Genomic DNA, 123,467 nt, shown 5'->3' on the forward strand with positions numbered 1-123,467 from the left:
ATGCGACTATGATAATGGAGAGGAGCATGATGCTGATTCAATTATGCTGTTAATGTTTTTTGTCCTGTGCTACTCTACGTGTGTTAAACACATATATAACATTCAAATTTAAACCCCTCTGTCCTCCTTCTGTCACACAGGAAGAGACACACTGTGTATAAAGAGCATCTTTGGCTTATATCACAACTGTCAAGCAGGACCCAGTATCAGTATGGTAAGATTATTCTTCCTTGTTCTGCATTTCATTACATTATTAAATGTGCACCACACTCTTTTTAGGCTTTGAAAACTCAGTGAGTCTCTATGTAATTTACATTACATGTGAATTTTAGTAAAATGGGATCTTAGAAACTATATATTTTTAGTAAGTCAATTAAATTAAATTAGAAGACTATATGAGACTGCTAAAAATGATATGTTTTCGCCAATTAAGGAATATGTCCGTTGCAGTACATGGCAGGGGCCCCTTTTGTGTTGTTGTGTAGCAAGGATCTTGTATGGCTGTAAGTAACTATTAATAATTTCCCAAAGGCCTATATTAATAATTTAGTGGTTTTAAACCAAAAATAACAAGTTGGGGACCCACACTGTTGTCAGAAATGAATAGCAAAAAAAACTTTATTGTTCTACAAATGACAGCCTGATGAGGTGTGGTATTATAGAACAATAGACAGAGTGAGTTTGCACTCTGGTGTTCACAAACAGTGAGTAATGCACACATATACAGAATAAACACAACCAACATCTCTGTCAGCACACCAGAATTTACTACTGCAATACTTCAACCTAACAGTTAAAATAGATGAAATCAATAAACGATGTATCTCAGCTAGTAAATTTCAACTATATTACGAAAGAAAAGAAAAAAGAAGGTAAACAGTCAAGCAAAATATTTAAAGCTTTATTGTCAGAGGCTATCATGAGTCTGTGCACCAAAACAAAGGAGTATAAACTTAGACCCTGTGCACAATAACATTATTTGGTGACAACAGGGAAGTTTTGTTGCTTCTTGGGAAACCTGGGACATGTGCAACATGACTCAGCGCTGTTGCCTTTTTAAGCAGGGAGTGTTTGCACGAAATGCACCATCCAAAAAACAAAACACACAAAGAAAAAAGCCCAGAAAAAACCCTGGTAGGGGCTGCTGTTCTTTTGTGTTTTTTTTTAAATGGATCAGATTTGATATCTACCCCATTTTGTGCATTTTTGCTCTAAAAAATCTAAAAGAAAGAGATTAAAACTGCTCTCCTCTGTATTTATCAGCAAACAGTTTGAATTTTTGCCATTGAAACTTGAATGTCAGCACAGCAGGTCTTTTACAGTCATATGCTGTTATAGGTTTCCCTCAGCCTGCAGAAAAACTCTGCAGCGTTGAACTCTGATGAGTTATTGTTGGTGAAGAATATAAACCGTAACTGATTATCATCAGCCTCAGACAGCCTAAAAGCTATCTGTGACTCACTAAATCTAAGTCAATTAATTGACAGGCCAAATCGGCCTACCACTATGTATTCTTTTAGCTCATCACTCCTTGATCTAATATTAACACATGCCCTCCATAAGGATACTGATGCTGGTGTTTTTTTTTTTTAGCAATTAGAATGACCATTGTACGATTGTAGTGGTCAGAAATGGCAGATTTCCCAAAATTAAACCACAGATTTTACTCAAAAGAGACTTTAAATATTTTCATGAGCAGGCATTTTGAACGATTTGTCTAATTCTGAGGGGAAATTAATCTTCCTCCTTGTTTTTTTTACTACTCTTCATTTTGTTTTTTTTTTACCTTTTTTATTTTTTACCTTTTTTTTTTGGATCTCCTTGTTGATGTTGAATTGACCTGGAATTTTCTTTCTTCCATAATGCTCCCTAACTTTTTTCCACAGAAAGTGGAAGCCACCTAAATGAAAATGATATTGCCTGGACCAAGGCACAAAAAACTCAAATAGAGGCAGACTGGGTTGTGTTTATTCAGCTCCGCAACAAATGCATCTCCTTAATTAAGAAGGCCAAATCTCTTATCTTGGAGTGGTATAAGATCTGCTTCTGGTGCTTTGTCTTCTAGTTAGCTGGCCGATTTCTTTGGTCAAAGATTCTGTGTACCTGACTGATAAATGTGCCATGTTAAATCATTTTAATGAACACTTCATAGTTTAATTCTTTTAACAGTGAAAAAGAGTTTTCAATGATGAACCTGCTGTTGTAAGCTGTCCTCTGAATTGTTCTCTTCCTTCCATCTTAAATCTGTGTATGTATTTCTGAGGTTCACAGAATGCTTAAAAAGTTGGTAGTCCTGATACTTTCGATCCGTTTTTTTTTCTTTCTAAAGCTGGCTGCTGACTTCTTCGCTGAACCTTTGACATGCATTTTTTTAATCTAAACCTCAGCACAAACAGGCCTCCTAAAGTTCGAAAATCTGCATTTGTCCTTCCACTGGTAAAATAAGGCAAACTCTCTGTGAATAATTAAACGCCTTTTTTACAATTAAGCATTCTGGTGAAGCTATTTGAAAAATTGGTCCGTGAGCAACTAAAGAGCTTCTTAGAATTAAACATTCTTAAACTTCTTCAGTCAGGTTTTATGAAGCAGCAAAGCCCTGCTACTGCTGCCCTAAAAGTTTCAAATGATGTGTTTGAGTCCTTGGAATCCAAAAGGTCTTGCGTTTCTCTGTTTCTTGACCCATCCAAGGCATTGATCACTATGGGACACACTGTCTTGTTAGAAATTATTTAGAAAAAAATGGAATCTCCAAACAAGCTGTCTGTTAGTGTGGAGACGGCTTTGCAAGTAGGACACAGTATGAAACCTTTACACTGGACCTCTTTAAACTGTGTGGTGGCTCATGAAGCTCTGACTTCCGTCACTGTCCAGACCTTACGAATTAACCCAAACTCTTTAATCGACTTTGCTTCACCATTCTCCCAAGATTGCAGGTATTCCTGTTGCCTATCCATCTTTTTCAACAACTCTATTTTTCCATCCATTCAACTTTCCATTGACGTCACTCAATCGAAATCAATCAAAACCTTATTTACAAAGACCCTTAACATACCATAAGGCAACCAATGTGTTGCACAGGGGAATCAAAATACATCAAGATAAAATCATTAATAACACAAGCAGTAAGCTAGAACAACATAATCACATCAGTAAAAAGTTCTTACAAAAGACAGAGCAAGGACTGGCCTACTGCTCATACTATTTGGAGTTAGAAGCAGTTTAAATAGATGAGTTTATAAAAGAGATTTATCTCTTTTATAAACGCATTTGATCTTTTGAACACAGAGCTCTACAAGGATGATAACTATGTAGGAGCTCTGAAAGATTAGGAGGTGCCTGGTCATTTAAGCATTTAAAACCCAAGAGTACAAGAGTAAAAAAAAACAGAACTCTAAAACAAACAACAGTCATCCAACATGTTTGGACAACCAGCCTCTTTGGTGATAACCATCTTTACAAAAGGTGACAATTATTGTTTGCTTGTCCACTGTCAAATCAGCAGGTAATTAATTATACATAACATATCTGCATATGTAATCCTCAAATAATTTTCTGAGAATTAATATTTTCATGTTTTATCAACTATAAGCCACAATTATCGGACTTCAAAGATTTCATTGTCAAGATAATGAGTTTTACTTTGAATTCCCTAAATAAATGACCCGTTAAGTTATGTTCTTCTTTACAGATATGTCTACTTTAATTATGTTCTTTGACACTCAAAACTGCTTTTCTCAGGAACTTGAACTGAAGAATGTGAACTTGAGACCTGGAGACAAGCTGAAAGTAAAGGGAGAAATTTTGCATGATGCTGAGAGGTAGTACAAACACATCATATGTATTGATAGCTGTAAACTTGCATTTGACTTATTCCTTAATGTCTACAATCGAGGGGAAGTACATTTCATGCAGAAAGATTAGTTTATTGCAATTTATTTATTCACATTTATTGATGTATGACTGCTGCTCAGCCCAGAAAGATCTTGCAATAAGAAAGAATCTGATCCATGATCCAAACAGGTTCCAGATCGACCTGGGTTGGGACTCAGATGACCTCGCACTGCACTTTAACCCCCGTTTCCATGATGATGCAGATGGGTTGGTCCTAGTGTGCAACTCAAAGACAGCAGGTTGCTGGGGTGATGAAAAGAGGGAAATACATAACCCTCTGCAAAGGGGCAGTGATGTGAAGGTGAGGAAGTCTGGCTCCAGGACGTCTGGTTTCAGGAGTCAAAGATGCTTTTATCTCTTTTGAATATATTTACTAACAGGTGTTAGTGGATACATTTTTGAATGTGAAATAGTAATTAAAAGTACACAAAAATAATATTTTTTGCCAGTTGTCATATTTAGCCACGTAGAAGAATTAAATTCTGATTGATTGATGAACATTTAAAAAAAGCATACTTTCTGTTTTAGATTGTGCTGAAACTGTCTGGAGATGTGTTTGAGGTAGAGCTTCCCGATGGACAAGAAGTCCAGTTTCCTAATCGTGCGAATATGGACGTCATCACCTACATTCGGGTGGCAGGGGATTTTAAACTCACAAGCTTCAAGATCTGCTGAAGCTTGTCATACAAACACATGACGGTTTAAATAACCAGAATTAAAAACAAATCACAATGTTGTTCCACGCTCTGTTACTGTACAAAGTGGCTAATAAATTGTGAAGGTGTCTGTTGTGTAATATGTTCAAATTAAATAAATTTTATTTGGTGACCATTAAAAGGCTGTAAACTGAACCTGATTTTGGGAAATGTTTTCTACACCCAGTAAAACTCAGTCTATCAACGCAAGGTCAACAACACAATTTAAAGAAGAGTCTTCTACAGTTGACCGCTAAATCTGGTACTGAAACCCTGGAGTTTGATTTCATTCTACGAATGCACATCGAAAAGCTTTGGTTTTTAAAGATAAAAAGTAGAATCTTAAATCAGGTATGGCAATCTTATTCACCTTAGCAAAGTGATTCAAAAGGGAAACACAAGTTCAGTATAAGAAAAAATACACTAGCCAACAAGAAATGCATTAAAATATCAAATGTAAAATTAAAGGGGCTACATAATAACATATAAATAATTTTATGGCTATTTAAAAAAACTAGAAAAATTGTATTTTTCTATGTGAATGCTGTAGGTTCCTTGGGGGATTTGATCTGTTAAAGAAGCTATCTCAGGTTTTTTTTATGTTCAATGGACACTGAAACTGGAAGGTAAAAGAGGAAAAAATGAGAGAAACAGATGAGACAAAATGCTAAAAGGGAGAAAAGGAGAACGAGAAAGAGGAGAGAAAATGGAGAGTGTACACCACTTTGTTCCCACTATGGGTTTTTACAGGCTTTATGAATAAAATTAGATTTATTTAACAACAGTTTGCGAACAAACCAAGGCATACTGTCAATACAAAGTAAGAATGAAACTTTACAGGCTGATTTATGGAGGACCAACTCTACCATATTTAAAAATAAATACAGAAATAAATAAATGCTCAATAAATAAATAAGCATACAATTAATTGCCACCAAAAATACAATAAACAAACAAATGTAGGTAGAAATTAAATTATACAGAGAGACATAAATGTATATCCATCCATCCATCCATCCATTGTCTTCCACTTATCCGGGGTTGGGTCGCGGGGGTAGCAGCTTCAGTAGGGAGGCCCAGACGTCCCTCTCCCCAGCCACTTGGGCCAGCTCCTCCGGGGGGATCCCAAGGCTTTCCCAGGCCAGCCAAGAGACATAGTCCCTCCAGCGTGTCTTGGGTCTCCCTCTGGGTCTCCTCCCGGTGGGACGTGCCCGGAACACCTCACCAGAGAGGCGTCCAGGAGGCATCCTAATCAGATGCCCGAGCCACCTCAACTGGCTCTTCTCGACGTGGAGGAGCAGTGGCTCTACTCTGAGTCCTCCCCGGATGACTGAGCTCCTCACCCTATCTCTAAGGGAGAGCCCAGACACAACCTATCGGAGGGGCCAAAGGGGTCGGGTACATTGTGCAATGGGTGGCAGTAGAGGGTGGGGACCTTGGCGTTCCGATTATTGGCTACAGAAGCTGGCTCTTGGGACATGGAATGTCACCTCTCTGGTGGGGAAGGAGCCTGAGCTAGTGTGCGAGGTTGAGAAAACTAATTTCGGCCGCTTGTATCCGGGATCTCTTTCTTTCGGTCACGACCCAAAGCTTGTGATCATAGATAAGGGTAGGAACAAAGATCGACTGGTAAATCGAGAGCTTCGCCTTTTGGCTCAGCTCTCTCTTCACCACAACGGATCGGTACACTGCCCGCTTCACAGCAGACGCCGCACCAGTCCGCCTGTCGATCTCCCACTCCATCTTCCCCTCATTCGTGAACAAGACCCCAAGATAGTTGAACTCCTCCACTAGGGGCAGCACATCCTCCCCAACCCGGAGGAGGCACTCTACCCTTTTCCGGTTCAAGACCATGGTCTCGGATTTGGAGGCACTGATTCTCATCCCGGCCGCTTCACACTCGGCTGCGAACCGCTCTAGTGAGAGCTGTAGATCACGCCCCGATGAAGCCATTAGGACCATGTCATCTGCGAATAGCAGAGACGCAATCCTAAGGCCACCGAACCAGATCCCCTCAACACCTTGGCTGCAACTAGAAATCCTGTCCATAAAAGTTATGAACAGAATCGGTGACAAAGGGCAACCTTGGCAGAGTCCACCTCTCACCGGAAACGAGTCCGACTTACTCCCGGCAATGCGGACCAGACTCTGACACGGTCATACAGAGAACTGACAGCCCTTATTAAAGGGCCCGGTACTCCATACTCCCGGAGTACCCCCCACAGGACCCCTGGAGGGACACAGTTGAATGCCTTCTCCAGATCCACAAAGCACATGTAGACTTGGGCAAACTCCTATGCCCCCTCCAGGATCCTGCTGAGGGTGTAGAGCTGATCCAGTGTTCCACGGCCAGGACGAAAACCACACTGCTCTTCCTGAACCCAAGATTTGACTATCCGACGGACCCTCCTTTCCAGAACCCCTGAATAGACCTTACCAGGGAGGCTTAAAGGTGTGATTCCTCTGTAATTGGAACACATTCTCTGCTCCATCTTTTTAAATAGGGGGACCACCACCCCAGTCTGCCAATCCAGGTGAACTGCCCCCGATGTCCACGCAATGCTGCAGAGCCGCATTAGCCAACACAGCCCCGCAACATCCAGAGCCTTAAGGTACTCAGGGCGAATCTCATCCACCCCCGGGGCCTTGCCACCGAGGAGCTTTTTAAAAACCTCGGTGACTTCAGCACCAGAGATGGGAGAAACCGACCCAGAGTCCTCAGGCTCTGCTTCCGCAATGGAAGACATGTTGGTGAGATTAAAGAGGTCTTCGAAATATTCCGCCCACCGACGCATGATGTCCCGAATCAAGGTCAGCAGCACACCACCCCCACTATAAATAGTGTTGGTACTGCACTGTTTCCCCCTCCAGAGACGCTGGATAGTGGACCAGAATCGCTTCGAAGCCGTACGGAAGTCTTTCTTCATGGCCTCTCCGAACTCTTCCCAAGCCAGAGTTTTTGCCTCGTCGACCAGTCAAGCATCCTGCCGCTTTGACTGCTGGTACACATCAGCTGCTTCCGGAGTCCCACAGGCCAATTAAGCCCGATAGGACTCCTTCTTCAGATCGATGGCGTGTCCACCAGCGTGTTTGAGGGTTGCCGCCCTACAACAGGTGCACCAACAACCTTGCAGCCATAGCTCCGACTAGCCGCCTCAACAATAGAGGCGCGGAACATGGTCCATTTAGACTCAATGTCCCACGCCTCCCTTGGGATGTGTTCAAAGCTCACCTGGAGGTGGGAGTTAAAGCTCTGTCTAATGGGGGACTCTGCCAGACGTTCCCAGCAAACCCTCACAATACGTTTGGGCCTGCCAGGTCTGACCGGCTTCCTCCCCCACCATCGGAGCCAGCTCACCACCAGGTAGTGGTCGGCGGAGAGCTCCGCCCCTCTCTTCACCCGAGTGTCCAAGACATCCGGCTGCAGGTCAGATCAAACGACAACAAAGTCAATCACTGAACTGCGGCCTAGGGTGTCCTGGTGCCAAGAACACATGTGGACACCATTATGCTTGAACATGGTGTTTGTGATGGACAATCCATGATGAGCACAGAAGTCCAACAACAGAACACCACTCGAGTTCAGATCGGGTGGGCCATTCCTCCCAACCACGCCCCTCCAGGTCCCACGGTCATTGCCCACGTGAGCGTTGAAGTCCCCTAGCAAAACGAGGGAGTACCCAGGAGGGGCACTCTTCAGTACCCCCTCCAAGGACTCCAAAAAGGGTGGGTAATCTGAACTGCTGTTTGGCACATAAGCATAAACAACAGTCAGAGTCCGTCCCCCCACACGAATGTGGAGGGAGGCCACCCTCTCGTTCACCGGGGTGAACCCCAACGTCGGGCACCGAGATGAGGGGCAACAAGTATGTCCACTCCAGCTCGGCACCTCTCACCAGGGGCAACTCCAGAGTGGAAGATTGTCCAACCCCTCTCAAGGAGACTGTTTCCAGAGCCAGAGCCATGCATCAAGGTGAGTTTGACTATCTCTAGTCGGAACCTCTCAACCTCACACACTAGCTCAGGCTCCTTCCTCACCAGAGAGGTGAGATTCCACGTCTCAAGAGCCAGCTTCTGCAGCCGAGGATCGGAACGCCAAGATCCCTGCCCTCTACTGCTACCCATTGCACAATGCACCCGACCCCTTTGGCCCCTTCGATAGGTGGTGAGCCCATTGGAAGGGGGACCCGTGTCACCTCTTCTGGCTGAGCCCGGCCGGGCTCCATGGGTAAAAGCCCGGCCACCAGGCGCTCGCCAATGTGCCCCACCTCCAGGCCTGGTTCCAGAGTGGGGCCCTGGTGACCCGCGTCTGGGTGAGGGAACACAACATCCATTTATTGTATTCATCATAAGGGGGTTTTGGGCTACTCTTTGTCTGGTCCCTCACCTAGGACCTGTCTGCCTAGGGTGACCCTACTAGGGGCATAAAGCCCCTGACAGCATAGCTCCTAGGATCATTGGGACACTCAAACCCCTCCACCACGGCAAGGTGGCAGCCCAGGGAGGGGCTATTTATTTGTAGTGCCACTCAAAAAATAGAGTTTAGCACATTTTACCTAAGTAAGAGTTGTAGTATAATCCAGGTGAGGATATCTCTATCCTACAAGTTTGGTGGCTCTACAATGATCTATAGTGTAGTTATTGCTTATAATAACAATGAAAATATCTATAAAAATAGAATTTAGCAAATTTTCTCAAAATAAGAGTTGTAGTATGATCCAGGTGAGGATATCTATGTATCCTACAAATTTGGTGGCACTACAGTGATCTATAGTAGTAGTAGTAATTGCTCATTTTATACTAATAATAAAATAGGAGAAAGTGTAGGTCTTACTTATCTAAATGATAAAATCAGATTAAAGTGAAAGCTCTTTATCCAAAGCTATTTGATTTATAGAGCAAACAGTTATGTTTAATGGATTTATTTTGTATCCTACACCTAGCAAATCTTTTTTGGCATTTAGGCTTTGGAAGATTCTTTAAAAAAAAAAGTATTATTTTCCAATCACTTAAATGTGGAATGACAGACATGAGATGAGATACACTTGAAATTAATTTGATAATAATCCACCTCTCCTTGGTGACACTGTTGAATATTTCTCTATGATTATTTTCTGGTGTTGCAACTTGCAGACGGTCCCTAAGCATTTGAGGACGAGCGAGGTCTGCATAGGGTCCAATGTAATTCTCCCAGCGCAATGGGAGACTCGTTTTGAGGAAACTATGGTTGTAGCTCACTGTCTGCCTTGATGTGGTTGCGGAGGGGTGTCTGTTTTGTAGAATAAATCATCCACCGATGAGTTATTGATCTGGAAAAGCCGAATCTGTGCCTATCTTTCTAACTTTACCGAAGTCTCGAACTGGAAGCTGTTAATGTAAAAGCAGACCCGGCTGCAGAAACAAATTACAGAGGGGGCATTCCATTTTTTTGGGGGCACACCTTTTTAAAAAAAATTTTATATGCTTTAGGCTGAACAGTGGCTCTGTGACCACTCCTACAGTGCTGAGAAAGAAATTCTCAATAAAATCCCAAAATCTAAAAAAACGAACAAACAAAAAGCAATAGTGTTGTCAGTGTTGCATAATTAAGCAGGTTTTCACCCAATTAGGCTTATTTTGAACACATTAAGGTGGAAAAAATAGCATATGGGCAGGTTGTAAAAATTTGGAAAGCTTTTCATCACATTTGTTGGGCTTTTAGAAAGAATTACTAACACAACACTGGTGAACACGTCGTCAGTGTCCGCCTTGACACTGACGACGTGTGGAAGACTTTTAGAAAAGTCAACCCGCGGAAGGCCCCAGGTCCCAACAACATACCTGGGCGGGTGCTCAAAGAGTGCACAGGTCAGCTGGCTGGTGTCCTCACCAACATTTTTAACACCTCGCTGGACCAAGCCACAGTGCCAGCATGCTTCAAGTCAGCCTCCATCATTCCGGTGCCGAAAAACCTCAAGTCACCTGCTTTAACGACTACCGGCCTGTTGCACTGACTCCCATCATGATGAAGTGCTTTGAAACGCACTCGACCTGTTCCAGTTTGCCTACCGAAAGAACCGCTCCCACTGAGGACGCCATCTCCTCTGCTCTCCACCTGAGCCTAGCACACCTGGAGGAGAAGAACACGCACATGCGGATGCTGTTCCTGGACTTCAGTTCAGCGTTTAACACCATCTGGTGGGAAAACTAGAACATCTGGGCTTCAGCACACCCCTTCGCAACTGGCTGCTAGACTTCCTCACCAACAGACCTCAGTCAGTCCGGGTTGGTCAGAACACCTCTGATGTCATCACCCTCGGCACAGGCTCCCCCCAGGGCTGCGTCCTGAGCCCCCTGCTGTTCACCCTGATGACACACGACTGCGCTCCCAGGTTCACCACCAATTACATTGTGAAGTTTGCTGACGACACAACGGCGGTGGGCCTGATCAGAGATGACAACGACCAAGACTACAGAGAGGAGGTGGAGCAGCTGGTGGGCTGGTGCAGAGACAACAGCCTGACTCTGGGCTGTTGAAGCCGAAAAACGGACTCTGTACCACATTCACATAACTGCACATCCACACATTTGCACATATGCTTAAGAATGCTGGACTGCTGAAGCTACTAAATGGACTGTGAACTGCTGAAACAAAAAGTGGACACTGCACCACACTTGCATAACTGCACATTTACACATTTGCACATATGCTTCATGCTGCTGAACTGATGAAGCCACAAAATTTACTCTGAAATGCTGAAGCCACAAATAGACTATTGCTTATAGTGTTACATTGTTTTTCATCTCAATTGTTTTCTTAAATCGCTGCTGCATCTGGATACGTGAATAGCACACTGTCTATTTTCTATGCATTGTTTACATTGTTACATTGTTTTTCATCTCAATTGTTTACATAAATCGCTGCTGCATCTTTATCCTGAAAAATAGTGCAATCTACTGTGATTTTTAGAGTGATTTCTAGAGTGATTCTTTTCAAGCTGTATACAAACGAAATTTCGTTCTGTATCCACTTTGTACATACAAAATGACAATAAAGATATCTATCTATCTATCTATCTATCTATCTATCTATCTATCTATCTATCTATCTATCTATCTATCTATCTATCTATCTATCTATCTATCTATCTATCTATCTATCTATCTATCTATCTGTCTGTCTGTCTGTCTATCTATCTATCTATCTATCTATCTATCTGTCTGTCTGTCTGTCTGTCTGTCTGTCTGTCTGTCTGTCTGTCTGTCTGTCTGTCTGTCTGTCTGTCTGTCTGTCTGTCTGTCTGTCTGTCTGTCTGTCTGTCTGTCTGTCTGTCTTGGGAGGAAAATTGTTTTTAAGTTTATCCTCCAGTTTATCCTCCAATACGTTTTTTTTTACTAGTGATGGCGAGATGAAGCCTCATGAGGCATTGAACCACTTGAGCCAACTGGTTAGAGACAGGGTTCATTTCTTGAAGATTCATGTGCACACGAAACCACCTACTGGCCAGGTGTATAATCACAGCCAGCTGTATCTTAACACGTGTGATGCATTGATTTTTTGTCTATTATGACTCTTGGGAATGACTACACAAAAGGTGTAGGACGAAATCATTTGTCTACATAAATTAGGTATACACATATGTGTATAATAAAATATTGTTTGAATGTATTCTCTGTGTGTAATTATTTCCAAAATAGTAGTGTCATGTGATATGGCATGGTGTGTAATAATCAAACCTCTCAACTTTGATCAAAAGTTAAGAGTGAGATTATGCTAATTTTGGGGGCGGGGTGGGGGGGTGGGTTATGGTCAACAATTTCACACTAAAGCACACAGAGGTTCCCGCTGCGTCTTTACTCACGATCCAGCTGCTGATGTCTCCCTCTTTTCAGCTCAATGTACTTCTAGACTGTTACAGTTTATAACATTCTCATCACCTTTCACAGCGACAAGTTTCTCAGTCAGTCGCCGCGCTGACCAGACAAATCTCTATTGCTCTCGTCAGTGCGCTCTGGGCGGTGAGGTGGGCGGATTTTACCCCCGTGCGCTGCGTGCGACGGATAAACAGTGGGGAAAATGCATAACTAAATACTGTAAAGGGCTTCTATAAAGGGAACAGGGGTACTGACAGGTCTAAGATGAAGCCCCTGATGTTACAAGTTCTTTAAAATGACCCTTAAAAGTGCGCACCTGAATTAAAGCGCGAGGCAGCACGCTCACCGAAGCGCCACTGATTCTATGTTGTTAAAAACAAAAGAGCATGAAACACAGCTAGTAACTCTCCTATTGACTTTAACTGGCACACGTTGCTACCAATGTGAGGACATTAAACGATGTGATTCACGTTTTGAATGGTGAACGGTGATAAAAGCACCTGCTCCGAGGAAAAGAAGGGGGGAGGGAGAGGAGCAAGCGCTGAGGCACAGTATAATACGGTGCATGTAGTTAAAAAATGCAGAATTTATAAAAACAAAACTTATAAACAGACTAAGTGGTGTTTTAAACTGCATCTGGTTAGCAGAACAGTTTTATGATCCAGCGTGCAGCCATGACTGGTTCTGAATGAACCGGTCATGTGAAATCTTAGTCACTTCCCGAAGCAGTCGCGTGGTACAGCCGGGCAGCGAGGCTTCGGACGTCATCGTTTTATTTTGTTTTCTTGTCACTTCCTGTATGCTTATGTTCCTGCTAAATTTTAGATATTGGCATTTGTATTTTATTTATATACAATAAAGATTGGGAAAATTAACTCTGTTTCGGTTATGTTTTCCTTTTGGCCACAACAACCATAAGTCGGTGTCACAAAGCATTAAACTCCCATTTACCCATAGAAACCCCCACATTCTCTGACCTGTAACAAATAGTTGTAATGAAACAAGAAACGATTAACAAGTGTCACTATATAATTGTACTGGTCAATGTAAATGCCGCAAGAGGGGTTGAGTTCTACTGATTAACTTAAAAATATTTCATGGCTGTGTGAAAAATGTTTGATTGAGCTATACTCTGTAAGAGAAATTAAGTTTATATTAAGGTAGATTTTACAACTCATGCTGGGAAACTATTGATAAAAGTTTTTTCCCAGTTGATTTCTCATGATTGTTAAAGTGATCCTGTGTGTTATTTGGTTGTCTGATTGTACATTTTGTGTGGAGCACGTGTACACAAAGTTTTTTTTTCTTTGCTTCAGCGCAGTTGTGTGCTAACAGTATGTTATGTATTTAATAGTTCATGTGCCCGCCTATGCCGCTGGGTCTGTGTAAAAGTAAAAAAAAAAAAAATGTTCAAAGGACCACAGAAAAACATTTCAAATCCCAAACGTACAGCGTTCTAATTCTTGCAGTCTATTAGCAGCTTCCCTTAAGAGGTCGGACACTGAACGTCTGCCTGCTGAGTTTGACATTACTAAACAATGCTTTAGTGCGGGGGTGGGGGGGGGGGGGGGGGGGTGGGGCACGTAGATTTGACCGATGCAGTAAAATGCTAACCAACCAATGGGCAGAAGTTGACCCCTTAAGACACAGCCCCTCCTCATTTGCATAACGAGGCAGAAATGCATACAGAAATGTAAAAACGACAAACAGAAATGTAAAAATGACAGGCAGAAATAAATAGGGTAAAAAATACAAAGGAAGAATAAAACAGACAAATATTATAACATGCACATAAATAAATACCTAGAAAAATAAGTAATTAATAAATAAAGTTGAAGATTATAATGGACAATAAATAAAGTAATTATTACAAAGGCGAATAAATAAAGAAGCTAATTAAAAGAGATATATACATTTATGTCTCACTGTATAATTTCTACCTACAGTTATTTATTGTATTTTGGTAGCAATTAATTGTATGCTTATTTAAATATGGTAGAGCTGGTCCTCCATACTGATTTATGTGTACTCAGAATATGTGATACAATCACTATATGCAAGGGAAAGAACGAACATAAAGAGGCTTAAGTTAAAAGATAAAACGATATATAAAAAAATAACAAAACAGATATTACATCAAACCTAAGCTGTTCATCAAATTATAACATTTTCAAGATTTACTCTTTACGAATTTAACAGACTCACAAAAAGATTTCAGGGACATTGTTTAAACAAATTGCAATACTTCCAGTTTGGTTTGTGCCAAGGCTGAAAAAAATCTTGTCACCCTCGATTAACCCAAAATGTTTAATCTGTTTCTGAAGAGTGAGTCTCTTGAAATAAGAAAAAGAGTTTGATTTCTGTCCTATTGAACACAAAAACAATACTTTCCTTTTTGAAAATGTCTCTTAAGCCTCTGTGAAAAAAAACAAGAGATTTTCTTAATTACATTAGAGACAATCCCTGTTTCCCTCTAATGTGCACAGCCGCAATCGCGCACTGCATCTGGATTCATCGCGCACAGCGAATCTATGCAGCACAGGAAATAAAATCTGAGCTGAACTGTTAACAAAATGATAATAAACCAAGTTATTTTGTATCATTTTGCAATTCTGGGGAGATGTTGTTTCATGGTTCTGCTCTGTTTGCTCCAGGTGCTATTGAAGGGTGGGGCAGAAGCCGTTATAATTGGGCAGCTTGTGGTGTGCGTCTTTGTTTCTCCTGCTGCATGTCAGCTGTTTGTGTGGCTGTGTTTTTGCAATCTTCTTATCTAAAGCCTTAAGTTTCCAGTCCATGCATGCCTTTCTGTGCAGGTATTTTCAAATACTTGTTTGTAGGATAGGTGCACAAGTTGACAGTTCAACCTGTGATTTATGACACTATTCTTTCAGTGCTAAACCCCCACATACAGGGGAACCTCAAATTAACTAGAAGTTAAATCTGGGAACAAATCTGTTTAACACAACAGAAAATATAAGCTCTAAAAATCCATTATTAGATGAATATGCAGAGGATCTTAAGTTAGATATTGGATCATCTAACTCCTCCGTGGACTGGAAGTTAATTTTGAAAACGCATAGCTGTGAACTAAAATTGTCAAATGTGATATTCACATATGTGTGCAGCGCAAGCTGAATTTAAGGAATACAAGAAAAACAAACCTCATTGTTTTTTTAAATGAACTAATTAAATCTAGTGATATTTTGGGGCTTAATGGATATTTTTAACAGACATCTAAATGTTTTCTTCTGTGAGATGTGGGGCTATTCAGAAAACAATAGGGGCTTCAGCCAGTTTTGGTATTTTCCTCTTTTCAGATATTTGAAAGCTTGATTTCATATTTCTCTTTTCTAATCCCTCCAGCTGCTCACTCAAGGCACGCTACATTTTGGGATGTTTATGTTGTGAGATGGAATAGTCTATTTTAGTCAATGGAATTGGAGGAGGGGGGAGCAGAAGCCAGTGATGCATTTTGTTACTATTTTGTCAGATTTGATTGTAAATCATAATCATTTTAGTTAAAACATAAATAAAGCAGGGCACTGTCAGGAAGGTGGGCAACCAACTGGGCCCCTTACTGGTAGGGGGCTCCTTTTCCTCTATAAATCCACCCCTTTCTCTGCTTGCTCTTTCCATCTCCCCCGTCTTACTGTTCAAATGGCCATGTGTGCCATGAGTGTGTGACTGCAGGCGCTTGCCCCTCTGCTCAGTACAGACAGACATGACGGGCAGCTTGAAGAAATAAATGTAAAGGAGAGACGGGGGTGCAGCAACCAGTCAGAATCACCTTTATTTGGCCAGTTTTAGGGGACAAACAAGGAATTTGACTACTGGTTCCATTTCTCGCATCGTGAAAATATAGGCAGACAAGTTACAGCAAGCATAACAGCAACTACAACAAAATAAAACAATTATACAGAGAAAAGATGAGAACAAGGGCAATAAAGACAGGAAAGTATTTTTCATATACATATCTGTAAGTATGTGTATATAAGTTTTTTTTCTCTCAGCAGAGCAGCTGCCTACCCTGGCCGTGTTCATTAAAGATGCAGCCTTGGCATCTAAACTGCCTCTGTCGGCTTGTTTTAGCCATCAGTACCAACCTGATGATAAAAGTCAGAATAACCTGTGACCAGGATGTGTTGGGTCGACAGCTATGTTTACTGGTCCTGGACCTGTACAGGCCGTGAATGTATGGAAGGTCAGTCCTGATGACTGTCTCTACAGATCTAACTATTCATTGCACTTAGGACTTGTCAAAATGCGTGGATTAGCTGAACCACCCAGAGCTGGATGAGCACAAAACAGACTAAATGATGGCAGTGTAGAATATGATCAGGAGCTCCTGAGGAAGGTTGTACTTCTTGAGTTGAAGTACAGTCTCTGCTGGACCTTCTTACAGATGGTGTTATGGACAGGTCATCTAGCGTACCAGGCATGGCCGGCTTGGTTAATCAATATTGATATTTGTTAGAGCAAGTGGTAGAAGTCATAAATCCAGTGAATTTAACATGCATCATTTATATGCAACAGCCTACATTTTGTTATATTAAATATTTCTTCAGATGAACATGACAATGGGAGACAAATCAAAATAAGGTCAGACATCTGCAAAAAAACAAAGATTTCTTCTGACTAGACCTATGAAATCACTAAAGATATCATATAAAACTTTAGTCAAATTATTATAGGGACACATTTTCCTTGCTGACCAATGAATACGTTTTATCACAGAGTCCAACAAAGAGCAACAATTCACATACAGCAGCTCCTTTTTAAAAAAACTTTCATCATACCAATATCATTGTCACTGCTTATTAAAGCTAATTGTATAGATTCCTTGTATAAACTAATTTTTATTATATTTCATTTAACATTTATTAGGATCAAGTTTAATAAGAGAAGAAAACATTTTAATTTTGCGTTCTATGTGCGTACTATCTTCACTGAGAACACATTTGAAATGCTAATTTATGAAAACACCATTAAGTGATTTACAAATACTTCCACACACTTAGACCAAACTGTTTTCTAACAAACACAAGTTTGTTAGAAAACATCACAATGAATACATCGTTCAAAATTGACTTGAAGAGTAGCTGCCGATTTCTCACAAACTACACATTTCATTTAGACTTTCAATGGCGTCTTTTTTGCTGAATTGTTTCCATTCCTGGGGAATTTCCCCATTACCCTGGAATTTCAACTTATAGTAGTTTTCCAGATCTGTTTGAAAGTGGCAGACAAACCATTTCCAGTAGGCCAGCATAGAGGCATCAGCTGTAATGCTCCATGAAGCATATTTTTCTCCAGCAGTTGGATACTGTTTAAAAGGAACTGTCACCTCTGAGTCAGAATCAGGGTAAAAGCTTCTATCACTTGCAACTAATGTGGTGCAGAAATCAATAACAAGGTCAACTTTTCCTCTTACATGCCAACCTTCAATTCCAGAGGGTCGATGAAAAGGAACACTGTGCTTCCCGGGACTGTGGTCCTTCAGAGTGTTGGTGCAAACGGCAGCGCAGAATGGACATCTTTCCCAGCAGCAGTTGCACAACTGATCAATGAGGATTTGTTCAGGCTTCTGTCTGCAATCATTCACCTCAGTCAGGGAGAGACTGCTCATCTCCTTTATAATGAGTTTGAGGCCTTTCTCTATTTCTTCTTTAAGAAAGTCAAAATTGTTTATGTCTGTGAAGTTTTGACAACTAATGGTTTCAAGTGTCAGGTTTGGTTCTAATTTACTGGAAAATTCCTCCACCCATGTTTCTACGTCTCCTTTCTTCTTGTTAAGTTTCTCTGTTGCGTCAAACAAAGCCTGGCTGATGAGCCTGGTGATGTCTTCTGTATTTTTCTTGAGAATAGCCTGGGCGTTACCTTTTTGTGCAGTGAACATGTATTTCTTCACTTCTTCTTCGATAAAAGCCTCTATTTGCTTTCTTGGATTTCGGATGTAGGTGATAAAGCTGTTAAAGTTTTCTTTCTCTGCCAGAGATGCTAGCACATGTTTCTCTAAGTTCAGTCTGTTCTCACTGAAAGCTGGAAGACTGCACCTCATCTCTCCAGCAATATCAACAGCTGTCTTGTTACTCACAGCCTCAACAGCAGAGACTTTGAGATTTTTACAAATCATTTCTCCTAACACAACAGCGGAGGAGCTTCCTTTGCAGAGGCTTCTGAAAATGTTGTAATATTCACTTTTCTTGCTATCCAGATAAGTGAGCACATAATTGTTATTTTTATATAGCTTATGTGAATGTAAGAGCCAGCTTTCTGCCATGTTAAAAACATACAGTGAAAGATCAACTGTAAACTCCTTCTTGAATGTAAATTTCCTCCCTGACTCAAACTCGCTCACTCTTTGTTTAATAGTTTTGGCAAGTTCCTGCAAGTAGGTTGCGCTGTAACCTCTTGTTGCGATAGGTTTACTCTTCATGGACTCCAGACATTCTTTTTCAACATTTTTGATAAATGATCTGATCCTTTTCTGTTCTTTGTACTCAAAAGGGTTCTTTGATTTATGTTCTTCTACATGTTGCTGTGTTGTTGGTGCCATTCCTAGCCATTCTTTTAAATAGGCCATAAAGGATTTGGTTTGTTTGCCTTTGTCTCTGTCTGCTTCTTTCTTTTTTTCCTGAGGTTGTTGGGTTTCATCACAAAGTTTTTTATACTTCCTTTGGGTAATATAACCAAAGTAGTTCCCAGTTTCTGATAGACATTTGTATTTCTTGCTGTTTATTGACTCGTCAATAAGTCCATATTCAACACCAAGATCTCGAAGGACCATTAACTGATCTTCCTCCAAGTTTATGTCTTCAATGGGTTTTGTATCTGAGGTTAATTCCTTAACCCAGGTGCCCCACACAGTGTTGAACTGCGCTTTTAGATCCTCTTCATCTCCCGCGATACATTTTAACTCGTGAGCAAGCTCTTTGCTTTTCTGGAACAGCTTGTTTTCAAATTCTGTCTTCTTGTTGTCAAGCTTTTTTCGAGCATTTTTTTGATGGATAACTTCATCCAGTTTTCTTTTCACACCTCTCACGAGTTCCTCATGAAACTCTTTGATTTTACTTTCAAATCGGCCCCGCCACTGAACCAACATTTCTTTGTCTTTATCATCTTCAAAGTAGGCCACAATAGCTTGTGTTATTTCTTTGTACCTTTTGCTCATTTCTTTGAAAAGGTAACTGAGCTCAACTTTGTCCAGTTGGCCTTTTTCAATTTTGGGATAAAGTTGGTTTTCAATGATCAGCATTTCACTCCTCAGGGCCCAAGTCCAATTCCCATATTGGACCTCCAGTTTTCTGAAAACCGCAATTTCTTGGGTATTTTTGAAGCTAAAAACAAAATGTTCATTCATCAAGGCGTTCCACAGGTCCTGAACTTTGGTATTAAAATGTGACAAAGTGATTCCTTTAGACCGTGAGGCCTTAGACAGGATGATGGTCTTCAGTTCCTGGACACTCTCACTATACCCTGGATTTGGTGGAGCCATTGGCGGACTTCCCTCCCATAGCTGAGCAAAGTATTTCACGTCTTTTTGCACATCAAATGCAATGACATCACTGAAGCACTCAACATCACACACTTCCTCTTTGGCAGCAAGTTGAGCCATCTTGTCCAGTTTTTCCTGCAGTCGTCTTTTTCCATCCATGTTTTTCTCTGCTGCTCCAATATCTGTGACATTTTGATGAACAAACACACAGCTTGGTGAAAGTTTGACTTTCTTCATTCTCATAAAAGCCTGCACAACGATCTGCAGTACATCTTGCATCTCTGCTGGATTCTCACCAAAGATGTTGATCAATGTCATGTTTCCCAATCCAACAACAAATGTTGCAAGTTCATTGTCACGATGGAGGCTGGCATTACCTGCTAACTCTAGAGCACGTAGCCCTTCTGTGTCCACAACTAGAATATAGTCAAACTTGTAGTCTTTTTTTATTTCCTCTGACAGCTCAACCAGTTGCATATAGGCACCCTTGGTGCACCTCCCAGCACTTACTGCAAACTGCAATCCAAACATGGCATTCAGCATTGTTGACTTTCCGCTGCTTTGTACGCCCAAAACTGAAAGCACAAAGACTCTCTTGTCACCCAGTTTCTTGATGACTTCCTGTAAAAGACTAGAGATCCATATTAAAGGTACGTGACCTGCATCACCATCCATCAACTCCATCGGGTGTCCCTTTATCATCAGGTCTGCAGCTAGCTCAGGGTATTTAGACCATTCAGTCTGATGGCCCAGTGATTGTTTCTTGAGAGATTTATGGGCTTCGTAGATCTGTCCCATTTCTCTGAACATGTGCTCCAGACCAAAGGTTGCTGATTGGAGCTTTTTTGATAACTGTTCAAGTTTAGTTTGCTTGTCTTTTAATTGAACAGATTTGTCATGTTTCCTCTTTAGAACCAAGACCTCTGACCATGTTTCATCATAGTTTTGGAGAATTGAAGACAGATCATCCGTTGAGAGGGCATCTATCAGGATCTGAGTCCATTTTAAGAAGTATTCTCTGTCATCTGGTTGCAAACCCTTGAGGCTCTTAATGAACAACCTCATCAGTTGACTATTGGACACGTCACACTGTTTCTTTCTTAGTTCCATCAGCTTATTATTCTTCTGGCCCTTTTCTTTCTCAATGTGTCCCTTTAGATGATGTAATTCTTTGTTTATTTTGCACCATTCATGCCAAAGTTGGCCTTGGCAGGGAAGGAATGTATCTTTTATTTTGGCAATATCCATCCTTTCAATCATTTTGACTAGTTCCATGGCTAACGATTTTCCATTCAGGCAGTCCTTCGCATCTTCATCCACTTTGACTCCAGAGACTTTGGCCATAGTTTCAAGCTGGAAAGAAGTGTGGGGTCCTGACAAAATGCTTCTTATAATCTTTTTCAGTTCTTCAGAAACATCTGACTGGCTTCTTTCTTTCAGACCCAGTTTGTATTTTTGTGGTTTCATTTGAACTGCGCCACACTCATTGTCAGCACTGAGAATAATCAGTGGCTTTGAAGATTTGTAAAGCATTGAAATGACTCCACTACTTCCCTGGCATTTTCCCAAAGTTGGTACAAGAACGACAATGACTGAAGACATTTCAGTCAGTATTTCACGCTGCTTTACGATTGCTAGAGAATCCCCATGAAGATTACAGAAGGCAATGCAGTCATTAAAGAAATCATTGGGTTTTCCAGCAGGGCAGTACCATGCAATCTCTGCCACACCATCCATCAGATGACGAGATTTGGTGCTGCCTGGACTGTTTCTGTGGAAGAATGTGTTGTGGCGGTCATTGATCATAGCATTCATCAGCTGAGATTTGGACAAAGACATGGAGCCCAATCGGAAAAATGAAACCATGGGAGTCTCGGCTTTGTAGATTGGCATGCTCTTCATTGTGACAGTGGTTGAATTTGCCTTAATTGTGCTTATTTTCCACGTTTTTGTTATTTGTCTGAATGTCCACAGAGGACACTCAATATTTGTTGAGGCAGGATCAGGAACAAGCAAAGGTAAGGCATACTGGCACTGTGACAGCTTTGTGATAATTTTCTGTTTAAGTAAGCTGTCCGAGCAGTGAAATACTGCCATTTGAATGTCCATTGGGTGTATACGATTCTCTTTTGACTGATCTAAATCGGATGTAGATATAAAAAGAGTGTCTAAGTCATCATCATCTGTAACAGCAGTTTCAGATACTGGAAAAGCCTGTGAATTATTTAAATCTGAGTTTTCTGCCTGTACAGGGATGTATCTTGCTCTGTAATCTAACACCATTAATCTGTGAAGAAAAGCACACACTAGATCTTTCTCAAATATCTCATTTGTCTGTTTCATAGGTTGACCTATTTTAACAAAGTTCTCTGATGAAAGCATCTGTTGATGTTGATGTTGGTCTTGGAGGTGAATTCTTCTGAGAAGTTTTTCAGTTTCTTTTTGACATTTCTTTCTGTTTTCCTCAGAAGGATTGCAAAAAGACTATAAAAAGAATAATAATGATTTAATGTTTGTAAAGTAAATAAATACATATATAAAAGAAGGATAGGTGTCTTACCTTGTTTTGAGGATTATTTGAAACCACTTGTGGTGCACCTAGAAAAAATTATTATTTTTTCATTATTATTAATTATATTAATTATTCACAGATGATCAAATTGTTTTCTCAATTAACCACAGGCTGAGGGATGTCTAATATGAGAATGTGTGTATTTGTAGAAAGAGAGTGCGCTCAAAGATGGAGCCTTATGCTTGGGAATCAGCAGTGGTTTGCTAATAGAGGACGATAGGGCACTGGACCCATCAAAATTGCAGGAAAAATGTATAGAAATAAAAAAATTTCATTACACCTGTTCACTCATGAAATGTGTCTATCTTTTGGTTTTTCAGCATTCCAAATCCATTTTTGTGTGTGCGTGATGATCCATGCCATTCAGTTGTAAGGAGTCCCAGTTAAATAGTGTTTCTCTATCTTCTTAAACCTTTGCATCCATCTGACAAGATGCTGGTCTCTAATTGGTTAGTTAGAATTCTCCTCAGGCGTGCATCTCTCCATGTCCTTGGCCAATCAGTGCCTTTTGTGTCCTTATTCACCAAATCTGTTTAATTCATGGCATCTTAGATGCATATATATATATATATATATATATATATATATATATATATATATATATATATATATATATATATATATATATATATGTGTGTGTATGTATGTATGTATGCATGCATACATACATACATACATACATACATACATACATACATACATACATACATACATACATACATACAAACATACATATGACAAGACAGGAGAGACAGGTGCCATGAAAAAAAACATTCCATCATTTATTTAAAAAGTACTAATTTCATGACACTTTTCCTCAAGAAGAAAAAGTGGATAAAGATTTCTAACCAGACTAAATAATCCAGCAGCCGACAGGTGACACGGACAAAACTAAACCAGGGAATTCCCCCCCTGTGCATGCTAATCCACGTCGGCTAGTCTTATGTAACGTTAGAAAAGTATTTTATTGAAGGGTTGGAACTGAGGTTTTTGGATGAGGGCTATAGAGCTGGCAGTAAATGACACAAAAAAGATAATGTCAAAAACATAATGTCAGCTGCCCGCTGCAAACAGGTCAGAGATTTGATTACGATCCAGAGCTGCCTGCTCCGAAGCCACCTTTCGGCTAGGCCATAGCCGCCGAGCCGCATGCTAGCCTTGGCCTCCACCCTCCCTGCTTCAACTGCTTCCAACTGGATGCCCAAAGTGAACTGAACTGACACAGAGGCACCAACAGGTTTGGCAGTCTATGACCTTGTTTAGCTTTTGTACAGCAAATACTGTGATGTAATTGTTCAAAAAATGTAAAACAGAACAGAGAAATGGCTTAAAAACTACAATCCAAAAAGAATTTGAAGATATCTACGCAGTACTTTGAAAGATGACATTTCCGTTTTTTTTGCACTCTTAGAAACTCCAAATACCCAACAAAATGTATTTAGGGGCTAAAAAGGTGGAATTTGTATGATGTGATTCCTTAAGGAGCAGTGGTCAAAAGCTCATAGAGAGGTGATGGATGGATGGATGGATGGATGGATGGATGGATGGATGGATGGATGGGTGGATGGGTGGATGGGTGGATGGATGGATGGATGGATGGAAGTAAATTTTACCTTCCTCCTTTGGTTCACATGGAACAGTACTTATTTCAGACTGTCCTTCTCTGGTGTCATCTGACTTTTCAGATTGTTCAGCAACAGCTTGGTCCTTCAGTTGATCAAACTAAGAAACACATATCATGTGACATTAACTTTTAAATTTGTTCGAGTCTATTCTGTAATATTTAGACAGACAAATAAATCACTGACTTACAAAACCTAATTAAAGATCTTGAAGATATTCAATCAATTTATTTAAAAAGTATTTAATCTTTATGCCATGCACCACCAAGGCAATTCGGCATATAACACTAAAAAGGTGTATAGGTCACACCCACCTTAATATATCATATTCTAAGTGTAATAAATATTAAGTGCAACCCAGCGTAAATTCCTGCTTTGACAAACATATCTAGGATCAAAGTCAGTCATTGCAATTTAAAAGTAAGGTCAGAAAAAAAAATAACAAACTATCATTTAAATAATCAATGTTCATTGTTTTATAATAATTACTCAAATAAGCCTTCAGGCTCAAACCACAGGTAAGCCTGTAAAGACACTGAATTGTAATTGAACTGAATGGGGTTAAATTTAATTAAAATTAAACAAAAAAAAATGAAAAAGTAAAAGAAATAAAGTTTAACTTTTGAAATCTATAAATATTGTATTCTGTTTATTTTGAAAACAAATTTGTGAGTTCAGGTAACAATCTGATCAGGTCCGTCTCCCAACATTTAGGAGTTGAAAACATTGTGGTTTTCTAAAATTGTGGTCAATTATGCAGTTTGCCTTACCTTAAGTTCAGGTTCAACCTCTATTTTTTCTCCTGTAGAATGATGACAAAAAAGAGCAGATTATCATTTATAATCTGTTGTGCCATTAAGGCATGAGGAAAAATCGTGACTGATTTGCTAACAACATGGAACATGACACTGCTACATGCACGCATAGACTGCCTCTCACAGCAGGGTGGCCTGCTATGAAGCCAGGCTACACTTCACTTATCTTTTTTCTTGCCTGTGGACTCTCAGGGAGAGGGCCTGTGCTGGGGAGACCAGCCACCCACGCGTGTCGCATGGGACTCAAAGACATCTGCAGGGTCGAGCAAGCTGAGTAAAATGTACTTTCTGTGAAACTCATTTCCCGCTGCTACGCAGCAAAGCAGGGAGCTCTGGTTGTCCAGTGGAACCGACGGGGCTCGGAGAACTGCCAGCTGGATTGAAGCTAAGTCTGCAGTCTCACTTCTGCGTAAACAGACGCCAAAGCAAAAGAATCCATCTAAGCCTAAACCAGCTTTGTTTGTTTTTCTCAGCTGTTGCAGGAAGCTGACTCCAGACGGCGTGGAGCGGCCTGCAGCCGGCACAGGGCCCATTATCCCAAGCTAAGAGCAAAAGCCGAGCTGAAATCACCTGCTGCAGCCGGCTCAGAGACTCGACTACCATCCGGTGCTGCCTGCTTCGACTGCCCCATTTCGGCTAGGCCATAGCCGCCGAGCCGCATGCTAGCCTTGGCCTCCACCCTCCCTGCTTCAACTGCTTCCAACTGGATGCCCAAAGTGAACTGAACTGACACAGAGGCACCAACAGGTTTGGCAGTCTATGACCTTGTTTAGCATTTGTACAGCAAATACTGTGATGTAATTGTTCAAAAAATGTAAAAGAGAACAGAGAAAATAGCTTCAAAAATACAATCCAAAAAGAATTTGAAGATATCTACGCAGTACTTTGACAGATGACATTTCCGTTTTTTGCACTCTTAGAAACTCCAAATACCCAACAAAATGTATTTAAGGGCTAAAAAGGTGGAATTTGTATGATGTGACTCCTTAAGGAGCAGTGGTCAAAAGCTCATAGAGAGGTGATGGATGGATGGATGGATGGATGGATGGATGGATGGATGGATGGATGGATGGAGTAAATTTTACCTTCCTCCTTTGGTTCACATGGAACAGTACTTATTTCAGACTGTCCTTCTCTGGTGTCATCTGACTTTTCAGATTGTTCAGCAACAGCTTGGTCCTTCAGTTGATCAAACTAAGAAACACACATCATGTGACATTAACTTTTAAATTTGTGGGAGTCTATTATGTAATGTTTAGACAGACAAACAAATCACTGACTTAGAAAACCTAATTAAAGATCTTGAAGATATTCAATCAATTTATTTAAAAAGTATTTAATCTTTATGCCATGAACCACCAAGGCAATTTGGCATATAACACTAAAAAGGTGTATAGGTCACACCCACCTTAATATTTCATATTGTAAGTGTAATAAATATTAAGTGCAACACAGCATAAATTCCTGATTTGACAAACATATCTAAGATCAAAGTCAGTCATTGCAATTTAAAAGTAAGGTCAGGAAAAAAAATAACAAACTATCATTTAAATAATCAATGTTCATTGTTTTAGAATATTTACTCAAATAAGCCTTCGGGCTCAAACCACAGGTATACCTGTAAATACACTGATTTGTAATTTAACTGAATGGGGTTAAATTTAATTAAAATTAAACAAAAAAAAGAAAAAGTAAAAGAAATAAAGTTTAACTGTTGAAATCTATAAGTATTGTATTTTGCTTATTTTGAAGACAAATTTGTGAGTTCAGGGAACAATCTGATAAGGTCCATCTTCCAGCATTTAGTAGTTGAAAACATTGTGGTTTTCTAAAATTGTGGTCAATTATGCAGTTGGCCTTACCTTAGGTTCAGGTTCAACCTTTATTTTTTCTCCTGTAGAATGATGACAAAAAAGAGCAGATTATCATTTATAATCTGTTGTGCCATTAAGGCAGGAGGAAAAATCGTGACTGATTTGCTAACAACATGGAACATGACACTGCTACATGCACGCAGAGACTTCCTCTCACAGCAGGGTGGCCTGCTATGAAGCCAGGCTACACTTCACTTATCTTTTTTCTGGCCTGTGGACTCTCAAGGAGAGGGCCTGTGCTGGGGAGACCAGCCACCCACGCGTGTCGCATGGGACTCAAAGACATCTGCAGGGTCGAGCAAGCTGAGTAAAATGTACTTTCTGTGAAACTCATTTCCCGCTGCTACGCAGCAAAGCAGGGAGCTCTGGTTGTCCAGTGGAACCGACGGGGCTCAGAGAACTGCCAGCTGGATCGAAGCTAAGTCTGCAGTCTCACTTCTGCGTAAACAGACGCCAAAGCAAAAGAATCCATCTAAGCCTAAACCAGCTTTGTTTGTTTTTCTCAGCTGTTGCAGGAAGCTGACTCCAGACGGCGTGGAGCGGCCTGCAGCCGGCACAGGGCCCATTATCCCAAGCTGAGAGCAAAAGCCGAGCTGAAATCACCTGCTGCAGCCGGCTCAGAGACTCGACTACCATCCGGTGCTGCCTGCTTCGACTGCCCCATTTCGGCTAGGCCATAGCCGCCGAGCCGCATGCTAGCCTTGGCCTCCACCCTCCCTGCTTCAACTGCTTCCAACTGGATGCCCAAAGTGAACTGAACTGACACAGAGGCACCAACAGGTTTGGCAGTCTATGACCTTGTTTAGCATTTGTACAGCAAATACTGTGATGTAATTGTTCAAAAAATGTAAAAGAGAACAGAGAAAATAGCTTCAAAAATACAATCCAAAAAGAATTTGAAGATATCTACGCAGTACTTTGACAGATGACATTTCCGTTTTTTGCACTCTTAGAAACTCCAAATACCCAACAAAATGTATTTAAGGGCTAAAAAGGTGGAATTTGTATGATGTGACTCCTTAAGGAGCAGTGGTCAAAAGCTCATAGAGAGGTGATGGATGGATGGATGGATGGATGGATGGAGTAAATTTTACCTTCCTCCTTTGGTTCACATGGAACAGTACTTATTTCAGACTGTCCTTCTCTGGTGTCATCTGACTTTTCAGATTGTTCAGCAACAGCTTGGTCCTTCAGTTGATCAAACTAAGAAACACACATCATGTGACATTAACTTTTAAATTTGTGGGAGTCTATTATGTAATGTTTAGACAGACAAACAAATCACTGACTTAGAAAATCTAATTAAAGATCTTGAAGATATTCAATCAATTTATTTAAAAGTATTTAATCTTTATGCCATGAACCACCAAGGCAATTTGGCATATAACACTAAAAAGGTGTATAGGTCACACCCACCTTAATATTTCATATTGTAAGTGTAATAAATATTAAGTGCAACACAGCATAAATTCCTGATTTGACAAACATATCTAAGATCAAAGTCAGTCATTGCAATTTAAAAGTAAGGTCAGGAAAAAAAATAACAAACTATCATTTAAATAATCAATGTTCATTGTTTTAGAATATTTACTCAAATAAGCCTTCGGGCTCAAACCACAGGTATACCTGTGAATACACTGATTTGTAATTTAACTGAGTGGGGTTAAATTTAATTAAAATTAAACAAAAAAAGAAAAAGTAAAAGAAATAAAGTTTAACTGTTGAAATCTATAAGTATTGTATTTTGCTTATTTTGAAGACAAATTTGTGAGTTCAGGGAACAATCTGATAAGGTCCATCTTCCAGCATTTAGTAGTTGAAAACATTGTGGTTTTCTAAAATTGTGGTCAATTATGCAGTTGGCCTTACCTTAGGTTCAGGTTCAACCTCTATTTTTTCTCCTGTAGAATGATGACAAAAAAGAGAAGATTATCATTTATAATCTGTTGTGCCATCAAGCCATGAGGAAAAATCGTGACTGATTTGCTAACAACATGGAACATGACACTGCTACATGCACGCACAGACTGCCTCTCACAGCAGGGTGGCCTGCTATGAAGCCAGGCTACACTTCACTTATCTTTTTTCTTGCCTGTGGACTCTCAAGGAGAGGGCCTGTGCTGGGGAGACCAGCCACCCACGCGTGTCGCATGGGACTCAAAGACATCTGCAGGGTCGAGCAAGCTTAGTAAAATGTACTTTCTGTGAAACTCATTTCCCGCTGCTACGCAGCAAAGCAGGGAGCTCTGGTTGTCCAGAGGAACTGACGGGGCTCGGAGAACTGCCAGCTGGATCGAAGCTAAGTCTGCAGTCTCACTTCTGCGTAAACAGACGCCAAAGCAAAAGAATCCATCTAAGCCTAAACCAGCTTTGTTTGTTTTTCTCAGCTGTTGCAGGAAGCTGACTCCAGACGGCGTGGAGCGGCCTGCAGCCGGCACAGGGCCCATTATCCCAAGCTGAGAGCAAAAGCCGAGCTGAAATCACCTGCTGCAGCCGGCTCAGAGACTCGACTACCATCCGGTGCTGCCTGCTTCGACTGCCCCATTTCGGCTAGGCCATAGCCGCCGAGCCGCATGCTAGCCTTGGCCTCCACCCTCCCTGCTTCAACTGCTTCCAACTGGATGCCCAAAGTGAACTGAACTGACACAGAGGCACCAACAGGTTTGGCAGTCTATGACCTTGTTTAGCATTTGTACAGCAAATACTGTGATGTAATTGTTCAAAAAATGTAAAAGAGAACAGAGAAAATAGCTTCAAAAATACAATCCAAAAAGAATTTGAAGATATCTACGCAGTACTTTGACAGATGACATTTCCGTTTTTTGCACTCTTAGAAACTCCAAATACCCAACAAAATGTATTTAAGGGCTAAAAAGGTGGAATTTGTATGATGTGACTCCTTAAGGAGCAGTGGTCAAAAGCTCATAGAGAGGTGATGGATGGATGGATGGATGGATGGATGGAGTAAATTTTACCTTCCTCCTTTGGTTCACATGGAACAGTACTTATTTCAGACTGTCCTTCTCTGGTGTCATCTGACTTTTCAGATTGTTCAGCAACAGCTTGGTCCTTCAGTTGATCAAACTAAGAAACACACATCATGTGACATTAACTTTTAAATTTGTGGGAGTCTATTATGTAATGTTTAGACAGACAAACAAATCACTGACTTAGAAAATCTAATTAAAGATCTTGAAGATATTCAATCAATTTATTTAAAAAGTATTTAATCTTTATGCCATGAACCACCAAGGCAATTTGGCATATAACACTAAAAAGGTGTATAGGTCACACCCACCTTAATATTTCATATTGTAAGTGTAATAAATATTAAGTGCAACACAGCATAAATTCCTGATTTGACAAACATATCTAAGATCAAAGTCAGTCATTGCAATTTAAAAGTAAGGTCAGGAAAAAAAATAACAAACTATCATTTAAATAATCAATGTTCATTGTTTTAGAATATTTACTCAAATAAGCCTTCGGGCTCAAACCACAGGTATACCTGTGAATACACTGATTTGTAATTTAACTGAGTGGGGTTAAATTTAATTAAAATTAAACAAAAAAAAGAAAAAGTAAAAGAAATAAAGTTTAACTGTTGAAATCTATAAGTATTGTATTTTGCTTATTTTGAAGACAAATTTGTGAGTTCAGGGAACAATCTGATAAGGTCCATCTTCCAGCATTTAGTAGTTGAAAACATTGTGGTTTTCTAAAATTGTGGTCAATTATGCAGTTGGCCTTACCTTAGGTTCAGGTTCAACCTCTATTTTTTCTCCTGTAGAATGATGACAAAAAAGAGAAGATTATCATTTATAATCTGTTGTGCCATTAAGGCATGAGGAAAAATCGTGACTGATTTGCTAACAACATGGAACATGACACTGCTACATGCACGCAGAGACTGCCTCTCACAGCAGGGTGGCCTGCTATGAAGCCAGGCTACACTTCACTTATCTTTTTTCTTGCCTGTGGACTCTCAAGGAGAGGGCCTGTGCTGGGGAGACCAGCCACCCACGCGTGTCGCATGGGACTCAAAGACATCTGCAGGGTCGAGCAAGCTGAGTAAAATGTACTTTCTGTGAAACTCATTTCCCGCTGCTACGCAGCAAAGCAGGGAGCTCTGGTTGTCCAGTGGAACCGACGGGGCTCGGAGAACTGCCAGCTGGATCGAAGCTAAGTCTGCAGTCTCACTTCTGCGTAAACAGACGCCAAAGCAAAAGAATCCATCTAAGCCTAAACCAGCTTTGTTTGTTTTTCTCAGCTGTTGCAGGAAGCTGACTCCAGACGGCGTGGAGCGGCCTGCAGCCGGCACAGGGCCCATTATCCCAAGCTGAGAGCAAAAGCCGAGCTGAAATCACCTGCTGCAGCCGGCTCAGAGACTCGACTACCATTCGGTGCTGCCTGCTTCGACTGCCCCATTTCGGCTAGGCCATAGCCGCCGAGCCGCATGCTAGCCTTGGCCTCCACCCTCCCTGCTTCAACTGCTTCCAACTGGATGCCCAAAGTGAACTGAACTGACACAGAGGCACCAACAGGTTTGGCAGTCTATGACCTTGTTTAGCATTTGTACAGCAAATACTGTGATGTAATTGTTCAAAAAATGTAAAAGGAACAGAGAAAATAGCTTCAAAAATACAATCCAAAAAGAATTTGAAGATATCTACGCAGTACTTTGACAGATGACATTTCTGTTTTTTGCACTCTTAGAAACTCCAAATACCCAACAAAATGTATTTAAGGGCTAAAAAGGTGGAATTTGTATGATGTGACTCCTTAAGGAGCAGTGGTCAAAAGCTCATAGAGAGGTGATGGATGGATGGATGGATGGATGGATGGATGGATGGATGGATGGATGGATGGATGGATGGATGGATGGATGGATGGATGGAGTAAATTTTACCTTCCTCCTTTGGTTCACATGGAACAGTACTTATTTCAGACTGTCCTTCTCTGGTGTCATCTGACTTTTCAGATTGTTCAGCAACAGCTTGGTCCTTCAGTTGATCAAACTAAGAAACACACATCATGTGACATTAACTTTTAAATTTGTGGGAGTCTATTATGTAATGTTTAGACAGACAAACAAATCACTGACTTAGAAAACCTAATTAAAGATCTTGAAGATATTCAATCAATTTATTTAAAAAGTATTTAATCTTTATGCCATGAACCACCAAGGCAATTTGGCATATAACACTAAAAAGGTGTATAGGTCACACCCACCTTAATATTTCATATTGTAAGTGTAATAAATATTAAGTGCAACACAGCATAAATTCCTGATTTGACAAACATATCTAAGATCAAAGTCAGTCATTGCAATTTAAAAGTAAGGTCAGGAAAAAAAATAACAAACTATCATTTAAATAATCAATGTTCATTGTTTTAGAATATTTACTCAAATAAGCCTTCGGGCTCAAACCACAGGTATACCTGTGAATACACTGATTTGTAATTTAACTGAGTGGGGTTAAATTTAATTAAAATTAAACAAAAAAAGAAAAAGTAAAAGAAATAAAGTTTAACTGTTGAAATCTATAAGTATTGTATTTTGCTTATTTTGAAGACAAATTTGTGAGTTCAGGGAGCAATCTGATAAGGTCCATCTTCCAGCCTTTAGTAGTTGAAAACATTGTGGTTTTCTAAAATTGTGGTCAATTATGCAGTTGGCCTTACCTTAGGTTCAGGTTCAACCTCTATTTTTTCTCCTGTAGAATGATGACAAAAAAGAGAAGATTATCATTTATAATCTGTTGTGCCATCAAGACATGAGGAAAAATCGTGACTGATTTGCTAACAACATGGAACATGACACTGCTACATGCACGCAGAGACTGCCTCTCACAGCAGGGTGGCCTGCTATGAAGCCAGGCTACACTTCACTTATCTTTTTTCTTGCCTGTGGACTCTCAAGGAGAGGGCCTGTGCTGGGGAGACCAGCCACCCACGCGTGTCGCATGGGACTCAAAGACATCTGCAGGGTCGAGCAAGCTTAGTAAAATGTACTTTCTGTGAAACTCATTTCCCGCTGCTACGCAGCAAAGCAGGGAGCTCTGGTTGTCCAGAGGAACTGACGGGGCTCGGAGAACTGCCAGCTGGATCGAAGCTAAGTCTGCAGTCTCACTTCTGCGTAAACAGACGCCAAAGCAAAAGAATCCATCTAAGCCTAAACCAGCTTTGTTTGTTTTTCTCAGCTGTTGCAGGAAGCTGACTCCAGACGGCGTGGAGCGGCCTGCAGCCGGCACAGGGCCCATTATCCCAAGCTGAGAGAGAAAGCCGAGCTGAAATCACCTGCTGCAGCCGGCTCAGAGACTCGACTACCATCCGGTGCTGCCTGCTTCGACTGCCCCATTTCGGCTAGGCCATAGCCGCCGAGCCGCATGCTAGCCTTGGCCTCCACCCTCCCTGCTTCAACTGCTTCCAACTGGATGCCCAAAGTGAACTGAACTGACATAGAGGCACCAACAGGTTTGGCAGTCTCTGACCTTGTTTAGCATTTGTACAGCAAATACTGTGATGTAATTGTTCAAAAAATGTAAAAGAGAACAGAGAAAATAGCTTCAAAAATACAATCCAAAAAGAATTTGAAGATATCTACGCAGTACTTTGACAGATGACATTTCCGTTTTTTGCACTCTTAGAAACTCCAAATACCCAACAAAATGTATTTAAGGGCTAAAAAGGTGGAATTTGTATGATGTGACTCCTTAAGGAGCAGTGGTCAAAAGCTCATAGAGAGGTGATGGATGGATGGATGGATGGATGGATGGATGGATGGATGGATGGATGGATGGATGGATGGATGGATGGATGGAGTAAATTTTACCTTCCTCCTTTGGTTCACATGGAACAGTACTTATTTCAGACTGTCCTTCTCTGGTGTCATCTGACTTTTCAGATTGTTCAGCAACAGCTTGGTCCTTCAGTTGATCAAACTAAGAAACACACATCATGTGACATTAACTTTTAAATTTGTGGGAGTCTATTATGTAATGTTTAGACAGACAAACAAATCACTGACTTAGAAAACCTAATTAAAGATCTTGAAGATATTCAATCAATTTATTTAAAAAGTATTTAATCTTTATGCCATGAACCACCAAGACAATTTGGCATATAACACTAAAAAGGTGTATAGGTCACACCCACCTTAATATTTCATATTGTAAGTGTAATAAATATTAAGTGCAACACAGCATAAATTCCTGATTTGACAAACATATCTAAGATCAAAGTCAGTCATTGCAATTTAAAAGTAAGGTCAGGAAAAAAAATAACAAACTATCATTTAAATAATCAATGTTCCTTGTTTTAGAATATTTACTCAAATAAGCCTTCGGGCTCAAACCACAGGTATACCTGTGAATACACTGATTTGTAATTTAACTGAGTGGGGTTAAATTTAATTAAAATTAAACAAAAAAAAAGAAAAAGTAAAAGAAATAAAGTTTAACTGTTGAAATCTATAAGTATTGCATTTTGCTTATTTTGAAGACAAATTTGTGAGTTCAGGGAACAATCTGATAAGGTCCATCTTCCAGCATTTAGTAGTTGAAAACATTGTGGTTTTCTAAAATTGTGGTCAATTATGCAGTTGGCCTTACCTTAGGTTCAGGTTCAACCTCTATTTTTTCTCCTGTAGAATTATGACAAAAAAGAGCAGATTATCATTTATAATCTGTTGTTCCATCAAGCCATGAGGAAAAATCGTGACTGATTTGCTAACAACATGGAACATGACACTGCTACATGCACGCAGAGACTGCCTCTCACAGCAGGGTGGCCTGCTATGAAGCCAGGCTAAACTTCACTTATCTTTTTTCTTGCCTGTGGACTCTCAAGGAGAGGGCCTGTGCTGGGGAGACCAGCCACCCACGCGTGTCGCATGGGACTCAAAGACATCTGCAGGGTCGAGCAAGCTGAGTAAAATGTACTTTCTGTGAAACTCATTTCCCGCTGCTACGCAGCAAAGCAGGGAGCTCTGGTTGTCCAGTGGAACCGACGGGGCTCGGAGAACTGCCAGCTGGATCGAAGCTAAGTCTGCAGTCTCACTTCTGCGTAAACAGATGCCAAAGCAAAAGAATCCCTCTAAGCCTAAACCAGCTTTGTTTGTTTTTCTCAGCTGTTGCAGGAAGCTGACTCCAGACGGCGTGGAGCGGCCTGCAGCCGGCACAGGGCCCATTATCCCAAGCTGAGAGCAAAAGCCGAGCTGAAATCACCTGCTGCAGCCGGCTCAGAGACTCGACTACCATTCGGTGCTGCCTGCTTCGACTGCCCCATTTCGGCTAGGCCATAGCCGCCGAGCCGCATGCTAGCCTTGGCCTCCACCCTCCCTGCTTCAACTGCTTCCAACTGGATGCCCAAAGTGAACTGAACTGACACAGAGGCACCAACAGGTTTGGCAGTCTATGACCTTGTTTAGCATTTGTACAGCAAATACTGTGATGTAATAGTTCAAAAAATGTAAAAGAGAACAGAGAAAATAGCTTCAAAAATACAATCCAAAAAGAATTTGAAGATATCTACGCAGTACTTTGACAGATGACATTTCCGTTTTTTGCACTCTTAGAAACTCCAAATACCCAACAAAATGTATTTAAGGGCTAAAAAGGTGGAATTTGTATGATGTGACTCCTTAAGGAGTACTGGTTAAAAGCTCATAGAGAGGTGATGGATGGATGGATGGATGGATGGATGGATGGATGGATGGATGGATGGATGGATGGATGGATGGATGGATGGATGGATGGATGGGTGGATGGATGGATGGATGGATGGGTGGATGGATGGATGGATGGATGGGTGGATGGATGGATGGATGGATGGATGGATGGATGGATGGAGTAAATTTTACCTTCCTCCATTGGTTCACATGGAACAGTACTTATTTCAGACTGTCCTTCTCTGGTGTCATCTGACTTTTCAGATTGTTCAGCAACAGCTTGGTCCTTCAGTTGATCAAACTAAGAAACACATATCATGTGACATTAACTTTTAAATTTGTGGGAGTGTATTATGTAATATTTAGACAGACAAATAAATCACTGACTTACAAAACCTAATTAAAGATCTTAGATATATTCAATCAATTTATTTAAAAAGTATTTAATTTTTATGCCATGCACCACCAAGGCAATTCGGCATATAACACTAAAAAGGTGTATAGGTCACACCCACCTTAATATATCATAATCTAAGTGTAATAAATATTAAGTGCAACACAGCATACATTCCTAATTTGAAAAACATATCTAAGATCAAAGTCAGTCATTGCAATTTAAAAGTAAGGTCAGGAAAAAAAATAACAAACTATCATTTAAATAATCAATGTTCATTGTTTTAGAATATTTACTCAAATAAGCCTTCGGGCTCAAACCACAGGTATACCTGTAAATACACTGAATTGTAATTGAACTGAATGGAGTTAATTTAATTTAAATTAAGCATAAAAAAGAAAAAGTTAAATAAATAAAGTTTAACTGTTGAAATCTATAAATATTGTATTCTGTTTATTTTTAAGACAAATTTGTGAGTTCAGGGAACAATCTGATAAGGTCCATCTCCCAACATTTAGGAGTTGAAAACATTGTGGTTTTCTAAAATTGTGGTTAATTATGCAGTTTGCCTTACCTTAAGTTCAGGTTCAACCTCTATTTTTTCTCCTGTAGAATGATGACAAAAAAGAGCAGATTATCATTTATAATCTGTTGTGCCATCAAGCCATAAGGAAAAATCGCGACTGATTTGCTAACAACATGGAACATGACACTGCTACATGCACGCATAGACTGCCTCTCACAGCAGGGTGGCCTGCTATGAAGCCAGGCTACACTTCACTTATCTTTTTTTTGCCTGTGGACTCTCAAGGAGAGGGCCTGTGCTGGGGAGACCAGCCACCCACGCGTGTCGCATGGGACTCAAAGACATCTGCAGGGTCGAGCAAGCTGAGTAAAATGTAATTTCTGTGAAACTCATTTCCCGCTGCTATGCAGCAAAGCAGGGAGCTCTGGTTGTCCAGAGGAACTGACGGGGCTCGGAGAACTGCCAGCTGGATCGAAGCTAAGTCTGCAGTCTCACTTCTGCGTAAACAGACGCCAAAGCAAAAGAATCCATCTAAGCCTAAACCAGCTTTGTTTGTTTTTCTCAGCTGTTGCAGGAAGCTGACTCCAGACGGCGTGGAGCGGCCTGCAGCCGGCACAGGGCCCATTATCCCAAGCTGAGAGCAAAAGCCGAGCTGAAATCACCTGCTGCAGCCGGCTCAGAGACTCGACTACCATCCGGTGCTGCCTGCTTCGACTGCCCCATTTCGGCTAGGCCATAGCCGCCGAGCCGCATGCTAGCCTTGGCCTCCACCCTCCCTGCTTCAACTGCTTCCAACTGGATGCCCAAAGTGAACTGAACTGACACAGAGGCACCAACAGGTTTGGCAGTCTATGACCTTGTTTAGCATTTGTACAGCAAATACTGTGATGTAATTGTTCAAAAAATGTAAAAGAGAACAGAGAAAATAGCTTCAAAAATACAATCCAAAAAGAATTTGAAGATATCTACGCAGTACTTTGACAGATGACATTTCCGTTTTTTGCACTCTTAGAAACTCCAAATACCCAACAAAATGTATTTAAGGGCTAAAAAGGTGGAATTTGTATGATGTGACTCCTTAAGGAGCAGTGGTCAAAAGCTCATAGAGAGGTGATGGATGGATGGATGGATGGATGGATGGATGGATGGATGGATGGATGGATGGATGGATGGAGTAAATTTTACCTTCCTCCTTTGGTTCACATGGAACAGTACTTATTTCAGACTGTCCTTCTCTGGTGTCATCTGACTTTTCAGATTGTTCAGCAACAGCTTGGTCCTTCAGTTGATCAAACTAAGAAACACACATCATGTGACATTAACTTTTAAATTTGTGGGAGTCTATTATGTAATGTTTAGACAGACAAACAAATCACTGACTTAGAAAACCTAATTAAAGATCTTGAAGATATTCAATCAATTTATTTAAAAAGTATTTAATCTTTATGCCATGAACCACCAAGGCAATTTGGCATATAACACTAAAAAGGTGTATAGGTCACACCCACCTTAATATTTCATATTGTAAGTGTAATAAATATTAAGTGCAACACAGCATAAATTCCTGATTTGACAAACATATCTAAGATCAAAGTCAGTCATTGCAATTTAAAAGTAAGGTCAGGAAAAAAAATAACAAACTATCATTTAAATAATCAATGTTCATTGTTTTAGAATATTTACTCAAATAAGCCTTCGGGCTCAAACCACAGGTATACCTGTGAATACACTGATTTGTAATTTAACTGAGTGGGGTTAAATTTAATTAAAATTAAACAAAAAAAGAAAAAGTAAAAGAAATAAAGTTTAACTGTTGAAATCTATAAGTATTGTATTTTGCTTATTTTGAAGACAAATTTGTGAGTTCAGGGAACAATCTGATAAGGTCCATCTTCCAGCATTTAGTAGTTGAAAACATTGTGGTTTTCTAAAATTGTGGTCAATTATGCAGTTGGCCTTACCTTAGGTTCAGGTTCAACCTCTATTTTTTCTCCTGTAGAATGATGACAAAAAAGAGAAGATTATCATTTATAATCTGTTGTGCCATCAAGCCATGAGGAAAAATCGTGACTGATTTGCTAACAACATGGAACATGACACTGCTACATGCACGCACAGACTGCCTCTCACAGCAGGGTGGCCTGCTATGAAGCCAGGCTACACTTCACTTATCTTTTTTCTTGCCTGTGGACTCTCAAGGAGAGGGCCTGTGCTGGGGAGACCAGCCACCCACGCGTGTCGCATGGGACTCAAAGACATCTGCAGGGTCGAGCAAGCTTAGTAAAATGTACTTTCTGTGAAACTCATTTCCCGCTGCTACGCAGCAAAGCAGGGAGCTCTGGTTGTCCAGAGGAACTGACGGGGCTCGGAGAACTGCCAGCTGGATCGAAGCTAAGTCTGCAGTCTCACTTCTGCGTAAACAGACGCCAAAGCAAAAGAATCCATCTAAGCCTAAACCAGCTTTGTTTGTTTTTCTCAGCTGTTGCAGGAAGCTGACTCTAGACGGCGTGGAGCGGCCTGCAGCCGGCACAGGGCCCATTATCCCAAGCTGAGAGCAAAAGCCGAGCTGAAATCACCTGCTGCAGCCGGCTCAGAGACTCGACTACCATCCGGTGCTGCCTGCTTCGACTGCCCCATTTCGGCTAGGCCATAGCCGCCGAGCCGCATGCTAGCCTTGGCCTCCACCCTCCCTGCTTCAACTGCTTCCAACTGGATGCCCAAAGTGAACTGAACTGACACAGAGGCACCAACAGGTTTGGCAGTCTATGACCTTGTTTAGCATTTGTACAGCAAATACTGTGATGTAATTGTTCAAAAAATGTAAAAGAGAACAGAGAAAATAGCTTCAAAAATACAATCCAAAAAGAATTTGAAGATATCTACGCAGTACTTTGACAGATGACATTTCCGTTTTTTGCACTCTTAGAAACTCCAAATACCCAACAAAATGTATTTAAGGGCTAAAAAGGTGGAATTTGTATGATGTGACTCCTTAAGGAGTACTGGTTAAAAGCTCATAGAGAGGTGATGGATGGATGGATGGATGGATGGATGGATGGATGGATGGATGGATGGATGGATGGATGGATGGATGGATGGGTGGATGGATGGATGGATGGATTGGTGGATGGATGGATGGATGGATGGAGTAAATTTTACCTTCCTCCATTGGTTCACATGGAACAGTACTTATTTCAGACTGTCCTTCTCTGGTGTCATCTGACTTTTCAGATTGTTCAGCAACAGCTTGGTCCTTCAGTTGATCAAACTAAGAAACACATATCATGTGACATTAACTTTTAAATTTGTGGGAGTCTATTATGTAATATTTAGACAGACAAATAAATCACTGACTTACAAAACCTAATTAAAGATCTTAGATATATTCAATCAATTTATTTAAAAAGTATTTAATTTTTATGCCATGCACCACCAAGGCAATTCGGCATATAACACTAAAAAGGTGTATAGGTCACACCCACCTTAATATATCATAATCTAAGTGTAATAAATATTAAGTGCAACACAGCATACATTCCTAATTTGAAAAACATATCTAAGATCAAAGTCAGTCATTGCAATTTAAAAGTAAGGTCAGAAAAAAAATAACAAACTATTATTTAAATAATCAATGTTCATTGTTTTAGAATATTTACTCAAATAAGCCTTCGGGCTCAAACCACAGGTATACCTGTAAATACACTGAATTGTAATTGAACTGAATGGAGTTAATTTAATTTAAATTAAGCATAAAAAAGAAAAAGTTAAATAAATAAAGTTTAACTATTGAAATCTATAAATATTGTATTCTGTTTATTTTTAAGACAAATTTGTGAGTTCAGGGAACAATCTGATAAGGTCCATCTCCCAACATTTAGGAGTTGAAAACATTGTGGTTTTCTAAAATTGTGGTCAATTATGCAGTTTGCCTTACCTTAAGTTCAGGTTCAACCTCTATTTTTTCTCCTGTAGAATGATGACAAAAAAGAGCAGATTATCATTTATAATCTGTTGTGCCATCAAGCCATAAGGAAAAATCGTGACTGATTTGCTAACAACATGGAACATGACACTGCTACATGCACGCACAGACTGCCTCTCACAGCAGGGTGGCCTGCTATGAAGCCAGGCTACACTTCACTTATCTTTTTTTTGCCTGTGGACTCTCAAGGAGAGGGCCTGTGCTGGGGAGACCAGCCACCCACGCGTGTCGCATGGGACTCAAAGACATCTGCAGGGTCGAGCAAGCTGAGTAAAATGTAATTTCTGTGAAACTCATTTCCCGCTGCTACGCAGCAAAGCAGGGAGCTCTGGTTGTCCAGAGGAACTGACGGGTCTCAGAGAACTGCCAGCTGGATCGAAGCTAAGTCTGCAGTCTCACTTCTGCGTAAACAGACGCCAAAGCAAAAGAATCCATCTAAGCCTAAACCAGCTTTGTTTGTTTTTCTCAGCTGTTGCAGGAAGCTGACTCCAGACGGCGTGGAGCGGCCTGCAGCCGGCACAGGGCCCATTATCCCAAGCTGAGAGCAAAAGCCGAGCTGAAATCACCTGCTGCAGCCGGCTCAGAGACTCGACTACCATCCGGTGCTGCCTGCTTCGACTGCCCCATTTCGGCTAGGCCATAGCCGCCGAGCCGCATGCTAGCCTTGGCCTCCACCCTCCCTGCTTCAACTGCTTCCAACTGGATGCCCAAAGTGAACTGAACTGACACAGAGGCACCAACAGGTTTGGCAGTCTATGACCTTGTTTAGCATTTGTACAGCAAATACTGTGATGTAATTGTTCAAAAAATGTAAAAGAGAACAGAGAAAATAGCTTCAAAAATACAATCCAAAAATAATTTGAAGATATCTACGCAGTACTTTGACAGATGACATTTGCGTTTTTTGCACTCTTAGAAACTCCAAATACTCAACAAAATGTATTTAAGGGCTAAAAAGGTGGAATTTGTATGATGTGACTCGTTAAGGAGCAGTGGTCAAAAGCTCATAGACGGACGGACGGACGGACGGACGGATGGACGGATGGATGTAGTAAATTTTACCACGTCAGTCTTCCCAGAGCAATAATGGCATTAATAAATTCAAGTGTCCCTAAAGTTAATAGTTTTACCGAGAAAATCATTATTCAAAATATTTTGTTAAACTCAGGATTTGCATTATGAATGGTTTGAAACACATACCAAATGCTGTTCAGAAATAGTTAAGCTAATTCAACCTCATTCCATGTTCATTAAGATGAACTTTGGTTCTTTGACTTAGCTCTGAAGTGAACCAGGATTCACTGAATTATTTTGATGATGTTGATGATGATCAACCACTTATTGATCCCTGCTTGCTTGCATTTTCCTGCGTTTTACTTTTTATCTCCTTTTTATCTCTTTGCCAAAACCACGGAAAGTTGGATTTAGTTATTTTTATTTATTTTCTTTTTATTTATTTTTGATTTTGATTTTGCAAAGATGCCTACCTTCACCACAGTGGACCTTGACACGCTTCTACAAAAGATCGCCGTTATAGAACAGAAGATATGCCGACTCGAACTGAATTATGATGTAAACGGCGCGTATGGAAATGAAACAACCCTGCCTGCGACTCCAAACGGGGACCACCAGCCCAGCAACTCTCTGAACAAACAGATCCCTGAGGGAAACAAGAATCCCTGGACCACTCTGGGTGCAAGACCAAAGGATCAACGAACCCCACGCCTAGACAAAGAAAACTGGCCGAGACTACAGAGAGATGTCCCAGGACAAGTGAAACAACAGCGGACTGTTCCCACAACAAATGATAGGAGTAAACCTGCTGGAAATGCTGGAATTCCTTTACGAAACAGATTCGCTCCGCTCCAAAATGTGACCCAGGAGAATCATGACAACACTCAGAGGTACGTCAACGACTTTCGCTCTAATACATCAGAGAAAAGACATGCCACGGGGCCAAGGACCCTGATTTTATGCAGTGGGTCTGTATGTGGGATTAAACATTTCTGTAACAAGAAAAACACAGAGGTCGACTCAAACTATGGCCTGGTGTCTGATTTATTAGACATCCTTCCAAGGATCTTGAAAGAGCGCCCGACCTTGGAAAAACTCATAATACAAGCTGAAGCCCTGGGCGACGTCACCCGGATAAGAAAATCAGAAGTATTGAAAGAGGATTACATTCGTCTGTTGAACTTAGTTCATGGCAAAAATGTCAAGGTGCTTCTGAGCGGCCCTTTCCCGCCCGTGGCTTGTGGAGACGAGATTTTTTCCCGAATTCTGATGCTAAACAAATGGCTGGAAAAAACATGCAAAGAAACAACTGTAACCTTCATAGACAACTTTAACATCTTCTGGGAAAGAAGACATCTGTTCAACAGAGATGGCTTCTCTCTAAATAGGTCAGGTGCAAAACGGCTGATTTCAAACATCTTCTATTCTGTGAACCATTTGTCATCAGCTTTGTCCCAAAACAATGTACATCCAGTGCCTAAACAAAAGATAAGCCCAGTGCAGCCCGAACAAGCCAAGATAAACATGGCCAGAAAGATGACACAGAAAGAGGCTTTCTCAGAGCTACAGGAGGATTCATCCCAGATCTTAGCAGGACAAAGAGAGGACCAAGAAAATCCATCGTCACGAACACCGGTCCGGACTACACCCGCCTCGCCTTCCTCTCCACAAAGCCCAGAGGTTCCTTTTCTGGAATTTTCTCCCAACATGAACAAAGTATTTAAGATTGGCCTACAGATGACATCCTCTCCATATAGCCACAGCTCTGTGACTAAACCAGCATCTTCCAAAGGCCGCAGAGCCCCAGATCCTCCTCTACGTATCACGGAACATGCCTGTCCTCAAGACCTTCAGATTACTTCGCTGTGATACACAGCGGGCCCTCGCTGCACGTTTATCAGACAAGACAGTTTCAAGAATCAGCTTGGGTCTTTTCCCGGGAATTACGGAATATCTGTGATGATTCGTGGCAGAAAAAAGAAAAACAAAAGGATAAACAGGAACAAATACTTGAAAGTCATTAACTGTCAGATGCAACCTGCCACAGAGACATCATCAACCACCAAATCATATAAACTAGGTTTATTAAACATTAGATCTCTGTCAGGAAAATCCCTTTTAATTAATGACTTTATCATTGACAACAATCTTGATGTTATGTTTTTAACAGAAACATGGTTACATGAATCTAATGAAGAAGTAATACTGCTGGAGTCAACACCTCCAAACTACAATTTCCTTTGTGAGAGCAGACAGCAAAGGAAAGGTGGAGGAGTAGCAACATTGTTTAATGATTCACTAAAGTGTAAAAAGGTGTTTTTGGGAAAATTTGACTCTTTTGAACATTTGGCTCTCAAGGTAAAGAGCCCGGTACGAACTATGTTTCTGAATGTTTACAGGCCTCCTAAGTCCACATCAAACTTTTTTAAGGATTTTAGTGACCTCTTGTCTGTGATATGTGTTGATTATGACTGTTTAATTATTGTGGGAGACTTCAACTTTCACGTTGACAACCCTGAAGACAGAAGTGCAAAAGAACTGTGTGACACACTTAGAAACTTTGGTTTAACTCAGAATGTTAAACAGCCAACACACAAGCAGGGGCATATTTTAGACTTAATCATCACTAAAGGTCTAAACATTTCACAGGTCAATGTAACTGATGTTGCCTTATCCGATCACTTCTCCGTTACCTTTGAATGTATCATTACCAGTGACTCATTTAGCCAAAGGGACATCGTAAGAAAACGCACCTTTAAGGACAATGCCACTGAAACTTTTATTCAAGCTTACTCTGCTACTTCAACCTTGGGCTGCAACTCAGTAGATGAGCTAGTAGATAACTTTCAGTCTAAAGTCTCAGACATCATTGACTGCATTGCTCCAGTTAAAGTGAAAGTTGTTTCCGGGAAGAAAAAATCTCCTTGGAGAAATGCTCCATCAGTTAGAAGTGAAAAGAGGGAATGTCGAAAAGCTGAACGCAGGTGGAGAAAGAATACACTCCAGGTTCACTATGACATCTATAAAGAGAGACTTAACAGATATAACTTACAATTGAAAAATGCAAGAGAATCTTTCTTCTCTGAGATCATTAAGAAAAACATTAATAATGCTCGTGTCTTATTTTCCACAGTCGACAGGTTAACAAATCCTCCTGTGTCCGTGGCTTCAGAACTCCACTCCACCAGGGCCTGCAATGAATTTGCTAACTTCTTTACTGAGAAAATCCTAAAAATTAGAGGATCAGTTTGTACTTCCACACCAGCTCCAGAACCAAAGCCGTACTCAGCTGGAACTTATCCTGACAAAATGTCCCAATTCAGCCAAATAAACTACAAAAGCTTAGAGCAGATCATTCAGCAGCTAAGTTCCTCTTCATGCTGTCTTGATGTTCTACCCACAGCTTTCTTTAAAAAAGTTTTACCTGTCATAGCGTCTGATTTGACCCAGATAATAAACACGTCCCTTCTGTCAGGTGTTTTCCCCCAGTCCCTAAAAACAGCAATTATCAAACCACTGCTGAAAAAGAATAATTTAGACAAACTTCTACTCCAGAACTACAGGCCCATCTCAAACCTCCCCTTTATCAGTAAGATTATTGAAAAAGCTGTGTTTCAACAATTAAACACCTTCTTAACAACGACCAGCTGCTTTGACGTTTTCCAGTCAGGTTTCCGTGCTCACCACAGTACAGAGACCGCCCTTATCAAGGTGTTTAATGACATCCATATAAATACAGACTGTGGAAGAACCACCGTGCTGGTACTATTGGACCTTAGTGCAGCATTTGATACTGTCGATCACTCCATTCTGTTAGAACGCCTGGAGAACTGGGTCGGCCTCTCTGGTACAGCACTCAACTGGTTTAAATCCTACTTAAAGGACAGAGACTTTTTTGTATCAGTAGGTAACTTTACATCAGAGATGACAAAAATCCCATTTGGGGTTCCCCAAGGGTCCATTCTGGGTCCCCTCCTATTCAATATCTACATGCTCCCTCTAGCCCAGATAATAAAAAATAACAACATCAGCTACCATAACTATGCAGACGACACACAGCTCTACATCACCATGTCACCAGGTGACTATGAACCAATTCAGGCACTGAGTAAATGCCTAGAAGAAATCAATACGTGGATGTGCCAAAATTTTCTCCAATTGAATAAAAACAAAACTGAAGTAATAATATTTGGACCAATAGAGGAAAGATCAAAAGTTAGCACACAGCTTCAGTCGCTTCAGCTAAAAACCACAAATCAGGCCCGAAACCTGGGTGTAGTGATGGACTCAGACCTGAACCTTCAAAAGCATCTAAAGACAGTTACAAGGTCGGCTTTCTATCACCTGAGGAACATTTCCAGGATTAAAGGACTAATGACTCAGCAGGATCTAGAAAAACTAATCCATGCGTTTATTTTTAGTCGAATTGATTACTGCAACGGTGTTTTCACAGGTCTGCCTAAAAAGTGGATCAGACAGCTGCAGCTGATCCAGAACGCTGCTGCCCGCGTCCTCACTAAGACTAAGAAAGTAGAGCACATCACCCCAGTTCTAAAGTCCTTACACTGGCTCCCTGTATCTCAGAGAATAGACTTTAAAATACTTCTGTTAGTCTATAAATCCTTAAATGGCTTAGCTCCTAAATACATCACAGACTTGTTATCAGCGTATAAACCATCCAGACCACTCAGGTCTTCTGACTCCAGCCTGCTCTGCATACCTAGAACCAGAACCAAACATGGAGAAGCAGCTTTTAGTTCCTATGCTCCAATTATCTGGAACAAACTTCCAGAAAACTGTAAAAGTGCGGAAAGCCTGAGTTCTTTTAAATCAAGATTAAAAACACATTTGTTTAAAATTGCCTTCAACTGTCCTAGTTAACTGAATCACCACTTTTTTGTTCTATTTTCTATCTATATTTTATTCCTACTTGCTCTTATTCTGTTTTATTTTGCTATGTTTTAATCATGTAAAGCACTTTGCATTGTCTTTGTACTGAATTGTGCTATATAAATAAATTTGCCTTGCCTTGCCTTGCCTTATTATAGCTTCTTAGCTTCTTTTTATATTAATTTTGCTTAGTAGTCTTAGATAACTTTCATCTGCCTGGTAGAGAGGATTTGTTGATTGAAATATAGTGTTAATTCAGATAAACAGCAATCTATAGTGATGTTCTCTGGATTTTTATTTTATTTCTGTTAATAAATTCTTGAACTTGAAGAGAAGAATTTATTCTATATGTGTGCAGAGTTTCATGTTAAAAGAACGGCAGTGCTACCAGTGGGCTCTCGAGCCAATAGGTTCTAGCCTAGGCCGACTGTTGAGGGGTTGTGATATTCTTTTGAATTCACTAACATCAATTTACCAAAAATCTTCAACAGTAAAACATCAAATAATGGCATTTTGTATGAGCTAATCTCACAACGTTTTCATCACATTCTTACCTGTCTGGATTTTTTCCTTATGTGGCACAACATCAGGTTCCTTTTTCTGGTCTCCACTTTTTTCAGGGCGTTGTCTACAGTGGTATTCTGGATCACCTTTAGAGAGACTGTCATCGATTTTCTCCAAAAGGCTCATTATCTCTGTTTCATCCGTCATACTTCTTATACATGTGTGGTATCTTTTTTCAGAAAAATTGTTCAGACTTTTCAGGTCCTGAAATGCACTTTCACATTTCTCCTCAGCATTATAGGTAACAACTGTCATTACATTCTGTATGATCTCTTTCCCAAATGTTTTCTTTAACCACAGCATTCCTGTAGTGTACTGGCTTATATGCTGGCCACTTCTTATCAGCAGGATAAAGGCATGAACAGACTGATATAATGGGATGTCGACATTATGTTGAAGACCAAGCATGTTAATGACAGAGATGTGCCGCCCACACAGATCATACAGGTTAGATGAAAACTCTTCCAACTGTGTTTCTTTGTCACGGTTGAAGAAAAGATTATTTGGCTCAACATCTATTGAATCTGTTTCCCCTGTTAACACAAGTGTGAGTTCAGGCATCACTGCAAGAAAGGAAGAAATATATAATTAAATCATCAAACTGCAGAATACTTTACAGTTAACCAAGCAGAATGTAAAGAAATATCACTGTCTTTCAGCGATTGTTACCTTTGTCCTTGCTTGCAGCTGGTGTAGCTGTAAGAGTTATCGTCCCATCTGTGCTTTTATCACAACTGCCTGATTGTTGAATGTCAAGAAGAGCCACCGCTGCATCACACTAAGAAACAGAATTTTAACCGGATTTTGTAAGACTTGTTAAGATGTATGCTTACCATCAAAAGCTCTATCTCTGGTTTGCCCATTTTATTATTATTTACAGAATAAAAGCTAGATAAGAATCAATGTAAACTGGGGATTTTTTTTATGTATATTATACAATCTAAAGCAATTTGAATATACAGCAGGAAAAATAAGTATTGAAGATGTAAATATATTTTCCTGACAAAATTCTAAAATGTTTATAACATCCCAAGTAAAACACACATACTAAGAAATGAAATCTAATGGAGGATACATATCGTATTAATAAAGTGGAGTGACACAGAGAGTAATTATTAAACGCATTAACAAAGAAGCTGCAAGAAATCAAAAAAAGCAAAGGGCCTTGCTGAAATCTACCAGTATATAGAACAACCTTGCGCCCTATCAGTACAAACTAATACCAGCAAGTTTAGGCCCGTCAATTGCCCATAATTATTTTTATTAATAAGGTACAGCAGAACAAGCATCTCATTAGGTGTAAAAGAAAATAACTAGACATTTATTTTCTGAGTTATTGGCACAAAACATACACAACTTACATGGTCTATCTGTCTGCATGCTCTCATATGCACATCCTTCCTGTTCCGCAGTAATTAACATAATTTGATTCAACAGTGGGCCACCTCTCAGGCAGCACAATCAAGTTCATCTCCTGTTTCTCTGCCTTTACACACAAACTCCCGCAGATAGAGAGGGACGGATTATTGAAAGCCTTAAATTAGTAGTTTTCCTCAGCATTTTTCCCTGCCTAATACCAAATTTATCACCAAGATCATGTCTCGTGGATTTCCCTGTGCTACCAAGCCAGTTGGATATCAACTCTGTTTTCTGGACACGGCTTAGACTGTTCTCATCACCTTGATCTGGTCCTGTCCCACGGATTAGTCTGCTTTTTTCTTCCCACCTGTGTATGACCCACGCCAGTCCATTGGAACTGATTCCTACCCACGTCATCCTGCTGATCAGCGCCTGCCAATTATGTGCTGCTGTGTGCTCTTCACCTCCTCGCACCTCAGCCTCCTCCTGTAGGTTTTCCTGCCTTCACCATCTTTGATCAGTCCCATTTCAATAAACCTTTTAAAGTTCAACACTGGTTTTTGAATATTGGGTTCTCTGTCATCTGGCTCATTTCACATGACAGTTCAGTTGCCACCAAATAGGCCAAAGCTGGAATTTCACCATAAGCCTGCTTCAACCAGGGTCTCTTTACAAAATATCAAACAGAAGGCCCAAATAGATAATCAGAAGAGAGTCCAAGGGACAAGGACCACTTGCAAGAAAAATATGGAATTAGCTGATACAGTTGAAAACAGCTGATAAAAACAGTAAGTAATACACTGAAATACAATAATCTCTATGCCCATTCACAATTGAAGACTTCACTAGTGTTATACCAGAAGCTGATTGAATATGATTATTATTATTAATTATAATTTTGTATTATACTTTTAAAGGGGAAGTCCGGTCAACAAGGAAAAATCAGGGTATCATTAGCTATAACTAAAACTAATACGTTTGTGGTTATTTAATGAACTTATCTTTAATCAATAAGAAAATAAAAACATAAATTGTTGTCTGAATCACTGTGTATGGGGGCTGACATTACTGCCCATATTTGGGCAGTAAGGAGCGTTTGACATCACATCCTGGGGCGTGGAAAAGCGGAAGCGGCGACAGCATTTCTCTCCGCTTTCCATGCAAAGTCAATAGGAGCCGTTCTACATAGCTGCGATCATCAATAATTTTTTCGGATTTCCAGAGGACTTCACCGCTGACATTCCCAAGAGCTATTGGTGAAGCAACAATGCCCACGTGCATGGCCATCGGATGTTTCAACACAACTGGTAAAAGTAGAAAAAACATTGCTTATTTCAACTTCCCGATTCATGAGCCACCAGGCTCGTTGCTGGTTTGCCAACTTGAAGAGAGCGGATTTGCCATCTAACTTCTGGCCAGAGAGAAAACACGTCATATGCAGTGACCATTTTGAAGAAGAATGTTTTGAACATGACATGAGAGCGAGGATTTTCAGTATATTTTAGAATTTTTTTATTTAGAATTTGCGGGGATGGTCACCGAGCAGAGGGGCGGAGGGATACCACATGTGATGTGGTATCCCTCCGCCCCAGCATGTGCTGGAACGCTTCTATATTTTAATATTTATACAATAATGACCACCTGCCCTATTTACTAGAGGGCAGATATAACTCAAGTCACTTGAGCACGATCTCTCCTCCGCTGTGTGTGTGTGTGTGCGCTCTGCTGCAGCGCCGGCAAAGCCGTGCTGCGGCGGAGCGCGCACACACACACACACACGCGTGTATACATATATACTGTAGGACCCGACTGAGTTTGCACTGGAAATGGGTACGCTGGATTCCATCAAAAGTCCGGTTTCTGTCAAGAAACTCTTCTAAAAAAATCCATATCGCTATCAGATGATGATAGCTCCACGGAACTCTCATCACTGTCACTAAGTACTTCATCACTCTCTGCTTCGTACAGAGCACCAGTCGTCGCCATCTTGGAAAACAGTGCGCCGTGACAAACAGAGCGTTGAAACTTGCTCAACTGCGGGTCCACTGAGTGACGTCAAAAAATGGGAGGTGACAGTACTATTCTTGACCAAGATGGATTCCTCCACATAAACATGATTAAATGAAAATTATTCATAATTAAAAAAAACGTATAATTTTATGCACAGTATGTAGTAGTTTTATATTTAAAGTACTTTCAGCAGTTTGAATTCTGATTTTGACCGGACTTCTCCTTTAATAATAAGTCATTCAACTCAAATAGTAGCTATAACAAATATGATTCAAATGGTAGTGATGCTAGAGCTATAAGCTTGTAATGATTTATACTACTAATGCATTTATTAATTAGCTGTTATGAACTCAGTTGTGCTGGAACAAAATGATCTGATCTGGTTCTGACTGATCAGATTTATCCAGCAACGGTGACGACTCAACTTATAACTGCAATTAGAGTTTAAACCGTTACCCTTTTTATCACCAATCCAATGAAAATGTCTCTGTGTTAATATCGGATGTTAACTCCAAAAGGAGGTAATTCTGAATAACCATGCAACTGTGAATTGGAATGAACACAAACAATTACTATTCCACAGTTGTTTTTATTGAACCAAAGGCAATTCCCTGTTACAGTAATTCTCTGATTCAACCACCTTGGAATTCTACTCGCTACTAAACTAAACATGCAGAATATATGTGGAAATAAAAGTCAAAAGTTGATTAAAATGAGAGGTAGCAAATCTTAGTTCAACTCACAGTTGTTTAAACATCACATTCAAGACGTCGGCATTGGACGTCGCAACATTGAAAAGCAGAAAACCACTTTGAGGATCCAGACGGACGCCTCAATGTTTTCACAACAGCTAGCTATAGTTTAGCTAGGCGACAGTTTAGCTATGTTACACCCTTCCAAGATGGCGACTATGATGTTAGAAATGTTAGAAAGGCGTATGAGTAGAATGTAGAAATGGGATGAATGTTGGTCCTGGGAGCGTCATGCACAGCTAGACAGTCTGGGACACAAGGCTGGAACACAAGGTCATCAGATAGCACCCAAGTGGTGACACATTATTTTACTGACGACATGTTAGGAAGCGTACAGCCCTTGCATGGGCGTGTACCTAGACTTCTTTATAATGCTTAAGAAATGATCAGTCGGGGCTCTTGCCACATTCATTGCCGTTGCGTCATGTTCGATCAGGAGTCCATCAGCGCTGATGTGTCTGTAAAACCATTCTTCTGTCTTTTAGATTAAATATGGTAAAATATAATTACGGTTTGAAGAGTCTTTTTATTACGACAGAAGTCTACAATGCAAACACCACATTATCATATAAAAGAACCAGGGGAGGCCGAGAACAGGTCGATACCTGAACAATGACGACACGTGACCCTTATGCATCACCTTGCATGATGCGTAAGGGGAGGTCTTAATGACGTAACCACGCTTACGCTGATGTGGTACCTCACTCAGAGAGGGAGCGGCTTGGCTGAGGAGTTTAAAGAAAGACCGCAAATTGAGTTTTAACAAAAAGATTGAACCTGCTGATGAGAGGACAGGAGAAAGCAAAGAGAGCGAGAGAAAAAGATGGAAAAATCGGCTCACGCGGAGCCACTTATAAAGCACAAATCAACACAGCCAAAATCACTTTCAAAATGCATGCACATACAAACAGAAAATATTTAGCAATTAAAACACTCCGTCTTGGAGTAAACAAGAATTAACTAAGTTCCTACTTCTGCCCAGGCACTAAAATAATACCACCCTATGGGTGAAAAGAGAAATAAAAGGGGAAATTCCCGTTTACTTGTGTTGTCTCCGGGGAAGTCCCAGAGCACTCCAAGTCCGCGGCATCCTGAATGCGCTTCGGCGGACGCAGGTGTCGGACAGCGGGGAACAGGAGGGGAAGTCCCTTCGCCTTTCTCGTTCTCTGGGCGTTCAGACGCTTTGTTCGGCCAAAACAAAAGCATGGTCCTCTTTCGATCACCGGGAGATAACGGCTCTCAGTCTTTGATCAGAGGAAATCCAAAAGTACTTTTTAGTCGACCTCCAGTCATCCCTCAACCTCATCCCTGTGTGAACAGGCTTGTTCACACAGGGATGAGGTTGAGGGATGAAAGAGACAGCGGTTCATAGTCTAATCAGCTTGTGGCTTTTGAGGAGCTGGTGCTACGAACCTGGGAGCGACAAAGGTGAGGGTGTTACAGTTTTTATAGGTTGCTTTGACGCAGCAATCAACTCAAAACCCACATTTTTCAAAACAGTTAACGCAGAGACCTAAACAGTGGCACCAATCGTCAAAATGAAACATTTTGTTTGCAAAAGGTTACAACTCTGCCAAAACTTTGGCCCTCAAACAACACAACTTGCACACAAATGTTTGAGCCCTTCCAATCATTCGTTACACAAGGGGCAACAAAATACCACACTCAATGTGAATCAGTGGAGCATTGCTGGTTCATTGTAGCCAGTGACTGTAGCAGCTTACATGTCAGTGTCATTTGTAGTCAAATTTGCCTTTTTGCAAAAAATGGATCCAGAAGCAAATATGTTTTGATGCAAATTTTATTGATTCTTCATTCTTTTTTTTCCAGATAAACAAATGAAATATTCCAAAAAATGAAAGATTCCAACAGAAAATACTAGGGCTGTTTGTTCCTTCTAGTCCAGGGGTCGGCAACCCGCGGCTCCGGAGCCGCATGCGGCTTTTGATGCATCTGATGCGGCTCATCTGTTGAAAACAATTATGTCGCAGAGCTGTGTACCTCATGCAGGCAGTCGTCAGTGCTGGCTGACGAACATTCCTCACCAGTTGGTGGCAGTAATGCGCACTGAAAAGATGTTTGCCAACTGCCAATAAACTCAAGAAGAAGAAATAATGCTTGCGAGTGGCTGCAGAGCGAAATAAACAGTGAGCGCAGAGAAGGCGGCATTTTTAGATGCTGTTTTTTTTGTAGTAAATTCTACAAATGACAAGGGGACCCCGGTGACACGGGACCTAAAATAACATGGAGTCATTGATGAGGGTGAAGAGAGCTAAACAGCAGGGTAAGAGTCGTTTCTATATCTGACGTTTGTTAATTTTCAAAGTGAGGAAAAGCGAACTGTGCTTGGCTCGAGGCTGTGAGCGGAGTCCTGCGCAGCTGAAGTCGAGCTTCAGGTGCCGCCTGAACGTCTGATAGCTCGTCTAATGTAGCTGTTAGCTGGTTAATGACAGGAGCTCGTTTACGTGCGTAACTATCCTGGATGTGATTAAAATGTGTTCGGATTAAAAGAAAAGTATTCCGAAAGTACCGTTTATATGGAATGAAAATCAAATAATCCAACCATGACGTGCGTTTACTCGCACCAAGCTTTATTCAAAATAAAAACTCTGTCATTAGCAGAGTTGATGATTTCCATAAAACAACAGTAGAAGTTTTGTACTTCGTACGGAAAAAAAAAGAGGCAAAGATGCGTTGGTTCTGCTCCCGGTCCATTATGTCGCAAAAAATGTGTTATATGCAGTGTCATTTAATTTAAAATTTCAAAAGGGTTTTATGGCTCCCAGTATTTTCTTTACTTTGTGAAACAGGTCCAAATGGCTCTTTGAGTGGTAAAGGTTGCCGACCCCTGTTCTAGTCCGTTCTGTCCTGACGAATAGGCCACATGGCCTCATCTACGTCACATTCAATATTTTTGCTTGCGATGCACCTAGGGAAAAATCTTCTTGCATGCCTGATCCATCCTTGACATGCCTCTGCATCTACATCTTGTGCAGCAGCAGACATTGCATTGAGCAAGGGCATCTGCTCATAGGGGCAGTGATCATATACTTTCCATCGCCATGCACTGAAGAATTCCACTATAGGAATAGATAGAGATGTATATACTGTATAGCAGCAATACTTGCTCTCCCGTCGAAAAACTCTTACCATGGATGCAACCTTGTTTCTATTGAGAAAAGTTTGGACTCTTTGTCCTGCCCCGCTAAGTGAAAGGCCATGATTTACCACATGATCAATCACAGTTGCCCAAATTTCATCTGCAACATGAGTCCTTCCAGCTACACTGCCACCTCGTACACGGACTCCTCTTCCTCATAATCTTCTTCCCCTGACCCATCTACCTCTTACTCTGACTCTCATCTGCCTTAGACCATCCATGCTTGCAAAGAACAACACACAACATGGCACCTTTTACAAAAAGCCTGCAAAGTGACTGTAAATTGAAAAATTGTGTAAAGAGGTGTCAATCAGGTGCTTCAGTGATTTCATTCTGATCAAGAAGTTTCCAAGAGCTTGGAACATATAGTTTCTGTTTTGCTACCAAAGCTAAAGCAATGGAGTTTGGACTGCATGAATGACATCTGCGTTAACTGTTTTGCAAAAGGGTGGGGAAAATGAGTCAAACCAATGGGAATGGGTTAACTCATTTGCAAGAAGTGTGTTTTGCTCTGCAGAGATGGTGATGCTGAAAACTGAGAGGTTGCCAGTTTCTTCAAACAGGTCAAAGCAACCAATAAAAACTGTAATCCTGGTTTGCAACTGTTTGATCTGCTTGTATGCTGCATACACCATTGCGGTGGTGATGGCCCATCCAAATACAAGGAGAACCACAAATAATGGCCTTAATGTGAGTGTCGGTCGACTCTGTAGCTCTAGGGAAGCGAAGCAGAGGGATCGAGCTCAACTCTGATGGAGTGAGACTGAGTTTAATCAGCTGGGTGCCTGCAAGTAAAAGCTGTCTTTCAAAGCCGACATCAATGCTGAAATTGTATATCTTAAAGACATCTATTATTTCAATCTCTGCTGCTTGTAAGATAACAGGGCTTATGCCTCTGGGGTGCTAACGAGCCAGCTTTTAGGCCCCTTTCAATTTTGGCTTCCACACCAGCATCTTTAAGGGTCATTCTAGCCTGACAGTTTTGTTCAGGGGATTCATTCCTTAGACCACACAGGTAATTGGTAACGTCTCTGATAAATGGATTGCTTGGACATACCCAGTGGCTGTCCTTGGTTTTGGTACACAAATCCAAATTAGGGACTAAATAAAGTTTGGGGTCAGCATAATGATAGGCTAACATTGAGGGGGTTTGTAGGTGTACATGGGTCTCACCTTGCCAAAAACCGACATTCAATACTGATTTAAGCCTATACAAGTTAGCTCTTTCAATGATGGGAAGGTTTAGCATAAATCCTATCTCCAAGTTGTCAGGATTTACAAATATTAGAATTGCACTACCTAGGCTGTGCGCCAGGTGTGTTTGTGGTGGTTGCAGGATTTGACTAGAGGCAGATTTGAGAACCTTTTCAACCAAATCTACTGGTACCAGGTACGGAAGAATCCGTCCTTCAGCAAGGCTATTTATGGATGAACTAACCTCTGAATTAATGAGGTCCTGAATTAAATCTCTAACAACCTGAGTATACATCATGTCATTCTTTACCACTTCTGTGAGCGTTTCCAAAGCATGCATGGTGTTATTGTTGAGTTTGAAATTATAGACGTGAAGTTATGTATGGACATTTGTTTAATTAGTGCATGTTTAAAATGTCCTGTGTCGGTTCGTGGCCTTTTGAGGCTGGAGTTTCAGCAGGAATGATGACAAAGTGGCAGTATGTGGAAGCAGCAATAAATTTATTTGTTGGTAGCAGCATTCACTCTGCCAACCAACTAACAACCAACCTCCAACCAACTCGTTTTACAGACACAATCACTGCCTTAAATACCCTCTGCTGATTAAGGGTCAAACCATTCTGCACTAAACAATTTACTATTAACTTTACCTATAAAATACAATATTTACATAATACAAATACACATACACATTCCCACCTATTTTTATAAATATTTTATCTTTTAAACCCACACCTAAAAACCCCTTAAAACAAATGTGCAAAAGTTCCCCCCTGCTTTTCCCATGGTCTCTCCCGGAACCTATAAATGGTGTCTGGACCCCCGGGGAAGCATTTGTCCAAACACCCTGGAGAGGACATAGAAAACAGGTAAGTCACCAACTTCTAACACTTTGTTTAGTCTCACACTTCTCACAGATTCTACACCACCATTTGCTTAAGTTTCCTGACAGTAGACCTTAGCTCTAAATAACAATTCTTCTTTTCACAGAGCCCACACCATTTCCCAATGAGGAGCAGCTGTGCAGAACCTGAACAAAAGGCTACATGCTAATTATTAAAATATCCAATAAATATTCAATAAATAGTTAAAACTTCTTGTGTGCAAATGGTTATTTCTGTGCAAAGTCATGCTTAAAGTGCTGTGCAAAACAAAGTGCTAATTAAGGTGCAAGTTTACAGTGCAAAAGTATTCTTAAAGTGCAATACCAGTTACTTTTCCTAAAAACAGTCCCAGTAATGAAGGCCTCTTCATTACATTTCCCCCCTCTTCTTTTCAAAGCACAGTATCTCAATCCTCTGTTATCCTAGACAAACAGTCAGCAACCACATTAGCCTTCCCTGGTTTATACTGAACCGTGAAGTCAAAAGGCTGCAGAGACAGGTACCATCCTGCAATGCGGGTATTGGCATCTCTCATACGTCTTAACCACTGAAGAGCTCGATGGTCGGTCTCCAGAATGAAATGACGTCCCAGAAGATAATACCTTAGGGCTTCGATGGCCCACTTCATGGCCAAGCATTCTTTTTCCACCGTTGAATATCTTCTCTCCCTCTCAAGCAGCTTCCGACTCAAGAACACCACCGGTCGTCTTTCACCATCCACCTCTTGTTGAAGGACAGCTCCAAGGCCCACTCCTGAAGCATCTGTTTGCAAGATGAATGGCTTGCTGAAGTCTGGGCTTTGTAGAACTGGATGTGTACATACTGCTTTCTTGAGGTCTTTAAATGCTTGATCACATTCTTCTGTCCAGCGCACTTTGTTGGGGGCTGACCCCTTTGTTAGGTCAGTCAGTACTGCTGATCTCTCTGCAAAAGAAGGTATAAATTTCCTGTACCAGCCCACCAAACCCAGAAATCCTCTCACCTTTTTCTTCGTGGTGGGAACTGGGAAGGACTGGATTGCCTCCATCTTTCCAACTTGAGGCTTTATCTTTCCAAAGCCAATGACAAAGCCCAAGTACTCTACTTCCCTCTGGGCTATGGTACACTTTTTAGGGTTAATCGTCAGCCCAGCCAGTCGGATGCAGTGTAGCACCTCCTGTAGATGAGTCACATGCTCCTCCCAAGACTTGCTATACACCACAACGTCATCCAAATATGCCGCAGAAAATGCTGACACATCTCTCAGTACATGATCCATCAAACGTTGAAATGTTGCTGGTGCACCCTGAAGCCCAAATGGCATGACTTTAAATTGGTACATACCAAAAGGTGTTTTAAACCCGGTCAGCTCTCTCGCCTCTGGTGCCAAAGCCACTTGCCAGTATCCTTTGCACAAATCCAGAGTCGTGATGAAGTTTGCTGAACCAACTCTCTCCAATAGGTCATCAACCTAGTGGACTCCTCAATTATTCCCAAATCCATCATCAGTTTTAGTTCTTTTTCCAACACTGGCACCAACCGCTCTGGGATACGATAACTCCTTTGACGGCTTGGTGCATCCTCCTTCAGCCGAATCTTGTGTTGAACCAGTGACGTGAATCCTGGAGTTTCTCGAAAGAGCTGGTTCAACCTTCAGGGGTCTGAAGCGGCGTCGATACGTGTCAGCAGTGATCTCATACTTGGCTAGAATTGCTTCTTTCACCTTGTCATAGTTCTCAGAGTCTGCAATATCCATGAGAACGTAGGCTGTGCGAGCTTTTCCTGTCAATAGGGGGACGAGGCGAACCGCCCACTCATCTCTGGACCAACGACACACCTGGGCCATCCTCTCGAACGTTGTCAGAAAATGTTCAATGTCGTCCTCCAAGGATAAGGGAATAAACTTTGGCTCCATTGTGGACCTGGAACCATGGGCCACCTGGACATCACCCCGATCAACTTCATGGACCTCAGATGTGGTGGGGGAAGGTTGTGCTTCTGATAGGTCAGGTTTGTCAAGTATAGAATTTACTTGAAGTTGAATTTGTTGAAATTGGTGTTGCATGCTTTTCCACCTTTGCTCCTGACGAACGAAGTCCTTCTCCAACTTCTGGTCTCTGGCAGCTTGAGAATGCACCAGAGATTTCACCAGCACTGCCAACTCCTCCAACTTGTCCCCAGGGTCGGTTACTGTCATGGCTTCCAGATCAGTTGAAGCTCCAACTCCATCATCAGGCACCTCCTCTTGGCCTGGCTTTTTTCCACCTCTCGTCATCATTTTCCCACTGAGCGTGGCAAATCCCACTCCTGACACCACTTGTCGGTTCGTGGCCTTTTGAGGCTGGAGTTTCAGCAGGAATGATGACAAAGTGGCAGTATGTGGAAGCAGCAATACATTTATTTGTTGGTAGCAGCATTCACTCTGCCAACCAACTAACAACCAACCTCCAACCAACTCGTTTTACAGACACAATCACTGCCTTAAATACCCTCTGCTGATTAAGGGTCAAACCATTCTGCACTAAACAATTTACTATTAACTTTACCTATTTACCTATACCTATAAAATACCTATATAATTTCAAAGCCGACATCAATGCTGAAATTGTATATCTTAAAGACATCTATTATTTCAATCTCTGCTGCTTGTAAGATAACAGGGCTTATGCCTCTGGGGTGCTAACGAGCCAGCTTTTAGGCCCCTTTCAATTTTGGCTTCCACACCAGCATCTTTAAGGGTCATTCTAGCCTGACAGTTTTGTTCAGGGGATTCATTCCTTAGACCACACAGGTAATTGGTAACGTCTCTGATAAATGGATTGCTTGGACATACCCAGTGGCTGTCCTTGGTTTTGGTACACAAATCCAAATTAGGGACTAAATAAAGTTTGGGGTCAGCATAATGATAGGCTAACATTGAGGGGGTTTGTAGGTGTACATGGGTCTCACCTTGCCAAAAACCGACATTCAATACTGATTTAAGCCTATACAAGTTAGCTCTTTCAATGATGGGAAGGTTTAGCATAAATCCTATCTCCAAGTTGTCAGGATTTACAAATATTAGAATTGCACTACCTAGGCTGTGCGCCAGGTGTGTTTGTGGTGGTTGCAGGATTTGACTAGAGGCAGATTTGAGAACCTTTTCAACCAAATCTACTGGTACCAGGTACGGAAGAATCCGTCCTTCAGCAAGGCTATTTATGGATGAACTAACCTCTGAATTAATGAGGTCCTGAATTAAATCTCTAACAACCTGAGTATACATCATGTCATTCTTTACCACTTCTGTGAGCGTTTCCAAAGCATGCATGGTGTTATTGTTGAGTTTGAAATTATAGACGTGAAGTTATGTATGGACATTTGTTTAATTAGTGCATGTTTAAAATGTCCTGTGTCGGTTCGTGGCCTTTTGAGGCTGGAGTTTCAGCAGGAATGATGACAAAGTGGCAGTATGTGGAAGCAGCAATAAATTTATTTGTTGGTAGCAGCATTCACTCTGCCAACCAACTAACAACCAACCTCCAACCAACTCGTTTTACAGACACAATCACTGCCTTAAATACCCTCTGCTGATTAAGGGTCAAACCATTCTGCACTAAACAATTTACTATTAACTTTACCTATAAAATACAATATTTACATAATACAAATACACATACACATTCCCACCTATTTTTATAAATATTTTATCTTTTAAACCCACACCTAAAAACCCCTTAAAACAAATGTGCAAAAGTTCCCCCCTGCTTTTCCCATGGTCTCTCCCGGAACCTATAAATGGTGTCTGGACCCCCGGGGAAGCATTTGTCCAAACACCCTGGAGAGGACATAGAAAACAGGTAAGTCACCAACTTCTAACACTTTGTTTAGTCTCACACTTCTCACAGATTCTACACCACCATTTGCTTAAGTTTCCTGACAGTAGACCTTAGCTCTAAATAACAATTCTTCTTTTCACAGAGCCCACACCATTTCCCAATGAGGAGCAGCTGTGCAGAACCTGAACAAAAGGCTACATGCTAATTATTAAAATATCCAATAAATATTCAATAAATAGTTAAAACTTCTTGTGTGCAAATGGTTATTTCTGTGCAAAGTCATGCTTAAAGTGCTGTGCAAAACAAAGTGCTAATTAAGGTGCAAGTTTACAGTGCAAAAGTATTCTTAAAGTGCAATACCAGTTACTTTTCCTAAAAACAGTCCCAGTAATGAAGGCCTCTTCATTACATCCTGATTGAACATGCACCTGTCCTATTTAATGCTATGCATTGTTCTCTTCGACGGGGGCGGAGTTAGGCTCCGTTTCCTGTGAGGAGAGTTTGGTGGACGGTTTAATTTGGTTCGCATGAACCTATTTGTACTCTAGACTTTGCACGCTGGCTTCTAGGTTCTTTTGAGCCCACGCGAAAGTCGTTCGGAGATGGTGTTTTAAATCGGTGACGTACTGGTGTGCCGTGTAGGCAGTTGTCACACTGACGTCTTCGGGCTGGTAGATGAGATGCAGGGGAAGGGTCATTTGTCTCCCTGTCATCATCTCAAAAAGTGTCACCCATGTGGAGCATGGTGGAGCGGATTAGCATTATGACCAGGGGAAGCTTTATGTCCCGGTCCATGGCTGCTGACATGTTCCTTTTACATGCGGACCACGGTGCGGTTCATTCGCTCCACCTGTCCCGATGACTGTGGGTAATAGGGGATGTGGAATTTAACTTCCATGCCCAACATGTCGAAAAGCGCGGTCATGACTTTTGATGTGAAATGCGTTCCTCTGTCCGAGTCGATGGACAGGGGAAGGCCCCACCGGCTGAAAACGTGATTTAGCAGCAGGACTGCAGTGGTGACAGCGGTGTCATTCGGTGCCGGCAAACATTCAACCTATTCTGTGAAGCTGCATGTTATTGTCAAAAGATATTTGTTACCTCTTGACGATTTGGGGACTGGACCGCTCCAGTCAATCTGCAAATGTGACCACGGAAATGTAACCCCCCAATCCCTGAACAGGGACTGCGGATGCGTCAGCTTCTGGCATAACATTAATTGGCGTCGCTGGGTGGGCTTCGGCGGACGCAGGTGTCAGACAGCGGAAACCAGGAGGGGAAGTCCCTTCACCTTTCTCATTCTCTGGGCGTTCAGACGCTTTGTTCGGCCAAAACAAAAGCGTGGTCCTCTTTCGATCACCGGGAGATAACGGGGAGATAACCGCAGGTGTACAGAATCCCCGTCAATGCGCCTCCTCATTCAAGGGAAAGGGCCTGTTAGGTATTTAGGGGAGGAGGGAGGTTGTGGTTGCGTGGCCCGTACAAGTTACATTGGCCCCATCTCCCGGTGCCTGCCTCGGTGCTCTGGGGAGACGGGTCTTTGGCTCTTCACAACAACTGTTAAGCATTTTCTTTTGGATAAACTTTACATACACAAGTGCACTCTCACAAATAACTACAGGTAATGGGTTCCAGGTACTTAGAGATTCACTTTTATACAGAAAGCCCATATTTTTAACTTCAGCTACCACATTATACATGTCAGATTAAATAATAATACATAGAATTCAGCAATGGTATCAAGGTGTTATTTATTGTATCTGTTATACAATATCCGTTGGTTGTGCTGTTCTTTTTACATCTCTCTTTGCAGGTAATGATGTAGACTGAAGACGTTTTATCATTCTCTCCCTTTTATCTCCTCTTTCTTTCATCTTTTCTCCTTCTCTTTTTTTGTTGTTCTTCCTTTCCTCTCCTACTTTCCTATTGTAGTGTCCATATAATTTGAGATATTCCCTGCATGAATCATAATAAAACTATTTACAAGCATAAATCAAGCGGAGCACTATGGCGAAAGCTCTATTTGCCATTTAGACAACAATAAGGACAATAATTCTTATTGCCTGTTACGGCTGGCGTCGTAAATTTTTATGTAAATGTCAGTGTGCAGGTGCCAGTTGCCGATTGGTTGTCATCGAGGACGATGACAACGTGACATCCTATTGGTGCCTTCCCGGAAGTGACAACTATAAAAGGCTGCTGACGTGGACTCCCTGGTTCCGCCCTCCACTCTTCCCAACCAGCCACACTGTTAGCACTCTGTAGGAGTGAGCTGCCATTTCTGTTACTTAAAGTCTAACTTATGGACTGAATGTATTTTTTCGCAGATGCATTCAAATAGTCACCAGAGTAAAGAAATATATATTTTATGTGAATTATGTGCGCCGTTTGGAAGTAATTTCAATAAAACTTGCTGTATAAGCGAAAGAGCCCAAACATTCTTCAATCGGGCTGTTTCGGAATGTGACGTCACAAACAGAACGAGTACCGTGCATCCGGCTGCTAACACTACGACTTTTGCTACCGATTTATTAAATTTAATTAATAATTCTTACTCTACGTACAAAAAATGTATAAAAAAAATTATACATCTACAAACTCCACCTCAAGCATCGGCGACTCCGATACCAAATATATATACGAAGAAACGGAGTTTGAACAAGGTGAACCTGAGGAGACAATATCTAACGCTGCCCAAGACATAGAGCCCATGCTCCATTGTAAGTACCCCTCAAAATTCTCGCTCGTGAAGTGTGAATTGCATAAAACACTTTTGTCACTGCCGGCAATCCAGTCCTTTCGCGTTTCTTTTACGAATTTATCCCATTTCTTTCGGACCTTTTGATCCTTCGGCAAAGTATGTAGCGCTACATTCTGGCCTGCACTAGACCGCGGTGAAGTTGGTTTGACATTGGTCATTCAAGCTCCGCGGAGTCAGCAGAGCACTCTTGAGAAACAAATATTCAAATCAGATTTGTTGACGTTCTCACTGTTATGATATTTTTCTAGGATGAACCCGGACACAGCACGCACACACAGAGTCAGTTCTTATGAGTGAGTTTTATTGAATGGTGTGGAAGATGGATGATGAGACCAGAGTCTTTCAACAGACGGAGGTGTAGGGTGTAGAAGCTGGCCGGCAGGAGGAGTGTGGAGAGACTGACCGGGAGGAACTCTGGAGCCGAACACTGGAGAACAGAACATCTGAGCCGAGCGCTGGAGAGCAGAGCATCAGAGCAGAGCACTGGAGAGCAGAACGTCTGAACCGTGCAGTGGAGAGCCGAACATCAAAGCCGTGCACTGGAGGGCAGAACGTCTGAGCCGTGCAGTGGAGAGCTGAACATCAGAGCCGTGCACCGGAGGGCAGAACATCAGAGCCGTGTAGTGGAGAGCTGAACATCAGAGCCGTGCACTGGAGAGCCGAACGTCTGAGCCGTGCAGTGGAGAGCTGAAACATCGGAGCCGTGTTCTGGAGAGCAGAACATCTGAGCCGTGCAGTGGAGAGCAGAACGTCTCGGAGCCGTGTTCTGAAGAAAACAAACTGACGGAAAGTCTATGGGCTGACTGTAACAAAAACCAGGTTGACAGGAGTCTTCAGGCTGACGGTAACAAAACGGCGCAGACAAGGATACTGGCAGAGACTGAGCGGGAGTGAACGCTATGGACCGGCGACGGGAACAGAAAGAGGTGAGTCTTATAAAGCGGTGGAAACAGGTGGAAGCAGTTGCGGGTTAATTGCAGCCTGCCAGGTGAAACCGAGCAGGCTGCGCAGGAACAAGAGAGAGGGAGAGAGGCTCAGCATGCAGCCAATAAGCTGCATCCTGACACTCACCGCGTATGGGAGAAGGTAGCAGCTGAGAGATGCTGGCCGAAATCGGAGTCCTTCAACCAGATCAACCGTGAGCTAGATCCCGCTGACTCCACGGAGCTTGAATGTCTAATGTCAAACCAACTTCACTACAGCCACCAACTACGCACATAGAAGGCATTTTATTGTGGACTTAGTTTGGCGATTTAAAAAAAAAATCCTTGCTCAAAGTAGACGTGGATCAGCAAATTTGGTGTGTGAAAGAAGATACTGGAAAACATGCATATATCCCGGTTCGCCGTACCGGTTGTACAACGTAAACGCCTGTGTGTTTCTATGCAAGTTCACTTCGCGCATTCTCTGTGTTCTTGAACTGACGTCACACTTGTCGGAAATGGCCGATCGTAAACGGAAGCAGCACTCAAACGCGGAATACCATAATCGGTGTAAAAAATGCGCAATATTTCATATTTAAACTTAATTTGAACACTTTTAATTCATGAATATTCAAAGTTTACCTTGTTCTGGAAGTTATTTTTTTTCAGTCCAAGAGTTAAAAGTTTTCTCCTGTTTTCTTAGCTAGGGAGGTACGGTGGTTGTCATTTGTTTAATTACACTGCAGTAGGAAAGTTAATTAATTTCTTTTTTAGACAGTTGCCTTTTGTTTGTGATTTTCGGCACATAGCTCTCTCCGAAGTCGTTTGCTCCATTTGGTTGTAACTTTAGAACTATTTTCCTTTTTGTAAGTAAATCACTTTCTAAAAATGAACTTTGTATATGTGGGCTGCTTGGGATGGGAAGATGATGGGTCTATTCTTTAATATGTTATGATCTGATTGATAAAGAAAATTACTGAGACACTTTCCCATAGAATCTGCAGATAAAATGAAGGCTGATTTCAAAAGGCGATATCTAAGTATCTCAAACACACAGATAAGGAAATTCTTGAATGATTTCAGAGACAGAAATAAAAACTGTTAAAATGACTGTCAATAAACTCATTTGAATGTTATCAATAATGTATGAATATAACTAAAGATCAGAGTGCACAGAAGCTTTCTTTGTGTGGATTAATTGGGTTGTAACTGCTATTTGGGTAAGTATTATGTCAATAACTCCTTAGATTTACAAAGATGTGGTCAGTACTTATTTTCACCACTGTATGTGGGCTCAACAGAAACTTTATGCATGGTAAGAGGTCACGTCAAGATCTTTCTTTTTAAAAGTATGTTCTGTTGAGCAAAAATCAACTGCTTACCTCATTGTTAGCTTTCCTTTTCTCTTCTATGGCTGTAAAATAATGTAAAGTATAATTTAAATTTGAGACATGAGAGACTTTGATATCATATTTCCAAGTATTTACATAAATTTTATTTCCAGATTTTTAAATTACCTTCATCATTTATCATGTGAGTGTCATTTTTTCTTGAGGATTTTCTCTCCCCTCCGGGATCTGTGTTGTCATTAGCCTCCATTCTATCTAATTTTCATCTCTGAAGAAACTACAAAGAAAAGTACATTTAAAATCGATTATAATTCAGACATGATTCAAAGTCTTATGTGAACCATTATTTTATTTTTTGTAAGGTGGAGGAGTGGTCACTTTGTTTAGTAATTCACTAAAGTGTTACAAGGGGATCCTGGGCCAATTTGATTCTTTTGAATGTTTTTCTGTCCAGGTAAAGAACCTGGAACAAACTATGTACTTGAATATTGACATGCCTCCTAAGTCCAAAATAAGCATTTAAATTATTTGAATGACCTTCTATCTGTGATACATGATGATTTTGATTACTGTTTAATTATTGTAGGAGACTTCAGGATTCACATTGACAACCCTCAAGACAGATGGGCAAAAAAGACTATGTGACACACACAATTTTGGTTTGACTTAACATGTTAAACAGCCAACACACAAACAGTGTGTTTGCCAAAGTCGACAGTCACAGTTGACAGGTTAACAAATCCTCCAGTGACTGTGGCATCTCAACTCCACCAGGGATGAATGTGTTAACTTCTTCAATGAAAACCACACAAACTTGTCTCCAACTAGAACTGATTTTGGCAAAATATCCAAATTCTGCCAAATAAACTACAACAGCTTAGAAGAAATTGTACACCTACTAAGTTCCTCCTCCTGCTTTCTCAACGTTCCACCCACAGCATTTTTTTAAAGAAAGTTTTACCTGTCAGAACATTTGAATATGAATCAGATAATAAACACATCCCTTTTTTTTAGGTGTATTCCCCCAGGCCATAAAAACAACAATTATTAAATTGCTGTTTAAAAGGAACAAGCTGCTACTCCAGAACTACAGGCCCACCTCAATCCTCCTTTTTATCAGTAAGATTATGTTTCAACAATTAAATACCCTCTTAACAATGACCAGCTGCTTTAATGTTTTCCTTTCAAGTTTCCGTGCTCACCAAAGTACCAAGACCGCCCTTGTCCAGGTGCTTAATGATAGCCATATAAAAGCAGAATGTGGAAGAACTGCAGTGCTGGTATTATTGGACCTCAGTGCAGTATTCTCGTTCTATTAGAGTGCCCGGAACACCGGCTTGGCCTTTCTGATACAGCACTCGACTGGTTCAAATCCTACTTAAATGAGAATGACTATTTGGTGTCGTTAGGTAACTTTACATCAGAGACCACAAAAATCATATGCAGGGTTCCCAAAGGGTCCATACTGAGTCCCCTCCTATTCAATATCTACATGCTCCGTCTCGCTCAGATCATATAAAACAGCTACATCCGCTATCATAACTATGCAGACGACACACAGCTCTACATCACCATGTCACCAGGTGACTATGAACCCATTCAAGTGCTAAATAAATGCCTAAAAGAATTTAACACATGGATGTGCAAAACTTTTCTCCAATTGGCCAATAGACGAGCAATCAAGTGTTAGTGCATAGCTTCAGCTGCTTCAGTTAGTAACCACTGATCAGGCCCCAAATCTGGGTGTAGTCATGGACTCAGACCTGAACCTCCAAAAGCATCTAAAGACTATTACAAAGTCGGCCTTCTGTCACCTGGAGAACATTTCCAGGACTAATGTCTCAGCAGTATCTCGAAAAACTAATCCATGAGTTTATCTTTAGTCAAATTGATTACTGCAATGGCGTTTTCACCGGTCTGCCTAAAAGTTGATCAAGGCAACTTCAGCTGATCCAGAACGCTGCTGCCAGCGTCCTCACTATGACTAAGAAAGTAGAGCACATCAGCCTGGTACTACAGTCCTTACATTGGCTCCCTGTACCTCATAGAATAGACTTTAAACTACTTCTGTTAGTCTATAAATCACTGAATGGCTTAGCAATAAAAATACATTTCAGACTTGTCAGTGTACGAACCATCCGGACCACTCAGGTCTTCTGGCTTAGGTCTAATCTGCATAAAAAGAACCAGAACCAAACATGGAGAAGCAGTGTTTATATATATATATATATATATATATATATATATATATATATATATATATATATATATATATATATATATATATATATATATATATATGAGAGTCATGGGTACTTGTTAATGGCATTAAAATTATTTCTAAGAGCATTAAAAAGCATTAAATTAGAGTTACTCATTCCTGTATAAACCCTGTGTAATAATATTGTTTTAGTCTTTTTGCATCCTCATAATTTTTCTGCATAAATGTGTTGAAATAATTGCTTTATAAAAGAGCAAATGTGTTCTGCAGTTAGGAAACAAAATGGAAAATCCTTGTCTAAAGCAGAAACAGTTTTAGAAGTTCTGTAATATCTGTGATCCAAACTCACCTTGCACTTTGTGTTTTCTCAGCTTTAGTCTGTATAAATGCGGCCAACGGTCCTGTTTAGATATAATTATTAGACCAGAAGCCTCTTAGTCATAGTGTATCTTCCCACAGAAACTCCTTCCATTGTGTGTGATAGGCTGTGAGCCTCTACATAAATAGAAATTGTAATTTGATTCTGAGACATGTAAAAGTGAAAGTGGTACCCTGTACTATTTCTTGTAAGTCACGAGGTACACTGGTACCTCGTGACTTACAAGAATGTTACTGTTACTGCAGAGACAATGTTACAATTTACATAACTGTACTGAGAGAAAACTTTCACTGTGTTTTGTTGTAAGTAAGTCAAATTTATTTATATAGCACTTTTCTCAGATAAAAATCACAAAGTGCTTCACAGTAAAATACAAATACAAAAAACAGTATACAAAGCAATTTATAAACAACATTATAAAACATGATGGAAAACATACAAACAAAACCATAAAAAAAGAGTACACGTCTAATTGAAAGCCTGCTTGAATAGCAGTGTCTTTAGTTGCTTTTTAAAAGAATCAACAGAATTCATACAATGTAAAGAGAGAAGCAAAACATTCAACAGCCTCGGAGCCACTGCCTGGAATGAGCGATCCCCTCTAGTTTTAAAATAAGTGTGTGGGACCACTAACAATCATTGGCCCAATGACCTCAGACTATGGGTCGAATTTTGGAGCTGTGACAGCTCAGAAAAGTAGGAAGGAGCTAGACCATTCAGGGCTCTAAAAGTAAGGACAATCATTTTAAACGGGATTCTATACTGGACCGGTAGCCAGTGCAAAGCTGCCAATACTGGGGTAATGTGTTCTCTTTTGTTTATGGGAGTTCTTTTGTTTATGTGAGTTAAACGCCTTGCAGCAGAGTTCTGGACAACCTGAAGACGGTTTAGCTCCTTCTTGCTCAAACATGTAAAAAGACTATTGCAATAGTCCAACAGTGAGGAAATAAAAGCATGAATAATCAATTCCAACTCACCCTTTGACACCAATGGTCTTAATTTGGAGATATTCCTTAGTTGTAAATAACAGTTCCTAACTAATTGTTTGGAGTGGTTCTCCAAGGACATCGCTGTATCAAACACAACACCTAAGCTCCTGACGTTCGGCTGAACAGACAAGCCTAAGTCAGCAATATATTGCTTTATCTGAGGGATTTTACATTCAGGTGCGATAATTAGTGTTTCAGTTTTCTCTGAATTTAGAAGCAAGAAGTTGTCACTTAACCACTGTTTAATACTAGCCAGACAGTTAGTTAAGAAAGACAATTTATGAAATTCAGTGTCCTTAAATGAGCAATAAAGATGAATATCGTCTGCATACAGATGGTAAGATGTCACTGAATTTATTAATTATTTGACCTAGTGGAAGTATGTACAAAAGGAACAAGATGGGTCCCAAAATAGAACCCTGTGGTACCCCACACGACAGCTGCTCTTCTGACATGTAAAACCTCGTTGTAAAACTTCAGATAGTTTGCCTTATACTGATTAGTGATAGATTGTTTCAGTTAAGAGATTTCAGTCACAGATCTGCATGTGAACACCAGGCTGCTTCCCTTAGCAGGTATATACAGGTCCTATGACAAGGCTGAAATTAAACAGGTAGAGAGTGGAAATACAAGTTTTCTGAATTCATTTAATGTGTGTTAGTTCAGATGTTTAGTAAAAGTGGGTCATTTTGTTGAGGAGTGTATACAGACAATGGGAACAACATAAGGAACTAAGATACTATTTAATCTGTCCCCTCTATCGTGTTGTGTTAATGTCTCATAAAGTTAAAAGTGTCAGTCCCTTCATTTTAAACAGGGTTGATGTCCCTTTAAAAAAGTACTCTGCTCCAAAGGCACCTTTTACAGAATTAATCTCCTATAAACCACAATGGAGAGACCAAAGGGTAGTCAAAGAACACCAGGGAAAAAAATTATCCTGGAGAAGGCTGGCATGGGCTTTAAGACCATCAGCAAAGCTGTTGTCAAGATGGAATATTGTCAAGAGAAGATAATTAATCATAGCACAAATAATGTCACCAAGAAAACTATTGGTAACAGACAAAGTCAAAATGGATTTGGACCCTGCATTGCCCAAAAGTTCACACCTGAAGTTTGCCAGTGAACATCTACATAAATCAGAGAAAGCTTTGGAGGATGTAATTTTATTAGATGGGACCAAAATTAAGCTCTTTGATAACAACACTATGTTTAGAGATATAGAAGTGCTAAACATGAACCAAGGAACATAATCGCCACTGTCAAACAAGGAGGTAGACATATTATGCTTTGGAGATGTTTCTCTACTAAGGGGAGGGGAAGACTTCACCACATTAGGAGAACAATGAATGAGACCTTGTACCATAGGGGCTCAGATTAGAACTTCTCAGATGCAGTCAGAACACTGAAGATGGGTCTTGTATGAGTCTTCCAGCAGTAGAATGATCCAGAAAATATGACCAAGAAATAAATGGTATCTTGAGAGGCAGCACCTTAAGGTTCTGGAAGGGCCTAGCATATCCCCAGGTCTCAATATAAGATAAGCATCTGATTTAGCAGTAGCCTCAAAACCACAAATCAAAGCATGTTTATTTGTATAACACATTTCAGTAACGGGACAATTCAAAGTGCTGCAAATGAACAGAATACAAGAAAAGCAAATATTGCAGAAGAATAGTAGCAGCAGGTTAAGATATAGACAAGTTGTAGTACTTGTGGGTTTTAAGTGTTTGGCCCACATGCAGACACAGACGGAAGCAAGAACAGTTTTAGGATGTTAATTTTTAGGCTCAACAAAGGGAAAGCACATGATGTGTGCAACAAACCAGGTCGGAACGTCAGAGCCGGAACGACTGCGGGAGGAAAGAGGATATCTTACTGAGGATCGAGCTAGGGGGAAAACTTCCAGAAGTTGCGCCGCTTACCGTTTGGACGGGGAGACCTGTCCGGGGGGATGAGTGAAAAAGGAACTCTGCGACCGTATCTCTCTGATGGGAGGTGATGGCTGAGTGACGGGAGGGCTGTCAGATGTAATACAGGCGGGGGGCCCGAACAGCACCACTGCGACGGCAGGCAGGAGTAGCAGATGGAAGAACCAGAGTGTGACTGGCCAACCAGGTGAATCCAGGAAGGGGTTCTCCCGCCCGGCTTGGTACCACCAAGGGGGTATGGGTGGAGATGCCAGAGCAAAATCTGAGCGGCGGGGATTCGGATGACTGGTCCTCAGGGCACAGAGCCAATACAGTGGAGTAAATCCAAACACGACAAACTGGAGAGGACAGGAGACAGGATTAGTCTAAGAACAAGGTTTCCAAAAACTCACAGGTACGAAGCTCGGGAGACAGATCTGTGGCCTAGGCATACCACGATGGGGTAACACTCTGGCGTCTTCCAGCTGTCTGTGCACTCCTTTTAAGCCAGAGACGAGGGTTTTCAAATGAGCCGCAGGTGCGGGCCATGCCCACCCGTCAACTGCAGCCACCTGTGAAGCAGAGTCAGAGAACACAGAAAACAGAGAACCCGGACATGAACAAATAGGTTTCTAACCTTAATTTAAAGGAAGTAATGGTTTCAGCACCTTTACAGTCATCTGGGAGTTTGTTCCAGATAAGTGGAGCATAAAAACTAAATGCTCCTTCTCTGTGTTTGCCTCTAGCTCTGGGTATTCAGATTTGAGCTAGAATACCTGAGTGGTCCAGAGGGTTGATCTACTCAGGGCCGGATTATCCATAAGGGCCAGTGGGCCAGTGCCCAGGGGCACCAACCATTGGGGGCTGTAAAAAACCCTTCAGAGGGCATATATATATATATATATATATATATATATATATATATATATATATATATATATATATATATATATATATATATATATATACACTCTAGCCCCGGGGCCCCCATCCTGACTCCAGCCCAGGGCCCCCATCCTCATAAATCCGGCCCTGTCTGTGCGTGTGTGTGGTTGTGATGCATTGTGCGCTCTTGTTCACCCAGCTACTTTGTCTAGTCTCCACTGTAATTAAAGATATTATGATTTTAAACAGAAGACATATGCAGTGGCAGAAGCAGATGCTTTTCTTGTCCAATGCATGTACACAACATTGGTGTCATTTCAACTTTTTACCAGAGGGGAAAAACTTGTGGAAAAACTCTAGAACTTGCATTATGCTCTTTTAATGATGAAATGACTGTACAATTTTTTTGAAGTTAGTACTTTTATTTTAACTTTTCTGTTTATTTTACTTCATGTTCAGTCTTCAAAATTTTCTAAATATCATACACTGTTTAAGATTTTTAAGGGTGAACTGACCAATTCAGCGTGGGATCAAACTGTATTATATTTAGTTAGTATCCATCCATCCATTTTCTGATCCGCTTAATGCCTCATGGGGTCGCGGGAGTGCTGGTGCCTATCTCCAGCATTCACTGGGCGAGAGGCGGGGTACACCCTGGACAGGTCGGCAGTCTGTCGGTTTAGTTAGTAGATTCTGTTATTTCTTTCTATATAATTTTTATATTATTTTTAGTTACATTTCCTTCTGTTTCCTCCATTTGTGCTCTATCTGTTATTCTCCCTCTCTCTCAGCTCTCTTCCTTAATTTATCTCCGCTGTCACTCATAATCGATCTGGATTACTTCTCGCTGCTTTTTTTCTACAGTTCCCTTAGTACTTAAGCAGTCCAGTTTCCTCTTCTCAGTGTCGGATCTTCCTCCTCCACATTCTTGATCTCTGTTATCCTATGTGCCCTGGCTCTTGTTAGTTCAGTAAATTCCTTTGGGACTTTGTGTTGCTCCCTAATCGCTGTCTGCACTTTGGTCCAGCAACTATATGACAGAACAGTACCATTGCAAACTCTGGTCAGATTTTCAATGGTACTTTTTCTTGTGGTCTAGGTCCCCTGTCCTTGCTGGAGTTGATACTTGAAGCTTATGTAAAGCTTTGGGGGGGAAATAATTTGTAAAACAAAGCTGCTGCTGCTGCTGTTCCTATTTTTGCCTAAAAGGACAGTGTACATTGCATACAACGGAAAACCTTACACTTATACTGATGAACTTAGAACATATAAGTTCAGAATGACTAATGTTTCAAATTTCTTTTGTTGGCTTTTGTTTTTCTCAGCTTTCCATGTGTAGTTGTATATACCTTATCAGAAATTTGCCAGTACATTTTAAGCGATTCCAAAAATGACACAGCCCCTCCCATGACTTGTCGTAGCCAACTAAGCTCTGTATGTGTCCTATTTATAACTCCAGTGAGGAAATCAAAACTGAAAGTGAGGTTCTGTTTCCCTGAAACCATAGCACTAAAAAGAAAAGGGTAGTAAAGGTTTCTGATGGATAAAGCAGAAAAATAAAATAATTAAATTAATTAATTAATTAAATAAAATGCTTAAATTTTATCAAGGTTTTGTCTTATCGGGTTCATGGCCAACTTGAAAACACTCAAATATGCATTGCACTGCAAATGCCTGATTTTATCTTTTTTTTTTTATTTAATCTCCTGTATAAATGTTTGCACTGATTGGTCCCATTTAGATAAAATCTAAAACTGAGAGCAGAAGACCATTAGTCATGTCATCTAACCCCACAGAAACTCCTCCCACCATCTGTGATAGGTAGCAGGCCTCTGCATAAACATAAATTGTAATTTGAATCCTATAAATGTAAAAGTGAATGAACATCACTGTTAGCTCGTGCCTTATAATAAATTATTTGTGAGAATTGCTCTTTAATGGCTTATTTATTCTTTGTTACACACTGCAAAAACATGAGCATAGTTTTGGTGTGCATAAGATGGGGTCTGTTGCAGCGAAGGGCAAGGACTTTTTACAGATGGTCTGACTTTTACCTCAAACATCCATATCATTGGTTTAGCATCTCACTGCTCTGGTGGGACAGTGGTCCACACACATTTATATAGTCTGTCACATAAATGTCTACTGGACATTTGGTACATGATGGCATAGTGAAGCCTAGCCTATAGCCTCTAAACAATCCAGCAGCGCTTCTTTAGCTTCATGTAACTATCTTCTCATAGTTCTTTTTATTACGGGTTGCCTGTGAAAGGAGGCATCCTGTAACACCAACCAGAGATTAACAAGATTATGATCTGTTTGATTATGTTTGAGGTCTTGCTTTGGAGGTGTATGCATCCCTAAGCATTTTCATTAAACAGATCCAATGATTATTTTTCTCTAATTTAGCTAATTTTGTAGTGTGGAGAGTTCCGGAGGAGGAGATGAGCGGCTAAGATCTTGCGAGAGCTGTGAGTAAGTAAAAAATGGTGGTGTACACATAATATCAATCCGATCCAGGTAAGAACAAGCCAATATTTAAAGTTAAACGAAGTAACGTTTAAATATTAGCAGTTGTTTCATATTTCACAATAAAACACGCTGGACGAGGAGACCTAGACCAGCCTCGAGAGCTACCTGGACAAGTGTTTTCACAGTATTGTAGTGGGGAAGCCAAAAAGAACCACAATTATCCCAAAAAAGATAAAAATATAAAACAATTGGACTTCTGTTCTGAAGCTGTAAGTTGAACCTTACACCATCAAGCCGAACATGTCCCCGCTAGGACAGAAGGGAAGAAAAAGAAACAGAAACATGTCAAAGATGTTCTCCAAATATGGATACCCTAACTGGACTTTTGTCAAATCAGCAAGGAAACCCAAAAGATACGTTGCAGAACAAAACGTCGAGAAGAACAAGCACAAAAACATTGTCATACCCATATATTGCTGGAGTCTCTGAAAAACTCAGGAGGGCTTTTTCTAAACACAAGATCCCAGTACCTTTCAAACCCAACAGGACCCTCAGACAGAGGCTGGTCCATTCTAAGGACAGAGTGGTGAATGCAGTTCAGTGCAGTGAGGAATGTTCTCATCTTTATATTGGAGAAACGAAACAACGTCTCCACAGACGCATGGCTCAACACAGGAGAGCTACCTCCTCCGGACGAGACTCAGCCGTCCACCTGCACCTCACGGATAAAGGACACTTTATTGTTACTTTGAGGACACTTTGTTAACTTTGAGGACCAAAATGTTCACATTTTGGACAAAGAAGACAGATGGTTTGAGAGAGGGGTGAAGGCTGCCATTTACATAAAGCGAGAAAAAACAACTTTAAACAGAACAGGGCTCAGGTTTCAACTTTCAAAAACTTACAACACAGCTAAAGGTTTGATTCCTGCCAAGTTTCACCCCAATTCACACCTCCATGCATGTGACCACAACATTCCTTCTATGAGCCAGGCAAACGATGAGCCTAACGACTCTCCATTGTTGGGACGACAGTTACAGGTGAATTTACATGTGAATCTAAGCTCTAATGAGGCCCCGCCAGCAGGTCTATAGAGCGTGGAACTCCACACTGCTCCAGACATTTTTGATGGGAAGCGAAACGTCTTCAGCTTCAGAATTTAAGTCCAATTGTTATATTTTTTAACCTTTTTTGGATTGATCATGACCTGGATGAATTAGAATCTTCGGCAATGTACGTACCACAAGCACAAACACACCATCAACTATAAAGTTCCCATTCAAGTTCAACGAGCGATGCTACCACTATATCTCCAGATAGCAATGTTCTGGAATCCATACATAAGAAGCTAGCCAGCCTGGATGCCCATCTCACCTTGGTAGAAGTCACACACGAGGAATTTCAAGCTCTGAGAGTGTTGCTAGAATACAGCCAGGAGCAGCTAGCTTCCTTCACAGCTGAGAACAAATCGCTGAGGGAGGAAGTCAGGAAGCTCACTGATGGGATGGTTCAGCTGTCTGGTGAAAATAGTAAGATGAAGGAATCCATCCTGGATATTCAGTCACAAAGCATGAGATAACCTCGTCTTTGCCGGCACCCCGGAGCAGCAGGAGGATGATCCCGAGGTAACAATCTGTGAGTTCCTCCATCAGAAGCTGAAAATCCCAGCGGATCAGGTAAGAAACATTACTTTTCATCGTGTTCACCGGCTCGGAGGTAAGAAGCCCGATAAAACCCGACCTCGGCCTATTGTAGCTAAATTTGAGCATTACAAGCAAAAAGAGCAGGTCAGAAGTCGGGGCAGAGAGCTGCGAGGAATGGATTTCAGCGTCAATGGTCAGTTTTCAAAGCAAATAGATAAAAGGCGAATTTTAGTCCCAATCAGAAGGTGTGATGGCTGCATTTACAGCCACACAGATGTGGTAAAAATACCATTTATGTAATTTTGTTTCTTTTTCATATAGGGCTTCATTTACAGAGACATTTCATTATTTGGAATTTATTTATCACCATATCACTGTATTTGAAATTAGTGTGCACAGTTTGCTTTACCCCATTTTGTTATGACTGTTTGAGTTTTTCAGTTGCTCTAGTCCGTTGGCTGAGGAACCAGCAGGTGGCCAAGGGGCTGAGCTGATTTGGACCATACCAAATCAGTCTATGGGGGGAAATGGGGGTTTTGCTTCATTTGGTTTAGTTAGGTTTGTGTATGTTTTACCCCATGTTTTTCTTTTGTGAACTGCTCTGCCACTATTTAAGTTCCTCTTTGTTCCATTGAGGCAGGTCAATTTGTTTGAGTTAGTTCTGTTGTTAGTTATTTTGAGTAGTTTTGTTTCTTTGACCTCTTTTCTGGATCCATTTTTGTACATTTTATCAGTCTTGGGTTAAATAAAAGAACTCTGTTTTTTGAAAATATTCCTGTGCCTGACTGTCCTTGCTGCTCGGTCCATCACAGTGGTGTCAGGAGTGGGACCAAGCAGTTGAAGGCACAGGATTTTTTTTGTTTTTCTACCCCCCCCCCCCCAATCCTTTCATTGTGTGAGCATGCATAAAACTGGAAAGAGTGGCAAAGGAGCAAAAGGAGATGGTCAACACCAACCAGTTGGAGCAGATGGACAAAATGGAGGAGAGGAAAATGGAGCCTCTGGAGGGGTGGATAGCACTGAGAGCCAAGGTAAGGAGCCGACAATGTCAGAACTGATCTCCATTCTTCGTTCTCATATGGGTCAGCAGGAGGCCCAGGAAGCAAGTAGGAGGGAGGACTCTACTCGTCAAGAACGTTTTAGAGCTCTGCAGCATCAGTTTCAGATGTTACAGGTGGAAGTTCAAGCTCGCACCTCCCCCATCTCTGAGCCTCAGTTGACTACGTCTGGACCACCAGAAGAGCACGTAGAATTAGATGATCCTCCCTCTGCTGGCGCCAGTAACTGCCAAATGTATGCTCAACCAGGTCAGTCTCATTTTCATGAACCCAGACTGGAGAAGTTGACCGATGATGATGAACACTTCTTGATGACTTTTGAGCGCATTGCTCTGGCTTGCCGGTGGCCTAAACAAGATTGGACTTTTCGTCTCATTCCATTGCTCACTGGTAAAGCAAGGCGTGCATATGTTCCTATGGATATGGATGACTCTCTAGACTATGATAAAGTTAAAGCAGCCATCCTTAAGAAATATGATATCAACCCCGAGACATACAGACAAAGATTCCGCTCCTTGGATGTGAATCCACATGAGAGTCCAAGAGAACCGTATGCCCATTTGAAGGAGTTGTATGGGAAGTGGATCAAACCAATAGGAAAAACTGTTCAAGAGATTGGTGAAATTGAGATTCTGGAACAATACTTGAGAATGTTGTCTCCTGAGTTACAGGTCTAGATAAAAGAACATAACCCAGATTGTACTGAGAAGGCTGCACACTTGGCTGACGTGTTTGTGGCAGCAAGGAAAAAAGGGGAGCCTTGGAGCCAAACAGCATGGAAAATGAGGGATGGTCAGAAATCTACACCTGATTTCCCAAGAGCTGGTGTGAGTAGACATCTAAAGAACCAGCCACTCACTATGCCCACAGGAGCCTCAGCCAAAACTGTGATTTGCTATTTGTGTGGAATGGAGGGTCATACAAAACCAAAGTGTCCTAGGAGATCTGCAAAAATAACTCAAATGTGTTTTGTGCCCAGACAGACTGAACCAAAAGTGGAGTTTCAGAATGATTTTAAAATGACATCAGTGGAGCTTAATGGCAAAACACTGAAAGCTCTTATTGATTCAGGAAGTACCCAAACACTTGTGCACAGAAATTTTGTACCTCCAAATAAAGTCAATGTCTTTGAGACAATCCCTGTTCGTTGTGTTCATGGGGATGAGAAGCCATATCCAACGGCAGATGTATATATTAAGGTACAAGGACAAAGTTACCTTTTAAATATTGGTGTTGCAGAGAATCTGCCATTTCCTGCTATACTGGGTCGAGATCTACCTGTGTTGTTCGACTTGCTCAATTCTAGTCAGGCATGTAATGTTGTGGTAACCAGAGCTCAAGCCACGAGAAAAGAGGAACTTTCACATACACTTAGTGCCCTGCCTTTTAATAATGTAGACTTGGAGACAGAACCGGGAAAATCTTGCAAGTCACGTAGACAAAAGAGGCAGGAGAAATTCCAAAACACTCCTAAATTATCCTCTACTGAGCCAGAGTTGCCTTTGGGTTTTAAAATCCCCAACAACATAAATGAAATGCAACATGATGATCCAACGCTAGCACGTGTTTTTCAGAGAGCAGGAAAACAAATGTCTGCGCAAGATTTCAGCAACACGGAGGAGTTTCTCCTAAAGAATGGCATTCTTTACCGTCAGCAGGGGTCAGCATTGCAGCTGGTGGTTCCCAAAGCAGTCCAGGAGATAGTGCTGTCTCCTGGGCACTCCGTTCCATGGGCTGGCCACCTTGGAAAACATAAGACCGTTGCCCGCATCAAAAAATACTTTCACTGGCCTGGATACAGGCAGATGTGGCCATGTTTTGTAAAAGCTGCCCTCAGTGCCAAAAATCCTCTCTGAAACTCCCCTCCAGAGCTCCTCTCCAGCCTTTACCAATCATCAGCACTCCATTTGAATGGCTAGGAATGGACATTGTAGGCCCTCTGGAAAGAAGTAAAGCAGGCAACCGTTACATGTTGGTTATTATGGACTATGCCACAAAATATCCTGAAGTCTTTCCTTTGAGGTGCATAAAAGCTAAAGCAGTTGCTTTCTGTCTGGTGCAGCTCTTCTCAAGGGTTGGGTTCCCAGAGGAAATTCTTACTGATCGTGGAACTAACTTCATGTCCAGTTTGTTAAAACAGGTGTATCGGCTTCTGGGAATCAAAAGCTTAAAGACAACTCCATATCATCCTCAGACTGAAGGCCTCACTGAGAGATTCAACCAGACTTTGAAGCAGATGCTGCGTAAGTTTGTCAATGAAACGGGCACCGACTGGGATCAATGGCTATCTTACCTTCTCTTTGCTTATAGAGAAGAACAACAGGCCTCAACAGGTTTTTCACCTTTTGAACTGTTGTACAGCCATGAAGTAAGGGGGTCCCCTTTCTCTGCTGAGGAGAACTTGGGATGGTGACAAGGAACAGTGCAAAACTGTTAATGTGGCATCTTATGTTGTCCAGATGCGTGAGCGTCTGGAAAAGATGACAGAACTAGCGCAAGCTCATATGGCAGAAGCACAACAGCACCAGAAGGCCTGGTATGATCAGTCAGCCAGGCAGAGGTCCTTTAGTCCTGGCCAAAGAGTGCTGGTGCTCCTTCCATGACAGCAAACTGCTAGCAAAGTGGCAGGGGCCATATTAGATCCAAAAGAAAATGGGACAGACAACATACCAGGTGGCCATTGCAGATCAGCCCCGCTCCAGCAGAGTATTACACATCAACCTACTAAAGGAGTGAGTGGAGAGGCCAGAAACGGCGGAAGTCTTATTGATCCAAGATGTTCAGGAGGATGAGGAAGTGGAGGAGCAGTATCTGCCAGCACCCATCCCTCAAGACCTGGAACTCAATCACCTCTCTAAAGTAGAGCAGACTCAGGTGAGAAATCTGTGTAATTCAGAAGTATTCCAGCAGAACCCTGGTAGAACTGACATTGTAAAGCATGATATTGTGTTAAAAGATGGAGCTGCTGTGAGACGAATGAGTTACAGAATACCTGAGTGTCTGCTGGTTTCGCTGAGGGAGGAGGTTGACCTGATGCTGTCACTGGGAATCATTGAACCATCAAGAAGCGAGTGGTGCAACCCGGTGGTCCTGGTTCCGAAGAAGGATGGCAGCATACGTTTTTGCATAGATTTTAGGCACCTGAATACAATATCCCAGTTTGACTCTTTTCCAACACCCCGCATCGACGACATGGTTGAGCGCCTGGGCAAGGCCAAATATCTAACCACCATAGATCTCTGTAAGGGATACTGGCAGGTACCACTCACAGAGTGCTCAAGGGACCTGACGGCCTTCCGGACCCCTTGGGGCCTCTTTCAGTTTACAGTAATGTCTTTTGGGCTGCATGGTGCCCCGGCTACATTCCAGAGACTGATGGATCAGGTGCTATCTGACGTGTCTGCTTTTGCTGCAGCTTACTTGGATGACATTGTTATTTTCAGTTTAACCTGGGAAGAACATCTTCAACATCTGGAGAAAGTGTTGGAGCGTCTCCAGTCTGCTGGTTTGACTGTTAATCCATCAAAGTGTGTGTTTGTCAAGGCAGAAACTCAATATCTTGGATTTGTAATTGGAAACGGAGTGATAAAGCTTTAGGTGGATAAAATTGATGCCATTGACTCCTGTCCCCTGCCAGGGACAAGAAAGCAATTAAGATCATTCTTAGGGATGGCAGGGTTCTATCACCGCTTTATTCCTAATTTCTCTGCCAGGGCCGCTGCTTTGACGGATCTGACTGGCTCCCGGAGTCCAAACAAAATCCACTGGACTGAGGAGGCTGTAGCAGCTTTTCAGGATCTGCAAGGATCACTCAGTAAGAGCCCAGTTTTACATAGCCCTGAATTTGGTAAAGTGTTTATTCTGTAGACTGATGCCTCGCAAAGAGGATTGGGAGCAGTTCTGTTGCAGGGACCACCTGGAGAACACCATCCGGTTGCCTTCATTAGCCGTAAGCTGTTTCCTAGAGAAGTGCGTTATTCAACAGTGGAGAAGGAAGCACTGGCCATTAAGTGGGCCCTGGATTCCTTCAGCTACTATCTGCTCGGACGGGAGTTCATTTTGGAGATGGACCACAAAGCTCTTCAATGGATTAAGAAGATGAAAGACACAAATGGGAGGATCAGATGGTGGTACCTCGCAATCCAGCCATTCCGGTTTATAGTAAACCACATTCCCGGCAAAGACAACTGTACTGCGGACTGTCTCTCTTGCTGTTCCAGCGAGATTTCTGAAGAGGGGGAGTCTGTGATGGCTGCATTTATAGCCACACAGATGTGGTAAAAATACCATTTATGTAATTTTGTTTCTTTTTCATACAGGGCTTCATTTACAGAGACATTTCATTATTTGGAATTTATTTATCACCATATCACTGTATTTGAAATTAGTGTGCACAGTTTGCTTTACCCCATTTTGTTATGACTGAGTTTTTCAGTTGCTCTAGTTCGTTGGCTGAGGAACCAGCAGGTGGCCAAGGGGCTGAGCTGATTTGGACCATACCAAATCAGTCTATGGGGGGAAATGGGGGTTTTGCTTCATTTGGTTTAGTTAGGTTTGTGTATGTTTTACCCCATGTTTTTCTTTTGTGAACTGCTCTGCCACTATTTAAGTTCCTCTTTGTTCCATTGAGGCAGGTCAGTTTGTTTGAGTTAGTTCTGTTGTTAGTTATTTTGAGTAGTTTTGTTTCTTTGACCTCTTTTCTGGATCCATTTTTGTACATTTTATCCTTCTTGGGTTAAATAAAAGAACCCTGTTTTTTGAAAATATACCTGTGCCTGACTGTCCTTGCTGCTCGGTCCATAACAGAAGGATATACATTGTTGAGGGCGTCAGAGCTACAGTGGCTGTAGACAAGCTTTTATATTAATGGTCAGCTGTTCAGGGATCAGAAGATCACCCCGTGGCTTTATTAGCTGCACAACAGGTGAATTTAAAGCATGTGAGCATGTGACACTTCTTAAAAGAGAATAGAACTGATCATGGTGTTAAATTAATTGTATGCACAGCTCAAGAGCACGTTGGCACAATATGTTTGTTAGTCACGGTTGGGTTTCTGGGTCATGGGTTGTAATCCTTTTCTTTCACCCCTTCTCACTCTCTGTACCTTCGTACAGTTTTTATTGTTTGCTTTGACCTGTTTGAAGAAACTGGCAACCTCTCAGTTTTCATCATCAGCATCTCAGCAGAGCAAAAGACACCACTTGCAAATGAGTTAACCCATTCTCGTTGGTTTGACACATTTTCTCCACCCTTTTGCAAAACAGTTAACGCAGATGTCATTCAAGCAGTCCAAACTCCATTGCTTTAGCTGTGGTAGCAAAACAGAAACCCTATGTTCCAAGCTTTTAGAAACTTCTTGATCAGAATGAAATCACTGAAGCACCTGATTGACACTTCTCCACACAGCTTTTGAAATTGCAATGAGTTTGCAGGCTTTACGTAAAAGGTGCCATGCGGTGTGTTGTTCTTTGCAAGCATGGATGGTCTAAGGCAGATGAGAGTCAGAGTAAGAGGTAAATGGGTCAGGGGAAGAAGATTATGAGGAAGAGGAATCCGTGTGCGAGGTGGAGGTGTAGCTGGAAGGGCTCAAGTTACAGATGAAATTTGGGCAACTATGATTGATCATGTGGTAACACATGGCCTTTCACTTGGAGGGGCAGGACAAAGAGTCCAACCTTTTTTCAATAGAAACACGGTTGCATCCATTGTAAGAGTTTTTTGACTGGAGAACAGGTAATGTTGCTGTACAGTATATACAGATATATCTCTATCTATTCCTATAGAGGAATTATTCAGTGCATAGAGATGGAAGGTATATGATCACTGCCCCTATGAGCAGATGCCCTTGCTCAATGCAATGACAGCTGCTGCCCATAATTTAGATGCAGAGGCACGCCAAGGATGGATCAGGCATGCAAGAAGATTTTTCCCTAGGTGCATCTCAAGGGAAAATATTGAGTGTGATGAAGATGAGGCCATGTTGCCTATTCGTCTAGACAGAAGAGACTAAAAGAGACAGACAGCTCTAGTATCTTCTGTTGGAATATTTAATTTGTAGCCTCAATCTGAAAAAATGAATGAATAATGAATAAAATTTGGCTCACAGCAGATCTGATTCTGGATCCATTTTTTTGCAAGAAGGCAAATTTGACTACAAATGACACTGACATGTAAGCTGCGTACAGTCATTGGATACAATGACTAGCAATGCTGCACTGATTCACATTGAGTGTGGTATTTTGTATTTTGTTGCCCCTAGTGTAATGAGTGATTGGAAGGGCTCAAACATTTGTGTGCAGGTTGTGTTGTTTGAGGGCAAAATTGTTTGTTGTTTGAGGGCAATCTGGCGCTGCGTTCAGGTCGCAGTCTCCACTGGAGGCGTGGGTTCGAGTCCCACTCCTGACACCATCTGTCACGGGTTCTTGCTAACAACCCCTGTGGTGGGCCTGGACAACATAGACTTAGTTTTTTTAAAATCGCTATGTCACAGTTTTCAATACATTTAACAGGTTTCCTAAACTCTTAACGCACCAACACGCCTAAAACACACAATTGGCGAAACTGTTAATTTCATGTTCAAATTCACACATCGTAAACTAAACTCCAAAACTAATTTTCAAAATACAATAATACACTAACAAAACACTGCAAACATGTTTCAAAATTAAATAATTATTCAAAACACTAACACATTTAGTCAATCATAACACAAAGACAAAAAAAACCCACTATTATCAGCTGAAATTACAGAAACTGCATTATTTTAGATGTGTCAGGTGCATATATATATATATATATATATATATATATATATATATATATATATATATATATATATATATATTCATTCTGGAGCTTTTCTCTGCCCCCTGAGGGAGGTAGACGTTGAATCCTTAGAGAGACAAAATACAGTTACATATCAGAGACTGGAGGCATAAAGTCACTCTATACTGTAAATGGTAATTTTACAGTATTTACACTTTGCTGTAGGAGAAGCAATATCCTAACTGTTGGTTTCTCTGAAAATACGGATAATAGATGCCACTGTGTCCCAGCTGATATTTGGCTGTACTCGTTCACCAGCCTCTGTGTGATAGCCCGTGGTTTATGACATGGTCAATGATAGTGGCTCTTATTTGATCAGTTATATAAGATAAGAGATAAGATAAGATAGTCTTTATTGATCTCACAATGGAGAAATTCACTCGTGTGCATTCAGTTATATACAGTGAATCTTCATATATACAATGGGTCAAAAAGAATACCAAAAAATACAAAAAAGGAAATAGGAATGGGCATGTGATGTCTCATTTACATTTTTAGTGGTCTCTCTCTCTCTCTCTCTCTCTCTCTCTCTCTCTCTCTCTCTCTCTCTCTCTCTCTTTATATATATATATATATATATATATATATATATATAAACATATCTATATACTTAAATATATACATATATCTATGCGCCTACATACATACGTACCTACGCGTATATATGTGCATATACATTGTATACATTTGTACATACATACATACATGTGTGCTGACTTATGTTCAGGTGTTGATAGCAGCAGAAGTCACTACATCAGGATTATTGCACGGGTTGTAGGACAGTGTATTACTTAAATTATTGCACATTAGTTATTGCACGTTACTTATTATACCGGTCAGATTTTACAATGCTGTAGTTACAGTGCAGCATTGTAAAATCTGATAGCAGCAGGAATGAATGACCTGCGCTCCTTTTTACAGTCAGGATGTCTAAGTCTTGCACTAAAGGAACTGCTCTGCTCCTCTACAGTCTGGTGCAGGGTGTGGAAGGTGTTGTCCATGATGGATGTGAACTTGGACAACACCCTCCTCTCAGCTACTTCCTCCACAGAGTCCAGAGAGCAGCCCAGGACAGAAGTGGCCTTCCTCACCAACTTGCTTAGCGTAGAGGGCTGAGGCCACCACAGAGTCATAGAAAGTTTTTAGCAGAGGCCGGCTCACTCCAAAGGACCTCAACCTCCTGAGGAGGTGGAGCCGGCTCTGGCCCTTCTTATACAGGGCGTCTGTGTTGTGAGTCCAGTCCAGCTTATTGTTGACGTGAACACCCAGGTATTTGAAACTCTCCACAGTTTCTATGTCCTGCCCCTGGATGCTCACAGGTGAGTGAGGTGGGGGTTTTCTCCTGAAGTCGATCACCATCTCCTTGGTCTTACTGGTGTTTAAGCACAGATGGTTTTTCTCACACCAGTCCACAAAGTCCATGATGACCGACCGGTACTCCAGCTCGTTCCCCTCAGACACACAGCCCACAATGGCCGAGTCATCAGAGAACTTCTGAAGGTGGCAGCTGTCCGTGTAGTAGGTGAAATCCGAGGTGTAGTGGGTGAAAAGAAACGGAGACAGAACGGTGCCCTGGGGGGCCCCGTTGCTGCAGAGTGCCACCTCTGACTGACAGCCGTGCAGCTGCACATACTGAGGGCGGTTAATAAGGTAGTCCATGGTCCAGTCAGCCAGATGTTTGTCCACCCCAGCGTCCTCCAGCTTCCCCCCCAGTAGCACCGGTCTGATGGTGTTGAAAGCGCTGGAGAAGTCAAAGAACATGACTCTCACAGCGCTCCCGGTGGTCTCCAGGTGGGTGAGCGCCCGCTGCAGCAGGTAGATGATGGCATCCTCTACTCCGATGTTGGACTGGTAGGCAAACTGCAGCGGGTCCAGGGTGGGGCTCACCACCGTGCGTAGGTGAGCTAGGATGAGGCGCTCCATGGTCTTCATCAGGTGGGAGGTCAGAGTAACTGGTCTGGAGTGGGCCGGTTCCCTGGCGTGCGGCGTTTTGGGCACCGGTACCACACAGGAGGTCTTCCACAGGGTGGGCACCACTCCCAGGCTGAGGCTCAGGTTGTAGACGTAGCTGAGGACCTCACAGAGCTCATCTGCACAGGTCCTCAGCAGCCTGGGGGGATGCCGTCCGGTCCTGAGGCTTTCCTCTGTTTCAGCTTCATCAGCTGACCTCTCACCTGCATTGGTGTGACTGTGAGGGGGGAGGAAGGTAGGGCTGAAGGTGTGGATGGGTCAGTCGTTGATAGGAGTGGCGGTGGGGGGGGGGTGGTAGGTCTCTGGAGGGCTGGTGGTTGGAGATGTGTGGAGAGTTGACGGCAGGCAGGGGGCCAGTGTGGGGGGAGTCGAACCGAGTGAAGAATGTGTTCAACTCATCTGCAGACTTGGTGTCTCCGTCTGCAGCCCTGCTGGTCCTCTGCCCGAAGCCGGAGATGTTCTTCAGGCCTCTCCACACATCCCTGACGTTGTTCTGCGCCAGCTGCTCCTCCATCTTCTTCCCATAATCCTTCTTTGCTGCCCTGATCTTCCACTGGAGCTCCCGCTGGACTCTACGCTGCTCCTCTCTGTCCCCTGAGTAGAAAGCCCTCTTCTTCTGGTTCAGGAGGGCTTTCAGCTCAGGGGTCACCCAGCGGGGGTTGTTTGGAAAGCATCGTAGCCGTCGTGATGGCACGATGCTCTCCACACAGAAGTTCATGTAGTCAGTGATGCATTCAGTCAGGCTGTTGATGTCATCTCCATGAGAGCTTTGGAACATGCTCCAGTCTGTGGTTCTGAAACAGTCCCTCAGTTCCTCACTGGCCTCGTCTGACCAAACTTTCACTGACTTCTTCTGTGCCTTTTGTCTCCTCACCAGTGGAATGTAATGGGAGGGCAGGTAGACGAGGTTGTGGTCTGAGCGTCCCAGAGGGGGGAGGGGGGTGGAGGTCTAATCGTCCGTAACGTTAGCATAAAAAAGGTCCAGCGTTTTATTGTCCCTTGTTTTACACGTGACGTACTGGGTGAGCGTGGGGAGGGTGGAACGGAGGGAGGCATGGTTGAAATCCCCTGTGATCAGCAGGAGAGCGCGGGGGTGCTGTGTTTGCAGATTGTTTACAGCGGCGTGGATCCGCTCACACGCGGCGGTGGCGTCCGCGGAGGGAGGGATGTAAACACAAGTAATAAGGTCTTAAACTCACTGTGAGAAGTTCAACATCCGAGCAGCATATCTGCTGCTTCACGTGAACATGCGCCGCGTTACACCACTTCTCATTCACAAACACCGCCAGCCCTCCCCCTCTCTTTTTTCCGCTCCCCGCAAAAGTTATGAGATGAGTTTAAAGCCGTCCAGAGAGACCACTGAGTCCGGGACAGATCCATCTAACCACGTCTCCGTGAAGTACATAATACTAGCATCTCTGTACTTACTTTGGAAACGGGTTAGTGCTGTGAGTTCCTCGGTCTTGTTCCGTAAAGATCTAACGTTTCCAGTGACAACCGATGGTAAATAACCTTTCCTCCGCTTCGTCCTCCCGCCCCAACATCCTCTCCGCCTCCTCCGTATTTCTGCGGGGATGTATAGTTTCTCAGCGTGGTGATGAAGGGGGCCGCAGCGCGAGGAGTCACGTAGTCCGAGAAGCTGGTTCCTCGTGTAGATCAAGGGACGCTCGGAGTTGCGGACAAAGGGATCTCCACTTGCGGCATCGAAATGTGCCGAAAGTAACAAAAATATAATCACTAGAGTTCCAAAAGTTGGTTTCTTCAGGGCATCTAGGCTCAGAATACCCAATCCGGTATTCAATAATATACAAGCAATCCAGAAAACACAATAAAAAGGAGAAAGTAGGGAAACAAGGGATACCGCCGATGTGACTGGCTGCTGCCAGTCACATCGCCAGCGCCATGCGCAGCGCTATCTTGGAAAAAAAAAATAAAATAAAAAAATAAAATTTCTTTCTTTCCTTCTCACGTTGTGTTGCTCCAAATTGTTCCTTTTCCAGCCAAGACCACCCCAAAGAGTCCTCTTTTATAGCATATGATCATGTGATTGAAAGAGCATCAACACTTGAGTGTGCTTCCTAGATGGGAATTATCTGTGATTTCAACAACTGCATAACTTTAATCAGATGTTTCTCATTAGCAATGGAATAAAATACAGGGAATATATTTGGTTTCAATTCAATATGAAGAGTTGTTCACCTTGACTTTAGCCTGTAAGGTTAGGTTTAGAACGTGGTGTTATCTGTTCTGACATACAGTGTTAAAGCATTAGTAAATTTGGCTGTAAAATTCTATTATTTTGGTCTTGTTTGAGCCGGTGTGTAAAAGGAGTTTAAGCATTGTTAATTTGCGTTAATTGTATGCATTATGTGTTAAAGCAAAAAGAAATGTGTTAATCGTATAGCTTACACATGTGGATGTAGTGCTAACTGTGTTAAGAGTTTTGGAAAATTGTTAAAAGTATTGAAAAATCTGTCATAGCAATTGTAAAAAGTGTAAAGATGAAGCCTGATACTGGCAAACGCAGGCAGATCTAAGCAGGATGATTGCTCTCAGGACTCACATTATATATTAACAGAATTCACTTTTTAGCTCTTAGTTTTTTACTGCTAGATTTATTAGTATTCGTTGGCTGGTTTTTGCACTGTACAACTTTGTTCTCACTGAGGATTTTTAACAGGCTTTATGAATAAAATTGGATTAACAGTTTGCAAACAACTGTTAATCCAATGCAAAGAATTAAACTTCACAGGCTGATTTATGTGTACTCAAAATAATATAACGTGACACAATCACTATGCAAAGCAAAGGACAAACATAAAGAGGCTTAAGTTTAAAGACAATATATATATATATAAAAAATAACAAAACAGAAGTTACATCAAACCTAAGTTGTTTATCAAATTGTAACATTTTCAAGATTTACTCTTTAACAATTTAAGAGACTGACAAAAAGATTTCAGGGACACTGTTGAAACTAATTTCAATAGTTTGGTTTGTGCCACGGCTGAATAAAATCTTGTCACCCTTGATTAAGCCAAAATGTTTAATCTGTGTCCGAAGAGAGAGTCTCTTAAAAAAAGAAAAAGAGTTTTATTTCTGTCCTTTTGAAAACAAAAACAATGCTTTCCTTTTAAAAATGTCTCTTAAGCCTCTAATTGTGAATAAAACAAAAGAGATTTTCTTAATTAAATTAGAGGCAATCACTGTTTCCCTCTAATGTGCAAAGATGCAATCGTGCACTGCATCTGGATTCATTGCGCACAGCAAATCTATGCAGCGCAGGAAATAAAATCCAAGCTAAACTGTTAACAAAATGATCATAAACCAACTTATTTTGTACCATTTTGCAATTCTGTGGAGATGTTGTTTCATGGTTCTGCTCTGTTTGCTCCAGGTGCTATTGAAGGGTGGGGCAGAAGCCCTTATAATTGGGCAGGTTGTGGTGTGCATCTTTCTTTCTCCTGCTGCATGTCAGCTGTTTGCATGGCTGTGTTTTGGGATCTTCTTGTCTGAGGCCTTAAGTGGTGTTTTTCAAGCAATTTGGTTGCTTTTTGAGCGCTACACCTGCTGTTTTGCTGGAGAGCTGTTGCTCCGCTGGTGTTATCATCTGCAATAAGAGTCCTTTGCAGGGCATAGCTTCTGCTGGTTTCTGACCAGACTTCTTGTTCTACCTCCGTTTTGGAAAAGCAACCAAAATCCAGTCCATGCATGCCTTTCTAGCCATGTATGTTCAAATACACAAATACTTACTTATGTGTGTGTAGGACAGGTGCGCAAGTTGACAGTTCAACCTGAGACTTATGACAACACTATTCTTTCAGTGCTAAACCCTTAGGAATTACTAGCACTATAACGATAGCTTGACCTTTCTTTAGGAACTACTAGCGTTTTAAGCTTATACTTCTCACATTTCCTTTAAGGGATATTAGAAATTTAGCTTCATCAGCACCCTCCTTTTTACACATACAGGGGTACCTCAGATTAACTAGGAGTTAAATCTGGAAACAAACCTGTTCAACACAACAAAAAATAAGCTTTAAAAATGTGTTATTAGATGAATATGCAGAGGATCTTAAGTTAGATACTGGAGCATCTAACTCCTCCTTGGACTGGAAGTTAATTTTGAAAACGTATAACTGTGAACTAAAAATGTAAAATGTGATATTCACATATGCGTGCAGCGCAAACTGAATTTAGGGAATACAAGAGAAAAAAAAGAATTGTTTTTTAAATGAAATGAGTCTAGTGACATTTTGAGGCTTAATGGATATTTTTAACAAACATCTAAATGTCTTCTTCTGTGTGACCTGAGGCTATTCAGAAAACAATAGGGGCTTCAACCAAATTTGGTATTTTCCACTTTTCAGCTCTTTGATAACTCAATTTCATCATTCTCTTTCTAATCCCTTCAGCTGCTCACCCAAGTGGCACACTACATTTTGGGATTTTTATGTTGCGAGATATGTTGTTGTCAGTGATACATTTTGTCACTTTTTTGTTATAGATTTGATTGTAAATCATAATCATTTTATTTAAAACATACATAAATAAAGCAGGGCACTGTTAGGAAGGTGGGCAAACAACTGGGCCCCTTACTGGTGGTGTCATAGTTTGAGTTTCTGAATTAGTTTAGGTTCTGTTTTGGATTCTTTCTTGTTTGGTTTCTGTTTTGGTCTGTTTTAGTCTTAATTTGAGTTATCTTATGAGCTTGGCACTGAAGCCAGCATTAGTCACTATATATCCAGCCTTCAGACCAGTCCTCAGTGTCAGATCATTTCGAGCCTTTGGTGAGACTTATGCCAGCATTCTTCTGTTCTGATTACCTGATCCTGACCTGTTCTGCCTCTCGACCTCTGAGCCTGCCTGACCCCGCCTGACCTGATTGCCTCACCTGTCTATCTGACTTCTGCCTGACCTGAACGCCTGCCTGATTGCTGCCTGATTATGTCCGAGCGGGACCTGCTACCTGACCACCGAGCCTGCCTGACCTCGTCTAGTCTGTATGCCTGACGTGTACCGAATCTGGAACTGTGTCCCGACCTCATCCTGGATTTCCCTCTGGCACTCCATCGGACATCTGATCACCTTGCTCGGACCTTGTCCCCGACATCGGCTTCTGGTTTGTCCTTCTGATCATCCTGCCTACAATCGTCTCCACAGTTCTGACCCTCTACCTGTCCTCTGACCACCGTCTGTCTGCAAGTGTTCTGCACTGGGACTACCCAAGCGGCGACGCTCGCTGAACCGCCTCAGCAGCCAGCCGTCTGGAGCCAACACTCATCACTCGTCCCGGACTAAACACAGAGAAAAGGTTAGTGACCAATACGTTTGTGAATTATCACTGCCAGATAAACGTGGTCACTAACCTGCTGTTTCTGTCCCCAGAGGTTCCTGCCATAGACACCGACGCAGCTTGCTTCAGTTTACTTTGAAATAAACTGTTACGAATACTACCCTGTTTTTCTGATTTGAATACTGGGTCCATCAGCTCTGTTCATTGCTGGTGGGGCCCTTACTGGTAGGGGGCCCCTTCTCCTCTACGGTAAGTCTGCTCCTGTCTCTGTTTGCTCTTACATTTCCCTCTTCCTCCTGTTCAAATGGCCATGTGTGCCATGCGTGTGTGACTGCAGCTGCTCAGTGCAGACAGACATATTGACGGGCAGCTTGAAGAAAAAAAATTTTAAAGGGGAGATGGGGGGGAACAGCAACCAGTCAGAATCACCTTTATGTGGATACAAACAAGGAATTTGACTACCGGTTCCATTTCTCGCATCGTGAAAAACAGTGACTACAACAGAAAAAAAGCATTATACAGAGAAAAGCTAAGAACAGGGGCAATAGATGTTGGAGAGTATTTTTCCCATACACATCTTTAAGTATGTGTGTATATATGTTTTTTTTTTTTTCTTTTTTCTCTCTGCAGAGCAGCTGCCTACCCTGGCCGTATTCATTAGAGATGCAGCCTTGGCATTTAAACTGCCTCTGTCGGCTTGTTTTAGCCATCAGTACCGACCTGATGATAAAAGTCAGAATAACCTGTGACCATGATGTGTTGGGTTGACAGCTATGTTAACTGGTCCTGGACCTGTACAGGCCATGAATGGATGGAAGGTCAGTCCTGATGACCGTCTCTACAGATCTAACTATTCATTGCACTTAGTACCCATCAAAATGTGTGGATTAGCTGAACCACACAGAGATGGATGAGCACAAGACAGACTAAATGATGTCAGTGTAGAAGATGATCAGGTGCACCTGAGGAAGGTTGTACTTCTTGAGTTGAAGTACAGTCTCTGCTGGAACTCGTACGGATGGTGTTAATGGCCATGGACAGGTCATCTTGTCATGGTACAGCTTTGCCTGCTGCACCATGACATATTCAGGGCACTTTTCACCCTCCACATCCCTCAGTCTTATTCTTCTTCTTTTTGTGTTTATTGGCGGTTGGCAAACAACTGCATTTACCGCCACCAACCAGTATGGAGTGTGGATAAGGACGAACATGCTCAGAAAAAAAAAAAAATTCTTTTCGCTAAACCTGTTACCAATAAATAATGCAACATAATTCTAAAACCTGAATCATAAATGTTTTTCCTTAAAATTATCCCTCAGTCTCCTCTCCACCTCAGTAATCAGCTACACCTGTCAGCCTCCCTATTTAAGCTCCCTGCATTCAGTCCTTCCTCGTTGGTTTGTTCTGTTTACTGTTGATTCTGCTCATTGCTGCTCACCTCATCTTGTTCTAGTCCAGTACGTGTTCCCGTCGTCTCCGCCCGCCTGCTGTGGTTCTGGTCCTGCAAGTATTCACCCAGTCGTGCTGCTAATCCTGCTGTGGTTCTGGTTCCAAGTCTCCACTCTGCCGTACCGCTGGTTTAGCTCTGGTTTCCAAATCTTCATTCTGCTGTGCTGTTGGTCTTGCTACCTCCGTTCTCCGGCTCCATCCTGCTTGCCAGTTCCTGTCATCTCCATTGTCCAGCTCCGGTCCAGTACTGACAGTTGGTTTCGTCCTCCACCTCCATCTCCTTTAATAAAACTCACTAACTGGCTCTGTGTGTGGTTCAGTAAACAAATCATGACACATCTAGCGTACCAGGCATGGCCGGCTTGGTTAATCACTATTGATATTTGTTGGAGCAAGTGGTAGAAGCCATAAATCCAGTGAATTTAACATGTATAATTTATATGTAACTGCCTGCATTTGTTATAATAAATATATTTCTTCAGATGAACATGACAGTGGGAGACAAATCAAGATAAGGCCAGACATCTGCAAAAAAAGATTTCTTCCACTAGACCTATGAGATCACTAAAGGTATGATAGAAAACTGAAGTCAAATAATTATAGGGACACATTTTCCTTGCTGATCAATGAATAGTTTATTTCACAGAGTCCAAAGAGCAACAAAATTCACATACAGCAGCTCCTTTTTAAAAAAGGTTTCATCAGACTAATATCATTGTCACTGCTTATTAAAGCTAGATGTAGACATTCTTTGTAGTAACTTATTTTTATATTTTATTTAACATTTATTAGGGTCATGATTAATAAGAGAAGAAAACATTTTAATTTTGCATTCTATGTGCGTACTATCTTCACTGAGAACACATTTGAAATGCTTATTTCTGAAAACACCATTAAGTGATTAATACTTCCACACACTTAGACCAAACTGTTTTCTAGCAAACACAAGTTTGCTAGAAAACATCTCAATGAATACACCTCTAACTGTTCAACATAAAAATTAACCTGAAGAGTTGCTGCCGATTTCTCACAAACTACACATTTCATTTAGACTTTCAATGGCGTCTTCTTTGCTGAATTGTTTCCATTCCTGGGGAATTTCCCCATGACCCTGGAATTTCAACTCATAGTAGTTTTCCAGATCTGTTTGAAAGTGGCAGACAAACCATTTCCAGTAGGCCAGCATAGAGGCATCAGCTGTAATTCTCCATGAAGCGTATTTTTCTCCAGCAGTTGGATACTGTTTATAAGGAACTGCCACCTCTGAGTCAGAATCAGGGTAAAAGCTTCTATCACTTGCAACTAATGTGGTGCAGAAATCAATAACAAGGTCAACTTTTCCTCTTACATGCCAACCTTCAATTCCAGAGGGTCGATGAAAAGGAACACTGTGCTTCCCGGGACTGTGGTCCTTCAGAGTGTTGGTGCAAACGGCAGCGCATAATGGACATCTTTCCCAGCAGCAGTTGCACAACTGATCAATGAGGATTTGTTCAGGCTTCTGTCTGCAATCATTCACCTCATTCAGGGAGAGACTGCTCATCTCCTTTATAATGAGTTTGAGGCCTTTCTCTATCTCTTCTTTAAGAAAGTCAAAATTGTTTATGTCTGTGAAGTTTTGACTACTAATGGTATCAAGTGTCAGGTTTGGTTCTAATTTACTGGAAAACTCCTTCACCCACGTTTCTGTGTCTCCTTTCTTCTTTTTAAGTTTCTCTGTTACGTCAAACAAAGCCTGGCTGATGAGCCTGGTGATGTCTTCTGTATTTTTCTTGAGAATAGCCTGGGCGTTACCTTTTTGTGCAGTGAACATGTATTTCTTCACTTCTTCTTTGATAAAAGCCTCTACTTGCTTTCTTGGATTTCGGATGTAGGTGATAAAGCTGTTAAAGTTTTCTTTCTCTGCCAGAGATGCTAGCACATGTTTCTCTAAGTTCAGTCTGTTCTCACTGAAAGCTGGAAAATTGCACATCATCTCTCCAGCAATATCAACAGCTGTCTTGTTACTCACAGCCTCAACAGCAGAGACTTTGAGATTTTTACAAATCATTTCTCCTAACACAACAGCGGAGGAGCTTCCTTTGCAGAAGCTTCTGAAAATGTTGTAATATTCACTTTTCTTGTTGTTCAGATAAGTGAGCACATCATTGTTCTCTTTGTATAGCTTATAGGAATGTAAGAGCCAGCTTTCTGCCCTGTAAAAAACATACAGTGAAAGATCAACTGTAAACTCCTTCTTGAATGTAAATTTCCTCCCTGATTCAAACTCGCTCACTTTTTGTTTAATAGTTTTGGCAAGTTCCTGCAAGTAGGTTGCGCTGTAACCTCTTGTTGCGATAGGTTTACTCTTCATGGACTCCAGACATTCTTTTTCAACATTTTTGATAAATGATCTGATCCTTTCCTGTTCTTCGTACTCAAAAGGGTTCTTTGATTTATGTTCTTCTACATGTTGCTGTGTTGTTGGTGCCATTCCTATCCATTCTTGGAAATAGGCCATAAAGGATTTGGTTTGTTTGCCTTTATCTGCTTCTTTCTTTTTTTCCTGAGGTTGTTGGGTTTCATCACAAAGTTTTTGATACTTCCTTTGGGTAATATAACCAAAGTAGTTCCCAGTTTCTGATAGACATTTGTATTTCATGCTGTTTATTGACTCGTCAATAAGTCCATATTCAACACCAAGATCTACGAGGACAATTAACTGATCTTCCTCCAAGTTTATGTCTTCAATGGGTTTTGTATCTGAGGTTAATTCCTTAACCCAGGTGCCCCACACAGTGTTGAACTGCGCTTTTAGATCCTCTTCATCTCCCGCGATACATTTTAACTCGTGAGCAAGCTCTTTGCTTTTCTGGAACAGCTTGTTTTCAAACTCTGTCTTCTTGTTGTCAAGCTTTTTTCGAGCATTGTTTTGATGGATAACTTCATCCAGTTTTCTCTTCACACCTCTCACGAGTTCCTCATGAAACTCTTTGATTTTACTTTCAAATCGGCCCCGCCACTGAACCAACATTTCTTTGTCTTTATCATCTTCAAAGTAGGCCACAATAGCTTGTGTTATTTCTTTGTACCTTTTGCTAATTTCTTTGGAAAGGTAACTGAGCTCAACTTTGTCCAGTTGGCCTTTTTCAATTTTGGGATAAAGTTGGTTTTCGATGATCAGCATTTCACTCCTCAGGGCCCAAGTCCAATTCCCATATTGGACCTCCAGCTTTCTGTAAACTGCAATTTCTTGGGTATTTTTGAAGCTAAAAACAAAATGTTCATTCATCAAGGCGTTCCACAGGTCCTGAACTTTGGTATTGAAATGTGACAGAGTGATTCCTTTAGACCGTGAGGCCTTAGACAGGATGATGGTTTTCAGTTCCTGGACACTCTCACTATACCCTGGATTTGGTGGAGCCATTGGCGGACTTCCCTCCCATAGCTGAGCAAAGTATTTCACGTCTTTTTGCACATCAAATGCAATGACATCACTGAAGCACTCAACATCACACACTTCCTCTTTGGCAGCAAGTTGAGCCATCTTGTCCAGTTTTTCCTGCAGTCGTCTTTTTCCATCCATGTTTTTCTCTGCTGCTCCAATATCTGTGACATTTTGATGAACAAACACACAGCTTGGTGAAAGTTTGACTTTCTTCATTCTCATAAAAGCCTGCACAACGATCTGCAGTACATCTTGCATCTCTGCTGGATTCTCACCAAAGATGTTGATCAGTGTCATGTTTCCCAATCCAACAACAAATGTTGCAAGTTCATTGTCACGATGGAGGCTGGCATTACCTGCTAACTCGAGAGCACGCAGCCCTTCGGTGTCCACAACTAGAATATAGTCAAACTTGTAGTCTTTTTTTATTTCCTCTGACAGCTCAACCAGTTGCATATAGGCACCCTTGGTGCACCTCCCAGCACTTACTGCAAACTGCAATCCAAACATGGCATTCAGCATTGTTGACTTTCCGCTGCTTTGTATGCCCAAAACTGAAAGCACAAAGACTCTCTTGTCACCCAGTTTCTTGATGACTTCCTGTAAAAGACTAGAGATCCATATCAAAGGTACGTGACCTGCATCACCATCCATCAACTCCATCGGGTGTCCCTTTATCATCAGGTCTGCAGCTAGCTCAGGGTATTTAGACCATTCAGTCTGATGGCCCAGTGATTGTTTCTTGAGAGATTTATGGGCTTCGTAGATCTGTCCCATTTCTCTGAACATGTGCTCCAGTCCAAAGGTTGCTGATTGAAGCTTTTTTGATAACTGTTCAAGTTTAGTTTGCTTGTCTTTTAATTGAACAGATTTGTCATGTTTCCTCTTTAGAACCAAGACCTCTGACCATGTTTCATCATAGTTTTGGAGAATTGATGAAAGATCATCCGTTGAGAGGGCATCTATCAGGATCTGAGTCCATTTCAAGAAGTATTCTCTGTCATCTGGTTGCAAACTCTTGAGGCTCTTAATGAACAACCTCATCAGTTGACTATTGGACATGTCACACTGTTTCTGTCTTAGTTCCATCAGCTTATTATTCTTCTGGCCCTTTTCTTTCTCAATGTGTCCCTTTAGATGATGTAATTCTTTGTTTATTTTGCACCATTCATGCCAAAGTTGGCCTTGGCAGGGAAGGAATGTATCTTTTATTTTTGCAATATCCATCCTTTCAATCATTTTGACTAGTTCCATGGCTAACGATTTTCCATTCAGGCAGTCCTTTGCATCTTCATCCACTTTGACTCCAGAGACTTTGGCCATAGTTTCAAGCTGGAAAGAAGTGTGGGGTCCAGACAAAATGCTTCTTATAATCTTTTTCAGTTCTTCAGAAACATCTGACTGGCTTCTTTCTTTCAGACCCAGTTTGTATTTTTGTGGTTTCATCTGAACTGCGCCACACTCATTGTCAGCACTGAGAATAATCAGTGGCTTTGAAGATTTGTAAAGCATTGAAATGACTTCACTACTTCCCTGGCTTTTGTCCAAAGTTGGTACAAGAACGACAATGACTGAAGACATTTCAGTCAGTATTTCACGCTGCTTTACGATTGCTAGAGAATCTCCATGGAGATTACAGAAGGCAATGCAGTCATTAAAGAAATCATTGGGTTTTCCAGCAGGACAGTACCATGCAATCTCTGCCACACCATCCACCAGATGACGAGATTTGGTGCTGCCTGGACTGTTTCTGTGGAAGAATGTGTTGTGGCGGTCATTGATCATAGCATTCATCAGCTGAGATTTGGACAAAGACATGGAGCCCAGTCGGAAAAATGAAACCATGGGAGTCTCGGCTTTGTAGATTGGCATGCTCTTCATTGTGATAGTGGTTGAATTTGCCTTAATTGTGCTTATTTTCCACGTTTTTGTTATTTGTCTGAATGTCCACAGAGGACACTCGATATTTGTTGAGGCAGGATCAGGAACAAGCAAAGGTAAGGCATACTGGCACTGTGACAGCTTTGTGATAATTTTCTGTTTAAGTAAGCTGTCTGAGCAGTGAAATACTGCCATTTGAACATCCATTGGGTGTACATGATACTCTTTTGACTGATCTAAATCGGCTGTAGATGTAAAAAGAGCGTCTAAGTCATCGTCATCTGTAACAGCACTTTCAGATACTGGAAAATCCTGTGAGTTTTCTTCCTGTACAGGGATGTATCTTGCCCTGTAATCTAACATCATTAATCTCTGAAGAAAAGCACACACTAGATCTTTCTCAAATATCTCATTTGTCTGTTTCATAGGTTGACCTATTTTAACAAAGTTCTCTGATGAAAGCATCTGTTGATGTTGATGTTGGTCTTGGAGGTGAAGTCTTCTGAGAAGTTTTTCAGTTTCTATTTGACATTTCTTTCTGTTTTCTTCTGAAGGGTTGCAAAAAGACTATAGAAAGAATAATAATGATAATTTAATGTTTGTAAAATAAATAAATAAAAAATAAAAGACGTGTTTTACCTTCTTTTGAGGATTATTTGAAACCACTGGTGGTGCACCTAGAAAAAAATAGAAATTCCAATTATTCACAGATGATCTACTGGTTTTATAATTAAAGTATTTAATCAACTTAATGTATTTAAATATATTTGTTGCTACAGGCTGAGGGATGTCTAATATGGGAAAGTATGTATTTGTAGAGAGATACTGTGCTCAAAGATGGAGCCTTATGCTGGGGAATCTGTGATGGTTTGCTAATAGAGGACGATAGAGCATAGGTCCCATCAAACTTGCAGGAAAAATGTATAGAAATAAAAAGTTATCATCACACTTGTTCACTCATAAAATGTGTCAACTTTTGCCAACGTTTGTTCCTGACCACCCAAGCATACAGCTGTTATTGACAAACTGGTGGTCCATAGACTTTGCAATACCATGCCAGATAAAAGTGTCACAGCCAACACTTTTTTTGAGCACAGAGAGGATACAATTTGTTTTGAGAACATATGAGACTTCATAATACTAAAAATAATACATTTAATTTGAAAGTGCTTTACAGAGCACTCACTAGAGTTACTTTTTCTGGCCTCTCACCTAAGATCTGCAACACCATGTGACATGAGGGAACGCCTATTCTTCACTTACCATCTTATCTGTTCAAACGTTTAGCAAAGGGTCAGAATGGAGGAACATCACAGGTAATTTCATTGAAGAAGGCCTACCTAATGCTAAATAGAAGGAAGCAGAGCACAGAACTTGGTCTCCTCCACACCACAGAAGTGTTCAGAGCCCATTTTGGTGCTGTGAACCCATTCCAGTTGTTCATGGAGAACAACCTAGAGAAGCGCTTCTCAAACTTATAGAGTAAAAACTAATATGCCCCAGGGGAGGCAGAATGCACTGGCCATGTTCCTATGGAACAGACTGTTTTTTAAAATTACATATTCCAATCAAAAAGCCATTGAAGACATTTCTGGCCTGAAGGAGAGAGGCGAGATCTTGTTCAAGTAGTCTTCTATTGGCTTTTCCCGTTAGTGTTACCACATCATGTCACCTGTCTCTATCTAATCCCATCTTTTGCATCTTCTTCTGTCACATCAACTGCATTTATGTCCTTGACTCTATTCATAAATATTCATGAATCTCCTCTTAGAGCTTTTTCTGCCAGACAGTAACCTGGCCCACCAGATTGATAATGTGTAGCACTCTCCGTTCTGTACGCTATCAATCTGGGACTGCTCCCACTAAATCTGTGTGGGGAAAGGCGGGACATTCAGCAGAACTCTCCGAGCTGATTGGGCGAAGCGACACCTAGTACCCGCCTACCAAAGGTTGGTTTTAGCCAATCACGGTATCAAATTAAAACATAAGCAGCACGCATCATGAGAAACTACAAGAAGGTAAGCTGGTCAAGGCATTTCTTCCAGTTCTTCTTTCAAAGATAAAATTGTGAATTCTTACAAAACAAATGAGATAGCAACAGCTACGCGTGCATCCTCCTGTGCTGCCATGTCGCACCAGTATGTCCCACCTTAAACCACAATACTGCAACGTGATTGGCCTGAACCGTTTTTTTTTTTGCTTCGGACACATATGGTTGAAGACGGAGTGGTACAAGATGGATTCTTGTGTGTTTGTGAACCCACAAATACCGCAAAGATTTATTTTGCAGGCAAGATTATCCTGGCAGTTCCAGTCTTAACATCCTTCTATGAATGTATTCACTATCCCACCGCTGTACATGCCCAAACCATCTCAGTCCGACTTCTCTGGCTTCATCTCCAAAATGTCTAACATGAGCTGTCACTCTGATTAACCCATTCCTGATCCTATCCATACTTGTCACTTCCAAAAATAACATTAACAGCTTCATCTCTGCAACATCTAGCTCCACTCCTATCTACTACACTTGGCACTTTTCTTCACCTGTTCTAACCTGCTTAGACGTGATTCCTCATTCTATCCCTTATCTACAATTTGCATTGCTTTGGACCATTGACTCTAAGAACTGGAAATCCTCCATCTTTTTTTTTTTTTATCTTTTTATGTCTCCTCTCTGACTCTGCTTTTTTTATTGTGGCAATAAATATGTAATTTACATATGTGGAAAGCCATAGTGGCCACAGGTTCTGCACAGAAATTAAAGAAGGTTGGGTTTTGTCCTTGCATGAACTAACTAGGGGTGTAACATGGGTAACAACTTTAGTATTATTATCACCTAGCTTAACATGATGCATGTATTAACTTGTCATCATTTCACATCTGCATGCAACAACATTACTCAACTCATATGGTTATATGGTGTAGTTTGGAAAAGCATGTTCCCGCATGTCAATAATTCATTAAACATAAAAAAGTGTAGGGGACAGAGGGCACAGATATGGGATGTGCACTGGGGCAATGTCCCACTCGGAGTCTGCATGAGACTAAGTGTGGGACAATCCTACATGACAATCCTAACAACCTATTGCTTCAGGATAACCCATACACCATCTCTCTTCCCATCTACACCATGGCAGATCAGCTTAAACCATACTCTCAAGGCTTTAACCTTGGCCTCCTGAACTCACAATATGTCAACCTTACTCCTCTGCATCATGGCAACCAACTCTCTAACTTTTCCTATCATAGTCCCAACATTCAGAGTCCCTCCTTTCAGTCCTTTCCTCATCTCTCCCTGCTAATGGACATTACATTGTCCTCCTCTCATGATCATGTTATTGACTTGCGCAGAATTGGATAACCAAAAGTCTATGACCTTGTTTAGCATTTCTGCAGCAAATACTGTGATGTAAATGTTCAAAAAATGTAAAAGAGAACAGAGAAAACGGCTTAAAAATACAATCCAAAAAGGATATGAAGCTATCTATGCAGAACCTGGACAGATGAAATTTATGTTTTTTGTACTATTAGAAACTCCAAATACATAACAAAATGTGTTTAAGGGCTAAAAAGGTGGATGTTGTATGATGTGTCTCCTTAAGGAACAGTGGTCAAAGGTTCATAGACAGGTGATGAAGGATGGATGGATGGATGGATGGATGGATGGATGGATGGATGGATGGATGGATGGATGGATGGATGGATGGATGGATGGATGGATGGATGGATGGATGGATGGATGGATGGATGGATGGATGGATGGATGGATGGATGGATGGATGGAGTAAATTTTACCTTCCTCCTTTGGTTCACATGGAACAGTACTTTTTGCAGACTGTCCTTGTCTGGTGTCATCTGACTGTTCAGATTGTTCAGCAACAGCTTGGTCCTTCAGTTGATCACACTAAGAAACAAATATCATGTGACATTAACTTTTCAATTTGTGGGAGTCTATTCTGTAATATTTAGACAAACAAATAAATCACTGATTTAAAAAAACTAATTAAAGATCTAGAAGATATTCAATCAATTTATTTAAAAAAAAAAGGATTAAATCTTCATGCCAAGCACCACCAAGACATTTCAGCATATACTGAAAAAAGGTGTATAGGTCACACCCACCTTAATATTTCATATTGTAGGTGTAATAAATATTAAGTACAACACAGCATAAATTCATGATTTGACAAACATATCGAAGATCAAAGTCAGTCATTGCATTTTAAGAGTTGGGTCTAGAAAAAAATGTCAATGTTTTACAATATTTTCTCAAATAAGCTTTCAGGCTTAAACCACAGGTAAACCTGTAAAGCCACAGAATTGTAACTGAACTGAATTGAGTTAAATTTAACTGAAAAAAACATAAATCAGAAAAAAATTTGTTTAGATAACAATCGGATCAGATCCGTCTCCCAACATTTAGGAAAAATTTTAGGTTTTCTAATATTGTGGTCAGTGATGCAGTTGGCCTTACCTTAACTTCATGTTCTATTTTGTCTTCTGTAGAATGATGATGAAAAAAAAAAGAGTAGATTATCATATATAATCTTATGATATACAGAGTATCTGCAGAATTGCATGTCAACAAAACCCCTATTATCATTTTTGTCAACTGTATAAATAGTTGTATTTACCAGATTATTGTATGAAATATCCCTTACCATTACTCACTGAATACTAGCCTACTATAAAGTACTGCAACATTCATATTTAACTTGGTAACTGTCAAGGGTCCACCAATAGGAGCCAATAGGTTTTAGCCGAGGCACACTGTCGAGAGTTTTTTAATTCACTAACATCAATTTAACAATCTTCAACAGCGAAGCACCAAATAATAGCATTTTGTATGGGCTAGTCTCACAAGGTTTTCTTCACATTCTTACCTTTCTGCATTTTTTCCTTATGTGGCACATCATCAGGTTCCTTCTTCTGGTCTCCATTTTGTCTAGGGCGTTGTCTACAGTAGTATTCTGGATCTTTTTTAGAGAGATTGTCATCGATTTTCTCCAAAAGACTCATTATCTCTCTGGCATCCGTCATACTTCTTATACATGTGTGGTATCTTTTTTCAGAAAAGTTGTTCAGACTTTTCAGGTCCTGAAATGCACTTTCACATTTCTCACCAGCATTATAGGTAACAACTGTCATTACATTCTGTATGATCTCTTTCCCAAATGTCTTCTTTAACCACAGCATTCCTGTAGTGTACTGGCTTATATGCTGGCCATTTCTTATCAGCAGGACGAAGGCATGAACAGACTGATATAATGGGATGTCGACATTATTTTGAAGACCAAGCATGTTAATGACAGAGATGTGCCGCCCACACAGATCATACAGGTTAGATGAAAACTCTTCCAACTGTGTTTCTTTGTCATGGTTGAAGAAAAGATTGTTTGGCCCAACATCTATTGAATCTGCTTCCCCAATTAACACAAGTGTGAGGTCACGCAACACTGCAAAAAAGAGAAATATATAATTAAATTATTAAACTGCAGAATACTTTACAGTTAACCAAGTAGAATGTAAAGAAATATTACTGTCTTTCAGCGATTGTTACCTTTGTCCTTGCTTGCAGCTGGTGTAGCTGTAAGAGTTATCGTCCCATCTGTGCTTTTATCACAACTGCTTGATTGTTGAATGTCAAGAAGAGCCACCGCTGCATCGCTCTAAGAAACAGAATTTTAACCGGATTTTGTATAAGTAAGAGTTGTAAAGATGTATGTTTATACCATCAAAAGCTCTATCTCTGGTTTGCCTGTTTTATTATTATTTACAAAATAAAAGCTAGATGAGAATCAATGTAAACTGGGGATTTTTTATATATTATATAATCTAAAGCAATTTGAATATAGAGCAGGAAAAATAAGTATTGAAGATGGCTGTTTTTTTTGTAAATATATTTTCCTGACAAAATTCTAAAATGTTTATATCATCCCAAGTAAAACACACTGTTGGAGAAATGTGAATGTAATCATTTTATTTTTATCAAGTTACAGGCATTTGGTTTGTTTTAAGAGTTTTCTTTCAGGAAGGTTCTGTTGTTTTTAACCTTAGACAGGGAGAACAAATGGTTTTCCCAGATAAGGAATGTCTCCCTTATCCAGCTGTGTATAAAGTAGGTGATTGATCACCAACCGCAATAAAACTTGCTCCCTTCTTTGTTTTTCAACCCCCATGTTGTAAACTCCTGAATCCTCCTGTCCCTTCTTTGATGTCTGACAATAAATGCAGAAAGATAGAGGTAACCCGGCGCAGATGATCCCAGACTGTCAGGGAGTAAAAGTTCTCCGTTTTGGGTTTATCCTCTGTCCTCTTCTGCAGAACAGTCCAAACTTGTGTTTGTGTGGGTTTTTTTTTTGTGTGTAGGATAAAGGGGTTATTTATAATAACCTTATCACACACATTCTAAGAAATTAAATCTAATGGAGCAAACATATTGTATTAATAAAGTGGAGTGACACAGAGCGTAATTATTAAACACATGAACAAAGACGCTGCAAGAAATCAAAGAAAGCAAAGGGCCTTGTTGAAATCTGCAAGTATATAGAGCAACCTTGTGCCCCATCAGTACAAACTAATACCAGCAGGTTTAGGCCCGACAATGGCCCATAATTATTTTTTATTAATAAGATACAGCAGAACAAGCATCTCATAATGTGTAAAAGCAAATAACTCGAAATGTTTTTGCTGAGTTATTGGTACAAAACATACACATGACTTACATGGTCTGTCTGTCTGCATGCCCTCATATGCACATCCTTCCTGTTCTGCAATAATTAACATCATTTGATTCAACCGTGAGTCACCTCTCAGGCAGCACAATCAAGTTCATCTCCTGTTCCTCTGTCTTTACACACGGACTCCCGGAGACAGAGAGGGGCAGATTATTGAAAGCCTTAAATTAGTAGATGTCCAAGATTTTCCCCTGCCTGATACCAAGTTTATCACCGAGATCATGTCGCGTGGATTTTCCTGCCCTACCAAGACCCTGTTGGATATCAAATGTGTTTTCTGGACACGTCTTGGACTGTTCTCATCCCCTCAATCTGGGCCCGTCCCACGGATTAGTCTACCTTTTTTGCCCACCTGTGTATGACCCAGGCAAATCCATCGGAACTGCTCAAAAACTTTTGATTTTGATCAACTTTAATCCCCCATGCCTGGACTGCATACTGACCAGGTTTGAAGCTGATAGCTCGTGGTGAAGCGTATTTTGGTACTTCCTGTTTTCTGTTGCTGCGGTTTGGATTGTGGTTTGGTGTTCTAGACCAGTTAGATTTTATCTTATATGTATATAGCCACACCATATACTTTTAAAAAGACCAAAAACCAAGCCTCCATCTTGATAGTGTTTTGATGGTCCTTTTTGAGCCGAAAAATTATTCGCTCTCGAGGAGCAATAAACAAATATAAACAGAAGTGGCAACATCTAGCGATCGTATTGCAGAACTATAACAATGCAGGTTTGCTTAATTAATAAATCACTAACTGTAAATAATGCTGGACCAAGCCTCTGCAATGCCTTGCAATAAAGCGGCAGCTCAGTGTGATCGAAGACCAACTGTTATAAATTAAATACACCCATCTACAGAAACTTTAAGAGCTTTAGAACATTTACTCATGTCAACCAACTCTACGGTCACGTCTGAGCCTCGGCAGGTTCAGCGTCCGCTTAAGAGAATGGTCAAACTGTATTCCCAGTGACATTCCAGTCTTTTCCCTCTTGGAATCTTATATTTTTTGCATTTTTTTTCTCCACTGGATCTTGGACCTTTCTTCATTGTTTCGCTGGGAGATGATAATAGCTGTTAGCCTCTTCCTTTAGCAAATCTCTTTGCTGTGACATCTCTCATGGTAAGAGGCCTCTAGCCTAGCTTTAGCCTTACTATGGCTTCCTCACCCATCCTTCCACCCGCTTCTCCGTCGAAGTCTCCCCCTTGCTCCTGTTCTCTGTATCTGATTTTTAGTTATTCCTCCGCCTCCTTTAGTGATAATGGTACGTGTAATAAATTAAGTGTTTTTGTAGCGTTGCAGGTGAGGGTGTCAGAGTTGGACCTTAGCTAGCGCGGAGCGACATAGATTAGCTTCACATAGCGGTCCCCCAGCAGTACCTGGGTCACCAGGTCAGCTAGGTGATAATACGCAGGAAACATAGCTCTAGATTCCAGCCCCAAGGTCACCACCAACCCATCAGCGTTTCTAACAGTTTTTCCCCACTCAGCGACACACCCGCTAAGAAGCCGACCCTGATGATTGGCAGCTCAATAGTCAGAAACTAGTGACACCAGGGACCATAGTCAAATGATTGTCAGGGGCCAGAACGGGCGATGTCAAATTCTACCTGAAACTGCTGGCAAAGGATAAACGTAAATACAGTAAGACTGTTATTCAGTCCACTAAGTGGTAATGACAGCTGGTTACGACAGTTGGAGGTCAATAAATTTAGTGTTAGTGTGGTGTGTAAGTTTTCTAAAACAATGTCGGACTCCATAATTTTCTCTGGTCCCCTGCCTGATCTGACCAGTGATGACATGATTAGCCGCATGTTATCATTCAACCGCTGGTTGTCTAGGTGGTGTCATGAAAACGACGTGGGCTACATCGATAAAGGACAAAATTTCTGGGAAAACCTGGTCTGATCCTTTGAGATGACATCTATCCCACTTTGGATGGTGCAGCTCTCCATTTTAGGAATCTGGCCGGATTTATTAGTTCTGCAAAATGCTGACAACCCAGGGTCCAGACCAGGAAGCAGACCCGTAGTTTAAGGCAAGGCAAGGCAAATTTATTTATATAGCACAATTCAGTACAAGACAATACAAAGTGCTTTACATGATTAAGATATACCAAAATAATAAAATGTAGATAGAAAATAGAATAAAAGCAAGTAGGGATAGAATGTAGTAACAAAAAAGAACATTAAAAACAGTAAAACTGTTTAACTAGAACAGTCAAAGGCAATTTTAAACAGATGTGTTTTTAATCTTGATTTAAAAGAACTCAGGCTTTCCGCACTTTTACAGTTTTCTGGAAGTTTGTTCCAGATAAACGGAGCATAGGAACTAAATGCTGCTTCTCCATGTTTAGTTCTGGTTCTAGGTATGTGGAGCAGGCTGGAGCCAGAAGACCATAGTGGTCTGGAGGGTTGATACACTAATAACAAGTCTGTGATGTATTTAGGTGCTAAGCCATTTAAGGATTTATAGACTAACAGAAGTATTTTAAAGTCTATTCTCTGAGATACAGAGCCAGTGTAAGAACTTTAGAACTGGGGTTATGTGCTCTACTTTCTTAGTCTTAGTGAGGACGCGGGCAGCAGCGTTCTGGATCAGCTGCAGCTGTCTGACCCACTTTTTAGGAAGTCCTGTGAAAACACCGTTGCAGTAATCAATTCTACTAAATATAAACGCATGGATTAGTTTTTCCAGATCCTGCTGAGACATCAGTCCTTTAATCCTAGAAATGTTCTTCAGGTGATAGAAAGCTGACCTTGTAACTGTCTTTAGATGCTTTTGAAGGTTCAGGTCTGAGTCCATCACTACTCCCAGATTTCGGGCCTGATTGGTGGTTTTTAGCTGAAGCGACTGAAGCTGTGTGCTAACTTTTGATCTTTCCTCTATTGGTCCAAATATTATTACTTCAGTTTTGTTTTTATTCAATTGGAGAAAATTTTGGCACATCCATGCATTGATTTCTTCTAGGCATTTACTCAGTGCCTGAATTTAACACACCTCTCTACAGCTTCTGTACTGTTACCCACCCATTACCCTATTGAGACAATGTCTTTTCCACAGCCAAAACTACACAGATTAAAAACTAATCTAAAAGGAACAAAATCATAAAAATCTCAAAAATCAGTACAACTCAACTTGAACCCCAAAAAGCAAAACAACAAAAAATTAAATTTGGTTTATTAAATTTAAGGTCTCTCCCTACAAAGACTCTGTTAGTTAATGAATTAATTTCTGATAATCTGATTTATTTATTTATCTCACAAAAACCTGGCTACAAGAGGACTACGTAAGGATATATTAGTCAACTCCCTCTAATTATTTAAATTCCCACATTTCAAGGACTACGGGATGAGGAAGAGGAGTAGCAAGCATCTTTCAGTCTGATTTATGAATTAGTCCCGGGCCGATTAATAACTACAATTCTGTTGAGCATTTAACCCCTAGTTTCCCTCATCCAAACTGCAAAGCAATAAAAACCCCTCTCTTTGTTGTTTTGTATTGTCCACCAGGCCCTTACTCTCAGTTTTTACATCAGCTCTCAGACTTCTTATCTGATTAAGTGTTAAACACTGACAAAGTTATAGTGGGGGATTTTAACATTCATGTGGACACTGGATGTGATAACCTTAATGTAGCCTTTAATACTATCCTAGATTCAATTGTTTTTGCTCAAAATGTGCATAAACCAATACATTCCTGCCGTCATACTTTGGTTCTTGTGTTGACATATGGCATTGATGGCAAGAGGAGAATAAAAAACAATCCTAGGTTTCTTTTTAGTACAGTTGCCAAACTTACCCAGAGTCATAGCTCTGTTGATCCATCCATTCCCTCAGCTCTCAGCAGTAATGACTTTATGTGATTCTTCATAAAAAAAATTCATTGTAATAAAAATAACATCATTGTTATCCTCCCAAATACGATTACCTCGTCCTCAGTAAGTGAGGACACATTAGAGGAATCTTTAAAACCTGATCAGTGTTTTGACTGTTTATCCCCATTAGAGCTTTCTGAGTTTCTAAAATTTAAGCTTCATCTAAACCTTCAACTTGTATGCTAGATCCAGTTCCAACCAAGTTATTTAAGGAACAATTCCCTTTGATTAATACCCACATTTTAGACATGTTTAATCTATCGTTAGTAAATGGATATGTAGCACAGGCTTTATAGTATCTGTTATTAAACCTTTACCCTTTCTTGATCAAGATGACTTAATAAGTTACAGACCTAAGTTATAGACTTAGTTACAGACCTATATCTAATCTTATTTTCTTACTTTTCTTAATCAATTACGTAAACATTTACAATGTAAGGTTTCAGAGACCGAAATAAAAGCTGCTAAAATTACTCAGTCAATAATCTCATTTGAATGATATTAACAATGTATGGATATAACTAAAGATCAGAGTGCACAGAAGCTTTGTTTGTGTGGATTAATTGGGTTGTAACTGGCATTTGGGTAAGTATTCTGTCAATAACTCCTTAGATTTACAGAGATGTGGTCAATACTCATTTTCACCACAGTACATGGGTTCAACAGATACTTTCTGCATGGTTAAAAGTCACATTAAGATCTTTCTTTTTAAAAGTATGTTCTGACGAGCAAAATAAAAATAACTACTTACCTTATTGTTAGCTTTCCTTTTCTGTTCTATGGCTGTAAGATAATGCGAAGCATATTTTAATTTTGAGACACGAGAACCTTTCATATCATATTTCCAAGTGTTTACGTAAAATTTATTTCCAGATTTTTAAATTACCTTCATCATTTGTCATGTAAGTGTCATTTTTCCTTGTAGATTGACTCTCCCCTTCGGCGGATGTGTTGTCATTAACCTCCATTCTATCTGATTTTCATCTCTGAAGCCACAACATAAAAGTACATTTTAAATGTTATTATAATTCAGACATCATTCAATGCCTTATGTGAACCATTCTTTTTTTTATGTAAGGTGGAGGAGTGGCCACTTTGTTTAGTAATTCACTTAAGTGTATCAAGAAGATTCTGGGCCAATTTGACTCTTCAGAATATTTGGCTCTCCAGGTAAAGAGCCCGGAACAAATTATGTACTTGAATGTTTACAAGCCTCCTAAGTCCAAAACAAACATTTAAATAAATTTAACGACCTTCTATCTGGGATATGTGTTGATTTTGATTACTATTTAATTATTGTAGGAGACTTCCGCATTCATGTTGACAACCCTTGAGACGGAGGGGCAAAAAAATTATGTGACACACTTAGAAATTTTGGTTTGACTCAACATGTTAAATAGCCAATACACCAACAGAGTCTTTGTGTTATAAGAATTATTATTCTGAAGTCACTATGGCCTCACACCGCTCGGACAGAGGAGGCCTGGAGACCTGATGTCTGTGTATAAGATCCACTGTTTGATGATTGCAAGGCCAAATGCTGCAGCTGCTGAGGGATACTGATTGTTTACGATAGACTGTCTTTGTTTCGTCTCATGGGAAGGCCACGGTGCAGTATTAGGGGAAGCCGGAAAAGCGAGGCAGGCAGAGACAGGGCAGACGCAGACTGCAGCAGGACCGTGGGGTGCGATTTACTTCCCAACTATGTGAATCTCTGCTCTGTTTCTCAATAAAAGTGCTGGAACTATATCACTCCACCGGTATCCTTCTTCATGACTGTGGCATCTCAACTCCACTCCACCAGAGATCAATTTGCTAAGTTCTTCACTGAAAAAAACCCCAAAAACATTAGAAGGGCAGTTTGTGCACCCATATCAACTTCAGTACCAAAGTTGTCTCCGACTACAACGGATTTTGACAAAATGTCCAAATTCTGCCAAGTAAACTACAACAGCTTAGACAAAATTTTACACCAATTTAATTCCTCCTCCTGCTTTCTCAACATTTTACCCACAGCTTTTTTTTTTAAAGAACAGAACATCTGAATATGACTCAGATAATAAACACATCCCTTTTTTCAAGTGTATTCCCCCAGGCTCTAAAAACAACAATTATTAAGTAGCTGGTCAACAAAGCAAGCATGGCTCATAGAAAGCATTCAAAAGTATGGGCTTCACTTTTCAAAATGTGAAGAAAATTCTGCTTAATATCTGTGAGTTAAACTGCAAGGCCAGCGGTGGGAATACTTCTAATCTGAGGAAGCACCTGGTTACAGCTAACAAATCTTTTGATATATTTAGCGACTTTTTTTTTCTTCCAAAAAAATCAACTAGCTACTTTCCTCCGTGTTATTGGTGACTTCCAATGAAAGTACCAATCGCAAGTGGGTACTTTTTTACAGAGCTGATAATAGTATAGTGCAACCGGCACCACCATAAACCTTTTAACTTTCTATTTCACAATCTTTATGGGTCTGTCTGAAGCATGAACACAGACTTTGAATAAAAATGCCAATCATTTTAACCTTATAACTCATCAAATGCAGTGTAAAAAAGTAACTGAATAAAAAAAATTAATACGGTAGTTTATTAATTGTGACATAAAAACATGGAAAGTAATAAAAAAAATCAATGAAATGTTTTTTGGATTTCTTTTATGTCTCTGTTTAGTTTATTGCTCTGCTGGTTATGTTTGCCAGTTGTTACAATTCAGGATCATCCTTTATTTATTCATTCTCCTCTTGTTTGTAATTTTAGATGTGTTTCTGTTTCTGTTGGAGTTTTCCCTGTCTTTTAACTTTGCTCATCCCCTGACCTCCCTCTACCATCATCAACCTCAGCTATTTCACATTTCCACCTGATTGTTCACACCGCATTTGCAATGCCTTTCTCCAAACATATACTCTGCAGTAGTCCTTGCCTATTACTGGTTTCTTCCGTTAGACAGTCCCACATTTATTGAGCTGTTCCTCCACCTGTTTGCGAGCTTTTTCCCTTGCTGCATTTCCTGTTCTCTGTGTACTATACCATCTGCTAGTTTTTCTCTATTTTGTTATTCCCTATTTTGTTTTGTTGACTGTTGACAATAATCTGTTCTTGGGTCCTTCACTTCACTGTCATCCAGGACAAAAGGAACCAGCCACCTGGCCCCATCAGACTCTCCAGCACCTTTGAGTTGTCCGCCTAAGAATCCTGTTCTCTCTCTGGTCTGCTCCATTATGGATAAAAACAATTTTAAGCAACAAAACAGAAGACCTAAAAAAAATTAGTAAAAGACCTAGATCGCAAAAAGGAAAATCTTAGAAAAATTATTATCTTGCAATGCAATAATATTGTTTCAGTCTTTTTGAATCCTCATAATTTTCCTGCATACATTTGTTGAAATAATTACTTTATAAAAAAGCAAATGTGTTCCGCAAAATCTATGCAGTTAGGAAACAAAATGGAAAAATACATGTCTAAAGCAGAAACAGTTTTAGAAGTTCTATAATATCTGTGATCCAAACTCACCCTGCACTTTGTGTTTTCTCAGCTCTGGTCTGTACAAATGTGGCCAACGGTCCTTTTTAGATAAGATTACTGACCAGAACCCTGCTAATTATAGTGTCTGTGCCCACAGGAACTCCTCCCATTGTTTGTGATAGGCTGTGACCCTTTGCATAAACATACATTGTAATTTGATTCTGAGAAATGTAAAAGTGAAAGTAGTACCTTGTACTATTTATTTTAATCACAAGGTGCACTGGTACCTCATGTCTTACAATAAATCTTGGAAGCAGCTGAAAGGGCTTCACGGTCTCTGTTACTCTCTAACAGCTTATATATTAACAGCTTACATAACTGTACTGGGAGAAAAGTTTTACTGTGTTCAGTTGTAAAACCTCAGATAGTTTGCCTTATACGGATTAGTAATAAAGTATTTCAGTTAAGAGATTTTAGTCACAGACTGTATAAATGCTAAAATCATTATATGTTACTGTATGCATTTGAAAATCATGTTTTTTAATTAAATATTTACAGACAGTGAAAACACAGAAAATTGGCTTGCATCTAAGAATGAGACAATTTGCATTATAGTAAAACATAATTTACAAGAATGAATTGTCTATTAAAGAGAACAAAAGACAAACATACAGTTTAGCCTCAAATTATTCCACCACTGGGATATTTAGGTTCAACGTAGTTGTCTAGTTTTACCAACCTGTTTCCTTTAACTAGAAGTGATGTTCCCATGTGGCCCAGTCAGAGTCCTGACTGAAATCACTTTGTGACACATAGTGCAGGGCAGTGAAACTTTTTTGCAGTAGCAGGCCACACACTATCAGGTAGGAGGGTGCACTTATGCCTGTGCCCGAGCCCCGAAGGGGAGAATTTTGAAAAATAGAGTCTACCTGATGTATTTTGGAAGCTTTCAAGACAGGTGATTATAGAGTCAGAGTGCATGTTTTAAATTGAATAAAAACCAAAAATAAGTGAATGATCAATTCTTCAAAAACAACCTTTGTTTTTTTTATTATTATTCTTAAAACATTTTTTCACATGTTATTATCATGTTTTAACAAGGTTTTGAACAAATTTGCATAAAATTAGTTGAATTTGAATTACTAGCGCCATTTAAAACAGATCAGATTAGGTGAATCTATGACAATTTACTAACTTCCGGTCTCGCGCGCACTCGGTTCCTTCTCTGCTCGCGCGTTCGACCTGCTCATTCCATGCTCAACACCAGCTGTGCTGTGCGCTTGCTCGCTCTCGCTTGGCTGTTTCTCCGTTTCAGAGTTGAACTCGGATTGGTTGCTGCGCACTCAACCACAAGGCACAGAAATCGCTCCATTATATAATCGGGGAAATGTAGGCGGCGGCAAGAGCTGCTATAGACGGCGATTTGCCGCTGTTGACCGGCTACTTTTGACTGCCCTGCATAGTGGGGGACAAAAAGATTAGGTTGATGAAGAGGAGGTCTTCAAAGCTTGAACATAATTTGGAGGTCTTTCCACATAATACCATTTCCCCTGCTCATAACCGTGTCTCAACAATTTACGTGTTAACCCAACCAGCAGTGGGAAAAACAAATCCCTGAGATAACAAATCTGAAAGCTTTCGGAAAAGATTAGGATGGCTGGAAAAGAATGGAGGAGACTGATCTGCATGTGAACATCAGGCTTCTTCCCTTAGCAGGTATATGTTGGTCCAAAGACAAGGCTGTAATTAAAAAGCCAGAGAGTGGAAAGACAAGTTTTCTAAATCCTGAATTCCTTTAACCTGTGTTATTTCACACATTTAGCAAAAGTGGCTAATATTGATAAGGAGTGTACATAGACAATGGTAACAACATCAGGGACCAACATACATTTTAATCTGTCGCCTCTCTGTCTCCCTCATTTGTGTTAATGTCTCATGAAGTTAAAAGTGTCAGTCCCTGCATTTTAAACAGGGTTTGTGTCCCTTTAAGAAGGTACTCTGCTCAAAAGGCACCTTTTACAGAATTAATCTCCTACAAACCACAATGGAGAGACCAAAGGGTAGTCAAAGAACACCAGAAAAACAATTGTCCTGGAGAAGGCTTCCATGGGCTTCAAGACATCATCAAAGGTCCTGGTGAGAAAAAGGTCAGTTCTGAAACCATAATTTCCTAACGGTCGAAGTCTGAGATAATAATGTCCCTCGCTTTGGAGATCAATGCAATATCTTACGTATATCATAAGGATAATTTTGAGAAAAAGTTGGCTGGAATTAGACAAAAGGAAGTTGGGAAAGATGTCAAGAGAAGAAAATAATGAAACATCATAGCACAAATAATGATGTCACCAAGAAAACTATTGGTAACAGACAAAGTCAAAATGGATTTGGACCCTGCATTGCCCAAACGTTCACACCTGAAGTTTGCCAGTGAGCATCTAAATAAATCAGAGAAAGCTTTGGGGGATGTAATTTTATTAGATGGGACTAAAATTAAGCTCTTTGATAACAACACCATGTTTAGAGCCAAAGAAGTGCTAAACATGAACCAAGGAACATAATTGCCATTGTCAAACAAGGAGGTAGACACATTATGCTTTGTGGATGTTTCTCTACTAAGGGGAGAGAAAGACTTCACCACATTAGGAGAACAATGGATGAGACCTTGTACCATAGGGGATCAGATTAGAACCTCTCAGATTCAGTCAGAACAGTGAAGATGGATCTTGTATGAGACTTCCAGCAGTAGAATGACCCAGAAAATATGACCAAAAAATAAATGGTATCTCGAGATTGACCTAGCCAGTCCCCAAGTCTCAATATAAGAGAAGCATCGGGTTTACCAAGCAATAGCCTCAAAGCTTTTCAAGGCAAGGTACGTTTATTTGTATAGCACATTTCAGTAACAAGACAGTTCAAAGTGCTGCAAATGAACAGAATACAAGAAAAGCAAATATTGCAGAGGAATAGTAGCAGCAGGTTAAGATATAGATAAGTTGGACTACAAACATCACCACTAACATTCAAAGGCAATACTAAACAAGTGGGTTTTTAACCTTGATTTAAATTATTTAATGGTTTCAGCACATTTACAGTCTTCTGGGAGTTTGTTCCAGATAAGTGGAGCATAAAAACAAAATGCTGCTTCTCTGTATTTGGCTCTAGTTCTGGGTATGCAGATTTGAGCTAGAATACCTGAGTTGTCCGTAGGGTTGATCTACTGATAGGTGTTTGATGTATTGGGGTCCAAATCGGTTCAGTGATTTATAGACAAACAGAAGTATTTTAAAGTCTATTCTCTGAGACACAGGGAGCCAGTGTAAGGACTTTAGAACTGGGGTTATGTGCTCTACTTTCTTAGTCTTAGTGAGGACGCGGGCAGCAGCGTTCTGGATCAGCTGCAGCTGTCTGATCCACTTTTTAGGCAGACCTGTGAAAACACCGGTGCAGCAATCAGTTCTACTAAAGATAACCGTTTGGATTAGTTTTTCAAAAGCCTGCAGAGACATTAGCCTTTTAAAAAAAATTCTATTTATTTTACTTCATATTCAGTCTTCTAATTTTTCTAAATATCATACACTGTTTAAGATTTTTAAGGGTGAACTGACCAATTCAGCCTGGGATCAATTGTATTATATTACCTTGTGGGTTTAGTTAGTAGATTCTGTTATTTCTTTCTACATCATTTTTGTATTATTGTCAGTTAGATTTCCTTCTGTTTCCTCCTTTCGTGCTCTATATTCTCCCTCGGCTCTCTTCCTTCATTTTTCTCCGCTGTCACTCATAATCGCCTGGATTACTTCTCGTTGCTTTTTCTCTATAGTTCCCTTAGTACTTAAGTAGTCCAGTTTCCTCTTGCCATTGTCGGATCCTAGTTTATACTTCCTCCTCCACATTCTTGATCTCTGTTATCCTATGTGCCCTGGCTCTTGTTAGTTCAGTAAGTTCCTTTAGGACTTTGTGTTGCTCCCAAATTGCTGTCTGCACTTTGGTCCAGCAACCATATGACAGAATACTACTATTGCAAACTCTGGTCAGATTTGCAATGGTACTTTTTCTTTTGGTCTAGGTCCCCTGTCCTTGCTGGAGTTGATACTTGAAGCTTATGTAAAGCTTTGGGGGGAAAATAATTTGTAAAACAAAGCTGCTGCTGTTCCTATTTTTGCCTAAAAGGACAGTGTACATTGCACAAAACGGAAAACCTTACACTTATACTGTATGTTCAGAATAACTAATATTTCTAATTTCTTTTGTTTGCTTTTGTTATTTCTCAGCTTTCCGTGTGTAGTTGTATATACCTTATCAGAAATCTGCCAGTACATTTTAAGCGATTCCAAAAATGACACAGCCCTTCCCGTGACTTGTCGTAGCCAACTAAGCTCTGTATGTGTCCTATTTATAACTCCAGTGAGGAAATCAAAACTGAAAGTGAGGTTCTGTTTCGCTGAAACCATAGCACTAAAAAGAAAAGGGTAGCTAAGGTTTCTGATGGATAAAGCAAAAAAGAAAATTATTAAATTAATTAATTAATTAAATAAAATGCTTATTTTTTTTAAGCTTTTGTCTTATCGGGTTAATGGCCAACTTGAAAACACTGAAATATGCATTGCACTGCAAATGCCTGATTTGATCTTATTTTTTTAATTTAATCTCCTGTATAAATGTTTGCACTGATTGATCCCATTTAGATGAAATCTAAAATCTCCCACCATCTGTGATAGGTAGCAGGCCTCTGCATAAACATAAGTTGTAATTTGAATCCTATAAATGTAAAAGTGAATGAACATCACTGTTACCTCACGCCTCATAAGAAATTCTTTGTGAGGATTGCTCTTTAATGGCTTAATAATTCTTTGTTACACACTGCAAAAAGATGAGCATAATTCAGCTGTGCATAAGATCGGGTCTGTTGCAGCAAAGGGCAAGGACTTTTTACAGATGGTCTCACTTTTGCCTCAAACATCTATATCATTGGTTAAGCCTCTCACTGCTCTGGTGGGAGAGTGGTCCACACACATTTATATAGTCTGTCACATTAATGTCTACTGGATATGTGGTTCATGATGGCATAGTGAAACCTAGCCTATAGCCTCTAAACAACCTAGCAGCTCTTCTTTAGCTTCATGTAACTATCTTCTCAAAGTTATTTTTATTACGGGTTGCCTGTGAAAGGAGGCATCCTGTAACACCAACCAGAGATTAACAAGATTATGATCTGTTTGATTATGCTTGAGGTCTTGCTTTCGAGGTGTATGCATCCCTAAACATTTTCATAAAACAAATCCAATGATTAGTTTTCTCTAATTTAGCTACGGACAAACTATTGAAATGTTGGAAGTGTGGCAGACAGTGAGGCGTGATTAAAATCACCGCGGGCGTTGCCGCCAAGACATTGGAATGTTGTATTTGTAGAGTGGAGAGTTCCGGAGGAGGATATGAGCGGCTGAGATCTTGAGAGAGCTGTGCGTAAGTAAAAAATGGTGGTGAACACATAATATCAATCTGATCCAGGTAAGAACAAGCCAATATTTAAAGTTAAATGAAGTAATGTTTAAATATTAGCAATTGTTTCATATTTCACAATAAGTGAGTCAGTGCAACTGACTCCCACTTCATCATTATGGGAGTCAGTTGCATTGACTCACTCTCTGTACCTTCCTAATTCTTATGTCTTTCTTTATTTTATTCATCTGCTTCTTTCCTGTGGATCAGACAATCACAAGCACTTTATATGATGTCACCTGGGTCTATGGATATTTATTTCTACAGGGACATGCACTTTCCAGTTTCAGCTTCTCACTCACACCAATGGTGAATCTAAGGTTTGTGACATGAAGAGCGTATGGAGCTGGCACCAGAGAGAAAAGGTTAAAGTTTTTTAACCAGATTAAACGATTAAAGGCAGATGTCTCATTGCAAGAAATTCATAAATCAACTACAACTGTAAACGATCTTAACTCACTGAGTTCCCTGTGTTTTCCGCCTGCTATAACTCTAGACAAAAACGTGGAAACAATTTTGATCCACAAAAATTTTACTTTTACAATATTGGACAAAATTATAGATCCTGAAGGTAGGTTCATAATAATAAAAATATCTATTCATAAACAAAAGTTATGTATTGTAAATGTTGATGACCCCTCATTCTTCCACAAACTATTCCATGCACTTTCAAATCATGTGGATTACTCTCCATTTATTGGGGGCAGGTTGCCAAGAAAACCTTTGTTCGACCTGAAATGACTCATTTAATCATCCAAAACGGTATGGAACATATTAATTAACTGAAAAATGTTGCATAGTATGCCTTTAAGTCCTGTTTTACTGATCATAAATGGGCAATGCAACATTGCCCATTTATTTCAGCAGATATGAATAAAAATGAAGTTATGTACACAGTTTGGCATTTTATAACCAAAAATGAAAATTATTATTACAAGAAAACAAATTAAGGTTAGAAGAAACCTAGCATGAACAACATTTATGTGTGTATCGTGTTTTATTTTTTTATAGGTTAAAATGTGCTCTTTATTCAGTTAAGTTACACGCATTGGGTTGCGTATCAACAAAATTTACTCAAGATTATAAAATAAGGAAAAATAGTCCTGATTTTTTTATTCATTATTTTTTTGTCAAAAGTTACAGAGTAATTGAGTAAATCTAATTAGTTAATACCTGCCCTTGGCTGTTTGAGCAATATCACTTTTACAATTTCAGTTAATTTTTTGCAGAATATATATCTGTTATCTGGAAGCCATTGTGACTTCTAAAATTAATTGTTAAATCCTACAAAACAGTAACAATAATGTTAAAGAATCTACAGGGAATTATTTCAAACATGCCTTTTTCATACCAATCATTTGTATATTTCCTGATGAGTACTAACCTTTTCATTCTATGTCAGTAGCTATTACGTTTTGTCCTTATTTTTACGTTACAGTTAAGTTTACACATAAGTAGTCATTTTTATTTGTATATCTTCATGTGCAAATGACACCAAAACCCTAAATTATAAAATAAAAAAATTAAATTCATTATTTGGACAGCATTTTTTATACCATTAGAGATGGAAAAGATAAGATCTTAAAAAGATATAAAGTATTAACTATTGTTTAATGCTCTTCCCCATACAGGTGCAAAGGATTTCGCCAATCTTACAGGTAAGATTTATTCATAATCACATGTCATAGCCATTCTTTCGGTATGCCAGTCTTGCAGTGCACCTGTTTATTTTTTTTAAATTTTCAGATGCCTTTGAATGGACTTGAAGCTGTTCTCCAGGAGGTGGTACTAGCACAGGGAGACAAAGCTTACCTCACCCAGGCATGCCAAGACACACCTTGGCATGCCATGCAAGTGCTTTGAAGCCATTGTGTCTGACCAGTTTCGGGAAGACGACTCACTTTGCTTGGCTGGATGGTAAGAACCTTTGACCTTTTTCACTTAAAACATGCAAAATTAGATTTGAACTACATGAAATCTATTTTTTATTAACAGGTGAGATCCACTGGGGTAAATTTTCAGAGTCACTCAAGGCAGAAAATTGGATTCCTTTTGCGGTTGAAACGTGTTCTTCCTGCAACCGGCAATATAAAGACTGTGTGGTCTTCACCGGAAATGGAAAACCAGGAGAGTACCCTCGTTACTACTCTGATGGCAAACCTGGACACTGTCCTGAATATTAATACTGAAGGCAAGGAGAATAATAGTTGTTTTCCAGTCTTTTACACATTTCAGTTGTCACATATTGTTGTTTTTTTGTGACATGCCATTTTAAATAATTTCTGCTGAAGCACATTTGCCTTGTGCAGTCATTATTTTTCATAATGTGTTATTTTAATATTATGTATTACATTATTACCATTATTTGGTTTTCATAGAAATGGTGTTGTTACATTGCAGTAGAACCAATAAAGTAGTTGTAAAAATATTGTAAAAGCGTTGTTTAACAATTGGATAACCTTGTTTTAAAAATTTGAAATACAAGCAAAGTTAACAACTTGCAATATTTTATATGTAAATACAATGTTTCTTATTGTTTTTGAACAATGACTGGAATCAATACAAATTTTCTTTACAAAACTGATAAACGGCCAAGTTGTTTTAACAGTCAGAATCAACTATTGTTGATGTTTGATGTATGTTTTTTTGTAATAAAGCAAGCACATACAGAAACATATTGTCCGGTTACAAAGTCATGACACAAACATAAGATGAAAGGTATGCTGTGCGAAGGTGGAGACCGGGTGGGGGTGAAGAAAGCTCAGGTAAAGAGCAGTTGCACACATCAAGCATTAAGCCGGACTTTATAAAGGGTGGAGGAGATGAGACCGCCGCCGTTAGGCTGGGACAGATATTGGCTGAGCAGGTGAAATGAAGACAGTTATAGTTAGAATTTACACATTAGTTTAATTTATGTATCCAATGACTTCATTCAAAAAGGTTTTTATATAGAAAAAAAGAAAACTCATCCACAGCAGATCATTCTCTCTGGCGGTTACCAGCGCCATGTCTACTGCCGGGGTCCAAGCGCCGAAGATTATTTCTTGTCAAATAAACTTATGTGGGAGAGGATTTAACCTTAAAAAACAGACAGACGAGACCAGACACCGCAACTTCTCTTCAGTGACCAGCAGGGGGATTAGTTTATTCTAGACTTACAGTCATCTTCATTTCACAGCAGTCCCAACAATCCCAACAATATGAGGTAACTTTCAGCCTTTATATGGATACAGTATGACGTAATGGGAACATGATATCTTACTGTGCACAGGCGCTGCTCTGGACCAAAAGCCCTCCCTCCCTACTTGGAAGGGTGCCTGTGTGTGTGTGTGTGTGTGTGTGTGTGTGTGTGTGTGTGTGTGTGTGTGTGTGTGTGTGTGTGTGTGTGTGTGTGTGTGTACTTCCATTTCTGGGAAGTCTTATAAACAGGACTTTAGAAAAACACAGAAACAGAGTAAGAGCCAAGAGTAGTTCAACTAAAGTTCCTTTGGCCTTACTTACCTCTGTTGTGATTCAGTACAAACATTCCAGAATGAATCAATCATTCTTTGGGCAGTGATTTCAGTTACTAAGACAAACAGGATTCAACCTTGGCAATAATAAAAGATCAAGCCGTTCTCTTCAGTACCATACTTATGATTTCCTCCATACTTTCAAAAACCTTTCTTTGAGTGAGTCTTTCCAGGTTTAAGCTACATTTAAAGTTTCAAATGAATCCCCTTGGGTTTTGCAAAAATTGGATATTTAAGGTCTAACACAGTTTATGAATCGATTGCAGTTGGTAGAATTGATATGGAATTTCTAAATGGAATAGTGGGACACCAATCAGTTTACTGGTTAAGCTGGAGTCCTTATATTAAAAGTTTCGAATGAGACATTATGGTAAACAATGATAAGAGTTAAGCCAGGTCGCCTGCAACCAAGTATATTATAGTTTTCGGAATGCCACTTGTTAGAAGTTCAAAAGTTCCTTGGTTTGTTTTTACAATGTATCCACAATGTGAATAATAAGAAAAATATTTGGCAAATAAACAGAACAAAAGTGCACGTACTAAATTGGCCAAAATTGTATTACCGACCAAACCTCTTTTCTATCTAGTCCTTATTAAATAAGGCAAAGGCTATTATATTTTAGATTTAAACTTATTTATTTTAAGAGTACCATTCACAACATCAAAATCTGTTATTCAAACTTCAGCACCAGCAAGTATTTTCCAGCCACCCCCGCGACCTCATGAAGGTTTTAGCGGGGGTCAGAAAATGGATGGATGGATGTTTTCTTAATCTGCGATGGACTGGGAATCCGTCCAGGATCCACCGCAGCAGCCCTAACGATCCCACTGTAGGGATAGGCGTGCGTGTATGATAATTAATGGATGGATAAATGTGTTCTAAATGTGATGTACATTTGTCTCTAAAATACTAATTTGATTTATGTTTTATGACATTTGTTTTTGATAGGGTGTAAGGATAGATGAATACATCTCCATAATAATTGATTTTTATTTTAGATTGTTTGTTACTAATGTCATTTTAACATCCGAAAATAAGATTTAATAAAGATTTTTTTTTAAAAAGGACATATCACGTGACAGACATACCACGTGACATAACACGTTGTTTTTATTTTGTCATTTCTTTACAGTTTAATTTGTATTTTTTAAGTTAAAAGTGTTCTTGGGCGTTTTGAAAGGTGTTGTCAAATAAATTGCGTTATTATTATTATAACACGGCTGGTACAGGAAATAGTGTCACTAGCGCCCCCATCATTTCCGGGGTGCAATGGTCCCATTTCCATATGAGAAATGGGACCTGAGTCCCATATGAGACTGACAGTGGTCCGCATATACATAATATAAGAGTAGACCCCGCATTGACCGCTTTCGCCTATGGGCGTTGACGGGATTTGGGGCGCCATCTTGGGGCGGTCGACAACTCAGCTCAGCGTTGACCAGGCACAGAATCAATTTTAATCAACTATAACTCGTTGAATATTGAACTAATTTTCAAATTTTTTTCCTTAAAACTTTAAAACTATAGCTATTATAACAAATGGTCCAGTGCGTTTAAATAATCTTCGTGGGGTTAAAAGAAATAGAATATTCTGACAGGATGTATGTATGTTTCAAAACACAGCCACTCATACAAACAAACACATTTGTACATGTACACATATATATGTACATATACGTTCCAAAAAGAACCCGTGATGGGCGATATCTGAGAAGTAGTAACCTTTATTTTATTTTTTTTACAATTATTATATACAATGAAATACTCCATAGTACATTGAAACCATAGAACAAAACCTTTTTAAAGGCCCAAGCATTTCTTTAACAAATAAAAGTACTATATAAACGTTTTTTTTATTATTTAAAAATAACCACTGTGCTGTAAAATAATAATTTTAATCATCAATACGAACTGAAGGCTTCAAATTGCGAAGATCAGCGTCGCCCCACCGTGACCCGAGTCATTGGATTAGAACGGGAGAAAATGAAAAATTATTATTAAAAAAAATAGAAAGTACAGTAGGACAAATAGTGACTCGCGTGTATTTCATTGCTCTTCTGACTGAGCCGCTGCATCCTGACTCCACTCTGTAGCGTGTTTTTCCGCGGTGCAGGTGTGTTGTTTTTTTTTCGGGAGAAGAGCATAGTTTTATCAGTAGTTGTCGCTCTTTATTCTTCTGGGCAAAAAGATTCTTATAAACCGACATGCCATCGATTATGTTTGAGAACTGTAATTATTGGCTCATCAATGCAAATCCGTGAAGCAGCGAGACCGTGAAAGGTTAACGGCAATATAGCGAGGGTTCACAGTGTGTGTGTATATATATATATATATATATATATATATATATATATATATATATATATATATATATTCAATTCAATTCAATTTTATTTATATAGCGCCAAATCATGAAACATGTCATCTCAAGGCACTTTACAAAGTCAAGTTCAATCATATTATACAGATTGGGTCAGATTATACAGATTGGTCAAAAATGTCCTATATAAGGAAACCAGTTGATTGCATCAAAGTACCGACAAGCAGCATTCACTCCTGGGGAACCGTAGAGCCACAGGGAGAGTCGTCTGCATTGTACATGGCTTTGCTGAAATCCCTCATACTGAGCAAGCATGAAGCGACAGTGGGAAGAAAAACCACCCATTAGTGGGAAGGAAAAACCTCCGGCAGAACCGGGCTCAGTATGAACGGTCATCTGCCTCGACCGACTGGGGTTACAGAGGACAGAGCAGAGACACAATAAGAGAGACAAAAAAGCACAGAAGCACACATTGATCTAGTAATCTGTTCTACATTAGATGGTAGTAGCGGGTGAGCCGTCTTCTCTCGATGATGTCACAGTTAACAGAACACCAGACCAGGTGTACCTACTATGAAGAGAAAAGAGAGAGAACAGAAAGTTAAAGCAGAA

At 40.6% G+C, this 123,467-nt stretch overlaps 1 protein-coding gene and 1 long non-coding RNA gene across 4 annotated transcripts; both read right to left on the bottom strand.

The window, feature by feature from the left end:
• Positions 1-16,237: 16,237 nt before the first annotated feature.
• LOC110367879 (interferon-induced very large GTPase 1-like) lies at positions 16,238-111,643 on the bottom strand. 3 transcript variants are annotated; one of them, XM_036148353.1, is made up of 27 exons: positions 111,572-111,643; positions 108,949-109,048; positions 108,814-108,845; positions 103,012-103,120; positions 102,335-102,907; positions 101,926-101,951; positions 101,247-101,355; positions 40,344-40,375; positions 39,569-39,677; positions 38,371-38,402; positions 37,595-37,703; positions 36,458-36,489; positions 35,682-35,790; positions 34,432-34,463; positions 33,654-33,762; positions 32,504-32,535; positions 31,728-31,836; positions 30,571-30,602; positions 29,794-29,902; positions 28,688-28,719; positions 27,913-28,021; positions 26,807-26,838; positions 26,030-26,138; positions 24,900-24,931; positions 24,121-24,229; positions 22,496-22,533; positions 16,238-22,419 (listed from the first exon to the last, which is right to left on the bottom strand). In XM_036148353.1, exons 2-27 carry the CDS (start codon positions 109,028-109,030, stop codon positions 17,551-17,553), a joined length of 7,107 nt encoding a protein of 2,368 aa, XP_036004246.1. In that variant the 5' UTR covers positions 109,031-109,048; positions 111,572-111,643; the 3' UTR covers positions 16,238-17,550. The 3 variants fall into 3 exon arrangements, with proteins under 3 accessions (XP_036004246.1, XP_036004248.1, XP_036004247.1); XM_036148355.1 differs by lacking the exons at positions 24,121-24,229; positions 24,900-24,931; positions 26,030-26,138 and having other exon boundaries at positions 22,247-22,419; XM_036148354.1 differs by lacking the exons at positions 16,238-22,419; positions 22,496-22,533; positions 24,121-24,229; ... (15 more) ...; positions 39,569-39,677; positions 40,344-40,375 and adding exons at positions 92,754-98,018; positions 98,091-98,128.
• LOC118566393 lies at positions 58,453-60,420 on the bottom strand. The gene is made up of 2 exons (XR_004932983.1): positions 59,818-60,420; positions 58,453-58,743 (listed from the first exon to the last, which is right to left on the bottom strand). It is a non-coding gene; the product is annotated as an uncharacterized LOC118566393 (long non-coding RNA).
• Positions 111,644-123,467: the final 11,824 nt, after the last annotated feature.

This window comes from Fundulus heteroclitus, chromosome 16, assembly GCF_011125445.2.
Source record: "Fundulus heteroclitus isolate FHET01 chromosome 16, MU-UCD_Fhet_4.1, whole genome shotgun sequence".
Lineage (NCBI taxonomy): Eukaryota > Metazoa > Chordata > Actinopteri > Cyprinodontiformes > Fundulidae > Fundulus > Fundulus heteroclitus.

What these genes read in the sequence shown, in the direction of transcription:
- LOC110367879 (XM_036148353.1), bottom strand. Translation starts at nt 109,030, where the DNA reads ATGGAGGTTAATGACAACACATCCGCCGAAGGGGAGAGTCAATCTACA. An exon ending in ATGTGAACCAAAGGAGGAAG is followed by an intron (nt 30,603 to 31,727) that starts GTAAAATTTACT and finishes ATCATTCTACAG; the next exon opens with GAGAAAAAATAGAGGTTGAA. An exon ending in AGGTTGAACCTGAACCTAAG is followed by an intron (nt 29,903 to 30,570) that starts GTAAGGCCAACT and finishes TGTGTTTCTTAG; the next exon opens with TTTGATCAACTGAAGGACCA.